Source organism: Centruroides vittatus, unplaced genomic scaffold, assembly GCF_030686945.1.
Source record: "Centruroides vittatus isolate TY-2023 unplaced genomic scaffold, ASM3068694v2 contig_120, whole genome shotgun sequence".
Lineage (NCBI taxonomy): Eukaryota > Metazoa > Arthropoda > Arachnida > Scorpiones > Buthidae > Centruroides > Centruroides vittatus.
The window spans coordinates 3,339,739-3,483,917 of NW_027120768.1; the positions used below are offsets into that span (position 1 = coordinate 3,339,739).

The following is a 144,179-nucleotide window of genomic DNA, read 5'->3' on the forward strand; positions in this document are numbered from 1 at the left end:
CCTTGTAAGTTGCCAGTTAGAAGATACGATGTATTCACAAAACATTGAAATTTGCGATATTGTAAGTATTGTATTCTCGTAAGTCTTATATCCGAGATCGTCTCGTAAACGAATACGAGTCTCAAAAAAAGATGGCGGCAGAGTATTTAGCGTTACACCTCGACCAGCAAATGGATCGTTTTCGCAGATTACCGTGATTAAACCATTCTAATCTTTCCGACTTTGAGTTATTAAATTATTATCGTGTTTCAAAACAACTGTTGACTAGGCTGATATTAGAAATAGGACCGTTGATAGAACGGCCAAAATAAAGGTCTGATGGTTTAACGGTAGAAGTGGAAATTTTAGATTTTTAGTTAGTGGAGTTTCCAGCCAGTTGTGGGAAATGTTACATTAGTCAAACCTGCGCATCTCGACTTATAACAGGTGTTACGGATGCACCATGCTCTTTAGCCTCAAAGTACATAATATTTCTACAAACATTTCACAACTAAATAAAATTAAGCAAGGTAAGTTTCTTTATTCGTTTCACTAATAATAATATTTTCACTAATCTTATAATATAATCGAAATGGGTTGCTGATAATAATAACAACAACAACAGTTACTCATAGATTCAGTCATCCTACCGTAAGCACACAAACAACACAGAAACATACACGTGGCATATATAGACTACAGAAAATCACTCGACAGTATTTCACACAGTTGACTGCTACATATTCTACACATAGTACAAAATACATCCATCACTCATTGCATTCTTCCAAAACACTATGCAGCACTGGAGAACAACACTACATCTCAGGATTCATAACACTTCCATACAAACAAACCAAATATTCATTATGCCAGGAATTTTTCAAGGAGATTCCTTGAGTCCTCTCTGCTTCTGCTTAACCTTGAACCCATTATTTACCATGTTAAACAATACGCAATCAACACGCAATATGGTTACAATATCAGACATGAAAAAACAACACAGTTTACACTGTCACAATTCATGTACATGGACGACATAAAACTTTATGCATCCACACAAAAACAACTTCATCAACTCCTACAAATCACAATTCATACACCAAGGACATACAAATGGAGTTTGGCCTAAATAAATGCAAAAAACTTCACATAAAAAAACGAATCCTGAAGAAAGAAGATTTTGCACTTGGAAATGGGGACGTTATTGAATCCATGGAAGAGGGCGAGTTCTACAAGTATTTACAATTCCAACAGGCCAAACTAACAGGATTCTTTGGTTAATCTTTGCTTTATTTGTGCTCTTAATGCTATTCTCAAAACACATTTAAAGCAATAAACACATATGTTGTCCCAGTACTCACATATTCTTTTGGAGTTATACATTGGACTAACACAGACCTTGAGCAACTCCAAACGAAAACAAGAACAACACTTACTAAGCATAAACTACACCATCCTAAATCCGCCATAGAAAAACTAACCCTTCCACGTAAAAACGGCGGACGTGGCCTGATTGGCATAGCTAACTTTCACTACAAACAAATACAGTCAGTGAAGATCCTCAACTAATCCGTTACGATCTTTACGATGTTCCGTCTCGAGTTGTTTTTTTTTTTTTTTTTTTGCCTCGAGAATGTCCGTACGATGGTTCGAGGAAAGCTACACCTCCACACTTAGTATATCTACAGTTTATTTACACAACAAATATTTACAGGATGTACAAGTTCGACAACATTATATACACTAAGCAACAAAGATGTGGTATCACGTCGGCTTGTCTATTGGGGACTGTTAGACTCCGGGGAACTTAGGTCGCTCTTCGGAGATGGCTCAACCGCGTGGCCGTCCGATCTCTGCACTAACCCTTCTCAGAGGAATTTCTAAGAGGAGAACGCTCTCTCTACACCTCTAGGGCCTCCCAGTGTCAGAGACTACCACGTATCCGGTCTCTCGCCCTTCTCCCTGATGCCCTCGCCACCCTTACAATTTAAGGGATTCCACGGCGACCACTTGCGACCAATCAGGCCCTTCTTTTCCCCTGGGAGCTTCCAAAGACGTCCGCCCTCCTCCGGACAACGTAGCTTACAATCGCGTCCGTCCCTTGTTTACGTTTTTTTTTAAGTCGACCCACACGTGGCAAACACATTGACGTGTACTCATAAATGGAGACGCTACTCCTTTTGTTGTTCCGGGCCGTTTATAGCCCCAACGCCAGGTGGGTCTAATTATCCCAGTCGCGTGGCTTTTCGACCTAGGACGCTAAAAGCGGAACTTTACAACAATCACTGCGAGAGTTTTTCTACAAAAAACAAGAAACATCACAGTTACATAAAGCAGTAACTCTAGCAGACTCAAATAACACACCATTAAACTTACACTCACATCATACGGACACGACACAACATATAAAAAGCATAGATATTAATATTTACTATTTTGTCCAAGCAACGCTGTGCTCATCTACTAGTAATAATATACAGTCAAACCTGTTTTTATGCGGGGGATAGGGACCGCATTAAAAAAGACGCATTAAAAAAAATCGCACGAAACTTCACGAATGGCTGTAAATAATAGTTTTCGCAACACAATTAAAAAATATTTTTTTTATGCGGTCAACAGGGACCGCATAAAAAAAGAGTCGCATAGAAAATAACTCAAAACCGTACGAAATAGAATTTATTGACAACAGATGTCAGCACTTGACTGCATCGTCTGGTCTATCGTCTGTTTTACATATTTTTGTCCAGCTGGTGTTTTGTTGACTTAAAAAGTAAATTATTTCATTTTTCGCATATTCATGCAATAATATTGCTATAATAAGTGCATTTATGCTATAATAAGTTTATTTAGCTATAATAAGTTAACGTGAGACATGACGAATCGCACGAAACTAGTCGCCAACTATACCGCACAAATAAAAAATCGCACAAAAAAAACCGCATAAATTAAAAATTCGCATTAAAAAAATCGCACATAAAAAGAGCGCATAAAAACAGGTTTGACTGTATATTAAGATTTGATAGTTGTTTATACTGTATATTTAATTTTTAAAAACAAATTCTTATATAAGTTTGAAAATTACTCAACAGTCTAATAATGAAAAACTTTGATATTTAAGGGAATCAAAAGTAAGAATTTGTTTTCTTATGTAACTGTGATAACAAATGGATTTATTGTTTAAACAACAGCAAATAAGCTGAGAAATACTTAATTTTACTTATTTCTAATTGTAGTAGAATATCTTGTGTGTCTATATATATATATGGATGAACCTTGTTTCTTTAAAATTTATAAAACTTCAGTTTTATGTTATAACGAAAAATGGTTCAAATTTTTTATGCTTATAGATATACTGTTTTTTTTAACTCTTTCCGCCCTGTGGGCACTAAGAGGGCCTCTTTTAGTAGGCCCATTATGGGTTCGGCCAGGCCCACAATGGGGCGACCGGGTGGTGAGGGACGGGGCCCGACATATCCGAACGGACCACCCCCCGAAAAATTCCTGGGGATTATTCGACCCGTTCGAATTCGATCCCGGGTCCCCCAGAGCGGTAGGCTGCCACCTTGACCGCTCGGCCATCCGGCCGTCTATTATAGATATACTAGCAGATAAGCCCGGCGTTGCTTGGGCAAAAAGTAACGATAGCGAAGGTTACATTATAGCCAATCTTATCCGTTTTTACAGAACGCAAGAATTAGGTTCCACCTGTTTCCAGACTAATTAGAGAATTTTTAGATGGATCTAAAAATATGTTCGATTCCCCGCAAAAATGCAATAAACCGCATCTGCGCCTGTGAATCTTGCACGTCGCTTTCTTCTAACACTTCCATTGTTACTTAACACTCCCATTGTTAACACTTCCATTGTTAAGGAATTCACTTATTTCATCCCCACGCTCACTTCCTGTTCAGGTATTAATACGTCAAAATGACCATTATATCCATTAAACCTTAGTCTGATTACCTTTGAAGTTTCCTTTCCAAAACAGCTATCTAATTTATGTACTATATAAATTTCAAATTTACACACAAATAATTCCGACGTGCATATAATTCAACAAAGGACCATAAGTGTTCAATCGTCCCATCTCCTTTTTATACTCCTCCACAGTTTTGTAAGGATTACCGTTAGATGCTGCTGTAAATGCTCCAAATTCCTGCCACTCATCAGCCACATACGAAGCAATCCTATTCCTTACTCTTATATGATCCGAGACTGTACCGTATTCAACTACACTACGCTCGAAAACAGGCAATTACACATCTCCTTTTATAGGAATCAAAAATGTGGTACCCTACTAAACCACAGTTAAGACGGCCGGATGGCCGAGCGGTCAAGGTGGCAGCCTACCGCTCTGGGGGACCCGGGATCGAATCCGAACGGGTCGAATAATCCCCAGGAATTTTTCGGGGGGGTGGTCGGTTCGGATATGTCGGGCCCCGTCCCTCACCACCCGGTCGCCCCATTGTGGGCCTGGCCGAACCCATAATGGGCCTACTAAATGAGGCCCTCTTAGTGCTCACAGGGCGGAAAGAGTTAAAAAAAAAGAAAAAAAAACCGCAGTTAAAAATAAAAAATTGCATCTAAAATAGTATAATAGAAGCTGAGTTCTTCAAGGTAAGCTTTAATCCTGGCCCTCTCTCCCGCAAGGGTAATTTCGGAAAATCCTTTCTTAGTGTACTGTACATACCCTAATTGTGTACCAAATTTCAACTTTTAACTTTTAACCGTTTGTGCTCTGCACTTATTATTATTATTATCATCATCATCATCATCATCAACCCATCTCGATTATATTATAAGATTATAAATGAAATTGTATGTGGCACCATCTGCTGGAAGTCTAGCCCTCTAAAAATTTCTATAGGGCGAAACTTCCAGCACTTATATCTTCAACAGCACGCCCTTCAGGTAAAAACGGAAACCTTCTTCATGGATGGGGGATAGAGGGCGGTAGCCCTCTATCCCCCATCCATGAAGAAGGTTTACGTAATATCATACAATTACACCATATAACTCCCTTGATTGTACCGGGACTCGTTTTTGAGTTTTAGCGGCACGCACATTGTACACTACTATGATAATGTATATTGTTTAAACATTTTACATATTACATTTGAATTTTCTATTAATGAAAACTATGCATATTATTAAAAATTATTTAGACCAATATTATTTTTTTTATTATAATTACTATATTAAAATATTTCTTTGAAATATAAATTCCTTTTATTTTTCTTAGGATTTTTTACCATTGCTAGTTTTCCTGTTGTTTGTGCCATCGCGCACACGCGTTCAAATAAAAGCACCAGTTCATGATGGCCATCTTTATATAAATAGGAAAATTACTTTAGGCTGAATGGCCGAGCGGTCAAGGTGGCAGCCTATCGCTCTGGGGGACCCGAGTTCGAATCCCGACGGGTCGAAAAATCCCCAGGAATTTTTCGGGGGGGTGGTCCGTCCGGATATGTCGGGCCCCGTCCCTCACCACCCGGTCGCCCCATTGTGGGCCTGGCCGAACCCACAATGGCTTGCAAAAAGAGGCCCTCTTAGTGCCCACAGGGCGGAAAGAGTTTTAAAAAAAGTAGGAAAACTACTTATTCCGTAAACTGTCAATGTGTGTGTAACAGTAATGGCAAAATTTTGAATGTGCGCACAAAATAGCCAGAAAGTACACCACTCATTTATTTAGAGCAGTGGTTCTTAACCTTTTGGTGATGAGGGACCATTTATCAAAATTTTTCTCTTGCCATGGATCACGAACTGTTTGGTAGTAATATAAGTTCTTATAAGTTTGTTCTATAAATTAAACACGTATAAAATTATTCGGAACATTTTCGCAATATAATATAATACGAAGAGTATTATATTATTTGCGAAAATGTTACATTATATTATATTATTTTAGTGCGATTTTTGTAACTGTATAGTGTTTACCAACTGCTGGATTCTTGGTTCAGTGCTACTCAAAGCCAAACGCATGTCGGCACTGGCATCCAACCGATTTCGATGTTTATTTTTAATTATAAAAAGCACTGAGAATCCTTGCTCGCATAAATATGTGGTTGAAAATAAAGTTAGGTACTGTAAAGCAATTTCTCGAATTTTAGGGAAAGCAATAGCTTTTTGGCTCCAAAAATCTTCAAGATTAATTCCTGTCTCGAATGTATCCTTGCATCGTGTTGCATTTCAATTAACTCTTCTTGTATATCATCCGGCACCTCAGAAATGTTGACTATGAAAGGATTGCGGATCAGTTTCCGAATACCTTTGTCCTTGTAGTCAGGAAAAATGCGATTGAATTCATTTTTCAAGTTTTGCAAAGGGAATGTAATGTTCTTTTGTACAGATATACCTCGAGTTACGTCGTTCTCGATTATACGCGGTTGGTCAAAAAAGTATATGGAAAAATAAAAATCAAGTTTAAGTCATTTTATTCGACTTTACATCCGTCCGCCACAAATATTGAAGTCGTAATATCACTAAAAAAGCGTTAAAAGCACATAAAATCATATTAAAATACGTACATTTACAGTAAATGTTAATATAATCATCATAAATCCCAGAGAACGAAACATGAAAACATCTGTGTTGTCGTCTTATTTAGCGGTCTTTAAGTGCTCATTATTGTCGTTTTTCACCGTAATTTCGACTTACGTCGCCTCTCCTGGAACCAATTACCGACGTAAGGCGAGGTATACCTGTATTTGTCCTTTAATCTCCCACACTGTCTGTCAATAATTGGGTTCAATGTATCAAACGCAGAAAAATTCTCTTTTGACTTTGCTGATCCATAGGTCGATTTTAGCGATAAACGCACTGATTTTATCTTCAAATGCAAATATATTGCTAGTGTCTTCCAATTTCATATTTCTTTACCCTTGCAGTTGAAGGTTCAATTTATTTAGTTGTGCAAAACATCCACTAAATAAGAAAAATGTATTTGAAATTTGAACGACAGAACTCGTCGTCATTTATTTAATAATTTTAGGATGATTTCACGGACCACTTCGGCTGCTTTCAGGGACCATCAGTGGTCCACGGACCACTGGTTAAGAACCACGGATTTAGAGAAACATCGCGAATTGAAATCGCGTTATTTCGTTTTCTAATTTTACGAAGTATTTCTGGATTAATCAATATTAGTGAGGTTGAGGCCGAAGTTTTAAACGCGAAAACGTGTACGTCTGACGTTCAGCGCCGCTTTCCTGTAGGCCTATAAGTTTGACAATGGCGTTTGGAATGTCGAATGATTCCACTGACTTTCAAAACGCCATTGTCAAACTTCTAGGCTTACAGGAAAGCGGCGCTGAACGTCAGACGTACACGTTTTCGCCTTTAAAACTTCGCTATTATTGCTACTGTGACATCATGTTCTTTGTTTAGAAGCTTGTATTGAACTTCACATAAAATCATTGAAATGTCTTTCTAAAAAAAAATAACATCAGGTATACTATGCTTCATGACATTCTAAAAGGGTATAACGCTGAACAAACAGTAAAACTAATTCATAGTGTGTATAGAGGTCCTATACTTCAAACGTGTCAAATGTGGTTTAAAAAAAGCTCCTTTCGGGAAATTTTGCACTAAAGGATATAAAACGTATGGGGTGCCAAAGGCTGTCGAAAAAAAATTGCAGAAAGTTGTTAAAATCGACGAACAACGCACAATATATATATATAATGTAATACGGAAGATCAGACAAATTATAAACAAAATTCCAGCAACGAGTTGCGTCACTCTCCTGGCAGAAAATTTGTATGTAGCGCCATCTGTTACGATATTCTGTTTAAAACTTTTTATATTATAAAATGGCAATAAGCTTAATTTTGAGGGGCCTAATAATGAGAAATATCTTTACTAAGTCCGACCCTACTCGAGTTATTGGAATGACACCCATCTCCCCGACCTTTAACCATCAAAATTTGATAGAATCAATTCCCCTAATACACAAACCACCCTGCAAAATTTCAGGCATTTTTGACAAAAGACGCAGAAACTTCAAAGTGGGTGAACAAAATTGCACCCCAGCTGGTTCAACACTTAGCGCCATGAGTCGCAGTCACTTAATAATTCATAAAGCGACTACCCTGTGCCTACACAGCCTACACTGTGTCGCGCGAAATGGAAGGAGATTTGAAATGAATTAATGGGGCTTTTTCTTAATTTAAATCCACAAGTAATGGGGTGATAAAACAGTTGGAATTTTGCTTTGTTCTCTACTTGCAGAACAGATATTGCAGACTATTTTAATATCAGATTTTTTTAAATATCATAATCAAGTATTAGGTGCTTATTATCAATATGTAAAATATATATTGTATTTTTTTCTTTTTTTCATTTATATCTAATTGAAGCATTCCAAACAAAGAATACAATTTTACATTTATTTACAGATTTTAAGAAAGTAAAGAAATTTAGAAATATATTTTAACAGAAACCAAAATAACCATTTTTATGTACAGACAAATACCTAACAACATTGTAATAAAATAAAAATTTTCATTGCAGATATACAATGTGTCTTATCAGAAATTCTGGACTATAAATAGTTTACCAGAACATCTTCATAAATTTATGCAATAAAATATAGCATAAAGAGACACAGTGTTTTACTGAATTATTCTGATGTAACTAATAAAAAGAAAATATCTGCATATGAAAATGGTATGACGCATCCTTTCCAACGGATGGAAAGGATGCTTATCGACCTCATCCGCCTCCCATCATCGGTGGACTCCCGGGAGCATCTGAAAAATTAAGAAAAATGGAGACGATCATTATTTTATTTGAGTACAGAAAAACTAAAAGATACTTTTAAGGAATTTCATTTTATGAAATGTGCATCTATCATATATAAAAATAACCTATTATATAATTTCAAAAATAATTATAAATCTAATCTATATATATATATATATATTATATTAAATATCTTAACATCAAAGATTTAGTTTAAGGTTGACTGTAACCTCTTTGGTTAGGGATGAAATCTTCAGCAGACAGCATGAAAAATTTAATGGGAAAATCCTTTTCCAGAAATTCTCAAACTTAAGCATATAGAATCAATCATTTTTTTGCATTAAATCCTATTTGATTTCTCTATTAATGTATGGGTCAAAATGAAATTTGTTGAAGTTGACTCCATCGGTTTTAAGATAAGAGTTCTTTATGAAATAATTTTTATCTTTTAAAGTATTTTTATTAATATACATTTTTAAGAAGGATGAAATTTGTTAATTTTCTATGAATTTTTAAATTTGTACAAAATTAATGAATTCAATTAGTACATATGATTTTCATCATTTTATCTTGTATTAGTCTTTGTATTCTATCTGTATTTCATATTATTCTTAATAAATTTTGAAAATCCTGAGAATTCAATCTTTATTTAAAGATGCAAATATTTAATTTTTCGTCTTTTGTAGACAAATAGGATTTATACTATAGGACTATTGAAGTGATATAACAACACAATAAAAAAAATTTAAGAAAATCTGCTCTTCACTTTAATAAAGTGAAAAAATATATTTCCAATGCATCTATAAATTTTTATATTTTTTAATGTTCAAATGTCCATACACACACAAGTGACTCCTTGAACTGGTTTGAACTGTTATTTTAGGATAAAAAATTGAGATGTTGCTCTATCTCAAAAAATATTTTACCCCAATAAACTTGACTCCTTGAAAATTTTTTACTGTACAAACATTTCTTTACATACAAAGTCACTAAAACATTAAAAAACAGTTTGAATGGTAGTTACAAATGACAATCTTAATGTTCTGTAATGAATTCCCAGTTTTCATTATCAACCTCATTGAACGGCAAAATTTTCGCCCACTTTATGGCCATCCTCAGGTTACAGTTGTTCGATTCTAATAGAAAATCGAACACGTTCAAAATTAAACTAAATTAGAACATACATTTTAAATTTAAACAAATAGAACAAGTATAACACTAAATAATAAATAAGAAAATCCAAATAAAACACAAATGTAAATGAAAATAAAATAAAATACGGTGACTGGCCGTAAACATTAAGGAAAAATTCTTTATCCTTTAAAGCATATATCTATTGAGCCTCTGTATAAGCATTATTATGTGTGTTACTTTTTACCATGTACTTCCATGATGACGGTAACCCTGTCGCATCTTTATAATTTAAACATCTGCCAGACAAACCCGCTCTGTAAATTTCGCATTTCTCCGTTATGGATGACAACGTTGGCGAGTGTACTTTTGCAAGAATTTTGGCATCCTCCCATTGCACAACAGAACCATCGGCTTGCGCAATCCTGGATAACGCTGTTGAACACTTGTTTTTTGCGACATCATACTGGTGCTCTTTAATCCTGACTCCTTGAACTGGTTTGAACTGTTATTTTAGGATAAAAAATTGAGATGTTGCTCTATCTCAAAAAATATTTTACCCCAATAAACTTGACTCCTTGAAAATTTTTTACTGTACAAACATTTCTTTACATACAAAGTCACTAAAACATTAAAAAACAGTTTGAATGGTAGTTACAAATGACAATCTTAATGTTCTGTAATGAATTCCCAGTTTTCATTATCAACCTCATTGAACGGCAAAAATTACTTCAATCAATCCTTTTAAAAATTTTAGGCATATCAGAAAAACTTTTGTCTTTTCTGATAAATTAATGAATTTTATTAAATAAATCATTTGGATTTCTTTAGAATTACACTGGAGTGATATGAAATGAACCAAAACAAAACAATATTTGAAGCATATTTCAGTTTGCACTCCATTTTTCAATATCAACAATTTCAACTATTTTTAGACTAACTGATTGTTGTCTACCAAAGTCTACAGTCTTTCCTACTTTGTGTTCTTTCAGGAATTGTGTTACTATATTTATGTATGTTAATTCTACCTTTCTTTCTAATATACAGTAGAGTCCCACTAGTCCGAACTAATTGAGACTGAGCCCTGTTCAAATTAGCTAATAATTAAAATAATGCAGAAGCAAGCAGTAAAACAGGTCTGGTTTATATAGGTCCAACACCATCAATGACGTCAGTATCCCACCCTTTATTTCATCTGACTTATACTCAATAGAGGGTGCAAACAGTTAACAAAAACAAGTTTTGTAATTTTGAAATGGCAACCTGCTTCATTGTTTACCTTAAAATTATTTTAACTATAAAAAAATGCTGTTTTTAATACACAGTCCAGGATTCCAATTAGTTGACTGATGCTACTGTGTGAGTTAGCACACTTAATTGTGGATGTTGAATGTACTCTTCATTCTACATTATTTTAGTCTGCTGCTACAATGACCACGAAATGGAAACACACAATGTGTATGTTGAAAGATAAGTTGGACATTTTGAAAAGGCTGGACAAAGGTGAAAGGGCAACAAAATTGACAGTAGAGTTTGGAGTGGGCAAGGTCACAATAACTGACTGGAAAAAACCAAGCAGTTGTATGCCTCTACTTCAGAAAAATCAGTTGAAAATCGACAACAGCAAGGCCCTCAATGTTTGACAAGCTTGATGAGCCTTATTCACATGGTTCACTCAGGAAAGAGAAAGGGAAACACCCCCTAAGTGGATCTTGTTAACACCATGCGACTTCCAGCCACGCAGGCAGTGGTCACACCATGCGACTTCCAGTCTCACAGTGCAACTGTGACGGTTGTTCCCGTTAACTAGTAATCCACCCTTTAAAAACTAGTGAGACTGCAACCACAACTAGAAATAAAAAGTTTGTTCTACTCACGCCGATAGTAAATGTGCATCCAATCAGCAAATGCCTTTGTGCCATGTCATACAGTGACAACATTGAAAATAGTTCGTCCTCATGATGAATAGGTAGAGGATTTATACTTTTACAGAATCGAGATTGATCGAGCTTATTCAGATTCACGAATACCTGTGAAATTTTAATTCTTCGTTTTATCGAAGATTTTATCTTTTTGTGTATTCTTGCCAGTTTTATCAAAATAATTGCCTTTTATTCTTTTATTCATTCCAGAAAAGAACTACTTGCCATTTTAATAAGAAAAGTGACTAAAATTCCATAAATACCCTGAAGTAGAACGTAAAATGTCAGTAAACTCACAAAAGTAGTCAAAAACAAGCTACTGTAATTTTATTGGTTTATTATAAAGTCGTGTGTTTCCAAGTTGCAACGTCAATGAACAATGTGGACCATGAGAAGACATGCACAACTCGCATTTGTTGCTGTTGCAGTCACCTGTGTGGCTGGAAATCGCATGGTGTGACTACAGCTTTAGAAAAAGTTTTCACTCTGCCAACCAAAACATGTTCGGACTAGCAGGACTCTACTGTATACAGTGGGTGGCCAGTTACTTTTGTTAGTACATAAGATCTACTTTTTATCTTAAAAATGCGTCGCGATCGACTTGTTGTCATAGGCATAGTGTAAGTGGGGAGGGGAGGTGTGAAATACATACTATGTTTATACAGCGTGTGTTTCAAGTTGAACGTCGATGCACTGCTATCATGAGTCGAGTCATAACTGCATGCTTACTGTTGCAGTCTCCTGTGTGGCTGGAAATCGCATGGTGTGACTACAGCTTTAGAAAAAGTTTTCACTCTGCCGACCGAAACATGTTCGGACTAGCAGGACTCTACTGTATACAATTACAGTTACTTTAATGTTAGTTTCATTTACAAATTACTAGTGATGAAAAGTAACCCTATTTCAGTCTTGTAGAAAAAAAAAGTAATGAGCTGCATAACTTTTCTGACTGTTATAAAAGTTATTTTTTAGATAAAAAATCTCATACTAGGTATTTTCTGGGAAAATGAAACAAGCTCTGCAGCATAGGTTTTACTTTTTGGCTTAACACAAAAATATAAATGTGCTTAAATGCTTCTAATGTTCTGTCTAAAGCAGTTTAAAATTGCAGGTTTGAGAGAGGATAAGCATATCCAACATCATAACCAATGAAAACAAAACACATTAAAACACACATGTGTGCCTGAAAGTCATACATGCAAGTTTTCAAAAATTGATTCCATAACAATATTGTGCATGTTAAATGCCTGTCATAAAGATCAAAATAATAATTTGCCACGGATATCAATAAGAGTGGACAGAAATCAAAAATTCAATTCACATATAGTGCCTGACTGGCTTACAACCAGCAATCAGACCAGACTTTACATTCCAACATTTGACCTTGAATTTCTCCTCACACAAGGTGTAATTTCAAAATTTCATCTTTGTCATGACAACAGCCTTATACAGTCTGAAATCATAGAGCAACTGTAAAAAAAAATGACATTATAAAGGAAATAATAAGCACATTATAAAACAATAGAAGGAAATTTAACACAAAAACTAAACCAGCACCTGATCATTCGCTGAGAGATATTTATTCTTAACACAAACGTTTTCAATCCAATCAATGGATCATCTTCAGATAATTTAACTATTGAAATTATATCATATGTAATAATAATAATCTTATCAGAAAACAGTAATCAAATAAAAATATAAATGAATTTTAACAATACTATATACAATATACTTGTCCCAAAATGATACACACATCTTTGCTTCAGCAATTAAATTACAATTAATATCAAAATATTACACAGATAGTATAAACTACAGGACAGTAGAAGAATTAGGGGTGAATTTCTACAAAATATAGTTCTGGAATAAAAGATAAATTAAAGGTTTCATCATGGAAAGAGGAAAAGCATTCTCATCATGTTGTGGGAAATCACAAAGTCTAGTAGAGAATATGAAACAAAAAAAAGTCATCTGGAAGATCCAGTACACCGAATTCCCAAAAAAAATAGTAATTTTCAGGAAATTTATAAATTCTACAATGAGTCTGAGACAAGTTCCAACTCATCAAGCCACGTGTCAAAATCAACAGTATACAGAATTATCAATTAATCTAATCATCTAAAAAATAAGAAAATGAAACAAATTCTGCCTGTAAATAAGAACCACAAAGAGAAGCCTTTGGCATGAGCTAAGTGCTTTTTTTTTTTGCTTGTACCATAAAATTTTGGTGGGAGTCAATATGAGGTTTTGAAAATTTGTAGGGGTTCGACGATCAAAAAAGTTTGGCAACCCTTGTGTTAAAGTTTCTTTGAAATTAATTTGTAATATTTGAATTACTGTGTTATATAAAACTGCATATATTTCATTCCTCAACATGCAGTTTACTTATATATTTTTAAATGATCAAGAACAAATTAAAAGACGACAAAGGAAAAAACACAATCACATACCACATGAATTAACAATTCTCCCCATTCTTCTACGAGGTGGTCCTGGAGCTCTGTAAAAAAATTCAAAAATTGTTTAAATTTTAAATTATTTCAATTTTTTAAAATACACATAATGAACTATCACTATAATTCATATGTTTCCTGATTATTTACATTAATAACTAAATCCTAACTAACTATTAACTAACTTTTATCAAATATTTCAGTTATTTTAATTAAAATATAAGCATCCGACCTTTAAAAATATAAGTTTTGTTTATTAAAATCTCTTAAAATTAGAGGAATACTTTAAAATCTTTAAACAAAATAAGATACACAGATCAAGTAGTTAGTCTAAAGACCAAAAAAAGTATAAACATCTTTCAAAACCCGATTCATTAGTATAAAGCCAAGCCAACTGCTGTAAAAGATTGGGCTCTTTTCCAGCAATTATAATTTAATTTATTTGTTCCGATTAATTTGTTCTAGAAGGAGGCATTAGGAGCCATCTCAAATTAAATTTAATAATTATAATTTAATTATGGCACCTAACACCTCCTTCTAGGACAAATTAATTAATACAGTAAAACCCCACTTAATGTGGGGTTAAGTCGTGGGGTTTTACTGTACTTTGCCGTGAGGTCCTAGACGGCAAAGAGCTAAACGAAAGAGCATTAAACAAGGTCATTTTAACAGAGTAAATAGGAATAGGGGAACACGCGACCAAAAATAAACAAATTTTACTTTAATTTTAAGTTATTTTTATATTAATTTGTATAATAATATATGTTAAATAACACACAAACATGCACACAGAAATGTAAAATTCATTTTTTGTGATGAAGGTCCTGACTTTTCTGAAATTTCTGTTTTTTTTTTTTTTTTTTTTTTGCAATAAAGTTGTGAAGTTTCGTTTGTTGCTTTTTTTTTTTCCTTAAGCAAATGTCGGTAGCAGAAGATCACATCCAAAGAGCCACGTTTTGCTTTTGCACTCCTTTCAAAATCTGGATCATTTGCTACAATTTGATCAGCAATTTCAGTTATTGTTACCAAACTTTTACTAATGAAATCTATAGAGAAATTTTTTGGGTTCTTAGTATTCAGAATCTTTGTTTTCTAGTTCCACATGAATTTCTTGTTCTGCCAGTTCTTGAAGGTCGTCGTCGTTGGAAGGCTGTCACCAGAAACCTGCTGTAACTCCTCAATATCCTGCTCCTCTACATCTAGTCCTGCTGTATCGATTAGGTTGACTTTGGTCAATCTAATGATACAGCGATAAGCTCTTCTCGTTGAGAATTCTTGGATATCTTCAGCCATAACTTCTTCCACACTTTGTTCATACATTTATCAGTTAATTTTTGCCAAGTGAAGCCAATATTGCCTATGGCATCCATGATGTTATATTTTTTCCAAAATTGCACCAAACAAACATAGATTTAAAGTACACCTTTTTGCCACCTTTTTCTGATTGAATTGTGTTTGTAAATAATTGTATTGTGTACGAATCAATAAAATGCCGTGATAATTTAAATCGGCGTAAATTTTGAGCTTTTTTCTAGTCTTCAAGTAGACCACGTTATATCGAATCAGCATTAAGCGAGGTAGCCTTAAGTGGGGTCTTACTGTAATTAAAATTATAATCACTAAAAAGTAGTCCAATCTTATACAGCAATTGATTTTGCTTTAAACCAAAAAATCTTGCCTCACCAACTTCAATTTCACGAAATGCAATCATTCTAAATATGTGGATAAAACAGTATCATAATCATAATAATAATGAAAATAAAATAAATACAAAATTTGTACCTACAGTCGACTTCGCATAAGTCGACACCCCAAGGGGAAGTGGAAATGTGTCGAGTTATCTGATGTGACGACTAAAGCGAAGTTGGAAAGAAAACCACAAAACTACAATTAATAAAATGCAGTAGTGCGTTTTACAGTAGTATAGGCTTACAATACATTGTGTCCTCCATTTACAGTTACTCTGTAGATAAAAAACTGAAAAATTCATTTAGTGTTGTTTGTTTTGAGCACTTAACCGTCTCGATTTTCTTTTTCAATGATCACGAATGCTTTAAAACAAATCTTCTATTAGTCAATTGGTCTCGGCAAGTACTTTCCTTATCTGGTCTGGACTTTCATCTATCTACTTCCATTCTTGAGATTAAGAAAGCACAGACAGATGGATGACAGCAGAAATTATAGGTCTCTAATTTTTTCAAATTGCAGCCAAATATAGATATGAACAGAATTAAAATATTACATCACAAAGAAAATATAGAAAATAACAAAACAGAAATTACAATAGAAGACATCAACAAGCATATAAACAGTATACACAAAACATTAAAATTTAAAACAGAGGACGAAAATACAGTTCGTCAAGAATTAAGTTATTTAATTATTATTATAAAGAGAACAAATACCAACTTAGAATTCAGAACTTTCAAAAATCCAGGCTCTGTAAAAACTATCATCAAGTACCATTCTAACATACCGTTATATATTAAAGAAAATATGTCTAAAATGGATTACTGTAAAATAAAAAATAGAACAAGCAAAGAGACAGATATATGTAAAGAAATAACAGAGTTAAAAACAAAATTTCTTCTAGAAGGATATCCACAAATATTAATAAGTAATTGGGAAACTAAAACAATTAACCCAAAACCTCAAGATAATGATAAGAAAAAACCTAACGTAAAGTATTAATACATTGCATTTACATATATAAGAGGCCTGTATGAAAAAATTAATAGCAAATTGAAAGAAATAAACTTTAAACTGGCACCGAAGTATGAAAAAAATATCCTCTAGATTAACATGTCTCGATCCCCCAAATGACCACCAGGCAGTATCTGAAACTATTGGGTTGTTCGAAAAGTTCGTAGCGATTTTTGATAGCCGACAGTTGAGACACCGATTGACGCAAAAATGATTAGAATTGTACAAACCAATGAATATTACGATAAATGACCTTGAGATGCGTTTGTTACAAAAAACCATTAAGATTATTCAAATAGTGTTTAATTTGTCTCATTGCAAAAATGGATGCAAACAATGTGCATTATCGACACTTGTTTCTTTTCTTTTTTTGTAAAGGCAAAAATGCTGTAGAAACAGTAAAAAAGATATGTGATGTTTATGGTGGGAGTGCTGTATCAGAATCAACTGTTCGAAAGTGGTTTGCAAAATTTAAAACGGGTAATTTCAGTCTTGAAGATGCTCCTCGCTCAGGAAGACCTCCTTTTATTGAAGAGGACCAGATCAAAGCATTATTGGATGAAAACCCTCATTACACAACTAGAGAGATTGCAGACATAGTGAAGTCATCAAACAGTACTGTATTTCAACATCTAAAGAAGCTCGGATACGAAAATCGTTATGACATTTGGATACCTCACAACTTAACGGAAAAAAACTTACCGGATTGCATCTCCATTTGTGATTCACTTGAAAGACAAAATGAAAATGACCCTTTTCTGAAGCGTTTAGTGACAGGTGATGAAAAATGGATCATTTATAACAACATCAGCCGAAAACGATCATGGGGTAAGAAAAATGAATCACCATTAAAAACTCCAAAGGCCGGTCTTCATCCAAAAAAGGTCATGCTCACTGTCTGGTGGGATTGGAAAGGAATCCTGTACTACGAGCTGCTTCCACAGAATCAAACAATTGATTCTGATAAGTATTGTTCCCAATTGGATAAGCTGAACATGGCAATTAAAGAAAAATGTCCAAAACTGGCCAATAGAAAAGGCATTGTGTCTCACCAAGATAATGCCAGACCTCACACGTCTTTACGAACACGCCAAAAATTATTGGTACTAGGCTGGGATGTTTTACCCCACCCCCCTTACTCACCCGACCTTGCCCCGTTGAACTACCATTTGTTCCGTTCTCTACAAAATTCCCTTCGTGATAAAAACTTTGATACTTTGGAAGCTTGCAGAAACCACGTGGATCAGTTTTTTGCGGGAAAAACTGGAAAGTTCTACGAAGAGGGTATCATGAAGCTGCCCTATAGATGGCAACACGTCATTAAAAACAATGGTGCATACATAATGGAATAAAAGTATATTTTTAGTTTTAAAACAATTTCTTTTATTTCTCTTAAAAATCGCTACAAACTTTCCGAACAACCCAATAAAAATATCACATACCAGATCCCTTGTACTTGTAGTAATGAGAAATATTACATAGGCAAAACTAAGTGAAAAATGAAAGTCAGACTAAAAGAACACATTGCAGATCTTAAATATAACAGAATCAACTCTGCTTTCTATGACCATTGTACATTAAATAACTGTAACATAAATAAAAATAATGTAAAAATTTTTCATAAAGAAAAAGGAACTTATAATTGTAAATTTAAAGAAAGTTTAGAGATTATCAAAAACAAAAACTGCATAAATAAATATTTAAGTATGAAAATAAACGAAAACTGGTTAGAAATATTGTAAACTTAATTTATAGCCAAAAGGAGAAAAAGGATATTTTTATAAAAAATAAAAATTGAACTCCAATTTAATTAATAATAATCAGTCATGAGGTGGTGTATTTGCCACATTGGGATATGGATATCAGAACAACTCAGCAATAAATCGAAACGTATTATAGGAGAGGAGGGAATAGTATACGGAAGCTCGTTAACGAAATAAAACTTCTTTGTTATCAATAGAAAGGAATATAAAACGAACAGGTACCAGTAAACGGTTCATAAATTTACTATGAATTAAAATGATAAAAAGAAAAACCAACAGATATGTTACATTCCTAGATTAATGAACTGTCTACAGATTCGACTTAACAAACTTGTAATTTCCATTTCACTGTGAAAAGTGTCTAAAAACCCACACTACTTCACACTACTTTACAAAGAACTAGATGTTAAGCGGGATGTTCCCTTAGAATGGATGGCATAAGACACTAGAACATGTAAAGGTATGTCTTATATAACGATATGTCTTTATCCAGTAAATCTTATCAAATATTACCTGTTTTGGTCCTGTCGGTTTTTTGCTGTGAAGAGTGCCGGGAAAAATTCATGCTACCACATTGCTTTACGCAAGATAGATGTCATTGAAAAAGTTCCCTTCAGGTGTTTGTCATGTGGAACTGTGATGTCAGTGAAAGTATGTTTTGAATGTCTATAAGAATTTAGTTGATTAACACGGAATTTAATCAGCCCTTATTGAATTGTGTTAGTTTTAGTTTTATCGGCTTCTGTTGTGAAAAGTGTCAAGAAACCCATACTATCATACTGCTCCACGACAGATAGATGTCATGAAAATGTTCCCTTCAGGTGTACAACATGTAAACCATAAAACACATGAAGGTGTGTCTCGGATATCTGTAAGAATTTCATTGACTAACGCGGAAACCAACCAGCTATTATTGAATTGTACCTGTAATTTTAGTTTTATTGGTCATGTTGTGAAAAGCGTCAAAAAATCTACACATACAGCCTCACGGGAAATAGATGTAATTCGAAATTATAGAATGCGTGATGGTATGCCTTGTATATCCATACAATTTGTTAACAAACGAGAAAATTAACCAGTCTTTTTATCATATAACTAGGCAGACTCTAAAACAGACTATTTGTTATGTGAAAATGTATAACTACCTAAAGATTTTTAAAGAAAACCTCTTAAATTTGTGATCTCAAGGTATGTTTCGAACAACTGTAAATAAGGTTTTATACATTCAAACCTGTTTTTGTGCGGTCTTTTTTTGTGCGATTTTTTATATGTGCAATGTGTTTTGTGCAATTATTTTTGTGCAGTATACCAATTTGATTGAAATTCATATACCGCACACAAAAAATCACACAAAACAAATCGCACAAATAAAAAATCGCACAAAAAAAAACAGCACAAGAACAGGTTTGAGTGTATATGTACAGAAAGGTTTTTATGCTTTTTATATATTGTATATTTAATTTGTATGTATTATGTATTTTAGTTGGCTGAGGAGGGGCCTTAAGAAGCCCGAAACTTGCACAAAACACAGGTGCATGTATCAACTGAAATAAACTTAAGATGAAGATTGCAAAGTGTCCGAGTGTCTGCACTTTATAGTGTTTAGGAGACAACAATAATTACCGACACGGTTTCAAATGCGTTAAAAAAATTATACTTTAGAAGTTTATCTAGTATCAAAAACGTTTGATTCAGCACGACACAGTCTGACTGGAAAGCTTTTGGTTGACCGGTTTTCGGATAAACAACACACTACTGTAATTTATATTTGTTAAATTATCCATAATAAATTGATTTTTTTTATTATTGCTTTATTTTTTTATATAATAAATGTATATCATAACTTTATTATTTCATTATCTATTTAAATAACATTCAAACTTCACAATTAAACATGAAAACTCATTAATTTTTAACAAAAAATAAAATAAGAAGCATGTCAATAAATCGATTCAAAGTCGATGCTAAAACTGAACTAAAACTAAAACACCCGCAACTTGTCGTAAAGATTTTGCATATCTTTTGCAAAAATATTTAAATTTTCAAAGCCTACTACTAAACCTAATATTTTTCTTAATTATTTTTAAAATTCCAAGCATTAATAATTTCTTAGAATTGCTTTGGAATAAAAGAAGTAAATACTGTGGTATAAGTAGCATATTTGCATTTATTTCTTCTGTACTAACAAAGTTGTATGTAGGAAGAAATAAAAAATAAATTAAAAAAAACTAAATAGGAAAACTTTATCTTTCTTATTTCCTTTTCAATATGATATTCAGTTATACATCAATTTTCTTTTTATTATGTTCTGAAGGAAATTTTGCATAATTTGGCAGCCTCCGGCAAACTTCTTACGGCCCCCCTGTTAAGAATCACTGCCTTAGACCAACTGATCTGTGTATCTCATTTCGTTTATAGATTATAAAGTATTTCTGTAATTTTGAAACATTTTAATGAACGAAATAATATTAAGTAAAATCACTGCCAGTTTTCAAGAACACAAAATATAAATGTCATATGTTGCAGTTAATGCAGGAAAGATTCAGACATGTATACAAGTTCCACAAAATAGAAATACTGATGTTTATGTTTATGATAAAGAATTACTTAATACAAGGGCAAATCAAAACAAATTAAGACCAATTTTTTTCATTTCAAAAGAACAGAACTAAAAAACTGTGGCTATACAATATATCACTAGTAAATTTATTGATCCATCTGCCCAAAAAATTACATGAATATATGATGCTTCATTTTAGATGCTAAAGCAGAGACAATGTCCTCTGCCACCTGCCTACTAAATGTCAATGAATGACCACACATTGCTAATATGGTAACAATGTTTTTGACAAGAACATCTTGTGCTTCACACATCCACCATACAATATAAATTTGAAACTATCACACATTTTCCTATTTCCAGCACTAAAACTGACATTACAGGAATCTATTTCCTATCAGAATAGCAGTGGTCAAAGTATCCAAAGTGATCCTGAAGAATATAGTGAAGGTTACCAATCTTCAAGCAATGGCTGAAATGATAGCAGAAGTGCACTGGGAATACTTCAGAAAAAAAGCCACAGTCACTATGCTTAATAGCAATTAATGAGTAAAAACCCATACTCCACATGTTTATATAGATGCCCAACTGGTAAGTTTGTGCTGTTCCCTCAAATTTGTGTACTTTTCTTGATAAACTAGTAGGAATCAGTGCAATCATACTGTAACATGATAGAGAGTCTGTATTAAATTCTTTTTATGTTTGCAATATGAACTGTGTTTGTGTATATTAGTTATATACTTATCAGGATATGTAGAAATCAGCAGAATTTAAATATTTCTTTTTTATTATTACAGTCAAACCTGTTTTTATGCGCTCTTTTTATGTGCGATTTTTATTTGTGCGATTTTTTTAATGCGAATTTTTAATTTGTGCGGTATAGTTGGCGACTAGTCTCGTGCGATTCGTCATGTCTTACGTTGACTTATTATAGCTAAATAAACTTATTATAGCATAAATGCACTTATTATAGTAATATTATTGCATGAATATGCGAAAAATGAAATAATTTACTTTTTAAGTCAACAAAACACCACCTGGACAAAAATATGTAAAACAGACGATAGACCAGACGATGCAGTCAAGTGCTGACATCTGTTGTCAATAAATTCTATTTCGTACGGTTTTGAGTTATTTTCTATGTGAGACTTTTTTTATGCGGTCCCTGTTGACCGCATAAAAAAAATATTTTTTAATTGTGTCGCGAAAACTATTATTTACAGCCATTCGTGAAGTTTCGTGAGATTTTTTTTATGCGTTTTTTTTAATGCGGTCCCTATCCCCCGCATAAAAACAGGTTTGACTGTATAGTCTTAGTTTCTAAGGAAATTACCTTCCTCTTCGCTTTGTTTTTGCCCTTGTTCATTTTCAGGGATTATGTCTAAACATAAAATAAAAATCCTAAAATTTTATATCTAAATAGAAAAAATAATACAGTACATTTACCTTCAATTTACGCTTTGAAATGAATCTTATCTTCATGGTCCAGGAATGTGAAAGCACTTTGAAGTTTTAATTAACGTAATTAAAACACATGTAAAATTTATTGACAACAGATGTCAGCACTTGACTACATCGTCTTGTCTATCGTCTGTTTTACATATTTTTGTCCAGGTGGTGTTTTGTTGACTTAAAAAATAAATTATTTCATTTTTCACATATTCATGCAATAATATAATAAGTTCATTTATGCTATATTAAGTTTATTTAGCTATAATAAGTCAACGTGAGACATGACAAAACGCATGAGACTAGTCGCCAACTATACCGCACAAATAAAAAATCGCATTAAAAAAAAAAAAAAAAAAAAAAAAAATCGCACAAAAACAGGTTTGACTGTATTATTAATCATACATTTACTACCTATGAATGAGATGGATAGGAAAAAATTTATATAATGTAAAAATTTTAAGAAAAATTAGTTTCAAAACTTGTGTAAAGGTAAAATAAACAAACCACATTGTAATGAAATACAATTTTCTGCCATCATCATCATCCAGAATAGAAAAATTTTTTATCTCAAACTATACACACAAATAGGAAATATATAAATATTGATGATTATTATAAATATATAATCAATATATATATATGCAGACAACAAAATTTTAAATCAAAATGTGTTGTATTTGAAATCATCAATTAAATCTGCAAAACAACAGACAAATAATGGGCAGCAATTCCAGTTTGCTGGAATGTGAAGTTAGACTTGCATAATTGAAAGAATATAGATCACATGCCATAGATGAAACTTTGATTCTGATTGACTGTGCAACATTTTTCAATGCTTATTTATATATTTATATGGAATATTTAACACAGCATTTCAGAGTCAAGCATCTTGATTATAAAAATTGAAATAGTGGGAAAGATATAGTAAGAAAACAGCAAGGAAAGAGGTATTGAGAAAAACTTTGTAATTATAGTAATAAGACATTTTGAAGACTATGTAGGTCTTGAATGTTTCTGCTTGTAACTTTTTATTTATTGTGAAAAATTCCATAATGCATAATGATATTTAAGAGCAAATTGTTGTAGAGGAGAAAATTTTTTTATTGATATAAAAACAATGTAACCTAGTCACAGCTGATAGGATCTTATCTCTAATTACACACACAAAATTCTAATCTCATAAAAAATTTTAAAATATCATCTTATCAAATCAATAAATTTCATTCTAAGATACAATTCCATAAAATTATAAAAGTAATAATGGAGGAAATTCTATCTATATATTTTTTTATTTGATTTTTTTTCCTTAAATAATGATCACCAATTAATATAAATTTAAAAACTAACAAAAGTCATTTCATAAAGAATATCAATTATGTAAAATTAAACAAAAACAAAAAAACACACACCTATCATAGCCGCCGCTGCCTCCTCCTCCACCACCGCCACCACCACCAAATCCTCCTCCTCCACTTCGGCCACCACCAGAACTTCTCCAACTGCTAGATCCTTGCTGAATTGCCGGCTATAAAAGTTCAAATATTAGAGTGTCACCAAAAGTAACTCAGAATTTAAATTTTAAAAAGAACATTTTATTTATTCATTAATCGGCAAAGTTGTTACATCATTTCAAAGAGTAAACATTGCAACTAAATATGAAATAGAATATCTGACAAATGCCCCCCACAGTTCTTCTGACACACACACACATTCTTTTGACAAAATTTTCAATTACATTTCTGGCTTTCAGCTCAATTGCAGCTCAATTTTGTAAAAATTGGAAAAATCAGTAGAGAATCAAAAACCAACTGTCAGATACATTGTATTCCCATACATCAGAGGACTATATGAAGAAATTGACAAGGAACTAAACAAGATTAATGTTAAATTAGCCCCTACCTATGCTAAATTACATTATAGAATAAAAAGAAAGCAGTCAAAAAAGAAAGAAAAACAAGACATAAATAACATAGTATATTCAATCTTGTGTACTTGTGAAAACACCCAATACTACATAGGAGAAACTAAAAGGAAAATGAAAGTCAGTTTAAAAGAGCATATAGCAGATTTAAAGTATCAAAGAACTAATTCTGTGTTCAACAACCATTGTGCAATGAATAATTGCAATATAGACAGAGAAAATGTTAAAATTTTACAAAAGAAAAAACTACATATAGCAGAAAATTTAAAGTAAGTGTAGAAATCCTCAAAAGTAAAAATATTAATAAAAATCTTAAAATAAATGGAAAATGACTCCAAATATTATAAAATGTTAAAAATAAGTATACATGAGATAATCATGTCAATATTAAATAATTAAATAAAATATAAATGTAACTTTTAAATGCATAACTGAATGTAACAACATTAAAATTTGTTCACATTTAGCATTAATGAAATTTACTAAATAGAACTTGTATGAATAAGCCAAAATAATTTAAGCATCATAAATAAAAATATTTTTAGGTTTTTAAATATTTTAACAAATTAGATAAATTTTAAAGATTATTAAATTCTCCAAGTTTGTAAATGGGTTCAAGAGTAAGATGCTGACAGCTTGTTGAGCTGAAAAATGAGAGCTAAGTGCCGTTTAAGAACCCAAGTTTTTATAAGTATCTTAGTGTTTTAGAGGCAAAAGACACACTATTATACATTTCCAGGAAACTAAATGTATAACACCTTAACAGAAAAAGATACGTTCTTTGTTAAACAATTGTTGTTTTGAATGTTACATTGTAAACCATTAGATTCTTTGATTGTTTGTAGCCAACAGAAGAGGGACGAAGACCCAAAACACGTCTTGGCAAATGGAAAAAAGAATTAGAAGCTTTGTGGCATTTATATTACATTTTATTGTGAGAAATAATCAGATAAACAAATTTCCGTCGCCTGTCATTTCAGGATTACTGAATTTGCTAAAGAATGCTAAATTCATTACTACCCTGGATCTGTCATCAAGTTATTGCAAGTGCCTGTAAAAGAAAGGGATATGCCTAAGACAACTTTTATTACTAGTGAAGGGTTTTACAAATTTCTGATAATGCCATTTGGATTGAAAAATTCCCCAGCGACATTTCAACATCTGACGAATCAAGTCCTGCAAGGAATAATAAAATCCCAATATTGTGAGGTGTATTTAGATGACAAACATATATTATTCTATTTTTTCAAAACACTTCCAACATATTGGAAAGTCTTGCAAAGGCAGCCCTGACAATTAAATTAGCTAAAAGTCATTTTTGTCAACTGGACATACATTACTTAGGATATCAGGTAAACAGAGGGGTTGTCCACAGAAAAAAGTAAAGTACAAGCCCCCTCAGAGAGTTTCTGAGACCACATAATACAAAACAGTTAAGTATGTTGTTAGGAATGTGTAATTGGTATAGCCACTTCATTCCACAATGTGTGACAAAAGCCAAACCTTTGTATCAATTAAGATGCGAAAGAACCAAATGGAATTGGAGCCTCAAATATGAGAAGTCTTTTCAATCCTTAAAAGATAAGTTCATAACTGCTCCTATTTTACAGCTGCCTCAACATTCCATTTACTCTTTACACCAATGCCAACACAGTTGGACTAGGGGCCATCCTTTGTCAAGAAAGACCCATTGCATATGCAAGCAGAACACTCCAAAAGACCAAAAGGAACTATATGACAACCAAGTCGGAATGCCTGGCATATAGTATGGGCTGTCGAAAAATTTAGAGACTACTTGGATGGAACCGAATTCATGATTGTTACTGATCATACAACACTCTACTGGATGAGAGTCATACAAATCCTTTAATATATTATATCACAAGGCATTGGTTTGTTTGGAAAGTTCATAGCAATTTTTAAAGAAATAAAAGAAACTGTTTTAAAACTAAAAATATACTTTTATTCTATTACGTATGCACCATTGTTTTTAATGATGTGTTGGCATGTACGAGGTAGCTTCATGATACCCTCTTCATAGAACTTTCCAGTTTTCCCTGCGATAAACTGTGCTTAAAATTTTTTTGATAATGAAAAATTCTTACAAATAGGTTGTTTAAACCAAAAAAAAAAACATTATAAAAGATCCAAGTTTGTCTTGTACAGAAGTTCATGCCAGCTATTTATTTATGAGATTGAAAGCAATTAAGAAAGTAACTTATTTTCTTATGAAACCTTGTTTATTTTGGATCAGATGTTCTTTGTCAGCATCATCTTGTGGAGGTAGAAAATAACTTTAAAGACTCAATATCAATAGGTAAAGCAATTCCATTGAACTTGTCTAAAAAATAATTACAAAAACCTCAAACTCTATGCAGTATAATGCAGTAAACTGTAAATAGTCTACATCATATTGTGCTGAACGAACATTGCTTCATTAGAACTAGCATTGTTTTGTGCCCAGTTATGTGCAAGACTGATGCATTTCCTTTCCCACAGGCCTATGTGGACAGCACATCTGAAATCAAGTTCATACTCAAAGCATGTGTAACTTTTGTAACATATACAGTATGTCTGGAGTTATTACAAGCTCATTAATCATTGTAAACATTGACTCTGTGGAAAAGTTTAGATAAAAATGGATATTGTTCCTTTGATAAATGTTGTAAATGGTACGAATCGACAAAATTGTTCATTAATTAATTGCTTGGAGCAAAAATAACAAAATTGAATACTTTTAAATTTGTTTTAAATGTCCAAATTCCGATATTCAAATAGGTGAAGACTTAAAACTACAATTAATTTAAATCAGATGCATTTACTTACAATTCAAGTACAGTAGAGAGTCGTTAATCGGAAACCCCGGTAATCGGAACGATTTTCAGTCGGACTGTGTCGTGCTGAATCGAACGTTTTTGATACTAGATTTACTTCTAAAGTATAATTTTCATGTTTTTATATTCTTCAATATATTTATTTTGTTTGTACAAAATGCAGAAATAATTTTTAACGATACGATAGCCTCGATTATTATTATAAAAATTTTCGTTAGGCTTAAAATCGACGAAAATTCAACATGAAGTGACACGCAACGGAGAAAAATTTGAACATCGGACAGGTTAATGTATTTTTTCGTACATAATCGGTAATCGGAACAAGTCACTAATCTGAACAACCCCAGTCCCCAATTGATTCCGATTAACGACTCTCTACTGAATTGTGTCGGTTATAAAATGTTAATGCGTTTTGGGGTCATTGTAGTTAATGACCCTGAAACGTTCTGTTAAACAAACGAGACAATTTTAATAATTACCGAAATCTCTTTATAGAAATAAAAAAAATGTAATAGTAATAATCAAATATTTAAAATTATTCATTTCGACAGTTACAAAGGGAGACAGTAATACAATGTCAAAATAATTCCTTAAAAATCTATTCCGAAGACGAATTTTGAATTTGGTATAAATTTTCTGAATATGGATTTGTTCGTATTTTAAACCATATTGGTGACAAAATTAAATATTGAAATGGAAAAAGATTGTCATTAATTGCCAAGCAATGGTTGTTGACAGCCTTAAGATTTTATTTCCGGAAGCTTATGGAATATAGCTGGTGACATCACAAACAAATAACCCGATTGGCCGAACGACTCCTAAAACAGGAGAGTAATGGCAAAGAAAGTAACAGCCAATATTTTGCCGAAGTTCGTTTAGAGGGTGTTTAGAAATAGACGCTCGTCGTCTTTGCAACGCATTTTAAACCGCAGTTCAGCCAGCCAACGTCTATAGGCCGTTCTGTTGTTAAACATCATTCAACATAAACTCTGTTTCTGGAATCGGCTGAAAAGGTTTATTTGAGAAATATAAAAGTGAATTTAACAAATTTTCCACATGGTTGGCTCCTTCCTAAAAAAACAGAGTATCCGGATAACTGCATGAAAAAAGAAAAAAAAAATATTTTCAAGACAATTGAAGTGGTTTACAAAATATCCCATACTTGTAAAAACGAAACACAATATTATATAAGAGAAACAAAAAGATTACTCAAAAAAAGTAAAGGAACATAAAGCAGCGTGATGTCACCATGGTATAGTAAGACCCCGCTTAACATGGGGGATGTGTTCCTAGATGACAAAGCGCTAAGCGAAACAGTGTTAAAAGAGGTCATTTTAACAGAGTAAATAGGAATAAGTGAACACGCGACCAAAAATAAACATTTTACTTTAATTTTAAGTTATTTTTATATTAATTTGCATAATAATATATTTTAAATAACACAAACATATGCAAACAGAAATGTAAAGTTCATTTTTTGTGACAAAGGTCCTGACTTTTCTGAAATTCATTTTTTTTTTTGCAATAAAATTGCAAAGTTTCATTTGTTGCTCTTTTCTTTAAACAAATGTCGGCAGCAGAAGATTGCATCCAAAACTCCTCATTTTGCTTTTGCACACCTTTCAAAATCTGGATCAATCGCTACAATTTGATCAACAATTTTGGTTATCATTACCAAACTTTTAATAAGGAAATCTGTAGAGAAATTCTTTGGGTTCTTCATTATCAGAATTTCTATTTTCCAGTTCTACATGAATTCCTTCTGCCAGTTCTTGAATGTCGTCGTTGGTAAGGCTCTTACGAGAAATCTGCAGTAACTTCTCAATATCTGGCTCGTCTACATCTCCTAGTCCTGCTGTATCAATTAGGTTGACAATTTGGTCAACCTAACAATACAGCGATGGACTCTTCTCGTTAAGAATTCTTGAATACCTTTGGCCATAACTTCTTCCACACACTATTCAGCATTTATCAGTTAATTCTTGTCAAGTGAAGTCAGTATTTCCTATGGCATCCATGATATATTTTTTCCAAAATTGCACCAAACAAACATAGATTTAAAGAAAGTACACCTTTTTGCCACCTTTTGCTGATTGGATTGTGTTCGTAAATAATCATATTATGTACGAATCAATGAAATGCCGCAATAATTTAAATCAGCTTAAATTTTGAGCTTTTTTTAGGCTTCAAGCAGACCGCATTATATCAAATCAGCATTAAACGGAGTCTTACTGTATTTGCACTGTAGTGAGAGAAATTGTAACATTAATGTATATAATATAAAAATATTGTTTAAAGAAAAGATTATTATTATTAACTAAAAAATTAAACATTTCTCGATAATAAATAAGAAAAATATAAATGACTGTAAAATTTAATTGGATATTTTTCTGTGTTTTTTAAAGAAATGTTTTTAAACTTGACAGCCAAGAGGCCTAAAAAGAAAGGTCAGATCATCAAATGTTTGTATTCTGGAACACAAGAAGTGAATAAATGGTCATTACCAATTTCAGACAGACTATGTCTTCAAATTAATTTTCAAAAAAATATAAATAATGTTAATTTAAATAATAGCATCAATGTTGATGCAGGCTGAGATAGATCTGTTAACTATAAATGCACTGCATGTAGATTGAATTGTATCACTGAAGAGGCCAAAGTGTCATTACTTTGGTGAAATGCATGTGATAGATAACTTATAGTTGTATAATGAAAAGTGATGATAAATAATTCCTTTCTTGTTATAAGTGTAGTTTGAATGTGTTTATTGCAACTAAAGCCAGAACAGGTTGAGAAATATCCTCGTATTTTAAAAAATTCTTTTTTAAAATTTCTAGCCCCATTGAATATTTTAAATATTGTATTAAATATTTGCAATGTTCAGATCACATACCGTTTATCAAATTTTGCAAAAATACAAAAATAAGATAAGCCAGCACCACTCTCATCACAGATGCCAGATTAACAAACTTTTACTGTAAATCATTTCAGTAATTTTACAAATTATGGAAACAAAAAAGTTTGGTCCACTGTTTAAAAGTGTACCTACCTGTTCAAAATAATGCAATTTTTGAAAAGTCTAAAAATCAATATTAAATTAATTGTTAAACTAAATTTTCACAGATCCTTATTTTATTTTTGACAAAATATGATTCCATAAAAAAATAATAATAATATAAAATATAATCTGATTTAACAGCTGTGATCAGCAAAACAATCATCATATAAAAATTTTTATGAACATTCAGTTTGTTACTAATCTAGTAAAGCATACAATAAAATACAGTTTAAGATAAAAGTTTTGCATTTATAAATTACAGAAGGTGCCAAGTAAAGGAATGATGAGATATGAATAAGTAGAAAATAAAACAAAATGCCTATTGAAAAAAAAAAAAACCATTTGCAGTGAAAAAATAAACTGAATTACACTAAAACTAGCAATTTATCAATTGCTTATTCCACTTAACTCCAGAAACAGTTTTCAAATATTTCTATATATTTTCTTTGAAGCTCTAAAAATGAACTTCAAAACATTATTTAATTCAATGATTCAATGATATATATATATCATTGATCATGCAGATATATAATGATGAATATATATATATATATTCATCATTATATATACACACACACACACACATATATAATATACTTGACTTCTAGAAAACAGGTATTATTTTTAAATTGACATACTTTTTATTACTTGTAGCTGGAATAGTTGAATATAGACTTTCATATTAAATAAGTTTGACTAAGTATTTTAAATAACTTGTATAGCTTAAAATATAATTTATATCTGAAGTAAATAGCTACTGAGTATGATATTCATTTTATAAATAAAATAAAACTAATAATACTGTTATTAACTTATAAAAGCATTGAAATTTAACTTACCTCTATTAATGTTCTGAAGCTGAAAAAAATAAATCATATATTTAATTGATTTTAAAATTCAGTCAAATAATATATTTCCTTTTTTAATTTAACCAAATAAATATATCATGTTTTACTTTTATTTAGAGAAACAATGTAAAACGTACTCTATGTTTTATATAATTGATACATTAAAACAAATGTAACTTTTTCATGTATGAAATTAAAAAACTACACACACAGACATATACATACACGACTGACACACACATTTACATTCAATAGTTCAAAATTTTATTTATAGGTTTAAATTTTTGTTAAATTTACAATTCTACAATTATCTGGACAGCAATGATATCTAATAACCACAGTGTGAATTTATTTCATAAGAGCCTAGAATTAAATTTAAATATTTTATCAATAAGTGTGTTGAGTGATTCAATATTCAATGAAAAACAAAATTTTGAATTACTGAATAATTTACAATTGGTTAATATAATTTTTTTTACTGTTTTTGCCCTGTGAGCTTGCTGAAAGAGGTCATCTTTCAGTAAGCCAATTATTTAATTCAATGATATATATATATATATATATATATATATCATTGATCATGCAGATATATAATGATGAATATATATTCATCATTATATATCAACCTGGAAATAGTTTGAATTAGTTAAAGACAAGTTTTCTATACTCATTGACTGACACTATCACATATACAATTTTTCAATTTGAGAGTAATTACAAAAACACAGCCTTCTTAAGTCCAGCAAGATTATTTCAAAACAAATGTTTTGAACCTATTTAAGGTCATCATCAGTCAGCATACTTGAAATGAAATTTTGAATAGATCCTTATCCTTAAACTAATTTTTGCCACGTGGAAGTTGGATGGTGGTCGGGGACCAACATATCTGGATTGACCATCCCCGCAAAAAATTCCTGAGGATTTTTTGACCCCTCCAGATTTGATCCTGAGTCCCCCAGAACAGTAGGCTGCCATCTGGCCTACAATTGGTTAATATTAATATATACATAGACATTTATGTAAAAATTAACTATAAAAACCATAAGGATAAATTATTGATTTAAATATAAAAGTATTTCAATACTACTCAGAAATAAAACAAACACTGATACTTTGAACTAAATGCCTAACTTTTAACTCCTTGGCAAGCTTAAATCCTGCAGAATATATAACCTGGTGGAGATATGTATGTAGGAGTGCATTTACAGTAGATTTACATTCGATAGAATTTAGATATTTGAAAAAAGCATGATACATTTCTCACTTTTTCCATCCAGTCCTTGGCTTACTGCCATGTTTGCCAAAACTGATTGATAGAATTGTTATGCTGTCTGTTAGTCAGTCCAGTAATCAGTATAGTTGTTTTCCATCTAAAACATTCTTTCTTGCCATAATCTATTCCCATGAAATGATTTTTGAATTCTGGTATGATCCAATGCACTTTTTTACTAAGTGATGGGGCATACATAAATCTCCATTTAATTGTTTCAAAGAATTCTTTCAGCAGTATTATATCATCACAAACATATAACTGCTTTTTTTATAGATGCAGTCTGTTTTACTGCTCCTTGTTTCTTTAACCATTGGAGCTTTTTAACATTATTTTTCTTAAGGTTAAAAACAACTTTTCAGGAAGTGAAACTATCCTGGCATTGATTTCCAAGCAATATGTTCAGGTCCTTTTCCTAAATTAAGTTTTCAAAATCAATCAATTTAAATAAGGCCAGATACTTATGTCTTCATACAGTAAAAATATGTCTTAGGTAGGCAAATATTTCTTAAATTACGCACTAAGGACTCATAACCTTTAGACAAAAAGATTGATATTGAAAAATAACTTCATTTTTACAACACTGAATTAAGAGTGACAACCTGGAAATAGTTTGAATTAGTTAAAGACAAGTTTTCTATACTCATTGACTGACACTATCACATATACAATTTTTCAATTTGAGAGTAATTACAAAAACACAGCCTTCTTAAGTCCAGCAAGATTATTTCAAAACAAATGTTTTGAACCTATTTAAGGTCATCATCAGTCAGCATACTTGAAATGAAATTTTGAATAGATCCTTATCCTTAAACTAATTTTTGCTATTTTGAAGTTGAAATTTTTAATCCAGTGTCTACTGCCTGAACTAATTTACAAAAAAGACCCAAGCATATTGCTTGATCAATGCTAAGATGGTTCCTCTTCCCAAAAAGTTAGCTTCTAACCTTAAGAAAATAGATAGACTTGAAAGAAACAAGGACAGTGAAACTGACCACATCTATGAAAATAAAGTATGAGGATAAATTTGGGTTGTTAATTGTTAAGAAGAATCATTTGCTAGAAAATAATCACATTCCATGCAATGTGCACATATATCAGTTCTTTCAAAAAAACACAACAAAGCAATTTTTTTCTATTGAAATCAATTTAACATGTTCACAATCACCAAAAAATTTTATAATAAATTTCTAATTCATAATTTCAGGTACAGCTTTTTAAAAATATTTTCACAATAATAAAATACAATTGAATCTATATCATGTTAGAACTCACTATTACTGATAAAAATAGCTAAAACAACAACATTTAAGTAGCATAATTAAACAACACAATTTTAGTTAAATACAATTAAAACAATAAAATGAAATTTTTCACTACTAACATATTTTAATGTCAGTCAATTAAAATTTGTACAACAAAGATTTATTAATTATAACATGTTACTAAGATTATAATTTAATTATTATTAAATCATATGTTTTGGAATGGCCTAATTGTGATAAAATCGCTCATTATATATTCATGGATATTATCAGTCATTCAGTGTGTCGAGTATATTTTTTGTATACTGTATATATAGTATATTTTATGTAGATAATGATTTATTTCAGTAAATCATTATTTATACAAAATAACAGCTGTAAAGTGAAAAGTCTGTCTACAACTAAATTAATGCTTAATCAAACCACCTCAAAAACAGGTTAAAACTAAATAAAATTGTTATTAGCATTAAAAATTTTAAATTAGATGCTTTATTAAAATTAGTTTAGATTTAGAAATAATAATTCAAACTTACAAAAGATATCCAATGTTAAATATCTCCCAAAACCAATATGTTAACTTTGATAGTCCCCATGAAGACTGAGAACCTGATACCACACCACCTAAGAAATTAAAAGAAAAATTATTAAATTGTAATTCAGACAGCTTATGAAAATACATAAATATTTTTTACAATAAAATGCAAACTATTATTTATAAAGCATCAACAATTAATAAACAAATAAATAAAAAAACACCTTTAAAAAGTTATAAATACTATTGTATATTAGCAAATTTATTTTATCAAAATTATTACAAACTTTGTACAAATGCTATAAAAGTGATTAAAAATTAATTATTATGCCTTTGTGTCCTTTCTATCTTAATTTAAAATTTATTTTGTATACTAGTACTTTCTATATATTAACAGGACTTATTATACTGAAAATTATGGATGCAGATATTTAGTCTTACAGATCAAAAATAATGTTCTTTATTTAGTTCACCTGGTGAACTAAATAAAGAACATTATTTTTGATCTGTAAGACTAAATATCTGCATCCATAATTTTCAGTATAATAAGTCCTGTTAATATATAGAAAGTACTAGTATACAAAATAAATTTTAAATTAAGTGATTAAAAATTATTTACAAAATGAATACTCATCTGATCAATCTAATCTAATCAATCTTAATTTCTACCTTTTCTTTCAAATGTTTTTGAAGGTTATTACATTCAAAAACATTTGAAAGAAACAATAAAAATTAATGACAATGATAAACAACAAAAGTAGTCAGATATAACAGTAAACTTATGCAAATACATAAAAAATAGCAAATTACATATTGTATCTCATAATATACAAGATAAGATTAATCCATCAAGTGTAATTGTTTTAGCAATCTGGACCAAGAGTCTGTCAAACACATGGAAAACACCACATAAGTAAATAACAGTTGCATGATTTTACAAGCAACTACTACAGTAGAGAGTCATTAATTGTAATCAATTGGGAACTGGGGTTGTTCAGATTAGTGATTTGTTCCGATTACCGATTATGTACGAAAAAATACATTAACCTGTCCGATGTTCAAATTTTTCTCCGCTGCATGTTGCTTTGTGTTGAATTTTCGTCGATTTTAAGCCTAACGAAAATTTTTATAATAATAATCAAGGCTATCGTATCGTTAAAAATTATTTCTTCATTTTGTACAAACAAAATAAATATATTGAAGAATATAAAAACATGAAAATTATACTTTAGAAGTAAATCTAGTATCAAAAACGTTCGATTCAGCACGACACAGTCCGACTGAAAATCGTTCCAATTACCGGCGATTCCGTTTAACGACTCTCTACTGTACTTCCAAACACCACTTCACTTAGTTTTTTGCTGCAATAGATACAATCACATTAGAAATAGTTTAATGAGAGCTGCTATTCTTGAAGAGTACAACTGGCCTTGCAATCCGCACCAACTCATTCACACATGCACAATATTCCATCATCTACTTCCATTCATATCCCTTAGTGGGGGCTCTTGAGAACACTTTATCAAGGGGCATGGATGGCAATTAGCTTTCCCTTGCTTTGTTTCAACTGTCAGCATATAGCTGCCTTTCAACTTTGTATTTTAATTCTTATTTTCTGTCTTCTTTTTCAGTCTAATTTGGTTAGTCCTAGTTGTAAGTTAGATTAGGGACTCTTAGCTTGGTTTCTGGTTAGGTTATGATAGATTAGGTTAAATTAGATTAATTTGTTAGCTTTAGTCATCTATTTAGGTTCGTCCTAGGTTATGGTAGGTTAGTTTAGCTAGTAAGTTAACATTAAAAATAATAATAATAAAAAATATAAAGTAAAAAAAAAAACATTATATATATATATAAAAAAATTTAGGGTCTTGCTCATTTGTCTCTGTCAGTCCGTTCATCTCATCTAGTTTGTCATTGTGTTCGTTTGCTTTCGTGCTGTCTGTCTAGCTGTTAACTAGTATTAAGATTTGTGATTGCATTCAGTTTTATTAGTATTAAGTAGTTATAGGTCTTCCTACTAATAGCCACTTGGCACTAACTTCTACACTTAGCTATTTGTGGCGGCACTCAATTGTTGGTGTTCGCTACACTTTCTTTTAGACCCTTCGGGGGACTACGGTTTTGCAGTCTGAAAACTGCACGCCAACATCAAACATACAGGGTACTGTGGTCTTATGTATACCATTCAGAGGGATCCTACCTTTCTCTACTGTCTGTCTCCTCTCCTTTCTTCTTTCCCTATTTTCTGCCAGCTAAATACTTAATGTACAGCTGATGTCTGTCTTGTATGTATGTATACACTTCAGCAGTCACAGTTCCACATGGAAAGACATGGAGGTCTGTGTGTCCACCCAAAGAGATACCACAGTTGAGTCCACTATCGCTTTGCAAGCTAAGCCTGGACTCAATCGTGAAGAGAACAGCCTCCATTGATCTGCAGTCCAGTGGACATGTCAACATCAAACACTTCCTCCTGTGATTTGTATGATGCTCACTGAGAAGTGAGCAGCATACAAATGGCTGGTCACCTCACATACAGACCACCTTCATAAAGCCTTCTGTGCACAGTAGATCCTTCTGATGACTGTAGCATGGGAAGACCTAACTTTGGGTTAGGGTTTAAGTTCTACTCCTTCATGTGCATAACTGCAAATATCGATCATCAGTGCTCAACATAGCTCGACCATTATTGGCTGAACCTTCATATGCCAAATCTGTGATTCGAAATTGTTGCTGAAGTCTATGAACCACAGAAAGACTCACATTTAACCATATGGCACCTCTTTGTGACTTTGGCCTGCCTCTAATCCATCAATGGCCACCACCACAGTTCATCTGGCAAATAATGCCTCAGTCATCATAACGAATTGTCTATCCCAGATTTCTTATGTCACTATCACAGTACTACAGTCCTACTCTTAAACATGCATTTTTATGCTACTTGCAGATGATTCATTGCAATTGCAGTGCCAGTATTCTACATACTGGAGTTTTTTCAGCACCTTTTATTTAACTACATAGGCCTACTCAAATTTCATAGTGATTGAATTATTTTTGAACAAATTTTTGCTATTTTACTTAATTTTTGGAAATCAGTGTATGATATTTGGAACGGAATTAATTATTTTCAAGATAAGAATAAAGACAAATGTTTCTATGATTCTATTATATGTGTATATATATAATATATACATATATTGGTTGTTATGGTTTACACTAGCCAGAATATATAGTTCCAACTTACCCTATGAACTGTTTCAACATACCACTGGTTCAGAGTAAATTGAAACAAATGGCATTCTGAAAACTTTTCTTCGGAAAATTCTGTTTATAAAACATTAAAACAGATTAGTTGGACATCATTATGTATATAATGATGCTCAACTAATCTGTTTTAATGTTTTATGAATATTTTGTATATAATGATGTCCAACTAATTTGCCACATCTGATGACACTACCTTTAACATGCTAACATTAACAGTTATTCAATAAAAAAAAAAATCCAAACCACATACTGTTCCAACCTGTTCCGGTCCCTCCTACTAAATTTATAATACAAAAACAAAGTAACTAAATATGATGATTTGTATTTAAAAATTTAATAATAAATGTATAAAGAAGAAGTATACATCATTATTACAAAAATGATAAAAAATTTTCAAATCAGTTCAAATTATACTGAAGTAGTTAATCAGTTGCCTCCCCCTTCAGCATACCTACTCTTTTATACTTATGAAAGTCAGTCATCCGAAAGAAAAAAATCATGAACATATCTCAAAAGGAAAAAAAAGGGAACAAAATTGAACAACAAAACAAGTATGCAGTGCAACAAAAATAGCTTCAAAATTTTCTTCTTTAAATACTTTATGCAAATACTGTATATACAACAATTATATGCACACACTGCATAATTTGCTTTTTAAAATGTCAGTTTTTCATCCATTTTGTCAAATTAAGTCAGTCAAGGTTGACTGACAAAAACAAGGACACTTTTTAAAACATGGCCTCATTCCTAATTTATGTATAAGTAAATTGGAAAAACTAATATATTTAACATTAATTTATAAATACATTACATTAATACAATTTTAATTTCTGTCAAATACGTTCACAAAAAGAAGTCATATCATCACAAACATATTTCCTCCATGTTATTTCACATCAAGAGGAAAATAATTTGATCTTGTAACAATAGATGGTGAAACTATTTTAACTTCTAAACTGACATTAAAAAAAAAAAAATTTTATTAACACATACAAATACTATAAATAAATATAATTGTAATGTAACAAATATAGCAGTTATCCACGTAGTCAATACAAAAGTCTCGAAATCTCCACAGACAGGTCGAGGACAACTCATTAGTTTACAGTCTTTGTAGATAAGTTAACCGAAATTGCATCATTGTATAGTTTATTTTATAGTACAAAAGATTTTTTATCGACAATTCAAATTGACATTGATATTAATTTTTAAGAAAGTTTTTGACAGACAAGATAAACACAATACAACACAAGCAATCTTCCAAAGAAAAAAAAAAAAGCCTCTCAGTAGGAGGGAGGACTTTCTACGGTCCCTATTTAGGTATTAGATATGCGAAGAAAAAAACGGGCAACTCCACACGGTCGGGTACAAACCCACAACCAATTCTATTCTATTCGTCGTCCAAGTTAATACGAAGGCTTTCAGCTTTGGCGCCGTACCGTACGGTCCGCTTTTGCCAGACAAAGCTCACCGCTCAACCGTATGTGGGGAGTAGGGAATAATGCCTACCGGGAGGTCTTTTAAGGGTAACTGGCTCCTATTCGGGAATATCCAGATGCGGAGAAAACCCGGAAAACTCCACGCGGCCGGCACGTCCCAGCGAGCTGCAAACCCGCGACAACCAAGCATTCGGGGAATGAAACCGCTAGGACACCAAAGGGCCCCCACGATCAATCATCAGAGTTGGGCGATTTTATCCAGTCGACAAGGTAGACGAGGAAAGTCGGTTTTGAAGGATTGTTTTAATGTGTTCTGGTGAAGGAGGAGGTAAATATTTGCCGTTATTTAAACAAGAAAAGCTTTACTATTCTCGATACTTGCCGTCCTTTACGAAAATGTCACATTTTTACATTTAACTTTGGTTATTTACATCTCATGTAAAAGAAAACTAAATGGATTTTAAATAATACGTAAATTATTTCTTTAATAAGTATACGTACAACTGTGAACTAAAAAGTTACTAAACAATAAATGTATTAGCTTAGAAAAAAGAAAACAAACTCACGTTCGTTTACATAAGGCATTTCGACAAGGCAAACAAGTAATCGCACGTCTCTAACGAAGTGCGAAATCAAAATGGCGAACGATGACGTTTATTAATAACGACCTCTAGCATGAAAATTATTAAATATTTTTAAAATAATTTTATTAATATTTTTTGGCATATTAATGGTCGTGAGCTAAAGGCCGCCACCTTATCTCGACATATATAACATAATCCTGGAAAAAGTTTGATGTTCGAACTTCCCATTAAAATTAGTCCATCTCCTTTAAATATGTTGTTGTTTAGGTATTAAAAATAACCATAAATCAAATATGAAGTAAAAATTTATTTTCATGTTTAACTAAATGCGGTACATCAGCTGTAAAGAAAACAGTTTTTGAGGAATCTAACGGATGGTGTTTTTTGCTACTTTATACCGACCGGCATTAACTCTTAGTGTTGAGTGTACCGGCGATCGAAATCGGCCCACAGACGAATTTTTTTAAAATGATTAGGACTATATTTTGTTGTAATTTTGCGATCGCTTTCGTCTAAACTTTAAAAACAAAAAAAAAATGCATTTAAACTCCATTTTATAATCATTTTTATTTAATTTCACAAAAGTATTGGTTCGCGAGGTATTGGAATGAAAAAAAGACAAGTGTTTTTTTACTCTTTCCGCTCTGTGGGCGTTCAGAGGTCTCTTTTCGCAAGCCCATTACGAGTTCACACAGGCCCAAAATGGGCTGTCTGAACTCGTGATGGGGAGGGACAGGGGCCGACATATCCAGACGGACAACCACCCCGAAAAATTCATGGAAATTTATCGACCCGTCCAAAATCGAACCCGTGTCCTCCAAAGCGCTAGGCTGCACCTTGACCGCTAGGCCATGAACGCAATGTATTCTTGGATAAACAAAAACATGCGTATGCTCTGAAAGGCTTGAATTTTCTTTCGTGTTTCCGGTTAGTTATAAGCAGTGGTGATATTCGGCGGGTTCGCACAGGTTCGGCCGAACCCATTGTTAAAATTTTCAGTTTTCCGAACGGGTTCGCCCGAACCCGTTGTTAAAATTTTCAGTTTCCCGAACCTTGTTAAACACACGGAACATTTCTCAGTGGGTTTGTTTTTTTAAATATATTAAAATATGCGTATTATACTCTGTAATACTACTAAACTAGAGCCTTATACCCCGTTCGTACCGAGCATTTCAATCTAGATTGTGAGCAAGGTGAGGGAGTATGTCTTGGTGCGATCTCTCTCGACCGTTTCAATCGAGGTTTAATCGCGATCGATTCAAGGGAGTTCTTGATCCAGTCATAAGAGAGATTCCAGAATGCCACGCGCGCGAAATAATACAAGATGGCTGTGGAACACGTGTCGGGCTATGGACAGCGAAATAAAAAGGATATTGTATTTCGAGAGATGATGACATCTGTCTATTGTCAGCAGTGCCATTCGAGGTGAAAAATCTCTCTGCCTAGAAAAAAAATAAGGTCGACAGCACTAATATACTACTGTTACCTGGTCTTCACTCAGGGCCCCTTACGTTCCAAATACGCCACTGATTATTAGATATATCGCAAGAAAAGGTATTGTATTTATTTCTAGCCAAAACTTCCATTTTGTTTGTCTGTGATTGTCAGGGAAAAATTTTCTGCTAGCGAACCTATTGTTAAATATTTCGAATATCACCACTGGTTGTAAGTGAACGATGCCTTTAAAAATAATAATAATAAAAAAATTACGAGCGTATAAACTTTTAAACAGATGCCTCTCAACTGCATAAATGTACTGTACATACGTAACCTTGCTCACGCTAACGATTTTTATTTTTAAAAAGAAGCAACGGCGAAAAGACTCTCATCGAACGATTCTACGTAAACTTGGATGTAATTTCCATAGAAATTATAATTTCGTAACGCCGTGCGACCTACCGAAAATTAGATATTACGAAAAGTCCGCAATGGCCGCCATCTTTGGTTCGGTGTGCATTTATGTATAATTTTTCATTTTATATCAAAAATTTATTGTTTTTCTTGAAAATTATCAAGTTTGTAAATGTTCAAGTATTATGTAATGCTGAATAGAAGAATGAGGAAATTGGTCACAGCCAGTGGTGATATTCAGCGGGTTCGCACAGGTTCGGTCGAACCCGTTGTTAAAATTTTCAGTTTTCCGAACCTTGTTAAACACACGGAACATTTCTCAGTGGTTTTTTTTTATTATTATAATAAAATATACTTATTATACTCTGTAATACTACTAAACTAGAGCCTTATACTCCGTTCGCACCGAGCATTTCAATCTAGATTGTGAGCAAGGTCGGGGACTATGTCTTGGTGAGATCTCTCTCGACCGTTTCAATCTCGACCGAAACGAGGTTTAATCGCGATCGATTCAAGAGAGTTCTTGAAACTAGATCCAGTCATAAGAAAGATCCCACAATCTCACTTGCGCGAGATAATACAAGATGGCTGTGGAACACGTGTCGGGCTATGGATAGTGAAATAAAAAGGATCAGGGCCGGATTTACATAAGGACATTTGGGCCTGTGCCCAGGGCCCCCACAAAATAGGGGCCCCCACAAAACTATGTTTAAACATAATTTTTTTTTTCTATTACTGCGACAGCCTAGTGTGGCCTAATCATGAGGGCCACAGGCAGAGAAAACCAAACCCGGGAAAAACCTATGAAACATCGGAAAATTTCAGGAAAAAATTTTACAAAGGTATTTTTCAATTAAATTGAAATAATTAATTTTACACAATAAAATATATGTATGTTTACAATAACCTTATTTTTAAATGAAATTTACAACTTCCTAGTTAAAATCTAGTTGAAAGTACAGTATTTTGTGTAAATTTTCTAAATCATCAAATTTGCCTACTCTTAAAGGGGGTCCCCCACCGAATTTGTGCCCAAGGCCCCTGGATTGGTAAATCCGGCCCTGAAAAGGATATTGTATTTCGAGAGACGATGACATCTGTCTATTATCAGCAGTGCCATTCGGGGTGAAAAATTTCTCTGCCTAAAAAAAAAAAGGAAAAAATCGACAGCACTAATATATTATTGTTACCTGGTCTTTGCCCAGGGCCCCTTACGTTCCAAATACGCCACTGATTATTAGATATGTCGCAAGAAAAGGTATTGTATTTATTTCTAGCCAAAACTTCCATTTTGTTTGTCGGTGATTGTCAGGGAAAAATTTTCTGCTAGCGAACCCTTTGTTAACTATTTCGAATATCACCACTGGTCACAGCACTACAGGAAGGGAAACGGAAGTTTGTCCTTGCTTTATGTAACGCCATAAAAACGTGTTTATAAGGTGTAAAAGTTATAAGTCAATCTTATGGCAATTCAAAAAAGTTAAAATACGAAGTAGCTTCAGTAATATAATGTTTTATTAACTCAATACTGTATAATTTCCGAAATTGAGATTTTTAGGAAAACCTCGTTGCGGTCCGAGGAAGATGATTTGAGTAGTGTTGATTTAGAGCTTGTCCTCAAATGACGTTGCAGATCGAACTTTTACCTGAATTTATGCGTTTTTGCAAATTTTTCTATAAAATATGATGAAACGAGTTCGTACAAAAGTACCGTTTATAAATATAAAAAGAAAGATAAGTTCCCGGAAAAAATTGAGAAAAAAGAAGACAAAATCCTTAAACACAGCACAACGCTGTCACAAACAAACAAATAAAACAAAATTTCCCTTTTATTTATCAGATTTTAATGAAATATTTTAAGATTTTTAAAACTATATTTATGCCACAAACGGGTACCACCAGTGTCCGAGTGGATGAAACCCCCCGAACACTAGTAGTGGCTGTGGCTTTGCTCCTGACCAGTGGACCGGCTTGGAGTTTTCCGGGTTTTCTTCACGTTTGCTAGCACCTCCTAGCACCTAAATAGGGGCTAGTTTCCCATAGAAAGTCCTCCCGGGAGCCAGCCACCCTCAGAGATCGTCCACGTGTGGCGTTGCCGTAAACGAATAAACCAAACCAATGGTACATAAAATGCATTTTAATTCCATTAAAATAGTTTATTTATCGATATTTGTAGTGCCAAATATATGAATTGTTTTAATCTGTAAATCCATGATTTTAAATTTTCAAATTATAGAAGTTATCGAAAGTTTTTAAATTCGATTTTCAAATTCCGAACGTCACACAACGATATCGTTTTCAAACATCGTTCCATATATTCGAATTCCGTTATTCCGCTTCTAGAATTCGTAAGATCATAAGAGCAAATCTTCCAGCAATGAATGTAGAAAACGCAGTCCTCATGCAATCGACGGGAATCCTCAAGTAAAACGAAGCTGTTTTAGTAATAGAGAGTTCCATGCTGGAAAGAAGCAGAAGCAAGAGAAGAAATAAACGGAGAGGAAGATCAAGGCAGAGAAGCACAAGGCGAAGAAGATTTCGCAGGAGATTCGGAAGTCCATAAAATCGAATAATTTCGTGGCGATTCCCTCCGAGACAATTGAGCTGCTAGAGTTTTATGATCTAGCAACCAAAAGGCTCTTTTCAGAGCCATTATCTAATGGTTAAGAGTAGTCGGGTTGATTTTAAGAAAAATTTAGAACGTTACGTGAAAACTATGAAATATTTTCTTATTCCGTTGAAAGATTGCGAAACGTTAGCAATGTTTTCAATTATCCTGTTTACAGCGATGTAACGAATCGTATAATTCAGAAAATTATGATTTTTCATTATTAATTTGTGCCTTAGTTTATGGATAACGTTTCTAAAATGAGTGTTGAGAGTTTTTATGGGAGTTGAATCCTGATACTCAGAGCGGTAAACTATCTTTCCGCCTGGCCAAATTCCCAGCATTTTGTAAATAGTTATTGCGTGTCTTATTAAATCAAGAACCAATTGCAAATATTTTAACCACTATAGACATCTTTACCATAAGATCTCGAATTATATTATTATAGAACGTATATATAAGTGCTATTTATTGACCATTGTGAAAAAGTAATTAGAAAAAAATCTGTTAAATAAAATAGTAATTCATTTATCTTTAACAGAAACAGTGATTAACCGTTATAATTACTGTAATTAATTTAAAAATGCTGAATTAAATACAAGAGGCCGATCTAGCAGCTCTTACTAATACGAATTTCTGGTCAAGTGTTTAAGGTTGCAGCTTACTGCTTAGGGGATCTGGCGTCGAATCCTAACGAGTCGAAAAATCTTAGGAATTTGTGAGACGGAGGTTGAGAGAAGCTCGGCGCTCCCTTACTAATAAAATTATTCATTACTAATTAGACACACGAAAGTGTCAAAAATACAACGAGGAGCGAACTTTCTGTACTTAACGATCTTTCCCTGGTGTAAAGTATCATGGAGGAGGATCGACGGACCCACTTCGTCTTTGAGACACTTCCATTCGTGAAGATACTCAAAGTGCATCGAACGAAAGACTTCAGAGGATAAATTGATAGAATAAGGCAACGCAATATACGGGCCAAGAGGGGGGTGCCTCCCGGGAGGACTTCCCATGGAAAATTGGATCCTGTTTAGATGTTAGAAACATGAAGAGCCAAGGGCGTGCTTGTCGGAAGTACTTTCTATGGGAAACTTGGCCCCTATTTAGGTGTTACTGACGTGAAGAAAACCCAGTAAATTACATTTGTCCAGGCGCAAACCCACGACCACTGGTAGGTGCTTCTATGAAGGTCAGATGATTGTTATCCTGCATATACGAGACTTTATATCATAGATGTTTCAAAAACATAGATTATATCTAACAACAGAAATAAAGTTATAGAATTTAAAATGAAATGTTTCTTCAAAAACTCATTATTTACCCCTTTTTTAAAACTTTCCGGAATTGAGGGCCTATTTATCAAGCCCATTATAGTTTTGGCCAAGCCCACAATGGGGTGAGCGACAGGGGCCGATATATCCCCTAAAATTTCCTAGAGATTTTCAACCATGTAGGTTCGATTTCCGATTCCGCAGACCGGAAGGATGACGTCTTAACCTCCTTAACTACCAGGCTGACTATTTTTGTGTTATTTATGGCTTCTACTAGAAATATAGTCGTCGTTATCCATTAGATTTTTACCGACATTCGTTGAACTCCAGGACCTTCAAACTTCAAGAAATGCAAAAGAAAAAAAAAAACAAAAAACAAAAAAAAAAGAAAGGGGGATTTCTGTATGTATAGATGTTAGTGAGTGGGGAACACGATTTTGTTCACCCACTTTGAAGCTTAATAACTCCCGTGCCTTTTGTCGAAATTTTCTCAAATTTTGCAAAGAGGTTTTCGTATTATGGACATCGATGATATTAAATTTTTATGGTTAAAGGTCAAGAAGGTGAAGAGATACAGGAGGTCGTGTGTCTTATATCGAGTAGGGTCGAACTTAATGACGGTTTTACTTGTTATTAACAGTTACATTTTATATATATATAAAACTCGTCCCTAACCTCAAAATAAAGCATTTTGTTATTTTATAATAATAATTAATAACATAAAATTTTTTAATAAAATATTATAATAGATGGCACTACACGCAGTTTTAAATGTCACCGGGAAAGTCACTCAACTTGTTGCTGGATTTTTAAACAGTACAAAACAACAAGTATTTGTATAACGAATACGTTGCCCCTTTATTTATTTTAAACTCGTTCGTGAGAATCCTATTTTCGTTTTATCATCAAACCTCTGAATGCTGTTGGTTGCGGATTCGCGCCTGAACCACGAGCTGGTCATGTGGAGTTTTCCGTCTTTTTTGCACATGTGTAACACCTGAATAGGTGCACCCCTTTAGCAGATCGCCCGCGTGTCGCATTGCCACATCCCTTCGAAGCCAACCAAACAAACTATGCCATTTATCTGTTCGACAGATTTTTGTAACGAAGCATTTCATTTGCTCGCCTTTTATACAGAAAATCTATGAGAAAATATTGAGCGTATGCTACAAGAGCACAAGCCAGCGAGCGGAAATAGAGACAAGCGATTTGTGTCGCTTCGCTCTCGCTGAAGTGTGACGACTTCCATTTGTCTTCGAGATAAAAGACATCATTTTAATTTGGTAACAAACAGAATTCTGATTTTATAATTTTATACATAATAAAACTACATTTTATCTCTGATTCCTTGATAATTAATTGTTTGAATTAATTCATGTTTCTTTTGAAATATACTCGCTGTTCTCTTCGAAGACGCCATATTGCTTTAACCGCGTGGAACCTCTCAGAAGGTGGTGCAGCTCCTCCCTGCGTACTGTTACATTTGGATATTATTGCCAAGAAAATCAGATTGTTTCTCCCCGTTAAGACACTGTATAATTTAAACTTAATTTTAAATTGTTGAAGTAGGAGTAGAAAGTGTCGACACGACTGCTGATACAAAATTAGACACATACGTCACTCATCTTCTAAAATGATTGCTGCCGCTAAAATATATCAGGTACACTGCGAATTTTACTTCGGAATCAACGTTAAATAAGGGGGTCAGCAATGATAGGATTAAATCGAAATAATTATTAAACACGTGTCCAAGGACTGCCGGTTGTCAACACCTGCCAGAGACATGTTGACGAGTCGAAAAACCCTAGGAAATTTTCAAATCACAGATGTGCTCCATCCGGGTAAGTCGGGCTTCACCTTTACAACTCAACAGTCCCATTTGGGCTTGGCCTAACCCATAATGGGCTTGCTATCAAAAGGCAATGTCAGTGCCGACAAGGCCGAAAGTGTTAAAAAAGACGACGACGTGGCAGTGGCTACTTCTAATTCGACTGATGAGAATAACTTGTTTACTTCATAATAGAAACATTTATTATCTGTTACACATGAAACACTCCTGCGTATCCCAAATAATTTTGAGAGTAATTTGGTAGAACCTGAAAGAATGAGAACTGGAAGATGAAACCGTCGCGTGGAATAGTCAATTTTATTTTTTAAATAAAACGATACGAGGAAAAAATAAATAACAGAGAAGGCAGTGTTCTAAACCAAGTTGTCTGCGATCCAGTCCAGGTATTCGGTGACTCGTGTGTGTGTACTCCCGGATAACCGGGAGTGGCGCATCTCTTGCCAAACGACACCACCCCGATTATATAATATCGTGAAAAATCCGTAGTCGATCTCTCGGCCGGAAGCATCAAAGGTCCTCCCGAATCTCCCTACAGAAAAACAAAAACATTATCGTATTTTAGTTTTTGGAAAATATTCTGCGAATGACTCGATTGTTTGATTGGCTAATTCGGCAAGATTACGATGACAATCAACGTCAACGACAATTTTCACCATTTTGGTTCTAATGTGCACCGGCCCTAATGCCGGCCATTAGGCTTATGTTATGCGTCTTGTTCCGAAATGAGCAGTCGAACAGAAGACGACTCGCCACTGTTTACCATCCACGATAAATTATGGAAGGGATTCGAACTCGGATTCTCCAGGGCAATAAGCTAGAACTTAGCATGCGACCATCCGCGAGAATGAAAACGTTCGAATTCCTCTCACCTGACAAGAATCCTTGCTGCCATCGCGAACACCCGCGCAGATGTACTCTGCGGTGATGGGCACCTCTCGTTGAAACACCTGGAGACACTCGTTGTTAGTCCAAATTGGAATCCGGATCTCCGTCAATTCGGGATTGAAGTTGCCGTCCATAAAACGCCAAAATTAAGAAAAAACGTACGGATTAAATACATGAGAAAAGGGTGAAATGGCACTGACCGAAAGCTGTAGTTCCCCATCCTGCCACGAAGGCGTTCCTTCCCGTAGGATCTTCGTTCCTCAGCTGATCGTAGGGAAGACAAATGGGTCTAATGAATTCGCCGAATCGGACCGTCCCTTCTAGAATCAAAATGGCGATGTCGTTCTTGAACGTTCTTCGAACAAAATCGGGAGTGACTCCTGATATCTCGTACTCGAAAGTCGATCGGGTTGGCTCCGTCTGAGTCGTCGTTCAACTTGTGCTCGCCCAACCGAACGGTCAGACGGACGGATTCATTCTGCGTATGCGAAATAGGTTATTTGCAAAGTAATAAAAGAAGTACAAGAAAAATTCCATACCTACACATTTCCTCTACTGTCCATCACGCAGTGTGAGGCAGTTATGACGTGTCGACTGGATACTAGAGCGCCCCCCGCAATAGGTTCCTCTGGTCAGGCTTCTCCTGGTCAAATAAACGACCGCCTAAAAGGGGGGAAACAAAAGTAGAAGCAAATCTTAGTAGAATTTTTTATACTTGATTTTATACCACCAAGGCAACTGCTTCGTTTGGCTAGAAGTAAAAACAGCGTTGCGCAAGATTGGAACCGTGGGATAAGGTAATACGACACAAGGACAATCTGCCGAAGACGTGCTTTTCACGTGTGAATTTTCTTAAAAATTCACACGTGAAAGGTATGCTTGGGTCAGATGGTCCATTCGGACCATCCGATCGAAGCCAATCAATGGTCTATTGCATCTTTTCTGGTGTCTTCTGACCAGCACCCGTAAGTGCTGATCGATTCCTATCGTAATGAGTTCTGAGTTCACGAAGCCTGTATTCACGAGGCTTATTCCCATGTAATTTCTTGTTTCTGCATCCGATGGCACCAGAAAGATCTTTATGAGAAAACACTCAATCACAACAAGGTTTCTACCAGTGGCGTGTAGTCCATGGAAGCTGTGGAAGTGCCATTTTCCTGTTCTTTTCTAAAATATAAATACGTATTGTGCGATTATTTTCGTATTTTAACGTACTTTGAGTTACTTAAAATTAATATTTTATTATAACCGCATTATTTATTTTATTACAAATTTCTATACATGTGAAAAACAATGATAAGATTGCTATTGTATTTTTCAGATTTTCAGACATAAAATCTTTCGAATTTTTATCACTTTTACACGTTAACAATTTCAAATATTGCGAGAAACAATTTTCCGAAGCGCGTTTTAATTCTTTAAATTAAGTCAATTTTATGGAGAATTTTTTAATTTATCTAAATTACCTAGTGAATCGCAATATCTATCTTTATGTCCAGACTATATTGACAAGTCATAAAACATATTATAATTAATGACGTACTAAATGACTAACAATGATGTACTAAAAGAATTATATGATTTAATGTCATTAATGTTCACGGTACCATAAGCAGCGCCGCTAGCTGTTTGAGCGCCCGTGTGCAATACCGATTATGCCGCCCCTGTTTAACTACGACTATCTACGCTGAGCTTGCCAGCAATACCAATTTGCCGCCCCTGGACGTGCCGCCCGCGTGCGGTGCACGCCTTGCACGCCCGCATTATGGCGGGCTATGTTCGTTCTCGAGTGCATCTGTTCAGCGCAGTTTCTCAACCATGCAGCGAATTCATACATTCGCAAGGAACACTCAGTCAGAGGAAACTTCGTTTAGTGTCAATTATCTATTTTAGAATTAAAATAAATCAACTGTTTAATTCAATAAATGAAACAGTGAATGTAGAAGCTAAATGTCATTGAACCTCTCAGGGTCTAGACGTTTGTTGCTCGCTGATCTTTGTACAGTACAGTACGTTGGATGGCGGAAGCCTACGATGAATTCGGCTAATGACGTCATTTCATATTAACTAATCAGTAGGCGAGTGATCCAAACAACTGCTCCACTGTGATCGTTCGAACAGGAAAATGCGGAGAACATTCTACTGATACTGTGAAACAATCAGCCGAATTCGGCAATCTAAAAATGTATTATGTGACCGCGTTTCATGTCATATAGTCAGGTGACATCTGCAACGTTTCCCGAGAACTTATTCTCTTCGTGGATGTCTTTGTATTTTTTTCGCTAAATATTAGAGACATTACGTGATACGGCAATGATGTCATGTTTCCTAGCACGTGATTCACCTCTCTGCAAACATATAATAACAATAGAATCTGTATTTGTATGAAATTTAAATATATAAAATATTTTTATAAAACGATGTGTTAAGGTTATACGGACAAACGTCTATAATTTCGACCGTTACGAAAGGATACGACCCACCACGACACAGACGAGAAACGAGGAACGACACTCAAAATAGGTGAAAAGCCAAGTCCTTGGCTTATCACCTATTTTGGTCTCGGGGCAGCCTGTCCTGTTTCTGGCTACTCGGTCGCCCCCATTGAAAGCCCGGTCGAACCCATGACCGATACGAAAAAGTTCTTTTTAATGCCGGCGGGAAGAGAAAATAACCAGAATTACTTTAATTTCCTTAATTAGAAAAGAACTTTATTTGAAAATTTTGTCAATTATTGTAGCGTTCCGAATGAATTAATCGTATTCGGGATCGAATACGATTCTCAGAAACAACAGAGTTAACAGATATTGATACTCAAACACTTCATTTGGATTTTTATATTTAGCCTGGTCGTTTTGAACGTCGTTGTCGTTGACCAACAATTTAAATGGATGGAAATGGCTTATTTCACGACTGGACGAGGCCGATTTTGGATGTAGATGAGCCAATGCTTTCTTCTGTTCGTAGTATCGTTCTCTGTCTCTTTCGGCCATCTCTAGGTATGTTTCTTTCTCTTCTCTCTTCATACCATTCCATTTCCTTCCTAATTGCTTAGCTAATTGCCAAACTTTCAGTTCAGGATTTTTCTCTCTCTCGTAAGAATACGTATTTTTTAAAAAGAACATGAAAGAAGGTACATTTTTCTTCGGCAAATATGGCCTCGATTCGTATTTCAGCAATTTCGTAGGACTGGACACCAAAGGATGAAGAGCACTTTTCTCGTTTCGATATCTATTGCAGTCTTCTTTAGCCTTATTTACGTAACCGTTTTTTGTATTTTGGTCTAAAGTTTTCCATTTTCTCCCCAACGTTTTGGCGACTTCGGTTATTTTCCATTTCTTTTCCGATCGCAAAGCGCCTTGGTGATCGCGAAAGTATAGTAAAAATGAAGAGGCGGGCCTTTTTGGGAAGTTTGTCAGTTTCTTGATATCTCTTAACTGTTTGCGATGAAACCTTTTCGACTCGGACTCTCCCCTTCTACGAATACGTCCGTAATCCGAAGTCCTGACGTACGGCCGCTTAAAAGCCGAAGTTCGAGGAAATTGGCTTTCGGGATTAGCATTCTTCTGATTTTTTCGTCGGGGAGCCATGTTCGATTAAATACAGGAACAATACTGTAATTCTTACAACAAAAGAAAACACACGCTAATTGTTTGTAGGTTAACTTTGTTACGAGCAATTGTTATTTATAAATATACCATTACTTTTCACTTTCGATCCCTTGAAATAATTTACACATTTAAATTAATACAATAAATATTCAATCGAAATACATTGTACCTATAAGTTTAGTTGCAGTAAAAGGATGCGAGTAAATTGATAAACGTCACTCGTATAAATCAGTAAATGTAGAGTACCTAGAAATCAGAGTAGGGACATACGAGTCATCGCCGCCATGTTCTGTCGACTGTCATCACGTGGTCTATGGGTTTACATTAAGAAATGACGATTTTTTTTAGTTTAATAAAGAATTTTTACGAATAAAATGCTTTATTAAACTAAAAAACATCGTCATTTCTTAATGTAATCCCATAGACCACGTAATGACAGTCGACAGAACATGGCGGCGATGACTCGTATGTCGCTACTCTAATTTCTAGGTACTCTAGATAAATCCAAACGAAAACATCTGAGATGTAAACAAATTGCGCCAAGTAAAAACTTATCACAATTTTGATTGTCGTCTAAGTTTCTACTTGGCACAAGTTTTTTACATCTCACAAGTCAGATGTTTTCGCTTGCTTTGCTATTGATATCCGCAGGTTTAACTGATGATAGAACAGTTACAGCTCGAACGAGCAAAGTTGCGCACGTCAGATACGATGCATCCAATTAGGCTGGCACAAATAGCGCTGTCCAGCCTGACGAAATAGAATCTATCTCGTCGAAGTTAACTGCCGTCCCTCACTCGAAGGCTTTATAGATTTGTACCCTTTCCAGGTTTATCGGCCGAGACACTATTTTCTCACAATGGGGTCTTTTTCATTTCTAAAGAGTGACAAAATCGTAGGGTTTTCTAAAACCAATTCTATTCTTACTACATCGGGCTATCTACTTACAGATGGAACAGAGAGCCTTGCCCTACTACATTGCGTAGTAAGGCAAGGCTCTCAAGATTTGTTTAAGGCAGGATGGCCGAGCGGTTAAGGTGCAGCCTACTGCTTTGGGCAACCCGGAATCAAATCTGTCAGGATTTGAACCCGGGTTTTCCCGATCCGGACAAATTTGATCGCACGAAATTTTTCAGGTGGTGATCAGTCCGGATATGTCGGGCCCCGTCCTTCAACAGCCGACCGCCCCATTGTGGGCCTGGCGGAACCCACAATGGACTTGCTAAAAGAGACCCTGTTAGTGCCCACACGTCGGAAAAAGTTTTTTAAAAAAAATTTGACTTTACAGTTTTCTTTGGGAGAATATTTTGTGAAAATATTTTCTTATGAAACATTGGTTTGGTGCCCGGTGACCTCTGTTGGTGGAAACCCCCAGACAATTTCCCTTTTTTCCCATAGGATAACACGCCACTGATGGTGAAAAGATGGAATTCATCAGCCAATATAAAACAAATTTTTTTTTTTAATATAGAAATTTTTTAAAATTATATTAATATCAGTAATAACAATCTTATTATTAATGTTATGAAAATTTTTAATATTCCTCGTGATAATTTAAGGAAAACAGGACATTTGTTCGAACATTTTCCGGAAATTAGCTGGTAGCCATTTTTATCCGGACTGTCAACATCCGCTTTTGTGTGATTTAACAAAACGAGAAATTCTCCAAAGAGAAAAAAAGTATCAAAATGGTAAACGATATAATTATTATTCTTATTTTATCGATAATCTTTCATTGTTTAATTAATCACAGAGAGAAGTTTTGGTACCGAAGTCTTTATTTTTATTTATAAATTTGTTTTTGATCGTTAAAAACAATAATCTTTAAAAAATTGTAAATTTCTTAAAAATAAACGAGTTAAAAACAACTCTTTTTTATCCGATTTCGAAACGAATTAAAAACAGAGATGGACACTTTTTTGAAAATTCTAAATATTTCTTACTTTATTATCCAAATGCATTTCACAATTATTTGCCTCTTCAGTGGATTTTTAAGAAATTTATAATTTTTTAAAGATTATTGTTTTTAACATTTATAATAACATTTATAATAAGAGTTTAGATGTCATCATATAATGAAAGATATTTACATGTACAATAATACAAAATGGCCACAAAATTTGTTACACGTTTTCCTCTATTTTTCACACACATTTGGATTTTGTCCCATGTTCTGTAGAGCAAGTGTGGTGCGTAAGCTGACCCCTTGGTACTTGTGGTATGTGGCGGCTCCTGGAGGTTTTGCGGAGAGTCGGTCATTGTGTCGCATAAACGCAGGAAGAACGAGCCCGGGTTTAGGAATTTGATTATTTTAAATTCTTGCTGAATTTTGGGAGTCCGCTGGGCGAATCCGGGAAACCTTAGCAATACGAGAACGGTCTCTGCCGGATTCTTGGCAGTTTTTGGCTTTATACTGCTGATGCGTAGAATCTTTTTATTAAGAAAAATTACTATAGTGATGGATTATTTTATATATATGGCAGAGTCTTGTACGACGTGAGGATATGTTCTGCATTATAGGAAATTGCATTACAGAGACATACATTATTAGATGATTTTACACAAGTTTAAACCTAGGCCTAGATGTTGAAGAAGAAAACGTATATCTCTGGATGACAAAAGTAGAATTTTGTATGCATACTCGTCACATTATACAAATTTGCATTATAGGGGAGCATTTTATATGGGAGTTTGCTGTATATATATTCCAATAAATTTCATTTCGTATGAATTCTCTTACTCGCTTTGTAATAAGTTCTAAATTCGGATAATTTGCAAATGATTTTTTTTTATAAAAGGGTATTTGATGCTTATGAAAATGTAAGAAGTACACAAATGAAAAACTTTTCATAAACACTGATCTATGTTGATGATTGTTTCATTAAAGGAGTCGTTAATTTACTGTTATCATTATGAATTATTAGTCATTATCATTATCATTATTAGTTATTTTTTATGGTTTTTTGTTATTAAAGGAGTTAATTTGTGAATCTTACGTGTGGTGATAATGATATTGCCTTCAAAAATGTTGTCAGAATAAATTAATAGTTTTATAATTTAGAGATGTTTTAGTTTGTTTTTTCTTATTTACATAATTTAAGAAGTCAAACTATGTCAGATTATCCTATCTAATCTATGTCAGTATCAGAGTTATATGCTGATATTTAATACAGCCAATAAAATTTTTGATAAAAACCTGCATTATCTACTAAATTGTCTTTTTAATGGTTAGGGAATCTTTAGCCTTTTTAGGTTGTATGTGACAGTTTTAGGGGACACTGTCAACTGGGCAATGGTCAACTTGGTTACTACTAACCGTGCAGCGGACATCTGTGAAACAAAATAAGAGATGAATAATAGACATAATACACAATTTTTTGTTTTATTTATTAAAACTGCTATTTTTTAATATTTATCTGTTACCCAGCAAATTGAAATAATATTTTTTAAGAAAGGAGTTAAATGAGTTAAGAGAATGATGTTTTAATTAACAAACATAGTTACACATGTTACATGTATTAAAACAAAAAAAAAACATGAAATTGAAAACAAAATTTTTTATTTTAAATTTATTTTAAATTTTATTTTTGAAAATGATTTGCTCTTATACATACTTATGTTAAATTGATGGCAAGTTCTTTGAAAGAATTAGAAACAGTTAATAAATCCCATGAAAGAAAAGCAGTTCTTCAATAGAATTTGTTTTCAAAGAACTGCTTTTCTTTGGTATGCTTTGTTAATATTTAACCTTTGGCTTGTATAACAATGTTTATACAATCATTCATCATATCAACAAGAGCCAGGCATCCATTTGGAGTAATTTCATCCTAAATTTGCTTGACTTTTTTGCTTTAAACCATCCACACTTCCTTGAGGACATTTTTTCAATGCTTTTTAAATTTTACTCACATATTTTCTATAGGGAAAGGTTGGGACTACTCAGTTGTCATTTTAATATGTTAATATTATGTTGAGCCAGCCAAGCTTTGCTGGTTTAGCAGTATGGCAACTTACACCATCTTGCTGGAAAATAAATTATCTGTGAAATTGTAATTTTTCTAATGATGGCAATAGGTTTCCCTCAAGGATTTGTTAATATTTTGCTGCATTTACTGATCTCTTGATAAAATGCAAATATTCCACACCTTAGGCTGACATATGATATTCTCACACCATAATGCTTTGCTGGGAATTTTACAGTGTGCTGTAGACAATCATAATGGAATGCCTCTTGCTTTTTAATGACTTTTTTTCTATTGCCTCCAATGCAGACTTCAAACTTTGCTTCATTACTGAAAACAACCGGTTTCCACTGTTGTTGTATCCAGCATTGGGTGCTCTTTGGTTCACTTCAATTGGTTTCTTTTGTTTTTGTGAAAAGTGGTTTTGTCTTTGTCTAAGCAATGTCACCTGTTACAATTGATAGGTGACAATTGTTAAGTAAAAATAATATTTTCATATCTGATAGAAGTGGTAGCCAAGTTTATGCATATGGATACAAGTTTCTTTTGTAACTTCCTTTCCAGTAACTTTAATCCATTTGTTTACTAATTTACCAAGTGATGCTCCTCGATTTTTTAAAATTATTTCACAAAGGTGTGATCAGTCTTTGTTATGGTTGCGGGCCTTCTAGTTGATTTTTCTGGATTAATTTTATCAGTTTTTGATTTTTTGAAACAATATCTATACTGTGGAATTACCAATTTTTAATTCCTTTGCAATTTTTCTTAAGGATTTGTCCTGTCTATGGAGGATGATAATTCATCACATACAGTGGTGATATTCAGTGGGTTTGCACAGGTTCGGCCGAACCCGTTGTTAAAATTTTCTGTTTTCCGAATTTTGTTAAACACACAAAACATTTCTCAGTGGTTTTGTTTTTTTTAAAAAATATATTAAAATATACGTATTATACTCTGTAATACTACTAAACTAGAGCCTTATACCCCATTCGCACCGAGCATTTCAATCTAGATTGTGAAGAAGGTCGGGGACTATGTCTTGGTGCAATCTCTCTCGACCGAAATGAGGTTTAATCGCGATCGATTCAAGAGAGTTCTTGAAACTAGATCCAGTCATAAGAGAGATCCCACAATCCCACGCACACGAGACAATACAATACAAGGGCTATGGAAGACGTGTCGGGCTATGGACAGCAAAATAAAAAGGACATTGTATTTTGAGAGATGACGACATCTGTCTATTATCAGCAGTGCCATCCGGGGTGAAAAATTTCTCTGTCGAAACAGGAAAAAAAAAAAAGGTTGACAGCACTAATATACTATTGTTACCTGGTCTTTGCCCAGGGCTCCTTACGTTCCAAATACACCACTGATTATTAGATATATCGCAAGAAAAGGTATTGTATTTATTTCTAGCCAAAACTTCCATTTCATTTGTCGGTGATTGTCAGGGAAAAATTTTCTGCTAGCGAACCCTTTGTTAATTATTTTGGATATCACCACTGATCACATACATCAACACTTACAGCCTTACCAGGTGCCATTTTCATTAAACAAATACACCTCAATAGTATTAATAAGAAAAATGTGCAAAAAAATAAAAAAAAAAAAGGTCAATGGCTCGCCTCCCATGACAGTTTCTTTACTATGAGGAAACGCTAAATAACTCTCCCGTGGTCACCACCTGGGCGTGGTGGGAGAGCCCAGTAATTTTACTGATGCATAGGGCAATGCAGGCTGGAGCACAAGCTCCTGGTAGGGACACCCATGCCAGTAAGGCCTATGGGGAGAAATGAAGCTAAGAGTGACCACACCCACATTCTGTGGAGATATTTATTATGGTGATAACTAGATCAAAGTGTGATACTGGCTTGGACGTCGCCCGGGTTAACAAGGTCCGCGTTCGTGGGTTAGGCAGAGGCTCACGTTCGAAAAATAGGCCACAGTTTCCCTTGATTACCGGTGGCGAAAGCAGCACCGGCCCAAGCATGGCTACTGCAATGCCCTCAACAGATATGAGGAACCAACCTAGCCTTGGTGTTTCTGTGGCAATGCATCCACAGACCACAAAGGCTGGAAAACCACGCCAATGGATGAAATGGACAGTAGAAATGAACGAGTTTATCATCCGTACTTATTACACGATCACAAAACTTGAAACAAACATGACAGCATACAGACAACAACTATACCATAAATTCACACAACAATATCCTCACCTCACTGTCACTGAACAAAGGGTTGTTGATCAAAAAAGAACAATTATACACAACAACCTTATTCCACAAACAACACTTGAACTTATCAAACAACAGGTGGCTGATCAAATACATCAACAGACAGAAACATCTAACATTAATGAAGATCATGTAACCTGTCAGGATAATCCAGCAACAAGCATTGATAATAACACACATACAACAATTACCACTAATGATACTACAGACACTTCCTCGTCCATCACTGATAACATAGACACAGATTTAGTTAATACACTCTCACTTTTATTCCAGGAAACACTCACTAAATATACAGGCACAGATCCCACACAACGACCACAAATACCAAAAATCAACACGTCAAAGGAACTAGGAAAAACACTAAATTATGTAAACACTCATTTACTACCACACTACATTAATTCAATTTCTACACTTGCAGACATTCATACATTAGTTTATGCTGGGGCAGTTACAGTAGTGACACACCATGGACTGAAAGTACAGTCACAGACAAATACACAGAAAACACAATACTATCACAAGCCTGCCTGGCAGAGAAGAATAGAAATACAAATAAATGACATTAGACAGCAATTAGGCAGGCTGACACAATACACTAAAAGCAACATAACACCCAAATTAAGGAAACAGCTCAAAAACATTTTTAAGAAAATAAAAACGCATACAAAACATGAACATCACAACACACACATTACAGAATACATTGATACACTAAAACAAAAACTTGCTGCCAAAGCACGTAGACTCAAACGTTACAAAACATGTACACTACGAAAACAACAAAATAAATTATTTACAAACAATGAAATACTCTTTTACAGACAAATTAATAACAAAGCAAACACTGATACACAGCACAGTGGCACACCAACAGAAGAAGAACTCACAACATATTGGTCTTCTCTTTGGTCCAGTGCTGTCACGCATAATGCTGATGCAGGCTGGATCAGGAGGAGAACAGAAACTTGCACAACATACCAACTATGTCCTGTGCTGAAATAAACATACATGATTTTCAATACACTGTTAACAGAGCACACAACTGGAAGACACCGGGTGTAGACAACATTCACAATTTCTGGTACAAAAAGTTTACATCACTGCACCAGGAACTAGCTAAACATCTAACACACATCATCATCAATCCACAAGACATGCCAAATTTTCTTACTCAGGGCATCACCTACATGAAACCCAAAAACAACAATACCACAGACCCCACAAATACAGGCCAATTACCTGTCTTCCAACACTCTACAAATTATTGACATCCTGTATTGCAAACAAAATATACAAACATATTGAAGAACACGACATTCTAACGGAACAACAAAAAGGTTGTTGTAGAAATCACAGGGGATGCAAAGAACAGTTACTCATAGATTCAGTCATTCTACAGCAAGCACACAAACAACACAGAAACATACACATGGCATATATAGACTACAGAAAAGCATTCGACAGTGTTCCACACAGTTGGCTGCTACATATTCTACACATGTACAAAATACATCCATCACTCATTGCATTCTTTCAAAACACTATGCAGCACTGGAGAACAACACTACATCTCAGGGTTAGTAACACTTCCATACAAACAAACCAAATTTTTATTAGGCGAGGAATTTTTCAAGGAGATTCCTTGAGTCCTCTCTGGTTCTGCCTAGCCCTGAACCCATTATCCAACATGTTAAACAACACGCAATATGGTTACAATATCAGACACGAAAAAACAACACAGTTTACACTGTCACATCTCATGTACATGGATGACATAAAACTTTATGCATCCACACAAAAACAACTTCATCAACTCCTACAAATCACACATTCATACACCAAGGACATAAAAATGGAATTTGGCCTAGATAAATGCAAAACACTTCACATAGAAAAAGGAATCCTGAAGAAAGAAGATTTTGCACTTGGAAATGGAGACGTTATTGAATCCATGGAAGAGGGTGAGTTCTACAAGTATTTAGGATTCCAACAGGCCAAACTAACAGAACATGCACAAATAAAGCAAAGATTAATTAAAGAATACCAAAGTAGGTTAAATGCTATTCTCAGAACAGAGTTAAATGCAAAACACACAGTTAAAGCAATAAACACATATGTCATCCCAGTACTCACATATTCTTTTGGAGTTATACATTGGACTCACACAGATCTTGAGCAACTCCAAAGGAAAACCAGAACAACACTTACTAAGCATAAACAACATCATCCTAAATTCGCCACAGAAAGATTAACGCTTCCACGTAAAGATGGCGGACATGGCCTGATTGACATAGTTAACCTTCACTACAAACAAATACAGTCACTGCGAGAGTTTTTCTACATTAAACAAGAAACATCACAATTACATAAAGCAGTAACTCTAGCAGACTCAAATAACACACCATTAAACTTACACTCACATCATATGGACACAACACAACATATAAAAAGCATAGACACCATTAAGCAATTGTGGGCTTGAAAGGCACTCCATGGCAGGCATCCTTACGACCTGGCCCAGGATTTTGTTGACAAAACTGCGTCAAACAGCTGGTTAGCTTGGGGATTCCTCTTTGGGGAGACGGAAGGATTCATGATTGCCATACAGGATCAGGTCATAAATACTAAAAACTACAGAAAACACGTACTCAAAGATGCAACACTCACAAATGACACATGCAGAAAATGTCGCATCATGCCAGAAACTATACAACACATCACCTCTGGTTGCAAGCTCTTGGCACAGACAGATTATTTACACAGACATAACCAAGTAGCAAATATAATACACCAAGAGCTTGCAAAGAAACACAAATTAGCAGACATCCACGAACCATACTACAAATACATTCCACAGACAGTATTGGAAAACAACACGCACAAAATGTACTACGACAGAGCCATAATCACAGATAAAACAATTTACCACAACAGACCAGACATCACACTCATTGACAAACACAATAAAATCACATACATTATAGACATATCCATTCCAAACACTCACAATATACAAAACGCATGCACTGAAAAAATTAGCAAGTACACAGAACTCGCCCAGGAAATAAGGCATCTGTGGAGGATGGATAGGGTGCTTATTGTACCTGTTGTTCTTGCCTCTACAGGTGTCATACCACACACACTACACAAAAGCCTGGGCACATTAGAATTGAATAGAAACACATACATCACACTACAGAAGGCCACTATATTGAATACATGTCATATTGTGAGAAAATTCCTGAATACAGACACACACACACACTGATACACTTCTTTAATTTCTGTTTTGGTTACTATGCCTTGACTTTGGTCCGGCATAGTACACAGCCACCAGTGTTAATTGAGTATATCTCACTTAACCCAACGTAATAATAATAATAATCAGCACAGAGCCCAAACAGTTAGGAGTTGAAATTTGGTACACAGGGTACGTCACAAGAATGCACACTAAGAAGGGATTTTTCGAAATTCCTCCCCTTGGGAGAGGGACAGGAATAAGGCTTAACACTTCCATCAACAATGGAAGTGTTACGTAACAATGGAATTGTTAAGAGAAAGCGACATGCAAGACGCAGATGCAGTTTTTTTTGTTTTTGCGGGAAATCGAACATATTTTTGGACCTATCTAAAAATTCTTTAATTAGTCTGGAAACAGGAGATTCCAATTCTTGCATTTTGTGAAAATGGGTAAGGTTGACTATGATGTAATAATCTTAATCGTCACTATCGTTAATTTTGACCAAGCAATGCCAGGTTCACTTGCTAGTATAAAATAATTATAAGTGTACAAAATTTTTCTGTTTGATATTATTGAAGGATAAGCTAGAAATTGGTTAAAATAACATGCTATCTGAGGTTTTTTTGTTGGAGTTGTATATATATTTTTTCAATGTTCATAAAAAAAAATAAAAAAAAAATGTCTGCCCAATTGTATGCTTGCTAAGTGTGCAAAAATTTTTAAGTTTCTGTTGCCCAGTTAATCGTCACCCACTTGCCTATTGCACAGTTGTTGTGTATCCCATTTTTAGCTTATAATGTGGCCTAGTAAAAATTGAAGTAAAATGAAATGTCTACAGAAGCACATTTCAAAGAATGATGCTTGATGTAAAGCTTTTAAAATTTTAGATTCCAGATACTCAAACAAGTTCCAAGCAGTAAGAAGAAAAAAACTACAAGACAGATGCAAAGATTGGTTACCAATCAAATTTAAAACTATTCAAACAGATATACATTAAATCAAATGTTAGAAATAAAGTTCATGGCAATAACTAGGGCCGTCTTAACGGCATTAAAGAGCCCTGAGCAAAGCAGTGCACTGAGCCTGCCTACACAACCGGTGGGTGAGTGAAAATTAGTGTTACATTCCGGTCTTTGCATAAATTAGCGTGGGGCCCTCAAGTAACTGCCTAGTGTTCCCATGCATTAAGATGGCACTGGCAATAACCCATTCTTTAAGATGGTCTTCAGATTTTTCTCCAATGCTTTGATCATTTATTGTAAACAGAAAATGAGCTTCCCCTTAATGTCATCATAAGTGCTTGGAATAGGAAAAATCACAAGGCATCAAATCTGAACTATTCAGTTAATGTAAGACACGCAAAATGTTTTTCTTGACTAAATATGTCACTTATAGCACTACACCTTGATAATTAAAGAAGGACTGGGCATTACTTTTCCACCTGTTGGAGTAACTTCTTTAGTGAGAAATGATGGTGATTTCTATATAAGTTACTTTGTTATTCTATTCTATACTTTCTATACAAATTCTTTATGTGGTTATCATGTTTATTTTATTATTCTAATTTATTTTATTTTATACATACGAATCAATCTTTCCTTAATAATGTCATCTTTATCTTTAATTAAAAACTAATATCCATTAAATATGGATAGTTCACATTTGTGAAAATAATTTTAAAAACTGAAGAGAAGTGGTTTTATAAATGTAACTTTCATGCTTATATGATAGCAGACTGAGTTAGTGAAGATTTGTTAATTCTAAGAAAATGTTTATCATTATCATTTGAAAAATGTTTCTGCGTGAGTTTGGGAAAGATATGTTACTGTTCTTTCTGAGAAAAGATCTGATTATCAATGGTATTAAAATAAAAGGATCTAGCATGTCTAAGACAGGAATAATTAAGATCATAAATAACATCTCCAACTAAAAATAATGAAGTCAAATTCATCATCACTGTTAAAAGTTTTATAATGCATTTTGCTATTACAATATCGATACAGTGTTGTATGACCCTATAGACCATATACTACGTAGAAAGTAAATTCAAGAATCAAATTACCAACTTAATTCTCTGAACATTGAGCAGAACTTGCAGTAAGAAAATCATACAAAAATATTTCAGCACAGATAAATAAGAACATATTTTGATTATGGATGGCATTTTTATCTATTTATATAACTATAATAATAATTAGGCAATTTATTGTTATTGAGAGGTTGAAAAATCTTATTCAAAGTTGTAATTTAAGTGAAAGGAAACTTCAGCAAGAGTTTCATTATACTAGCAGAATTTTATCATATTGATTAAGACTTGAAAGTACTAATGTAAAAATTGGTATTGATATAGTATGAACATGAAGTTCCATTATTTGCATGCAAAACTCGTGCTTTTTACAATATAAATGTTTCTATGATATCTGCATCACAACAAAAATTTGATGTCACAGTTGATTGATTATGAAAAATGAATGTAAAGATCAATTTATAGGCTATCCTTTAATGTACAATCTTTTTTTCACTATTATTTTTCTTATTACTATAAAGACTTTCCACCTACTTTTTAGTTTAATCAGCAAAAGTATAATTTTTAAATAAAGTGATGAGTACTATTAAAACACTTGGCGTTTATTCATCTTTATTCAGTTGGACCAACTGAATAAAGATGAATAAATGCCAAGTGTTTTAATAGTAACACAATCTTGTGTTTGAGAATCATAGTTTTAAAACATGGTTTCGGAAAATCAACAAGTTTTAAATAAAGCTTAGAATGTTCATGATGTAGAAATTATTTTTATGTAATAATTTAAAAACTTATAAAATGTATTTTAAATGATATATTTTTGAAATGAGGCTTGAAACAGTTTAAATATATCTTGAAATTTGAAGTAATGCTTACAATTTTCTCAAAGTAAAGCAATTTGTAATAATGTTGATGTAAATTAGAAAATATTGAATTGCAGCAATAATTTTATTATATTTCAATCTTGTAGTGTATGAATGACTTAATTTATTAATTACTATAAATAATTAATGTTTTATCTAATAATATAATTTAATTTTGTATTTTATGCATTTTTATTAATTCATTCATGTCTGTTTACAGTTTTCATTTAATATGTTTCAAGATCAAATGAGACCTTTTAATACTCAATTCAAGTGCTACTCAATATCAATGCTTCCTGGAAATGAGCGACATGATGTTGAAAGAGGCGGAAAAAGTCAGTTTATATTTAAAACTTTTAGTTGGAACAATTTCAATTTTATTTACAGATCAATTTATATTGATTTCTTAAATTAAATATTTATGTTCTTTTTAGTCATTATGCCACCTTCAGCTTTGGATCATCTCAGTAAGTAAAATATTTATAAACATTGAAACAAACATATTTGACCCTAAATGTTTTAAAACATTAAAAAAAACACACGGTCTTCCAAAATGGATGTTGCCATTATAAATTACTGTAATTATATTAATTATCTGAGAAGTATATGATTTACACCAATTGATAGAATAATTGTCCATTGTCATTCATGTCTTGTCAAATGTCTTGTCTACTATCTCTGGAAAGCACCATAAATAAAAATGACAACTCCACAATAGAGAAGATGTTTTGTACAGTTTGCAAAGTTAGAATTACCCATCATTGTGCAACAGGACTAATCTGCAAGAGCTGTAGAATTGTGGCAGCTGTGGGAGGAGTGACAATGGACATGCTGTAGTGAGTGTAGGAAGAATTTGAGTATTGGTTGGATTTGTTGTATTACACAAGGTGCACACATTGATAAATTGTAATTGATAGTTGGACAGTTTTCCAATGTTTTAATGTATATTTCAATGTTCTTGGATAATAATTAACATAATTACAGTAATTTAAAATGATAACATTCTTTTTGGAAGACACTATATGTAGTGGTATAAAGAAGTCAGCACAATTAAATCTGATTATTTTGAACTTGATTGATTAAATTCATTGGCTAATTCAAACTCATTATTAATTCCTTTGGAATTCATATTTAAGTTAGTTTTTTACAGTTAATTTGAATTTGTTTAGTTTAGATTTGGATAATTCAAAGCTAGTACAGTAGAGCATCGATAAGTGGAACGTCGGTAAGTGGAATGGCCGGAAAGTGGAACGATTTTCAGTCGGACTGTGTCGTGCTGAATCGAATGTTTTTGATACTAAATTTACTTCTAAAGTACAATTTTCATGTTTTTTATATTCTTTAATATATTTATTTTGTTTGTACAAAATGCAGAAATAATTTTTAACGATACGATAGCCTCGATGATTATTATAAAAATTTTCGTTAGGCTTAAAATCGACGAAAATTCAACACGAAGCGACACGCAACGGAGAAAAATTCAACAGGAAGCGATACGCAACGGAGAAAAATTTGAACATCGGACAGGTTAATGTATTTTTTCGTACAAAGTCGGAAACTGGAACAAATCATTAACTGGAAGGACCCCAGTCCCCAATTGGTTCCACTTATCGACGCTCTACTGTATATGTTAAAATTTCAAAAAACAAAACTGAAGAAGAGAAAGTAGCATTAGTCAACTCATTTAACAGAATGCATCTGATTTTGGAATTTTCAAAAGGCACATGTTCTGTAAGCTTTTAGAATGACATTGTGATAAGTTTCATAGCTGTCTACACTCAAATATTGCTGAAACTAAGTTGTTTAGCAGTTTTATGATGTCTAAGCATGAAATGTAGTTTAAAAATTAGTTTTATCTTTAGTTTAAAAATTAAAATGATTAAAGGAATGGAAAAACTTATTCAAATAATACCATACAAACAATTCTGGGTCAATTTAAAGTCTTTATTGTTTTTTTTAAGATTCCAACTAGATACAGAGAGCTAACAACATGAAGATACAAACAGTTCTTCATTAAAAAAAGAGACCATTGACATGATATTAAAAAACACAAATACACTATACTTTTGATGACAACCTTTACTTTGAGGATTCGAACGTCACAATATTGAAAATTTTCCAAAACATTACTCAAGTCACTATCTGTTGTATTTATACACACCTGCAGATCCTTGGTGGAAATTTGAGAATTCATTGCAATTTACATTTTTACATGAAGTCCCAAGGATTAATTAACTTATTCAAATAATAATGACCATATAAACAAGTCTGTATCCTCAAAGAAAAGGTTGATTTCAAATGTATAGTGTATCTGTGTGTTTAAATATTATGTAATCAGTTTCGTTTTTAACAAAGCACTGTTTATATCTTCATGTTGTTAGCCATCTGTTGGAATCTTTATCCTTTTTTAAGACTTTAAATTGACCTAGAATTGTTTGTATGGTCATTATTATTTGAATAAGTTAATTAATCCTTTCGACTTTATGTAAATATGGAATGGAAAAATATAAAGAGAAAATGTGATATCGTAAACTAATGCAGGATCTCCAACCATTTTCTATGAAGCACCATATGAATCGTAAAAGACAAGTCTGGAGGCCATCTACTAAAGATCTAGTCAAACATAAAGATTTTCTTTTTAATTTTCTGAATAATAATGGACATAAATGTGAAATTTGCAACTGCTTTTTTGAAAGAATGTCATCAAAATTGGGGATGTAATTTGTGGCACTCAATATTAAAATTTACTTTAGATATTCATTGGAAAATGATATACGATATTTTGATTTTATATATTCCATTTTTAAAAAGGTTTGTTTGCAAAGAAGTAGAAAATATTTTTGTCCAAACTTTGAACTTTTGGCTTTTCATTCCAATAGAAAAGAGATAACTAGTCTAAGGTGCTTAATCTCAAATTATATCAATAGTATGTAAGTATAGTAGTGTTGAGGCTGTTGCATAGTCAGAATCATTTAGCAAGATCATTCACTGAACAAGCATATACCATGTGACACCTGCAAAAATTACAATATGAAAAGATGTTACAATTTCTTTTAAGATATAATGATAGATTCCAATAATAATAATAAACTGTATGTGCATTTGAAGAATCTAAGAACCATTGTTTGACCTTTTGTTTTTCTGATTTTATTGTCATTTAATTAATTAAAAACAACTTATGTACTGATATTTTCTTTACCTTTTTAATTAATTTTTAATATTATTTTAAATGGTAGTATTCTAGTTTCAGACTACTTTTCTTATGCAGGCATGAAATTGTAATTTCCTTACCATAATCACAAATTATTGAGAAAATTCAATATAATAATTATTGTTTTCTAAGGTTACTGTAAACTGAGTGAACTATATTAACAAAGAAAATGGAATTTTGTTGAACATGAGAAGCTTGCAGAAAATGAATTTACTTTTCAAAAACAGATAATTTGAACTTTTTAGAATGCTTCTGATATTTGAATTAAAAAGATTCAATTATACTTTATGGATAAATGTTTTTAGAATTAGTGCATTTAATTTTCAGAAAAAAAATTTATTATTTTCAGGCTGCAATTTGAAAAAATTGTAGACCTATAAATTGCTACTGTTGTTTGTCTGTCTATCTTTCATTAATCTTGAGAATGGTGTTAGATAGATGAAATATGAGACCAGATGTGGAAACCTTAGGGGCAGGAGGCTCCAATTAACTATACGAACGTCCAATGTCAACCAGATGTCATGTTGTTTTAATTCAAAAATTTTCCTCTGAGAGGTGTTAGATGGATTACTGGCATAACTGTATTGTTAAAGGAAAAGTATGATGTACAGGAGCAAGCCACTACTAATTTTAGGCTGAGAGCATATATTTAAAATTAAAAATATGATTAAAAATTGCAGCCCGGCATTGTGACAATGTCCCGATAAATAATTGCTTGTTATTTCTTATTTTGTTGTAAATTTATTATTGAATTCAATTTATTTTAATTTATTATGGACATACCATTGAGTATGCATGTAGTTTAAAAAAATAAATTCAATGTATATTTAAATTGTAGCTAAAAAGCAACCACTTTCCTGGCTTGAACATTATTTCGGACACCTTCTAAATCAGTGTTTTTCAATTGCTGGTCTGCGAAAAAAATTTCTCTAGTCTACAGAAAAATATTTGACCTTACTCATGCTGGTGCAATTAATTGTGTGTGACATTTAAATTGTAATCTAGAATTACTTTATGTACTGTACTTTGTTTTGTACAATATCTGTAGATAAGCATATATAAGCTTAATAAATAAGCATAATTCATAGTTACATATAATTACTGGTCCTAGTAAAAGGTTGAAAAATACTGCTCTAAATGACCATTTCAAATCACTACCTTTTTAGATCAACTAATGAATACAGGAAGGATGCAAATTCAGTTTTAGCAAAATGTTTCTCAGTAAGAAGCAAGTGAATCAAATTGTTTTTATTATTGTGTAGAGAAATTTGTATGTCATCAGCTTTTATATCTATATTGTTTCCCTATACAAGGAAAATATACAAAAATAGCACATAATGTCAATATAGTTCATAAATAAGGCAGAAAACTGTTCTTTGACATTAATTAACTTTAATTGAAGCAATAAAATTTAAAAACATGGAAATCTCAAATTGTGCAAATATTTTCAATAGGTTAATATTATCATTGTCAGGTAATATTTGAAAAGTAGTTAATGTCACACAACAGACTTTCATCTTATTTATATTATTTCCCTATTCACAAATGCAATGAACAAAGGAAATGAATAATAAATAAATAAATTAGAATCTCAATCAGAATATAGAGAGACTTTTAAACTTAAATTAAAATTGTTGTTGTTAGTTATTGAGTTATTTTGGATTGGAAGATGGAATGCACTAGTTCTAAAAAAGTGTTTATTCGTAAATAAAATACTGACTTTTTTATATATTTTAAGCATTTTTTTCAGATATAATAAAATGGCTAATTAAATATTTAATGATTTAAGATTTGTAATTTTTCTAATATTAAAAACTTCCTTTAGCTCGTTTGAATATAGCATACCCGATGTTATTTAAATTAACAAACAAAAAAACTGATAGAGTAACACATTGTGGAGTTTTGGAATTTGTTGCCGACGAAGGAAAAGTATATCTACCATACTGGGTAAATATTCCAATACTGTGTGCAAATTAATATATTTAAAAATTTTGCTTATGTTTTAATTTATATGGAACTTAGAAATTAACTTAATACTGTTTAATAAATGACAATATACCATCTTCTTTAAACAAAAAAGAATAAATGGAGAAAGAACATATACAGTTGAACCATGTTTATATGTTCTCAAGTGAATTGAGAAAAATATTGTATAAGTGAGAAAAACATACAAGTTAAACTACTTTTGAATTGCTTTCAGAGTGAATATAGTTGTCCAAAAGTACAGCACCGCACAAATTAATACTGTACAACTGAATTTGTATGTGTAATTCTTAACAAAGAAGCTTCTATTTACTATATGTATATCAATGAACAACATATGAAAGGAAAGAAAAACAGTGTGAAATTAAGTCATGTACTTTTAAAAAATTGATCAAGTTTTTGTTTCAATGGATTGTCACATCTTGTTATAGCACGTGACTTCAGTTGTCTTGTCTCCTTTCCTTGAAAGGCCAATCGCTTGAAACAATGAAGTCATTCTAAAAATTAGCTCACACTGACAGCAAATAGTGCAAATGAATTAGAAACTGGAAAGTGATTTTTATTTTCTTGGCTAAAATTGGTTCACACTAAAAGCATAGAAAACAAAAATTTTGAATGTGTTGGACTGGAGGAGCAATTTGCTAAATGGAAAGTTTGTCAGAAATGGTGTTACATGTTGCCATATTTTTGTGGATTGTTTGGCATGTAGGTCTATTTGAGGAGACCATGAAATCAGATATTTCCATATGGTAAAAACTGGCATGCCAGTTTAAGTGATGTTATACATCCCTCTCTAGATGGTGCATGAAGAAAATGAATGAGTTTTATTCTAAAACTGTGAAACTGTCAGCCATTACATCAAAAACTATGATTATATATTTGATTTCTGTATTTTGTCATCTTTCTAATGATATAAAATACTCATGGAATGCCAAAAGTGTGTTTTTTTTTTTAATGTTTATTTTATTATTTTTGCATTTTTGGATGGAATTATACACATATCAGATTTCAGAAACTAGCTGTAAATTATCTCATCATACACCATTTAAGGTCAGGGTAGGTCAACTATTACTACTACTACTACTAATGTCAATAAGCTGCTAATAGGGGAAAAAAGTGAAATCTACTCCGCACGCGGCGCTAGTATCGACGAGGTTGTAAACAGACTAAGCGATACGTTGTCGGTTCTAAAGTACGATTTGTTAATTCTTTAAATGAAAATCCAATAATTATTTTAGGACTGGGTAATGGCTGATAGAGGTTTTAACATTCAGGAATAACTAATTACTAAAGATGTTGTGGTAAATATACCCACTTTTATGAGAGGAAAAGCACAGCTGAGCAGCAGTTTGTCATCTCGAGACAGAAAAATATCTAGTAAAAGAATACATATTGAACGTATTATAGGAATGGCTCGTACTGTACATATAAAATTTTGAGGCAACACATGCATCCGGCAGTAACCAAACTTGGCAGTGAAATTATATTTATATGTTTTATGTTATGCAATTTTAGACCATGCATTGTTGGCAGAGATTCTTAATTTGTTTCACTGTTAGTCTAGCTCTCTATTAATACCGTATATAATTTTTTTTTCCATTCTAGACCCTAGCCTAATTTAAGTTTTCCATCTATAGTATTTTTAAATTTTTGTCTGTTTATAAATTCTAAGATTAAGAATGTATACTATCATACACAGTAAGGTCTTCATTGTGGAACTTCAATTCAAAGTAATATAGTGGTTTTAAAATTTGTACTATAGTTGAATAAATACTTGTAAGCTAATAAAAGAATTTTAATCTTTAAAACAAAATCTCTTTTTATTATTTAAAAAAATTCACACTATACACCATCTAGAAAAATTTTACATAAACTCAAATTGTAAAATAACAATTAGCTCAATTATTCTATAAACTTAATGTTTATAAAACATTTTTTTTAAAAAAAGAACTGGCTTAATATGCTCATGGAAAAACATAATTAGTGTTTCAATCATGTCTGCAATGAATTTATTATCTCTTGGAATGATACAAACTTTGAAGTCACTTTTTGTGTAAATAAACAGATGAGCAACTTGTCTATTTGTCACTGCTAATTGTCCTTGGATTTGATGAAAATAATCATGATTCCGTTTTAAAGTAATTTTGTCATCAGTACATTCCAAATATGGTATCTTTAGCACATTCACAGGAAGTTTAAAACTGGAGTAAGGACATTTAACTTCTAATATTTTATCATCATCCACTAGCCCATCTGGACTTGCAGCTAAGAATGGGTATTTTGAATGAAGAAACATGCCACATTCTTTCACAGGAGTATTTACAAAAGAATATGTTTCAATTGCTTCTTTTTCATACCTTAAGCCGTGAGAAATTGCCTTACTTTTTATTGGCCTACTTGACAGTAATGAGCCACACAATTTTACTCTGTCTGTTGATTTTAATTTACAAACTTTTCCAAAGTTTGAAGATGTCAAATGCAACAAATGTTCCTTCTTCCAAACTGCACTTTTTCATTGTAATCTGGTCTCTTTTTCCAAATGTTTTATGTACTCCCTACTTGCTTCAGTTACATGTAAAGCACTTAAAAACATTTCAGACATTGTGCTTTTGCAATAATCATGATCTGATTCTAAAGCCCTCATGTTTGCTGGTTGCCTTAATTGCAATATCGGTATTGCACAACCACTTTGCATGTTCATTGCCAAATTAATAACAAAGTTTGTATAATCAGGGATTGTACTGCCAGATGGTCTGGGGTCAAATTTTATGTCTTCCAATAATTTTCTTTTCATTCCTCTCTTCTTAAATAAATGAAATGGAAGCTCACTAGCCTTAACTGGGGAACCTTTATGTTGGCAGGTAGGCTGATGGAATGTTTGCAGAACCTGTGTGCATGTTTTGTGACACTTATATGTGCCTGTTCTTCCATATTCTTCTATTGCCAATAGTGTTACATATACATGTTTGCAATATGCTTTAGGCCCTTTACCTGCTGTACATTCACATATTACATTTTCTATAACCCCATCATCTGTAATTACTAAATCTGTGTAAATCTGTTCCCCTTGGTTAATTCAGATTTTACATTACCTTTAAAATATGAAAATTTTTTTTCTTTTGTTCCTCTTATTGTTAATAAGAATTCATTAAAATACATCTGCACAGCAGACAGTGGCATTCTTTGATCTGACATCTCCATGTAGGCATCAATTGTATCTATAGTCAAAACTGGTATTTGTAAACTTGGAGAGAGATCCTTATATTCAGATGAATCAGGAAGTTTGAGTTCAGGAGAGCTATCACAGGATATAGAAAAATTATGAGTTTCCTGATTCCTCTCATGCCAGTAACCTGAAAATTATTGTAAACAAGTTTAATAACTAGTTAAGATATGATCACCAATATTTTATTTAGTTTTTTCTGTCTCATTGTCAGGAAAGGCAAAAATTATTATTATATATTATATTCTTACCTTAATATATTACATATAATATAAAAATAAACAGTATAAGGTAACTAAACAGTATTGACAAGCACCTAAATATGGCATATATATAGTGTATGCCAGATTTAGTAAAAGAAAATGGGCAAAAATTCACTTGTACAAAAAGTTTATTGGTGAAGAAATTAGTCTTATTGCATTAAATTATTGAAACAAGATGACTTGTGACCAATAAAAAAGACATTTTGATTATATTTATTTTAAATACTCCAAATATTGTTTTCTCTTGGTAAAAGATTAAGATATATATCTCTTATATTGTCTTAGAACTTCATAGAAAGTAGTTTTGTTTGTATTGATTGTTGTTCTAAATTACAGTGATAACCTATTGGTACAGTTAACATTTCAGATACTGGTATAAATTGGTTATAATATATCAGGCTCAGTACATGACCATATTCCAAAGGAAAAAAAATTTATTTTAATTAAAGTTTTGACCTTATGTATTGGTTAGACAAATGTGAAAGGAATCAATGAGAACTTTACTGATCTTTAAATGTTTTTATCGACGAAAAATGTGCATTTTGTGAAATCTTATTCTTAAAACTTTCATCTACTGGTAAGTTACCTTATCATGTAATAGTTATAATGACTTGAAATTATAAATGTAATAATTAACGATAAAAATATAGATGTAGATTATTTTAACTTACCTTTCTATTAAATCGGTTTTTCTACCAGCTAACTTGGCATTGTACTTTTTTAATTCTTCCTTTAATTGTACCGTTGTTAACCTTCCTAAAAAATATTTTTGTTCTTCCATTATTATAAAGTAAGCTATCCTTCGAACGGAACAGCTTGTTTACAACCGTATCGATATGCGCGACACCTATGTCACGTGATCACTTTTTTCCCCTATTGTTTTACTGCTTTGTGAACTAAAACTCTTCCTGATTTTATGTCAGTCAAGATACAATGTTATTGTTATTATTTTATTGTACTCGGAAGAATGTTTTCTTTAACATTTACTTAACAGTTAGTTTCAATAGATCTGAGTAATTTCATTTTTCAATTGCAGTTTAGCTGGCATGCCAATAACCCGAGGGTTTCCAACATACTGATCTCCCCTGATTATATGCAGTATACCATCAATCCATGAAAATATGATATATATTATTCACTCCGCTTTTTGTATTTGCTGTCAGTGTGACTAAGCTGAAGTAAATACATAATTTGCTTTTTTACTATTTTTAATAATCACTTAAAATTTTTCCATTTCAAAATGAATAATGCATAAGTGAGAATAAAATGCTGTAGGGTACCAAAAAATGTGTTGTATTAGTGTTAAATTGTATAAATGAGAAATACATAATGATGGAAGGAGTTTCAGCAGGAGACAATGATTGTCACATGCTGTACTATGATTAGGGATTGCAATTGCTCGATCCCTCATCCAGCAATCCAGCTGGATCCAGCGCATTCTTTGGCCTGCTGGATCCAGCACCTGGTGCTGGATCCAGTGCTGCGAATCCACAAATACTCAGTTAACTTTCTAAATAATGGAGCAAAAGTCTACGTTGTCGGCGTTGCTGCTTTGCTACGTGCGCTATCGCTCGGCGGAGAGAGTGACAATTGCCGTTCAGTGTGGCACATGCTACACCCCTCTCTATATTGCACCGCCCGTCCTTTTACCTCTGCTGATCTAATTGCCAGTTGATTTTCCACGCTTGCTAAATAAAGTGTCTTCGCACTAAATAAAATAACTAACTCCTCTTCTAGTCCTAGTGCATAATTCTAATTTACGGTCGGTTGTGACGTCAATGAATCACATGACGGAACGATTTATGATTATTTGATGACCCCGGAATCAACTAGCGTAGAGGCAGAGAGGGCCTTCTCCACAGCGGGATATATATGCAATTCATTAAGAAGTAGGTTGGGAGACAACACCATCAATACCATTTGTTTTTTGAGATCCTACTTCCAGAAAAGTCATAAAAATAACAGAAGTGATTGATCTAATTTTATTTAATCCTTTAAAATACTTTATTCAAGACAAGACTAATATTTTATAACTTCTATCTAATTCTATTAAGTAAGAGTTTTTATCTTTTATTCTATAAATGGTTAGTGGGCTAGGCTAGGCTAGACAATTTTACTATGAAAATTAGTGAAAAACTGAGATTACCTAGTTATTAATTTAATTAACTATTTAACTGAGTATCAGTATTTTAGATATATGATGATATGAATGTATATGATTCATGATTGTGATAATAATAACTAACTACTAGACTACTACTAATTACTTACTCACTACTTTACTAACACTAATAATTAAATTACTTATAAATAACTTCAGACTGATATGTAGAGCCTATATAAGAAAACTGGTTATAGCCACTTAGCCACTGATTATCTGTCCTTACATTATTATATATTTATATAAATTAATTAGTAGTATTACCTTTGCTATTATTTAACTTAAAGATTACATTATAATTAAAATCTAACTCAACATTTAAATCTCAAGAGTCAATTATCTCTATCTCAAGTGTTAAACCGAACCAAAGATAAGTTTACTACCTAAATGTGTTAGACGTTTTACTGATTTATAGTGACCAGTCTAAATAATAAAAGTTTCTTAAGTATTTAAAAAAAATGTTTTATTTCTTTAAAAAAAAAACCGTAAATTGCTGGATAGATAGATAACACTTTATTGCACCCAAAATACATCTGCGCTGGATTCAGCTGGAATGATGTTGGTCCAGCAAAAATCCAGCTGGATTGAAAACACTGCTGGATTGCAATCCCTAACCATGATGTGACAATCCATTGAAAAAAACAAGAAACAAAATAACATAATTAATTTTTTAAAAGTACATGACTTGATGATGGCATTCAGCTCACTGTGATCTCAGGCATTTTCTATGCTTCCTTCAAAAGTTTGGCTGTCATGAACCATTGCTGATAGCATTTATGGCCTGAGCTGGCTGCTGGTCTTTTTAAGCCAAAACTGGGTAGCATGTGACCTGATGTGTATGTAAGCTTAATTACAGTAGAGCGTCGATAAGTGGAACGTCGGTAAGTGGAATGGCCGGAAAGTGGAACGATTTTCAGTCGGACTGTGTTGTGCTGAATCGAATGTTTTTGATACTAAATTTACTTTTAAAGTATAATTTTCATGTTTTTTATATTCTTCAATATATTTATTTTGTTTGTACAAAATGCAGAAATAATTTTTAACGATACGATAGCCTCGATGATTATTATAAAAATTTTCGTTAGGCTTAAAATCGACGAAAATTCAACATGAAGCGACACGCAACGGAGAAAAATTCAACAGGAAGCGATACGCAACGGAGAAAAATTTGAACATCGGACAGGTTAATGTATTTTTTCGTACAAAGTCGGAAACTGGAACAAATCATTAACTGGAAGGACCCCAGTCCCCAATTGGTTCCACTTATCGACGCTCTACTGTATTTGCATATTTCTGTCACCTCTACTTGCATTTGGCTGCAACTTGCATTTGGCTACTCAGATTCCTTTGTGGTGGTGTGACTTCTTTTTTCATGGCAAGTGGAGGTTGTCGGTTCAAGTCTTGCTCTAGGCTAGTTCTTTTCTTCTGGATGAGCCTAATTAAAATTATTAATTTAGATAAGAGATAGCACCTAATGTTTACCTCTAGTACCAAATTACTTAGTACTAAGCAATATATATAAATGAGGATGTTTATTTGTTTGTTCGCTATATACTCCTAGGCCGTTCGACCAATTGCTGTGAAACTCGGTAATTATGTTCTAATACTTCTAACTTAGATAATATTGTACATCCCACCCAAAATATTGTTTACATTTCTATAAATCAATTAATTTTTATTTACAGTTGATTTTCAGAGTTACACATAGTGCCATCTATTGCCAAAAGGGTTAACAAAATAATTAACTGAATATAATTCTTACAGAAAAATCGATATAATTTTAAAAAATATATATTATATTCATTGAATTACTGCAACAATGATATAGTGCGAAATAGATGCACTATCACACCATTACTGTGACATGTAGCACATAGCAGTTGCCTGTGTGGTGTAGTACTGTTTTTCCCCCTTACATCATACTTTTCCTGTTAGCAATAGAGTCATGCCAGTTATGTATCTAACTCTGTTTGGGGGAAGTTTTTGAATTGAAATAACATGACTTGCGGTACAAATTGGAAGTTCATATATAGTTAATCTGGTCCTCTTTCTCTTAAGATTTCTATGTCTGGCCTTCACTTTCATCTATCTAACTCCATTCTTGAGATTAAGGAAAGTTAGAGACAGATGGATGACTGGGAATTTATAGTGCTACAGTTTTTTCAAATTGTAACCTGATAAGTATACTTTAGTAACAGAGTGGATAAAACCATTGAACACTGTTAGTTGGTTGTGGGTTCACGCATGGCTAACGGACTGGCTAAGTAGAGTTTTCTGGGTTTTCTTTGAGTTAGTAACACTTCAATTGGGGCCAGCGTTACATAAAAGTCTTTCCAGGTTGCATCCTTCTTGGCAGTAAATATGGTATATTGTGCTACTAAAGATATGGAATGCTATGTTGTTATATTAAAATCCATTAAATTTTGAATTAAATACAAATAACTGAATATTAATTAAGAAAAATGTTAATCATTTAGATATATTTTAAATAATAATTTATTTTAAACTAGGAATGATTTTAAAATGCATTCAAAATGAAATATCTGAATCCAAAACTAATTTAAATTTGATTTCAGAGCATTTTAAGTACCCAAATGATTTGGATATTGTATTAATACTGATATAAGATAAATTATTTGCAATATTATAACAATATATAGCACAGGCAATATATAAATAATGATAATTATTTAAAGTAAATACAATCATTAAAGTTAAGTGAAATATACTATCAAATAAAATTCCATCTCTATCCGTTAATATTTATAATAATAATGGCCCAGGATTTTGTTGACAAAACTGCGTCAAACAGCTGGTTAGCTTGGGGATTCCTCTTTGGGGAGACGGAAGGATTCATGATCGCCATACAGGATCAGGTCATAAATACTAAAACCTACAGAAAACACATACTCAAAGATGCAACACTCACAAATGACACATGCAGAAAATGTCACATCATGCCAGAAATTATACAACACATCACCTTTGGTTGCAAGCTCTTGGCACAGACAGATTATTTACACAGACATAATCAAGTAGCAAATATAATACTCCAAGAGCACGCAAAGAAACAGAAATTAGTAGACATCCACGAACCATACTACAAATACATTCAACAGACAGTATTGGAAAACAACACGCACAAAATGTACTACGACAGAGCCATAATCACAGATAAAACAATTTACCACAACAGACCAGACATCACACTCATTGACAAGCACAATAAAATCACATACATTATAGACATATCCATTCCAAACACTCACAATATACAAAACGCATGCACTGAAAAAATTAGCAAGTACACAGAACTCGTCCAGGAAATAAGGCATCTGTGGAGGATGGATAGGGTGCTTATTGTACCTGTTGTTCTCTCCTCTACAGGTGTCATACCACACTCACTACACAAAAGCCTGGGCACATTAGAATTGAATAGAAACACATACATCACACTACAGAAGGCCACTATATTGAATAAATGTCATAATGTGAGAAAATTCCTGAATACAGACACACACACTGATACACTTCTTTAATTTCTGTTTTGGTTACTATGTCTTGACTTTGGTCCGGCATAGTACACAGCCACCGGTGTTAACAGAGTATATCTCACTTAACCCAACATAATAATAATAGTTTTTCTTATTCATTTATGTCTTAAATTTTCATAAAAATAATTTTCTTAAATGATATTTCTATATGTTTTAATAGATGATGAGAAATTTATTGTTAGAAGAAGGAGGCATTCTTCAGATCGAAAGTGCTGCTTTGCCTGTTGCTAATTTTTCAAAATTTCAACCTCAGTCAGAAGATTTCTTAGATATTACAAATCCAAAAGCTGTGTATCCTTTTCAAATAGCATTTTAATTAATAATTAGTTAAAATAATACAGGTTGTCCCAAAAGTAACTTAGAATTTAAATTATAAAAAGAACATTTTATTTATTTGTTAATTGGCAAAGTTGTTACATCATTTTAAAGGGTAAACATTGCAATTAAATATAGAATAGAATATCTGACAAATGCCCCTCACGACTCTTCTGACACAAATATTTTTTGACAAAATTTTCAATTACATTTTCACACAGTTATGGCTCATTTTCATTGATAACTTTACAAATTTCTGCTTTTAATTTAGGAATTGTTCTTATTTTAGTGTCATAAACTTTGGACTTTACAAATCCCCAGATAAAAAAGTCACACAGTGTTAGAGTGAATGATCTTGGTTACCAATTCTAATCACTATTGTGCAAGATGAATCACCCATGAAATTCCTGCTGCAACATCTCAGTTGTTTTCTGTGTTGTACAACAGATGGCATCATCCTGCTGGAACCACATGTCATTCAAATCCATGATGTCCAAATGAGACCACAAAAACTCTGATGTGGGTAATGTACACCATTGACAGTAACTGCATTTTTAGCCTCATTTTCAAAAAAGTTTGGCCCAATCACTGCAATAGTGCAAAATCCACACCAAACTGTCACTCATTGTCACATTTGTCACTTCATCAAAATTCACTGCATGGTACTTCTTGAAATGTCCAATTCCAGTGACAAACGGCAAATTGGCATTTCAGGACACTCAGCTGCACTAATGTTCACAGTGGCAATGTTTTTAACTGACCAGTTGGTATGAGGATGGCCAGTTCTTTTGCTGTCCATAATCGAGCCTGTTTATTCAAATTTTCAAACCAGTCTTTGCACAGTCAACTCATTTGGCATGTTTCTCCAACCAAAAATACCATGTAATTTGCATATAGTTGCAGCAAAACTTCCTCATACCTGTAATAAGTTTTGATAATCATTATGTGCTCCTCCATTGTGTGTCACTCAATATTCACTAACTGCAAATACTTTTAGATTTATATTAATAATGTTTTGTAATTTATCAGAAAAAATTAATTCTCATGAAATTTTTGGTTTAATTTTAATTTTTAGCTTTAAAACTAGATGAATAATGTTTCAAAACTTTTTTTATCAAATATTACTAAATTTGTTGCTACTGCAAAATATATTTTGTAATATATTATTTAAAATTATTATTATTTCAAGTTGTTTTTTTAACAATTAAGTCTGGAAAATGCATTAAGAAACTTTGCATGTTTAACAACTGGAGATATTATTGCTATTGAATATAACAGCAAGGTATAATATTTATTTATTTTCATTTTTATAAATTAAATTTAAAATTACTTAATATCTAATTAATGATGATACATTTCAGATTTATGAACTGTGTGTTTTAGAAACCCAACCAGGTGAAGCAGTTACAATTATTGAATGTGATATGAAAGTAAGAATTAATCAATATATAATTTGTGATTTAAGCATAATTTTACATAAAATTGTTTTTTTTTTATTTAGGTAGAATTTGCAACTGCTGTTGGTTATAAAGAACCAGAACATAAAAATAATATGAATGAAGATATTCAGGTATTTATAATTATAATGTGGTACTGTACATTCAAAAATACACAGAATAAGTTTTTATTGACTCTGTATACATTTAGACACTATTACCACTGGATAAAGCGTGTTGCTACAAGAGGTAAACTGTGTTCTTTTTTTTTTTTTTTTAAATGTCCTGGAACCCCTCATTCAAAACCATCTGAAGTGCACTTTTTGCAGTGGCAATCACCTTATCTGTGTTGATGACTCTTTGGCCATTCATAAACATATCTGAATGGCCAAAAATTTGTTGTATTTTTGTGCGGAGAAAGAGGTGGAAATCATGAGGCTCCAGCAGTAACGTGAAATATTAATATTGGAGGCATAACACTTCTGAAAATGTTTGTTCTATCTTCAGATTTTGAAGTCTTTCAAACATAGAACAATGTTTGTGATGAACATATGATGATGTCTGTAGTAAATGTTTTTAATTTCTAAAAATAGAATGTCATATGTTGGACTGTTTAAAATTTAGCACTTGTGTTATGATTGGTTGGTTAGTACTAATGACATGTCTGTTCTTGCAGTGTGATTTTTTTGTATTTCGTTTAAGGCCCTCCATGCCTGGGTCATTATAGTATTGTCTTTATAGTTGATGGCCATTTATTCTCTTGCTGCCTTGTAAATTTTGAGTTTTTCCCAGGTGCCATGTTTGTGTTTTGTTACTTGAGTTGTGTAAAAGTTTGTCTTGATCCAATGTGTATGCATGTCTTCCTCCAAGGCTAGAGCGGATAAAGCAATGGTGTTTCATGTTTTTTTATTGATGCTATGTGCTCTTGGAGGCATTGATGCTAAGATCTTATACAGGGGCCATTACAAGACTTTTGTTCCACAGTTTACTATAAACTAAAAATTAAAATTACAATTATAAAATACATTTTTACATGACCTTTATTTAAAAAAAATTAAATATACTTACAATTTAAAAAATGTCCAAACATTCATAACTTTAGCATTACTCAGCACTAATTTAGTGATTCAAATAATTTAAAGAATCACACCTTATAGTTTTACAATAATAACTACTATTGTAAATTATATAAAAATCATTACAATAATACTTTCATTTTTTAAATTGTAACTATATTTCAATTTTAAACTATATTACTAAACATCAGATACATACAAATACTTTTTTCACCCAAGCTGGTTGGTAACTCTGGACATTTACCAGTATTTCTTGGTAAAAGCTTGAAATATGGACATTTTATCAGGGATTTTGGATTTTTACCACTCCATATCATTAGATATAACCAGACTTTGGACTTTTAACATAAGTATAATGCTATGCATTATGCTTAGGTTAAAAGTCCAAAGTCTATGCAGTGCTATGGATTATGCTTATGTTACACACAAGCATAATCCATAGTGCTGCAGATGTCATCGCACTGTCTGCGCAGACATTTGTTGTTTTGAAAATGACCCAAGTTCCTGACTTAGGGTATATGATGTAGCTGTACAACTGTACAATCCTGCAAGGCATATGGAAAAGATGTCTGTCCTCTCAGGCATGTGTGTCCACAAGCTGCTGGGATTCCACATGGCATTCTGTATGGCCCTTTTGGACCCATCAGTTCCATATTATCATGACAGTCATGTGATCATAACCAACATGAGCAGTAATAGGGTGGAACAATAAACTGCAGTCCCCATAGGCCATGCTTCTACCACAATCAAACTCTGACACATACTGGTAGGCATTCCTCCTTTTTACACTAGGCATAACAAAACTTTTACATAAACAACCAACATGCAAATACGATTTTGAGAAACCAGCTTTACAATCTTCCCTTTTATACAGACTGTAGATAGCATTACTCCTATCTACTTTGCAAGCATGCGTTGAAATGATATTCATTTGCATATCCCAGCATGTTGTACCTTTCATGCAAGTTTCGCATTTGTTGCATGCCGCATTCATGGTGTAGCAAATTAATGACCAGCAGTGTATTGTGGAGTTTTGAGTATGCAAAAACAAGCAACACTAAGAACAAAAACATTTAATAATACACTAAAATTAGGTATACAGCCAGCAAGAAGGTGTTGGTGATATGTACATAATATACAACTGATGGGGTTCAGTCCAAATTCTCACTTTCATAGAAATAAAGTCTTAGAAATGTCAAACCCGGTACAACATTGTCCTCTGCGTATCTACTCAGCCCTGGTCTCTCTTTTCTCTTTCAGTGAAAATGGATTGGATTGGATTGTTCACAAAGTTCACTTCTATTCCCACTCAGTCCTTCTGTTTCTCTAACCAGTTCTTTTGTTCACCTCACACATAAGAAAAAAAAAATCCCATGCTCTTTTACATCCCCTATATATGTCACCCATAACAACTCCTTGTGTTAAATCCAAATACACAAATTAGAAAAATGAAAATATAGACAAATATTATAACACCACATGAATATTTACACTGATATAACATTCTTTTGTTCTTAAAATATTATTAAACATCACATTTAATCATTCACAAAATAAATACATGGTGGGTACTGCCACAGTATTTAAATATCATTATCTGAAGTCTAAAACTTTGGCATGCATAACCATGTTAAAAGCTAAGTATACAACTCCTAGACAAAAAATTCAAATATTTATCTAACTGAAAGTTTAGTGTACACTTTCTCATGAACAACACAGAGTACAAAACTTTTTTTTGACCCTACATAAACAATGTCTATTTATATTTATTATACCTATTAATCAGACAAATTAACTCAAACGTTTTTTTGTTACAAATGGAAATGAAATGACAGAATATTAGCAAAAACAACCAAACAGCCAGCCATAAAAAACTAAATTGTAATGCAAATTACCATATTGCTGGGCAGAGCAGTATAACAGTACAACATGGGGCATAGGTGCGACATCGGTGACAGAACTAAAGGTATTATCATAGCCTTGTACAAACTAGGACGAACACAAAAAAGAAATTGTGAATTATGTAAAATGCTCGCAGCCAATGGTCTCTAGAGTACTGAAACAACAGAACCATGTTTAAGTTTTAACTAATAAACTCCAGAAATGTGGATGTAAATGAGCAACGACTGCAAGGGATGAGAGAAACTTGAGAAGGATTGTCATGTGAAACCACTTTAAACACTTGCATGCACAATGGAGAGCAACTGGAGTGAATGTAGTAACCAAACCACATGCCAAAGGGTGCATGACATGCACTTCGATTTCCGTGTTCCCAAGACGAAGCCACCTCTAATGAAAAAGCAATGACAAATGAGTGTCAGATGATGCAGAGAGAGGCTCATGTGAAACAGGATGACTGAAATAATGTTCTCTTCAGTGACGAATTCCTCCTGTGGTGACCAAGGCCCACGTGTATGGAGAACAACCAAAGAGGCCTACGAAAAGGACTGTATGAAGAAAGATCCGTGAAGTTTTCATCATCTGTCATGATTTGGAGATGCATGAGTGCTAACAGCATAGGACAACTGTGCATTCTTCAGCAACGTGTCAATGCACAGACATCAAGACATCTTAGAGACATTTCTGATACCATTGGCAGAGGATTTAATTGAGAAAATGTTTCTATTTCAACAAGATGGAGCATTCTCTCATACCACGAAGTCAATGATACATTGGTTACATGAACAACAGATTGCAATCCTGCCTTGGCCAAGCAATTCCCCAGATTTAAACCCATTGAAATTTTGTGGGGAGTCATGAAATGATGACTTAATGAATGGTGATCAACTTCTAAAGAGGAACTACTGATATGCATTTGACACATCTGAAACTGCATCACCAGAAAAGAATGTGAAGCATTAATCCACACCATGCCCAACAGATTGCGAGCAGTAATTACAGCAAACGGCGACGCCACAAAATATTAAGATTATTTTGTTGTATTTCCTATATTTAACCCACATTTAGCTAATATTCTAATTTTTTGTCATGGTCAAACTGTTATTCTATTTTTTTTGTCATTTAATTTCCATTTATAACAGATAATCAGACAAATTAACTCAAATGTTTTTTTATGTATATTTATTATACCCATTAATGTTTATGTAGTGTCGAAAAAATTTCGTGCTTTGTGTTGTTCATGAGAAAATGTACATTAAACTTTCAGTTAGGTGAATATTCTAATTTTTTGTCCTGGAGTTGTACTTACTGTTTGGCATGTGGCCCCAAAAAGGTTTACCATCTCTGCTATATACTTTCTTTGGTAAGATACTAGTCCATAACATACAAACCATTTGCCAAAAACCAGTCCAAAGTTGATTTTGCATTATGATTGGGTGCATTATCTTGTCAAAATTGGAAAAACTTTCCTCCAATTTTATCTGAAAATGACATTAGGTGCATATCTCATATCTAGTACTTGCTGATATTCTGCAGTATTAATATAACAAATCTAGCTTTTATCTCTAATTGTATCACCCCATCAAGTGCACATCACACCATAACACTTCCAGCACTTTGCTGTGTTGAGTAAATTAATGGAGAAAATCACTTCCAGAAGGGAATTGAAAAGCTGGAGAAACATTAGATCCAGTACGTAAAGATTTGAAGGGATTACATTGAAAAATAAAGCATAATGAAAACGAAATAAATGATTTCCAAGTTGTCATTCCGGAAACTTTTCAATTCATCCTCGTATGATTTAATTTCATTTTGAACTGAATATAGCATATGGACTTTTAATAATCGTCACTGTGGCTACTTGAGTTTGAATTTCGTCATTCTTGTAAATCATTTTCCTGTTCGTTAAATTCTATTCTTTCTGCCTGTTGTCCAGTAAAAGACTAGTTCAGCTCACTTGCAGACAAATTTTTATCCCAAAGTGATATCACAATGGTAAGTACTGTACATGCCATTACTGCTTGCCATTGCTTTAGTGAGAATTTTGTTGTCTATATCCAGTCTGATTCTCATACAATTTTATTCCACATAGTTTGAAATAGCATCAGTATATCTAATTTCAATGTTTTTGCTTGTGATAATTTTGTAATAATTATTCATAAGACTTAAAACTCAAATTAAATAAATTAGTAAGGATAATGTTATGAAGTGATATATATTTTGTTAATGAAATAAGGTTGCTAAAATAAAAGTTATCATTTTTTTTCAAATTTAATGCATAACACAGAAAATATTTCAAATAATGAACCTTATCATTAATGTAATATTAATATAAGAATAAATTTTTTTTATATAATTACTTCTATATTTTTATTTTCAGTCTCTTCCTGCTCCTGAAGAAGTTCATTCTGATAGTTTTATTGTAAGTTCAAAAAAATGTTCTGATGTGTTAGTAAAATTACTATTATAAAGAACTAGCAGGTAGGCCTGGCATTGCTCAGGCAAAAGTAACGATAGCGAAGATTAAGATTATTACCTTATAGTCACAAAAGAAAGAGAGTAATTTCATCAACAAACTAAGTATTTCTAAAGAAAGGTCGAATTTGAAAATTGAATGTTCTGATATTGTTTGATTTTTATTGAATGTTCTAAAGAAGAAAAGTCGAGAAAAACTGAACTAATCTGTTTAAATTTGAAAATCAAATATGTTCTAACATATTACTTTTTTTCTTTTTCCAGTGCCCGTAAATCTTGCACGTCACTTTCTCTTGTTCTCCATTGGTTCTTGACACTTCCATTGTTACTTAACACTTAGGAGTTGAAATTTGGTACCGTGTACCAAATTTAAGTACCAAACTGTTTTAGCAAACATTAAGATTATTACATTATAGTCAACCTTACCTGTTTTCACAGAATACAAGAATTGGGTCCCCCCTGTTTCCAGACTAATTACAGAATTTTTAGATGGGTCTAAAACTATGTTCAATTTTCCGCAAAAACGATAAAACTGCATCTGCATCTTGCACGTCGCTTTCTCTTAACACTTCCATTGTTGATGGAAGTGTTAAGCCTTAAGCCTTAATCCTGTTCCTCTCCCCCATGGGGAGGAATTTTGAAAAATCCCTTCTTAATGTGTGTTCTCGTGATGTACCCTAACTGTGTACCAAATTTTAACTTTCAACTCCTAACCATTTGGGCTCTGCACTGATTATCATCATCATCAACTCGTGTCGATTATATATATAGATTTGTTTAATTTGAAAACAAGCATTTTATTCAATTGATTAAAGTATGCTATTTTATAGTTATGTGCTATTAAAATTAAAATTAGAAATAAATTTAAATTTCTGTAAACATTTCTTAAGAAGTACTTACAACTGTATTAAGATTCTGTTTTAAACAACAAAAAGTAGGTTAATTCAGAACAGAAGCAGATCTGTACACCAGGGACTCTCAAAGTATAGTCAAGACTTAATAGCCAATTTATAAAGCTCATTTTGTTTTTCACTCACTAAATATCATTATTTATGTTGGATAATATGAGGGTGAGTCAAAAAGTAAGTTGCTCTTGTACCAAAAATAAAGTATGAAACATTCACACAAATAAAAATTTTTGACCCGTATGTAGGTGCAATCAATCCAACTGCTACTTTGACATAAATGTTTATTTAAACTTAGTGATCATCATAGTGTGGCACAAGTATTTTTATTCCTTGGAAGTATTTCTGTCCAACATGCGATCACAAATGTGACACAAGAACGGTTATGTCTTCATCAGTCATGTCGGTGGTTCAAAAGGTCCTTTTTCATGGGGCTGAACACATGGAAATCACAAGGCACAAGGTCTGGACTGTAGGGAGGATGTTCCCATTTGAATTTTTCCAGTATAGCCTTCATGATGCTATCTGAGGTGTTATGCAAAAGTTCTTTCATTGTGCATTTACCTCAACTGGTGTTAAATTTCAGGCAGATTACATCTTTTTGCCCATAAGAAATAAATTTCTGCACAAACTTCCAATTTGGATGCTACATCCAAATGATGTGACATTGTTTGTCTGAAAATTGATTAATCTCTACAGTCAAGCTGATAAATCTGCTACACCTTGTAGCCAGAAGTATTACCAATGTTGCTACCAGATTTCATCTAAATATTGTTTGTCAACAAAAAGTTCTTGCCAATTGCAACTTACTTTTTGACTCCCTCATAAAATCCTAAATGCAAAGGAATATGGATGTTATTGCAACTGTCATAAAATATAAGATGTCTCTCCTTTTCATGATTTTTAGAGCTTCTATTGAATAATAATATATATTTTTGTAGCACCAATATTTGAGGTGGAGCATTAGTGAAGTCTCTTCTATGTGGCTTACAGAATTGCATTCAATCAATTTTGATAAAACTTTAATTGTGATGAGGAATTCAAAAATGTAATGAGGGTTCATAGGAGTCCTTGACTGTCACTTTGTTTTCAATATACAGAGTTGTTAATGCCTGTGCTCTCTGATGCAACAGTGCACCTAATGAAATTTAGGTCTAGGGGTCAAAAATAAAAAACAATTGTGTACACCTAACGGCAAATAAGCACAAAAATTGAACAAAACTATTGATGGCGATAGATTGCCCCTCAGTGTTGGCAAGTGCAAGGATCGCCACTCCCATGACTCGCAGGTACAAGAATTCTCTTTTTTGTGGCAGCAAGTGCAAAGTTCACCTGTCTGCATGTGTCAGGCAAGAATCACTTCTGTTCCTAACAAGTGCAGGGATTGCTTCTTTCTTTCTGACTCTGTTGTATCGTGATAGAATTGAGGCAAAGTCGTGTGATGTAAGTCTTATTATTTCAAACGGAGTCAGCCAGTAAGGATAAAAGACCATTTATCAAATAAGTGAAGCCAACCATATACCATATTTTCCGGCATATAAGATGACTGGGCGTGTAAGACGACTCCTGACTTTTGAGAAGATTTTCTTGGGTTAAAAAGTCGTCTTATACGCCAGAAAATACGGTAATCTAAATTGCTGTTCTGTCACATTTATTTATGAATATAAGAAAAGTTTAGTATCTTGTATCCAAATCACTTCAATATCTAAGAAAAAAATTAAAATCAAATTATTTTTAAAGAAAACTACATTAGAATACACTGAAATAAAAAAAAATTCTAATATTTGATTGATCAACCATTTACAAATTTTTAGCCAATTGATAGTATGTATATCTTCAGACTTTTAAAAATATTTTAAATATTTGATTAGAATTAAATACTTTTTTTGACCTAAATATTTACATTAAATCTAATATAATGTATATAAAGTTAAAATTGTATAAACATATATTTCTTATTTTATAGGCATTTAGTGGAAAAGGTAATAGATTAGATGGAAAGAAGAAATGTTCACAGATACTATCAAATTTAACAAATAAGGCAGTTCCCATAAGGTACAATCATTTTACTTTGCCCTTTCAAATTATGTAGCACGATATTTATTGTTGAATTTTATACTTTTAATTTAGAGGAATACCAGATTATAACCACGAACTTGGCACAATTAAATTTATGAGATCAGTCAGACCTGTACAGAATGAGACAGAGGTAATCATATTTACATTTGATAATTTTTGATACATAATTTAGACATTAAATGGATTTAATGCTTACAGAATAAACCAGCAGATAACTTTGAAGCTTTTTCAGGCAAAGGCAAAAAATTGCGTTCAAAACATGAATTCTGAATTTAGAATGAAAAAAGTGAGATACATCAGTGGTTTAATTGTTACAGCAACAATACATGAAGTTGCATGTATTGTTGAGCACGAGTATGTTAAAATTTTGGAATGTTTATTACTGTAAATATCAGCAATTAAAGTACATTTGAATATAGTAGAAAGTTTCAGATATTTATTTTTTTACTTATTTTCTTACAGAGATGGGAAATTACATAATTTCCCAAGTATTTACAAAATGTAATAACATATTGCTATTCACAGAACTAAAAGTACCATTATAATATAATGGAGGGTAATCAATTGGAACGAGAACTTTGGAGATGTGTGAGCCAGTTGTGTAACAAGTGTGGTTACCTCATAGCATTCCAAAGTCTGACTCACGAGAGGTCTGGTTCGAAACTGTCAAATGAATAACTTGATTAGAAGTGTGACAGGGCAAAATCCTGATAAACAGTTAAAATCTGGATAATCATGACTAATTGAGCTTCTGCTCTTAACTTTCAGTATGTAAACATTTATTCTATTATTGACCTGTATAAGACAATAGAAACTATTTATTTGTTGAAATTTTCATTTTGTGTCCACAAACATCAGGAGTCATGGCAGTGACTCCCCGCCAAGTAGAAAAGTCATTGATTGATTACATATTTAGAAATTAAAGTTGCTGATTTTTAGGAGTCGATTTCTCTATCCCCAAATACCTGAGATAATTCCGAAGATATCATTCGAAAGAAAATCAATCATTTTCTTAGGTAGTGTGCAAAATTTCAAGATTTTCCGTAATGTGGTAGCTGAAATATAAGCAATTGAAAAGTGCAAAAATTGCCAAAAATGCTGTATTTTGTTTTCCTCCTCCTCCTTTTCCTGCATCTGGCACTGCAGACGATTGTAGAGAAAAACTACTGGGTCTAGTAAGCTCAAATTTTAAATTTAAGCTAAGATTCTCATTATCAGTGAGGAACTAGCCAAACTTCTGGATCTATACAACAAAGTTTATGGGAGGGTTTTCCACATAGAGCTAATTCAGTTTTATGGCTTAATTTTATACTTATTTGTTTCCATGCAATTTTATCTTTATGAATTTTATTCAAAATATTACTCAAAATTACAAAAGCTCAAATTTATGCCAACTAAAAACTTTTTATAATGATTTTTCTAAACGGTATATCAAAAGCATTGGTTGGCAGTGCATTGGTCAGTGATGCATTTGGTCAGAGTCAACAGAAATGAAAGTTCGGTTGGCAATGCATTTGGTTGGCATGTGTTCAGTTGCAGAGTGCCGATCGAATTGTATGTCATTTTATGTCTTGATGTAATGATACAATTACTAAACAAACAATTATATCCAAGCAAAAACATCTGGTATGTAAAAGAATTACGCCAAGTAAAAATTATGACAATTGAGACGGTAATCAAAATTTTTCTTTGGTAAAGACAAGCTTGGCACTTTGAAGCAGTACCAACAACATTTTTACCTGTATTATTGTTTTCTACATTTCACCTCCAAGAACAAAGCATTTTTTCAAAATAATTATCAAAGCGATGGAGTCAGATTCTATTCTTTAATTTACTTGTTAAAAGTATACGGAAAATTATTTTTCCTTTTTATTCCGACTTATGGATCTCAAATATAACTAAAAAATTTCTCAAAACATTTATAAAATGAACTTAAAAAGATCTTAATTTCGTTTTAACTTTTTATTAACTAATTCGCAGAGAAAAATATCATTTATTTACTTTGACAACGTTCCTAAATGCATTTCGCCTTTACCAGGCCTCTTCAGTAGGTTTAACATTACGTTTACAAAGCTCATTTCTCGACAGTAACTCAGTGGAGAAAACCACTTAAATGATTTACAAAGACTTCCCAGCATTCCGCTGTTAACACTCCCGTATTCAAATTTACATTGCCATTATTATGCAAAGTAACAATGTAAATTTGAATACGGGAGTGTTAACAGCGGAATGCTGGGAAGTCTTTGTAAATCATTTAAGTGGTTTTCTCCACTGAGTTACTGTCGAGAAATGAGCTTTGTAAACGTAATGTTAAACCTACTGAAGAGGCCTGGTAAAGGCGAAATGCATTTAGGAACGTTGTCAAAGTAAATAAATGATATTTTTCTCTGCGAATTAGTTAATAAAAAGTTAAAACGAAATTAAGATTTTTTAAGTTCATTTTATAAATGTTTTGAGAAATTTTTTAGTTATATTTGAGATCCATAAGTCGGAATAAAAAGGAAAAATAATTTTCCGTATACTTTTAACAAGTAAATTAAAGAAAGCTTATTGTTACCAAATAAAAAATGCTAAGAAAAATTTTAACTGTCATTTAAATTGTCATAAATTTTTACTTAGTGTAATTTTTTTATATCTCAGAACTCTTAGTGGCCCTGAATAGTTAGATCTAAACAAAAACATCTAACCTAACTAATGCTTGAAAGGTCAAGTTATGGAGTGCAGCAGACTCAAATACACCAGATATTGTGTCACCATGATATACATTCATTACAACATGCACCACTCAAATTGCTATGCAGCATGCTTTGCACATGTTAAATTTACAGCATAAAATGTGCCAAAGGAGATGGACTGATAAAACACTGTTTTTGTAGAATGGTGTACATAACCAATGTATACCACTGGGCAGTGTGTTCTCCACAATGCCTAAACATCTGGCATGGAATTTGGAGTGAGCAGCTTTGTTTCCAAATTCATTGATAGCACCCTAAATAGTGATTAATATCTGAACATCCTAAACATAGACAATGGCAAGCCATCAAGCCAATTACCATTGGTGCAGCTACAACAGATTTGATGCCAGCATTGCAGGAATGAGCAGGTATGCTGCCAAGATGAGCATCAGTGGTGCACAGAGCAGTTTGGTATCTAATGGTTAGGCTAGCATAGCATGCCTTGTTCTGTGGGCACCATGTTTCCCAGAGCTTGACTCCTCTGGATTTTTTCCTTTTGGGTCTCCTTTTCCTTTTTTCCTAAAAGCATCAGTGTATGATATGTACAGTACCTAGCAGTGCTCTGTGATGTTGGCAAACTGGAGACACACAAGAGTTGTGAAACAGTTGAGTGGTATTATGGATGGCACATAGCAGCTGTCTGCATCTTTGTATTGCAATTGAAGGTGGTTATTTTGAACATGTTCTCTAACAAAATGAAGAAATTAATACAAAAAAGTAAGCTTTAATGTTTTTATCTTCTAGTGTCAATGATTTAGCATAACAGACAAATTGATTCTTTTCAGTTACTTTACAAATGGTCCAATGCTAATCTTTCCAGCATTGAATGAACGTAATCTGTTGTCTCTAAATATATAGAATATCCACTTAAACATCTGAGTTTAATTTTAAAAACAACGAAAGTATTAAAAAGGTTATTTTTATGACAAAATAAAACTGAAAATTTGATAAAATTATCTCAAACTTTACACACGAATTCCTCTTTATTTTTGTATATTACAAGAGTGGTTCAACTTCTATCCAAAATTTCAGTAATGTTGATGGAACTGTGTGTTGTATAGTTTCAATTTATGTTAATTTATGCCCCCTGATACACAGGCACTTCTCCCATTGTTTTGGCAACAGTGCTATACATGGAGGCTGACTTCAGCAAGACGAACTCATTGCATAAACTCTGAAGTCAGATTTCCATATTCTGGATGAACCACCTGTCTCCCGAAACTTTCTTCATAGGCCAAATAGGATGACGGCCTAATTGCACAGTGATAGATCCAAACTTTAGTTGGAAAATTCTGGATAATCCAGCCTGTCTGTTGATTGCCTCCATGTGCAGGACACCAGCCAAAAAGATTCCTATTCTGCAGACATAGTTACATTGCAAAAACAAATGGAAGAGGTTAGTATGTGGAGGGGATTACCTAAAGAATGAAACAAATTGAGACGATAACAGTTCTGTTGCCATTACTGAAATTCCAGACAGAAGTTGAACTTCCCTGATTTATATACAAGGCTGGATCAAATATAAATGGTAATTTTGCTATTCTGCTTAACATGCAGTTCCTAGCTAGATGATGTAGAGGGCAGTTGATGTTTGGTTTGCGAGGAGTGGGGAACTGGCTTGGTTAACGAGTGTGCTCAGTTCTGTCGTCACTACAGCCACGATTGAGCAAAAGTTACATTTGTCTGTTGCACAACGCATCATTAAACCCTCAGAAATTTTTAGTCAATTGAAGGCACAGTTTGGGGACAGTACACTGTCTCAGAATCGTGTGTATACGTGGGCCAGAGAATTTAAGGGTGGACAAGAACATGTTGAAAACAAAGGTCATATTGTCATCTGTAAGGACAAGCCTTACAGATAACATCCATGCCGTTCAAGAGCTTATCGAACGTGGTCACCAGTTAACTGTTGAAATCTCATCAGTAGTGGGTATCAGCTATGGGAGTGTTCAATCCGTTATCACTGATCATCTTGGCTTCACAAAAATTAGTGTCCAATGGGTTCCGAGGTTGTTGGCCTCACACTGTGTTCTTGACAAGGAATAAATTGGAAGAAATGGGCTGGGAAACCCTCGAACACTCTCCTTGTAGTCCAGACTTATTCCCATGACTATTTTTTGTTCGCACCCTTGAAGGAATCACCTGGAGGAAAACAATTGGCAAACAATGAAGAAGTCGAGGAGCACGTGCGCAATTGGCTCAACTTGCCCTCAATTTTTTTTATGAGTAGGATATTGAAACTTCCAAATCATTGGGAAAAGTGTGTAGAACTTGCAGGGGGATATGTAGAGAAGAACTGAAGTTTTCACTTGTGTACATTATTAATCAATAAGTGTCTAAAAGAAAATTACCGTTTACATATATGGAGGGTGGATCAAATAATGTTATATACATAAACTTGATTATAATTAATTAAAGAGGAGTAGGTGGTCAACTGCATTTTTGATTTTTAGGGTAGAGATGGGTTTTATAAAAATTGTAAAAGGTTATTAATGAGTAAAATTGTCATTAAGTCTGACCCTACTGCAGAGACACGATCCCCATTATCTTATCCCATCAACCTTTAAATCATCAAAATTTAATAGCATCAATCCTCCTAACAAACAAACCTACTTTCATTGCAAAATTTCAGAAATTTGACAAGAAATGCACAAGTTAAGCTTCAAACAAGGTGAACAAAATCATGCTACCCACCAGACTAACATTCATACATACAGAAAATTCCCAAATTTTTTGCATTTCAACATCCTGAATCCAAAAATTGAAAATCTGGATAATCATTTTTTGACCAATCACCATACTTTCCCTCATTTATAACAGCTGGGAAAGTAAAAAAAGCTGTTGGGTAAGTATCAAAAACATCATACTCAGGACAGTAGTAGACCAAATTTGATTTTCATGAAAAAAATTTTGCTTCAGAATTCAGCCACCATGTCTAAATTTGATATATAATATGTACTCATACATCAAGGGGATAGTAGTAAGTTTTCTAATTTGTTTCATATTTCCTGAAATTCAATGCATAATTCAACTACAGATGTGGAATAGGAATTACTTATATCTGATGTAATTGCTATGTAACTTCACCATACACTGTGTTGTGCAACATGTGCAGTTGCATATGTTGTGAAATAGATTGGAAATATTGCGTTGATAAATGGGGCTCTGGTTTGGTGATCATGATGGCTATGGATGTTGGAAATGATTGGACATCACTCACAAACCTTAAACATACTTGAAAAATGTTGCTGTAAGCTGATGTGTGGGGGTGCATCATCTTCCATAAAGATTGGTGTTCAAACAATTTCTCTGCTGCAGTGATGGAACAATGGAGTATTGAAATATCTATCTAGTAGCAGTAACAGATCATCATTGGACCAGATGCAGCATTTTATCATCATTGCTCTTTTTTTTTTTAATAAAAAGGATGCGGTATATTACCACACCATCACTTTTGCCAACAAATTCCATTGCACTCAAATGTGGATTTTTGTCAGATCAATTATCGCAGTTGTTAGTGTTCACGCCATGCATGGTTTTCTAGGGCCAAGCTAAGAATGTCAGCAGGTGTTTTCTGCTTATATCACCAGAAACTAATTCTTGATTGAGATCTTGTACAGCTAAACAAATGCAGGATGTTTTGCAGAATTTTCCACATTGTTGTGTATCTAATTGCTGATATTTTGCATGCACCATTACTACTATGAATATTTCCCATTCCATGTCCACTACTGCACTAGAAACATCTTCAATTAGAACATGACCTGTCAGAGTTGCAAAACTGACAGGTCAGGAAATACAAATCAACTGATGAGATGATTAATATAGTTTAATTGCCTAAAGAAAATTCGTAGAGAAGATTTAAATTTTAGTTTTGTTTGACTAAATCTGAAAGATTAATACAACTTTTTTAAGTTAACTTATTGGCAAACAATACCAAACACACAGAGTATAGATTAGGGTTTCCAGTTTCCCAGTCTTTTGCTTGTCCCGGGATTCCGGGATAAAAGTGAACTGTTTCCCGGGACCCTGGGAAATCCCGGGATAGAATTAATTATTTTTAAGATGTACAAAATAGCTTGAAATCAAATGATATAATATTTTTAATTTTTTAAAGTAAAGTAATCTAATACGTTCTACAACCTCCAAAATCACATTAATAATGCTGTGTAAGATAATTTTTTAATATATATATCTTTGAATTAGGTAGAAATGTTCACTAATAGAAAAAATTTATTAAAGTTTGCTGGAAACTGCATACAACAACGAAAAAAGACTAAATTTTCAACTCAATTCAAAGAAAAAAATGAATTTAGATCAAACTTCTAACTTAGAAGGCAATTTTCATTTTTTAAATAAAACATAAAAATTTACAATATTATTTTATATTATGAGATTTTAAAAGCAAAAATGGTCAATACTCCGATCACTCAATCGAATTCTTATTTTAGTAATAAAAAGTCTTGTAACCGAGAATGCTCTTTCCGATTCAATTGATGTGATTGGAATCGTGTTTAATGCATTTAAGAGAAAACAGTTTTTGTTTTTTTTTCACCTGTAGCCTGGAGATTTCTAGTTCGTTTTCGAGATTTTAGTACTTCTTTTGCTCTCTAGTAGTCTTGATTTGTCTACCTTGGCTGCTTTAATAGCGGTATTAAGCTTGTAGCCCGATAATTCGAGAGTTCGTTTGTCTTTAATAATTAGGTTTATGAAGAAAAACTTCATACTTGCAGACTTCGTACTCGTTTGTATCCTTGCTCAATTCGCACAACCTGGCGTTAGGCAGTTATTGAAGCTACTGGGCATGGTTAAAAACTGAAACAGCGTAATCACAATTATTCCAGATATTACAGGTTCCGACAAGTAAAGAATTTTCGGAGTCCTGTCACAAATATACTACGTATTGATTATTGACCATTTGTGACATGCCATAACGAGCAAAAATTTAAAAAAAAGACTAATAAGTAGGTTTAAAATTAATAAACTGTCAGAGTAAATTTGTATTTATGAGTTAGAAAGTATAACTAGAAAGAGTTTTATTTGCAAAATTTCCTGAATTTAGCACAAAATAAGAAAAATTTCCCGGGTTAAAAAAAAACAACCGGGATCCCGTTTGAGAAACCCTAGTATAGACCAGCATTGCACTATACTATATCTGAGAAGTAAAAAACAAACAAAAAAAGGTGGGGTGATTTGTTTAAAATTGTTATTTACACTCAAGTTACTTTTCAAAAAATTGTTTTATTTCTCACTAATATGGATTACAAAAACAAAACATGTTTATACAAATTTTTAAAAACTTCACTCTAAGTATTAAAGCAAATATGTTTCTTTAATTATAATATTAGTACTAAACTAAATTTTTATAGGAAAAATTAGTTTTTAACCTTTAATAACCGTTTTAGATCACTATAATTCAAAAGTAAGTTAAAAATTAAGTTATGAAAGAATAAAAAAAAGAACCATTAATGCATATCAGAAGGAAAAAGTCAAGTAAGATTTGTTAACAATAAGGAAACGACAATGATAAGTACTTGAATTAAAATAATTTTAAAAATATAAACAATTGTTTTAATTGGTGGCATGTTCCTTTCCAACCACGTAGTTCTCGGAGGAGCAAGCTCAATGCCCTGTTAAAAATAGTAATTAGTAAAAATCAGAAAAATTAAAACTACACAATTTTTTAAAAATTAATATATTAAAAACTTGCATGCGATAAATATATGGGTGGGACCAGAGTGGAATCCCAACATGAAACACTAGGGATTGTGTGCGAATTCCTTAGTTTCTTGCGACTTTTTTTTACAGGAAATCAACGAATTCAATTTCCAAGATTCCTTGCTTTCATACAATTAAATAGAATTTGAAAGCAACGTCTGAAATCCTTCCATTTTTTGTAAGAGATATTTTTATAAAATTACACAAACTTATCCTAACTTCATGGGTCCAAGGGCTTTTCGGAGAATTCTGTGTTTTGGGTACATTACACACTGAGCATTTAAAGCTTCACGAATAGTTTAATGCAATTACTTCAAATTCACTTCCTCAAAATTAATGCATATAAAATTTTTAAAAATTTTAAATATGACCTAGTTTCGTGGCGCTGCGTTCGACAGATAAGCAATTTCCAGTTACGTAGTTTGCTCTATTATAGGTACAACGTTACACGTTCTGGTTTATTTTTGAAAACAGTTTCGGCTATCATATATGGTTTTTTAATTGTTCAATTTTCAAAAATCATTTGAAGACAATTTTATAATCCTATGAAAGTAAATACTATAAAGAAAATGTGGATATAAGTATGCATGTACAGTACAGTACTTAGATGTTCGAAATTTTGTGCAGTGACGCTTTCAGCTAGTTTTGAACTCGGCAAGGAAAATCATTAGGAAAAAAATAACCATTATTTTAAACGTTTAAACCATACATTAAACAGAAAACACAATGTTTTTTTACATCGTAACATACCCACAAAAAATTAAACTTTTCTTCCTTGAAATCTGTATAACGGAAATTCCCAGAACCAAAACATTTAAATTCTATATTTAAAATTTGACATTCGACTTTTGTACTCATTTTTAGGAATTCGTTACGTTCGAAAGTCGGGAACTGCCTATATCTAACTGCATATTTATGTAATTGCATCGTGTTGGCATGTGTTCAAAAAGACTTCAAATGTGGAAATTAACTGTTTTTCAAATCTTCAGAATAAGATTTTAACTGTAAAAATGTTTTTATCTGATCATAAACGTTATATTGCTAATCAAAAGTTCTGTTCAGAAATTAAGCAAAGAAAACTTTGTTTAGGTATCTGCATTTGATATACCGGTATATAATATCGTATGAAATTTCTCGAGGACGGGAAAAATGTGATAAAGTCTTAATATAATTGACATCAAGGTAATTTGTATTTAAAAATACAGCAATTAATCAAAACTGTAGAGATGGGTATTTCCGGACACGAAATACTATAAAAACAAAAAAGGAACTGCTTTTGACCATGGCAACTCAGTTGTAGCTAAAACTTACGAAATAAAATTTACAAAGGAAATGAAACAAATTATAATTTGAGGTCATTTTCTACCAGTTTGTCGCTGCTTCGTGTACTGTCCATTATTACCCCGCGCTTCAGGGTAATGCTGGATACTGCATAGTTTTTCTGTATTTTTCGGGAAAAAATATGGGGCAAGACATTTAAAAAAATGTCTAACCTATGATACTCCAATTTGTTGGCTATTAATTCATTAAAATATTGTTTTTCTAACGGGTTTTGCGATACAGAAAATCTGTCCCAGATTCCCCCAGTCTCTCTAATTGTTAAAAAAGAAAAAAAATTACGTCAGTAGGAGGTTCTTTTCTCCATATTTCTTCCTTTTTCAGCATTCCCATATCGTGCATCACTTCTCTCGCTGCTCTTTCTCCCGCTTCTATTGCACCCTCCATGTATCCTGTCCAGGTGGTAGCTGTTTCGGTTCCAGCAAAATACATTCTTCCTACGGGTTTTCTTAAAAATCTGCATATGAAATAAACTTTATCTTGCCTTTCTTTATTTCTTGATCACGATTTTTATAAATAACAATTACTAACTCTCCGTATCTGGTTAAAAATCCAGGAGGAAACATGGCCGTAAAACATCCACCAGAATATTGCTCTGACATCCAATTATATTCTTCATAATGAATTGGCTAATATTGGATTTTGTTAATAAATTAAAATTTATAAAAATTTGTTAAATTTATAATGTATTATTTAGAATAACTAAATAAATAATTATTACTTTTAAAAATTCCTCTAATCCGAAGACATTACATAAGCATTTTCTGAATATATTTTTCCTTTCTTCTTGAGTAAGATGTGCTACTTTACGTACTTGGTCAGCCAAGATAAATCTGAATAAGTTTCGTTAAGAGAATATAAATTTGTAATTAATATTAATTTGTCATTACGACTCAAAATTGAGAAGTTGAGGTGCAAATTTATAACCAGATCTTTTATTGGGCATAGAAACTTTACACCAGTGTTTTTCAACCTTTTTCATCGAGTGGCACCCCTGATTGAAAAATAAATCGTGACACCCTTGACCAGCGGCGGATCTAGAATCTAAATAAGCCAGATGAACCTTTTGCGAAAACGAATATTACGCGCAACGCTGGGGTGGGACTCCCTTCCCGTTAAGAAAAATTTTAAAAATTGACAGTTTGCATTAAAATGCTACTTAAAAAAAAAAAAAAAAAGCGTTTCTACGTGTTCGAAATCAAAATTTAAGTACATTGAATTTTGTCGAATTACCTACATATAAAAACAATAGCGAGACTATTATTTTACATCTACTTTTATTATCGGCCCTAAACTTTGCGACACCATAATCGTGGCGCCGTGGCACCCCGGTTGATAAACTTGCTTTACACAGAGAAAATTCGAATCTCACTACTGGTATCTACTCGATTACTTTCATAGTTTATGGAAGGAAAAAAGCAAATTGTATTTGCAAACTCAGTCGTTCTACATTCCCATAGTCAGACAGATGAGCGGAAAAAGTACATTTTTGCGAAAACGATCTCATCCGCAGATGAGAGGATCATTTGGTTTTTCACTACAAACTCCAGACTTTGTTCCACTCACAATGACTCGAGAATCATTTTGAATATCTATATTTTTGTTAGTTTTGTAAAGAAAAATCTATCCTATGGTAAGATTATAGTTCACGTCTCAAAATACTGAAAATATTTATTTTACATCAGAAGGTATTTAAGCATCAAAACTTTCAAAATAGATACCCAGATCCCCTTCTCCTAATACACTTAACGAAAAGGAGAGCACCTCAACTTCAACAATAAAATTGCAGAAAGTTTTAGGAATAGCTAACGATTTCTAATTAGATTATTATTAACCTAACCACAAATAATTTGTATAGAAACGGAACGTTATAGTCACCCAACAATAGCCGGATAACTTCCATCTGGTTTGGTATCATTATATGTGGAAGATATAGGATTTTCATCGTCAACGTCTATTAATGATGTACCACAAAAACCTGAAAAAATTCAAGAACAAATTACTTTTTATACTTAATCTAAAATCTGAAGCGAATTTATGCTTTCGGTAGTTACTATTGAGAGAATGAACAAAGCTATGAAGTTCTTACCATGCTTTTTCCAGAATTCAGTTTGATAGTACAAAATACACTTCATTACGGAACCCATAGGGCATCTTTGAATTAATTGATTTCTATGAGCGGAAAGAGGAGGATCGTAGTGGATTTTCATTTGCAAGGGTAGAGGTATTGCCATAATTATATAATTTCCCTAAAAACCATTAAAAAGTGTGATTTTTTTAAAAAAGTAACAATTCAAGTTAACTCTTAAAAGTTTAATTTTATTTACATTATAAGTATTTCCATCCAGCGTTTTTACAGTAACTTCTTTTTCCAATTGAGTAATTTCAACGACGGGTGAATTTAACAATACGCAATCTAAAAAAAAAAAGTTGATTTTGATATTTATGTAGAAAACTTAAATCATCTTAATCAACTTACTCCCTAAACGCTCTGAAATACGTTCACTTATTTGTTGACTTCCGCCGATAAATTTTCGTTCCTGTGAAAAATCAAGTTTTTTTTTTTTTTTTTTAAATTTTAAATTATTAGGTATAAAGCAATAATAAATATATTAACTTGTCCGCCGCTCGTAACACTCATCATTGATTTCATTCCTTGGCATAATTTAGTGAACCATAACATCCATAAAAATGAACTTTCGTAAGGTGAGGAAGCTAACGGTTCTTCGATATAAGCTTTTGCTACTGCCCGGCATTGTCTAAATTAAGAAAAAAAGTTTTTTAATTGGGAACTTAGTTCACTTTAGCAAATGTTCTTTATGTACTTTTACCAACATTTAGCTTATAACAATATTTTTATTTTACTTAAGTCATAACATTTGTACAATGACTACTTCGAGGTGCTTCGTCAGAGTTAAGAGATTTCTAAAGTTTGGGCTGCGTTTTAATAACTTATAAATTTTTGTATATAAAATTTTAAGAACAATCTGCAATTAACGTTAAAGTAAAGTAATTAGGCCTATTATGTTACAACACGGGGCTATATCAAAAATCTTTGGTAAGAGTGAATTTCATAAAAACTGTTTCATTTTAAATGAAATGCATCGTTAAATCTACGTTAAATTTTTAATTTTAAAATTACAAATGTATTTGTTTTTAAAATCTTATTTGTAATTATCTAAAAAGAGAAATATAGGGCCTATATATATATTTGTGGGCGATTAAACTCTCTTTCATACGAAAAATCATTATGAACTTTATAATGAGAGAAAGTTCAGATTTGAGAGTTAATTTCATGAAAAAGGTTTAAAACAGGTAATTTCCTCTTACTCTGTATAACAAGTTTCATCCATAAAGGTTTGGTAAGTCATCGTGTCCCATTCTTCAGCATGAGGTGCCTTCCACGGTTCATCCGCTGGAACCTATTTCGAGTTACCAAAGAAAACTATCGTATCAGAATAGATTGAAACCAATTAAGAAAATATATACCTCTTTTCCCATTTCATCAATAGCCCTGGTAAAATTATTAATGTCTAAATGGACAAAAGGATTTCTAAATGGTATCGAACCGGTGGTTTTGTGACGATATCTCTTCCCCTTTAAATAAAAAGAATTTATTGATAAACACAGATACAGAAATTGTGGTATTAAATGTATGGATATTTTGCAGGCTATACTGACTTGAGAAAAATATATAACATCTTCGTTCTCTTCTATTTTATAATTATCGATACACAATTCCTTTGTTAACCTAAAGAGATGATCTTGCGTGGGGCCAACGTATGAGCCTCCTAAATCCACGTAACCAACATCCGGACTCTAAAAATATATATATATATTTTAAAAAGCTTTATGTAAGTAGTAGTTTGTAAGGATTTATATTCTAAGAGTTAAACTAAAAGACAGTGAGTGAATCTATTGTTAAACGTAAAATAATTTAATGTTCAATACTTCTTGTTTTATTTGAAATGCTGTTTTTAAACGATATTTTCACTTACTTTTTTAGTTAAAGTTCTTCCGCCGACACGATCTCTTGCTTCTAATACTAAGACATCTATATCCGATTGATGAAGCCATTTTGCAGCTGATAAACCTGTTAAGTAATCAGTATTGATTATTTAAACCGAAGAAATCATGAATATATCCAATATTCATGAAATATTACGCATAGTACATAGTACAAAGCACCTATGCCTAAGTATGTCTTGCCAGCTTGGTCCTCGCAGACGAGGAACCCCGAATAAAGTTAATTTTAAAAAAAGTTTAATTTCATACTTTAATATATATATATATATATATATATTAATTTTTTTTAATGTAAAATATTCTCACAGATATATTGTAAGTATTTCTCTAACTTCTTACAGATTAGTATTAAAATGTCCTCTTTGTAGTAAATGAAAAATTGAGGAAAAATATATATATGTATACACACTATATTTACCACTTAATCCACCGCCAATTATTATAACCCGAGTCCTTCTTGACATAACAGAAGAATTGTCGCCGAGATACGTAGAACTTCACATATGTTAATAGAAATGAAAAAAAGTTAATATAAAGCAGTGACAAAAACATTTTTAATTACTTAAATTTCTATTTAATGACAAATTGCGAAATTTAACCATTTCAAAACAAATTTATTTCTTAGGCATATTTTTTTTTTTCTTTTGCAAATTATTCTTTAATTTCTGATGACAGAAAATACTTCCAAATACAGATTTAGAGAACAAAAGTAATACCGACAAAAATTAATTGGCACGACGATATCAAATTTAATATTTAGCAATTTTTCTATTTCGAAATTATGCAACGACATTAAAAACTGTCGTAAGCCATTATAATGAATCGCTAATATTAAAAATTTGTTAACTCATTTCAATTGTTAAATTGTTTTTATACGAAAATCAATTTATATCTAACATAAAATATAAGAATGTTCATCTGTTATCGATATTGATAACGATCCTTCTAAGATTATAGATAGGAATCATTGAATTGTTTGATCTATCAATCATCTATGTAAAGGAGATTTTGCTATTTAATTCCATTAATATAGTTAATTAGAAATTAATTTTATTCTCAAAAAGTCTAGAATAGTCTAATTTATTTTCGGAAAATTTTGATGGTAAAAAGGGGAAAATGTAAAGATAAATGAAGTTAAAATACTGGAGTTTTCATTTCAGTTATCAATTTTAAATCTTTCATTCATTTTGCGGTATTAAAAACTTATTTCTCAGTTGAAAATTTAGGAAAAAAAATCAAAAATTATCCTCAAAAAATAAAATTTATTTGTTCAGTAATTTTAATCGAACAACCTTTTTATATATTAGATAAGAATGGGAGATTCACCTTCTCCTATTCATAATACATGTGAGTAAGAGCACGAAATGTCCTATTCTTGAATAATATAAAAAGAACTGTAAAATTTAAACTGTAGCAACAGTAACATTTCTTTCACAATATTTAGTGTTGTGTAATACGAAAACTATCAAATCATAAAACGAAGGAGAATTTTATTAGAAATTATATTATAATAATAATACTACTACAGTAAATGGCATTTCCGAACAAAATCCCCCTATATAGTTTCCAGAATCTATATATTAACATGAGCTAAGATGCTTTCTGGATCACTCTTTTGCATTAGTACTTTAATAATATTCACAATATAGACTTTTCATATAATTTCGACCACATACAAGCTGTACAGATGCAAAATTTTCTGTATTTTTTAATATATAAAAAAAAGGAAGATTATGCATTATACTTTTAAACCAAAAACTTTTTCCTACTCAAATGTTGTATTTTAATAAAAATAAGTTAGCTTTTTCATGAGCTTAACATTTTTTAAAATATAAAAGAAGTTCGCTAGAAATTCAGTACATTTCTATATTATTTCCTAGCTGTTAGAGAAAATATTCTATATTGCGTAAAATATTGGATTTGGAGTTAATCTGGATTTTCTGGATCAAGTTATTCTCATCCTTCATTTTATTCGAATTTATTATGCATCAGATAGCCCATAAAAATCCAGCAACGAGTTGCTTAAAAGATAACCTTTCCAGCAATATTTGATGGCGCCAAGTTTTTAATAATAGATAAAATACTTCATTGATTATTAGAAAAGGATTAAAAAAAATTAAATTTTCAAGGTAGGGATGGGTTTTTATAAAAAAAAAAAATATATAAATGCTAATAACCAGTAAAATCATCCTTAAGTCTGACCCTACTAGAGATACACACGACCCCCATTATCTCCCCCACCCGTCGACCTTTAACCATCAATCGTTTTAAAATTTTTCTTAGATGACTACAATAGGTTTTATAGCTCGTTACAACAAATTTCGATCATTAGTCCCATAAATAAAATTATTCTATTTGTCACAGTTATAAGGAGATGTTCAAAAATCATTAATACATTAACAATTACGTCTAACTTCCGTACCGCGTAGCAAGCAAATATACTGTATCATTGCTTCCTTGTAGCTATGATTACGTGTCTAGTTTCCTTGCAGCTGCAGCTGTTAAAATTTACAAAAATAGCTAATTTCAGTAGCAATTACGTTTTAATTATTATTATTTTTTAACAATTACATAGCGAGTCAAAAATGAAATTATATAAAAGTCACATAACCAGATAGTAGCGTAATAAAGCTGAATCCGCGACATTTTCTTAAGACAAATTAGAAGTAAATTTATACCTCGTATAAAAAGTATATTATAGAACTTTTTCGTCATATTCTAAGTCTTCAAACAGTAAATTTCATTGAAAAAAAAAAACTTTATAATGAAGAGAGATAATTTACATAAAAGTAAAATGTAAACTATTTGGAAGAAGATGCACACAAGAATGTAATTCTATATAGAATTCACACAGATATATATTATTATATATACACACATTATATTGCATGCGTATTTATATATATATTATAAGATATTATAAGTGAAAATATTTTTTAATTGTAAGAAATCTTGAAAAATTTTATGAAATTTTCCATCGTGATGTAATTGAAATCGTGCAGAAACTCATGAGACAAAGGAATTTTCCTACTTAAGAGGAAAAATAACTTGTTTTATCAGCTGTTTTCATTCTAATATATAAGCAAAAAACTTCTTAAATTTATATATATATTTAAATAATTATAATCTAACTTATTTACGAAAAAATATTAAATAACATTGAAAATTTTGTTATAAAGCAAACATAAATGTATGAATTTCTTCCAACTTTTGTTTAAAAGACACTTTCATTTAAAGTAACAGGTTCAACAAACAAAATTGAACAAATAATCAAAATAAATAGGAAATAAATGAGTTAATTGTACGAAGGTTGTGTTTCTTACAATGACGCAATATTTTCATTTTGCTATATAAATGGATCTACCGATGTATTTTCTTCACAGTTTTCATTAGAGACATTGAAATAGCATGACATCGTACGTAGTCACTGTTGCCGTTGTGGCTTTTCTTTTCATCAATGTCGTCAACACTCAAGGTAAATTAATACATTTAAGTTTTGTAGTTTTATTAACTTTTTATGAAAATTATTAAGTGTAATCGGTTAAATTTCACGCTTTCAGAAATAATAAATACGTGGAGAGAAAATGTAGCGATTCTATAATTATAAAAAAAGTACTAAAAACAGAATGCAATTCAATTGTGAAACCTTCACTCGTATTATGATTATCCTAATAAAAATGTACTTAATTTTTTTTTCAGATGATGGTGAAAGACCTCCTGAAAATGGCGGGAGACGTCCAGTAAGTAGTAACATTTATTTAAAGTCTTTTAATCCGTGGTGCAAGAAACCGATATGATAAAGGATTATAGGGTAAAATGCCTGATTACATCCATTCTATTCTTACTTTATTTACTTAAGATATAAACTTTACATACTTAAATTGTTCCTGCTTCATGCTGTGTTTCTCCCTCATTTTCCATGTCCATCACTAACATACGGATATAATAAAAGGGCCGAATTCATCCTCGAGCAACCGAGCACATTCAGATGCCCTAAAATCGAGTTTTCTGGATTTCCGGCTATTCAGGACTTTCGGTTGTCAAATTAAAAGAACTTATTACTGTGTTAGAAAATAAATTTTAATAACTTCTTTAAATTAAATTGCAGTATATCTTGTAATATGAAATTAAATCTCATGAAAATTTCCCTTTTTTATACATTTTTCTGCAAAGCAAGGCATTCGATTTGACCATCTTCGCTCAACTGCGACAAAATACAAACGTTTTTAATAACCTATTTTAGAGAATCTTGTTATATTTAGTTGTACGAGAGTCTTATTGGTGAATTATTGAATTGATTATTGGTTTTTGTAATAAACATTTAAATCTATTCCTTAAAAAATATTACTTAGTCTGGTGAATTAAGCATAAGAACATTCTTCAAAATTAAAAATGGCACATACGTTTGTCTATCACTAGACAAGTTATTAAAACCAACGAGTTGTTCAAATTTCCCGGCAACATTTTAAATTTTGGTGGAGTCATTTGTTATAAAAAGTTTAATAAAATATATGAGAAGTTTTTAATTATTATGAAATAGCAAAAAGCTTAATTTCGAGGATAGGGATGGGTTTTATAAGAAAAATTGTAAATGCTAGTAACGAGTAAAATCGTAAGTCCGACCCTACTGGAGATACACACGACCCCTCGATCTTTAACCACCAAATTTTAATAGCATCAACCCCCCCTAATAAACAAACCTTCCTGTAGAATTGACAGACAGAAAGCACAGGAGTTAAGCTTCGAATAGTGAACAAAATAGTGTCCTCACACACTAACATCCATACACACAGAAATTACCTCCAAATCTTTTTGAATTTCTCGACGTTCCAAAAAGGTGTCCTACGTTCATAAACGTAAAACTTTTTTGGGGGGTCTACGTTTTTGACCGATCGCCATACTTTTCCTCTTATATATAAACAGCTGGGAAAGTAAGAATGATTAATTATTCTAGATATAATTTTCAAAATATTTCTCTATATTTTAATTATTTGAATTTTCCATGCATGTTCCCAAATAAATTTTAGAGAACAAATTTCTCTGAAAAATATGTTCATCTATTATTACTTCGCTTGCATTTTAACGATATAGAAAAAATCTTTATATATTATAAATAAAAAAAAACAAATATTAAAATGTTAAGGGTAGAGGACCGTGGAAGAGCTGTTGTAGAAAAGCAGATGATGCAGTAGAAGAAGGAACCGGAAATTATAAAGACGTCAGTAGTTGTATTACTTTACTATTTGATACAGTGGAAATTTAGTAAACTTAATACTAATCGGAATATTTTAAAAATTCTAGGCTTACATGGATTGTTTTATAAAGAGAAAAGAAGTAAGAGTTTCGAAATTTTAAAAATGATTAATATATATTTTTATATTAAAAATATTCGTTTAAAAAATCATCTAATTTACCTGAAATTGGAAGAGACTAAAAATAACTTTCATTTGCAGAGATGCGGAATATCTAGAGTAAGACTATTCAAAATATTTATAATTTATTCATTTTTAAATAAATGGAATTCATAAGAATGGCGATTAATTTTTAGGAAGAAATAGAAGATGTACTTTCTAAGTCGGAGGAGGTATAGTTTATTTTTGAAAAATTTTTAAATCGTTTACTTAATTACAAAAGAAATTTAAAAAAAAATACTTTTTTCTAGCTTACTTCTGGTACATGCCCAAAAGTAATTTTTATTTTTATTAATTTTTTTCGTTTTAAAATGTTCCTAATTTGTAGTAGTAATTGAATTAAAAATTTCAGTTTGAAGATATATGTCCAATAATTAAAAAATGCCATGGTAAGAATTTTATTTTAATTGTAAAATTTTAATGTAAAATTAACAGTTGTAAATTTTGGAAAGATATTTTTAAAAAGTCTGTTTTATTTTCGTAATTGAGAAAAAAAAACAGTATTTTTCCCTTACAATTTGTTCAAATCAGAGCAAGACAGCTTTGTTTCAAACTATGAGGATAAATTTCAGGAGTTGATTCCTAGCAGGACAAAATACATTTGGTCCTATTAATATTTGTTTGGAAATGAATTAGTGCTGAACCACCAGCGTCATGAACTCCGTACACAAGACAATAGTATGACATACATACCTCAGGCAGAATCTTAATACATGATAAATTGAGACTCCTGGAGGATACTTTCAAGTGATCACGCTTACAACACACACACAATGGATCTGTTCAGCAGACAGACAAACAACTTTCTATATATTCCCCTTTCATGGCTATATCTTTAATCGTAAAACATGAATTATTCGTTGGATTTAGGCTATGGCTATGGATGATTACAAGACAATCTTGTAAGAGAAATCCAATATCTATGCATTCTGTTCCCAAGTTTTCTGGGAAATAGTTAAACTAAAAACCTTGTTTTAAGGAAGAGCGTATTAACAAAAAAGTTTTGTCTAAATCAACAATACTTCGATTTAAAAAAAAGCACTTTCAGATGTAGACAGGTTAGAATTTATTGGAAATTTGCTTGTTAAATGACTAAGGAAAAAAGTAATATAAATCAAAAGTTTAAATAGATCTTGTAATAGAAGAAGAAGTCAAATAAAGACACTCTTTGTGATCAAAACTAATCTGATATGAACAACAACATGTCGAATCTAAAAAAAGGAATTTTGTTCAAAATATTACATTTTTCAACAAAAGGAAATGAAGTTTAGTTAATAAAATGTGAGCAGAAGAATCCAAGTAAAAAGATGCAAAGAATTTTTTGAATTAATTCTCTGCCAAGTTTATATCGCCGAATTAATATGAAGCAGATTCACCAATTTGGAATATTGGAATATGTTGATAAGAATTTAAATATAATTTGAGAAATTCTCTTAGAAAAAACCGCAGTAATAATTATTGAATTTTCGACGACATTAAGCACTCACGAAAAGAAAAAAGATTAAGAAATTCCTTTACTTCAACGGCAGACTTTAGATATTTGTTATAAAAAGTACAAACATTTAAAAACTCGGTAAATTGGATAAAAGAAAGTTTTATTATGATTAAAACTTTCTTATTTTGCAAACTTTCAGTAATGTAAAAATCATAAGAACTGATCAAGCTAAGCACGAATAAGAGCATTTATTTGTAATAGATCGAACGTTCAGTATTAAGTGAATTTTCCAGTTAATTTAAATTTGTATTTTAGAGTAATTAAACTTTAGTAAATCTCATCTTTCGGTAAAAATTCTGATACAAATGATCATGCGAGAGAGAGAAAGAGGATAACTCACCCGTAAAATCGATGAAAAACGTCCGATTATGCTTTAATCATTAAACTAATACCGCTCACTGCCCTTCAATTCCACTAAGAAGTTTTCGAAATAGATTTATGATACTCGACAGATGTAATTATTACAGAACGAACAGCGCATTAATTGGCATAATTGTTAAATTGCGCAAAGGAAGAGTCTATTGATAAATGGGTGAAGTAAAATGCCATAACCCAGACGACCATTTACATGAAAAAATAGCCGTCGAGATAATTGAATTAAAACTATAATAAAACGGTTAAACAATAATTTTACCCTTTTTACGCTTCATATAAAAATTGTAATATCAGTTTTGCTTCAATTATTTAATAAAAATCTCACTGTCGTTCGATTCTAGAGTAATTTAAATAAAGCAGCGGGTTCATTAACGTATCCATAAACGGGAAATAAATGGATGATATAAATAATTCACTAACTCGAAGCAATATTTTCATCTTTTTATATATTAATATATTAATGAATGGCACTCCAATTAATTATTTATTATTAAAAAGAATTATATTTTATGTACTGTACCGTAATTACTATTGGGTCCCAACAAGTCAGCTTTTTGCATGAATTAATTAAATTTGAGAAATGTTTTAATACGATTTATTTGAAAAAAGTGAAGTTATGAAGATTATTTAGAAAATAAATCATAAATTAATTTAAATTAGTTAAATACATAATGAATTAAGTGTAGTTGAGAGGTTAGAGTTTCCAGCAACGTTCCAGTCAGTGTTGTGGGGTTAAGGTCGTTGTTTCGTGTCTCGGATGCGCAAATTTCTTTTTCTTTTTGCAAGTGAACTATAATGGTATTTATCAATAATTACAATTTATACTTACAGAAGTAAAGCAGAAATATAGGTTAATTCATCCCATTTTTTCCAGATGTCCATAAAAAGATAACAATAGCAGTTTAAACTTTAGTTATGTTCTTACCTCCAAAGGTTAACTATTGCAATGACTTCATATTTTTTTAAATTATTCTCTTAAAATTTTCATCACTGATAATCCGTAGATATATCCAATAACAATGCAGGAAAACACTACATTTATGTTACAAGTAGGAGTTCCCATCGAGAGAAAGAAGGCTGCTTGGTGAGTTTTTTGGATGATTTGGATGATGATTTGTGTTGATGAATTCCAAAATTAATTAATTCATTGCGTGAATATTACAAAATAATATAATAATACAGTATAATAGAACTTGCTGTAAGTATGTGTTGAGAAATCTGTACTTTATCCAATTATGTTTAATGGACAACCATAAATTTCAAGTTTTTCAAGTAATCGAATTAACTGTCTCACTTATCGAATAGCATCTTTATTTTGACAACACGAAAACTTAAAATAATAAAGAAATAGATGTGAATAATTCTTTTAATACGGTAGAAATTTGTTAATCCGGCACATATAAAACCAGAGTGGTGCCGGATTACTGGAATTTTTCGCAATGTGTATGGATAAAAGGCACTAAGAGGTTCTTTTATCCATAGTGAATTCAACAAGACCCACAATCCGAGTGGTGAAAGGCCCGATTTATCCAAAACGGATTACCCACGAAAAATTCGGGATGGTCCACCCGGATTCAATTCCGGACTCCCCAGAGGGGTAGGTCTGCCTGGAGTAACTCCTAACTGCCTTGTCCATTCAGGCCTTATATCAGAGAGTATCAGTAGTAATTCCCAAGCAGATAGATTCAAATTTTATATAACTACTATTTTACAAAAGAAACTTTTTGTAAAATATACTCCAAATAAAATAATAAAAAATATTTACTACGGTATATAGACTTATATACATTTATATGTTTTTTTTATTTATTTTATTAAATGTATTTGCTAAATTTAAAAAACATTAATATAAAAATGAATAATATAATGAAATTTAATATACTTAAAATATTATATTTATTAACGTTTTTAATATAATCATTAAAATTTCGTATTTTTTTCAGAAAAAAGGCAAGAAGTTATGGTATGAGAAGTAGAATCAATTTAAGAAATTCAATTTTTAATATTGTTTAATTTGATATAACATAATATATAACACGTAACTCTTTTCATGCCTATTCATATATTTTTTTTAAAACAAAGAATATTTAAAAAAACCGAACAGTTATTTATTGTGAAATCGTCACAATGCCGGGCTGCAATTTTTATTCATATTTTTAAAATTTATTTAATTTAAAATATATGCTCTCCACCTCAAATTAGGTGTTTTGCCCCTGTACATCATACTTTTCCTGTTAGCAATAGAGCCATGCCCGTCATCTCTCTAGCTCTTTTTGGGGAGAAACTTTCGAATTCGAATAACGTGACTTCTGGTTTATATCGGAAATTCTTATATAGTTAATTGGGACCTCCTGTACTTAAGCTTTCCACATATGCCCTTGATTTTATTTATCTAAAACCGTTCTCGAGATTAAGGAAAGAAAGAGGGACAGAATTTTTTTTTTCAAATTGCAGCCCAGTAAATGAAAATGTGTTTAAAGATTTTTAAATATATTGTTGACCAAATATTTATTGTAAATAGTAATTAATATTTTTAGGGTGAAAAAATTAATCAATGCTGTCAAGATGCAAGTGGAAAGGTAAAATAATTTTATAAATAAGAGAGATAGAATTAACTTTTAAAATTTTGTACACTTAAAATTGTATTTACAGGAAGAAAAGTGGAACGAATTCCAAGCATGTATGTTCAAGAATAAAAATGTAAATACTTTTAGAATTTTATGAAATTATTTATTTAAATTTTTACTCTTTTTTTTCATCAAATGTTTAACTATTTTATAAAAGAAATAACTGTTTGAATTAACAAATCTTTATTTCCAATTTATGCTAACTCAAGGTAAACATAATTCACTCATTGTTTTAATAATAATTAAGTCTTTTTAGATATAATAATTTAATTAAAACATAAATTAAAAATTTTTTAAATGTTTTAATTTATTATAAACTTTTTATTGTTATGAAATAAATTTATTCCTTTAGGAATACAAATGTAAACTTTCTGAAAACAATTAATATATCTGTATATAACTAAATCTGTGTATGTGGCTTAAAAATTATTATTCAAAGACGACTGTATCAATAGATAGATGGTTTAAAACTCCTATAATATGAAGTGAATCTTCGACATTAGATAGTAAATTTTAAAAATTCAGCGACGAGTTGCGTAACTTTCCCGGCAAAAAAATTTTAAAACTGTGTTTGGCGGCCTCTGTTTGGATATTTTATTGTTAGTTACTATAAAATGGAAAAAATGCTTAATTTTAAAAGCAGGGATGAGTTCAAAAAAATGTAAATGCTAGTAAAGAATAAAACGGCCATTGGTTCGGAAGATATAACCGCACCTTCTTAAATTAATATCTCCGTAACCGACGGTTCGATTTTATTGAAAATTTCTATAAATATTTCCATCTAACATATGAATCTCCCTGCATACTTTCAGAGATTTTCGACAAAAGGCACAGAAGTTGTTATGTTTCAAAATTGGGAGAAAAAACTCCCAACTTTGTTTTACGAATATTAGTAATATCATGTACTTTTTTGTTTTATTTTATTAGTCGTATTTTTCATACATTCCCTGTACCTGCCTGTGGCACTACCAGAGAGAGAAAGAACAGTGAGATGAGATTTACAGTATGTTACATAGATGACTTCAATTGTAGTCAAAGAGTGGATGAATACAAAAAACAATTAAGAGAAAACTTATGTACATAATTCCGCGCTTTACTTGTAGCTCGGAAGAAAGCACAAAGGAAATACATTGCATATTTGGCAGTACTTGTGCCAGCAAGAAGGGACCTCCCAACAGGATTATGAGGGGAAGAAGGATGGTGAGAACCCTCCTCAGGCACACATGGGTGAACCAAAGACTTCTTTAAGAGTGTCGTGGGGAGAGCAAGGGCTAGTGGCCCTCACACAGAACCCATTAAGTGAATCAGTTAGCCCCTCCTTAGAGAAGTTGATGATTGGTCAGAATAGTCTTCTTGGCTATCTTTTCGAAGATGCGGAAAATTTCATGGTTTTTCCAGATTTCATGAAGGCCACATGGCCAGTTAATGTTAATCTCATTTAAAAGAAGCTTCAGTTTTGTTCTTTCACTGGCAGTGATTGCGCAGTTGTAGAAATAATGACTGGTGCCATCTCTGACCCCACAAGTAGTACATAGGTCATCGTTGCGCTCGGTAATATCATGTACTGTACGTCTGAACACTTAAAGGTAACGTTAGCAATTATTAGAGATGAAAACATATAAAGAATTCCGGGAACTCCCGCAACAACGTTGCCAGCTTTTTTATAATAAGTTAAAATCCATTTTAAAACTATAAAACTATTAAATTTTTACAAAATTTAACTTAGAATACCATAAAATAATATTAAGTTTTATTTCAGAAACGTGAAGAAGAAAATCCGCCACATGAAATGAAAAGATGTAGGGTAAAAATAAATTTTTGTTTCTATATATTAAACTGTTATATAAATATTAAAATATAAATATGTGCATCATTCAGTTCAGTATTATAAATGAATATCGCAACGTAATCTCAGGTAAAATAATAAATATATAGAATTATTATTATCTACATATTAATTAATTGAAAGAGGGTTTTAGTTTGTCAGTTTTGTCCAGTTATTTTAAGTAAACGGTTGGGGCTAAAATTTCAGTTCCAGTGTCATATTAAAGCATAACATATTGACCCAATAAAATATACATTTATTGACTCAGTAAATGTATATTTTATTTACTAAAACCATTGTTTTTGTCACACTTTTCCACACCAACCTCACTAATCACCCATCTCCTCAAAAGCCCAAGCAACGCCCGACATATGCAGCTGGTATTTTATTAAAAGTTAGAAAATGGTAAAAATTCTATCATTAATTTACAATATTTTAAAATTAATATCAGAATATAAATTAAGTTTTATTTCAGAAACCTGGAAGAGGAAAACCGTTCGAAGAAGTCAAATCATTTGTGGTAAAGAATAGATTTTTATTTCTAAATATTAAAATATAAATGACATGAAAATTTATAATTTCTATATAAATTATAAGGAATTATATGTAATTTCGATCAAATATTTTTGTATTTATTTTCTGGATATTGTATAAAAATAATTGAAAACTGTTTAATACTGTACTTACCTAGACGGAGGGAAAATGTGAGGAGGCAGTAAATGCGTTTAAGAACGTAAGAATTTTCTTCTTATTAAGCTGAAAATATGTTTTTTAACATTTAGAAAATATGCTTATTTCAATATTTTTATTATATATATTTATAGAGGAGTAGACAGCGGGAAATATGCAGAAAGCCGTAAGATTATTTTAAAAAATCAGCTTTTATAATAAAACATGATCTTCGCCTTCATATTTATCATATCATAAATTATATATTATTTCTCTCTTTTTCTTCTTTCTAAAATTATTAATTTTATATTTACAGTGAAGAAGGACCTTCAAGTCCAGAAGAATCTACAGAGTAATTACAAATATAAGAAATCTATACATGTATTTTTCAATCATGAAACTGTTGTAATAAATGAAAAATAAATTGACTGAAAATTGAATAATTTTTCTATATAATTATTTAATTGTTATAATCATACTAGAATTATCAATTTGTCAATATTCTTATGGGATCGTCCATAAATTGCATAACGCTGTTTTTATCGCCTATTTTTCAACTATCATTCCACCTCCTGTAATGGCTCGTGAAGTTATCATACTCAAAGTGTAACGCCTATGTTGATCAACTTCCTTAGTTGAGCTAAGGAATAATACACACGTTACGTTACATTACGCTTACATTGTATTATTAATTGCATGTATAACGTAACAAAGCAATGGTAATAACAGTATAGTTCATAATTCAACACTTAGAAACAAAAAGAAAATCATTCTGTTACCCAATGTTAAGACGTAACGTTTTCTAAACACTCTCTCCTCTCATTATCCTTGTAGCGTGCGTAACAAGAATGTAACGCATCGTAACTATTGCCTGGATTTCTGTTTATCTTCCGTACTATTGTCTACTCTGACAGTGTAGACTAAATTCACCACGGGCATCTTTCTACGCTGTTACTTGTTTGTTAATTAACATTGAATTAATTTAACAATAGTTCGTTATTTGAAAAAAAATAGTTTCATTTTACGTTCCTCCACTTCACCACTCAACGTTTACAAACTGGCCGTTTTTAAAAACGGCCATTTTGTAAGCAAATCGCCCAAATATCCAGCAAAAGTATTGCTAACTGCGACGTCATTCTTACTTCCTTTCGACTTTACCAGTGTAATTTTACTTAGTTTATTAATACAAAAATCACTTAATCGAAGTGAACAATTAAAAATGTTTACAAAGCAAAACTGTAATGAAATTAATTATCGAATTAAAATATAATTATTATTTTATGTAATCTCCATGCCGGAACCAGGATCTGGAGCCAACTCTGGCCCAAACGTGCGTAATTTGATTTACAAGGAACACAACACGTCGATAGCATTTCAAACAAAATTTGACAAAAATTTTTAACAAAGACCAGAACACAGATCTACACTAGAAATAGGACTGACGGTTAGCGATCCACGTGTTCAACGATCTTTTTCTCATGACGTCAAAGGATCGAAGAGGCCTTGTGTCTAGGTGGTGGTATTCTATGCCACCGGCTTATACAGCTATATTAAATCCGCATTACTAGGCAACACGCCCACCAACATAATCAACAAGACTTAAACAAATTGATGCCCTCAATTACAAGAACAGTTAATACATTTAATCTGTCAGTAAATATTCTAGTTTAAATTCATGTTTTTTGATTATTTAATATTTTGATAATATTGAAAATTTCGTAATTTCGTTATAAATTCGTTTTTTTTTCTATTTAAATATTACACAATGAGAATGATAATTATGTTTTTCTACACTCGTCGATATATTTAGATCCGCTAATAAATGAATAACGGTTTATCATTGAAATATCTTCATAGTTTTTCAACGTAATAATGGTATAATATATCTATCAATGGCGCCGGACGGCCGAAATGGTTAAGGATTCAGCCTATCGCTTTGGGGGACCAGGAAACAAATTCTAGAAACTTTTTATGGTCGGTTTGTCCCGGATATGTTGGGCCCCGTATCTCACTACCCGGTTGTTTGTGTTGTAGGCCGGGCGAACTCAAATTGGGTATGGAGAAAGCACTCTTAGAACCCACAAGGAAACGAGTCAACGTATGTATACACATACACAATAAAGAATTAGTCTACTTTCAGCAACTTATTGTAGATTGCAGCTTTAAGATAATCATTTAGGTTAGCATCCTTAAGGTAAGATCTAATTTAGTTTTTACAATATACAGTACGTCTGGGAAGTCCCTATACCCTCCATAAACCCTTTAATTCAATAAGGAACTCACCAGGTTAGTTGTCCGAAGGTCGTGTCAGACACTTTTTTTATATATTTTTTTAATTGTAAGAACGACCACGTATCCACACACTTGCGACCAACCACTGAACTAAAAAGGAACTGGTGCTCGTCATATCAGCTTTAAGGTCCAAGTGTAGGGTCCACGCTTCTACAAACGAGGTCACGTGCACACGACTCTTCCCTCCAAACATAAAAGCTTTATAAGGATATATACGTACTGTACATTATCAACGAAATTGACCCGGACTTCCGGGACATCCTGTATGGTGTGTCATGTTTCTTTATTATTACAGTATTATCATATTAAGAAAGTTAAAAATCAATATAGTGGAGAGATATTTTTGAAATTTAAGCCTTTTAAGCTTAAGTGCTAGGTTCTTCCTTTCATACAAAGACGTCGAGAGAAAGAAAGCTGGGGATTTTTCGCCCGGTCCGAAAAAAACTTCGGAGACCGTAATGGTTTCTATTCCTATAAAATTAATATTATTTTTACTAACAGAAAATAAAATTTTTAAGAATGATTTTCATTAAGAAAGAAACTTTCTATGTTAAAGGGGCCGTTAGGAGGAAAAAGGAGCCTGATCTATCCCTTAGTCCCCATACAAGCTCTCGAGGATTCTGCCCCCACACATTCTACAATATTAAAAATATAATGATTTACAAATCATTGCACTATAAGTGGTCTATAATTTGTAACTACTTATTCTAAAATTATTTTAATGCAAAAACTTTTTATTTGAAATTTATGTTAAATATAAATTTTGCAATTGAAGTGAATACTGTATTCCGGACTGTATAAAGATGGCAATCTTCATTATAATCCGATAAATGTTTTTACTAAGAGTTGCATAAATTTGAAATAACCCATATATAGTACGAATGCACTTATAATAAATATATAAGTTGAAAACACTTGAATTTATTATTAATATTGACCTACATAAACATTGACCTACACAATATTGACCTATTTCTTCCGAAATATTTTGCTATACTTAATTATATTTAAAAACTCAAACAGAAAACACAATAAACATATCTGTCAGAAATTTTATTTTATATTTATTTGCAGTTTGTAAAGTTTGTGGAACAAATTAAATACGTCCTACAGTGTTTAAATCAAAAACATTTTCGTAGTCAAGCTTCTCGTAGATTATTTCTTATTACTGAAATGAAACATTTCGAATAAATATTTAATAGAAAATAATAATTTAAATGCAACTATCTCGAAGATCTTATTCATATAATAAAGTACTTTCGTTGATTATGTATTTAGTAATCATATTAATTTGATATATCTCATGTCTATCATAAGATACTTTTAACGTTAAATATATTGAATATTATTACACTTAGATTTTAGCGTAACGACACGATTTTCATTAAATATAAATACAAATACAGATACAAAAGTCAGTATCTTTCAGATATCCTGGAAAAAAATGTATTAAAATTCAACAAGCATTATAAATATATTCTGATTGATTAATCATCTGTTATAAGAGAAAATTTAAGTTAATATTAAATAAATTTAGGTTATTATTATTTAATTTTCTATCTATATTTTACGATGATTTACCTCAAACAGAATTAAATGCCAAACTTTTATATTAATAAAGATAAATGTTTGTCGTCCAACTGTCAGTTTACACTTTAGAAGTGAAAAATCTCTATGTTTTAGAAGTAATAAGTTTATTATTTATATAAAGATTATAATAATTGTATTAACAATTACTTTCTGAGATACAAGTAAATGATTACCGTTAGTTTTAAACCACTGATTCCAAATGCACCAAATACCTAAATTAAAAAATAAATGAACTGTTATACGCGTAGTTGATTATCGCTCAGTTTTTTCAATCATGTACAGTAGAATCTCGTCTCATTGTTTGGAATGATTGGGGAATAGCCTGATCCTTACTCAAATGAGTATTCAATGGTCCCAAAAGTATACTTTACTTAAAGTCAAATTTAAATAACAAATACAGTGTTTTGACAAAGCTTTGCAATGACAAATTAGCAGTAAAATCGTTCTTGTCATTGCCAACATTTACAGATTTAAACTGAAAAACGATTAGAACCTACAAATTAATTACTTTAGAAAATACACGGTGCAAAATAGTAGTTCGAATTGTCTCAAATTCCGAATTAGCGAGATTTTACTGTATTTCAAATGATTAAATTGTTATCAAAACAGAAATGTGTGGAAATAAACTAATCTATAAATACGATTGATTCAAACATATTCTAAATCAATGAATATTTACTGTACCTAAAGTTGGTAAGAAAATCCACCAGTCTGATCCTCTCAACTAAAGGAATAGAAGCAACGTGTAAAAATCATATATTTGTGAATAAATATAAAATTACGAGAAAAGGATTTCTCATTTAGTTAAGTGTTCTAGGAAAAGTTTTCATAATTTTTTAAAAATAAATCTCTTTCTTCGAATCTACTTTCTGCATGCACCGTTGCTGATATTATTAACCAAAAATACGATTGTAATCCTGTACAAGTTAATAAGTACATTATAAATAATATAAACAAATACAAGACATATTTACGTTTGAATAGGAACCACTCTGTAGAAACGAAGGAGAATTCTGAAAAATAAAATTGAAAGCAAAGACAAATATGAAAATCGTGTCTTTACTCCTAATTTAAATTATCGGATAGAAATTCTAATCAAGACTCTAAATTAAAATGATTTGTTATCGTTTCTGTAAAGACACTATTCAAGTGTTACGCCAGCAGTTTATGGAGGAGGAGGAATTAGTTTCCGATGACGATGAGGGAAGGAAGACGACGTAAGATTGCATCCGTTGTTTTTCTTCCCAATCGTCAGAAACTTGTTTGAAAATAATTCCTGCGTATTTGCGAATGGTTTTACTTCCGGACTGACGACATAATTAGCGAGTGCCTTGATTTCTGATGAATGGTAATGATGAGGGGGGAGATCAAACAAAGGCAATGTTTTGTTGTAATAATTGAACAGCCCCGTACAATATAATCTTTATGTAATCTTTAAAAATGTAAAAATATTTATTATTTTCCGTTATGTTGAGAGAATTGTAATTTATGTTATGATTCGAAATTCAAACAGTTTCCATTAACAAACATGATATAGTTATTGGGCACTCTGATAGTTGATTTAATAATACCAAAACTTAATGTTATTTTTTAAAACTGTTAATTTATATTATTGAAAATATTTTTGAAGAAATTAAATTAAATCTGTATATATATATTAAAAGCAAAATGTTCCGTCACCGTCGCACATATATAACGTAATTCTAAAAATTAATTTCATTTACAATTTGAAAACTTCAAAACAACTTTGAAATAGTTTTTAAAGCATTCTTTTAATTTTCAATTCTAATTTTAATTAATTAATTTTTGTTTTATTTTTAATTTAGTTTTAGTTTTTATAATTATTTTTATTCACTTAATTTTGCATTAATTTTGCCTGCATTTTTTGAACTTAATTACAATTTTTATGAATTCGCTTTTAGCCAAAAGTTTTTCGTTTTCACATTAGACATAATATTAATCTAGTCCTGCTATCAATACAAGACTTGTAAATTATTACGTGAGGGTGTAGACATAAGCATTGTTTTGGCTATATCTCGTTTCTTCTACGTAATAATTAAATGCATTTGTAACTGGAGTATACGTAATCAATATTTCATTCCTTGCTTTAAATGCTCTACGTTATGCAAAGGAGCCTCACATAGTTTCATCACTCGTTTATTTGACATTGTCCATCTGCTTCCCCTTTTAATATTTTGACTGATTTTGAGATACTTTATGACTTTGTAATTTAAATTATGCGGTTATCGTTGTCGTATACTTTAATGCAATTGCATTTAGTGTTATGTAGCAGATGTTAGATATAGCCTGGTACAATGTCTCTTTCTACAACCAATAAAGAAATAATTCATTAAAAACTGTAATTATAAATAAAGTTTAGAAGTAAATAAATTAAAATTTACCATAGAAGAAGATTCTCTGTTTCTATTTCTCTAATAAAAAAATATTTTAATTTACATTAATAAAATGATTGTTGTAATAAATTGTAAAATATTATAATAAAGGTAAGTGTTTACAAAAGATCCTTGTCTTCTTTGTCTTCTTTGTCCCTGTTAAGAAAAACTTTTATTAATGTATTTATTAAATAAAACAATGCCATACATTACAAAACGATATTTTCTAACATTATAAATAAGGTAATAAAACTTTAAGCACTTACAATAAAGCTTGATCCTCTTTGTCCCATTGAACTCTGAAAAAAGGATAAACTTATAAATTCATTGCATTAGAGATGTGATTTTGCTTGTATGTATGTTTGTAAGTTTAGGGATCTGGTTTCTTGGTTTGGGAAACTCATTACAACATTCAGGACATCAAACGTTATTGTGGGTTCTTTAGGTATTAAATGTGTTGGGATATGTTAAACGTGGGAGAACTCATATTGAATGAAGTCGAATCAGCTTTAACAAATCAATCATAATAAAAAATAATAATAATTTATTAAATATTCACCATAAAGTTTGATACTCTTTCCCTCATTGAAAGCAAACAAACGCAAATTGATAACACGAAAAATTAATTTAATTAAAAGATCATTTTGATTTTGAGAATATTAAAAATGATTTAATCAATGACAAATTTAGATTAATACAGTTAGAAAGTTTCGTACTTACCGAAAAACTAGAGCCTCTTTGCCTACTTACACGCTGAAATTTAAACAACTTGTAAAATAATTCAATTTATTCAAATACCGGTGTAAAAATTATTTTTGTATGTCAGGTTTAGTTTAATTACACATTTATTGTTTATATTTTTATATATTTAAACAATTAAAATAAGAACGAAATTCAAATTTTTTATGGTAAATTAAGAAATATTTTCATATAAAAAGTATTACTTATAGTTTTGGTTATATTACGTTCATAATTCAAAGAAAAAATTATAATTAATATTAAAATATTGCAGTAGAATTGGAATATGTAATTATAAGTTTAGAAGAAAAACTAGGAGTTGAACTTCTGACTTCTTTCAAGGGTCCAATCCCGGTAGCATTTGTAGCATTGTCTATGCCCATGTTGCAATTTATATATAGTAAAAATAAATATGTAACGGATCTCTCTGGATTTTTTCCGTGGTGGGTGAAGTAGTCAAAGTGGATTGTCGAAACTGCAAATCTCTGGGCTAGGGAGAGAGATTGGTAACGTACTTAAAAATTTCTTTTGAATGTGAGTAGTGTTGTTACTTTCAGACAAAGTGTAAGAACGTCAATAAAGTGTTGTTATAAATCTAATTTTTGACACTTTTTTCCCAGGTAACCTAGACATTTTTATAATATATTACTATTTTTTAACTCTTCTCTTCTGTGGGAATTAAGAAATCCTCTGGTTTTAGCAAGCCTATTATGTATTTCGGCCAGGCACAATGGTGCGGGTGGCTGGTGAGAGACAGGGTCCGATATGTCTAGACTGATCATCCCCGAAAAATTCTGGGGTTTTTCAACTCGTCTGGATTTGATCCCGAGTCTCCAGAACGGTTTACCACTCGGCTTAATGCATTATCTTACACTGTTCCTTCTAAACCTTCACACTTATACCAATGTCCATACCACTTGTCCTAGCAGCCCTAGAAGCCATTTTTTGTAATGAGTTTGGGTCTCATTGTTATGGCTTCCAATCTGTTTATTGATATCTGCATCTCTTTGACTTTTCTATAAAAGTTTGCGAGGAAAAATCAAGAAGGAAGTATATTGGAAGCGCTCATCATTCTTCTGCGCCTTTTTTGTCAGCGCCCATTTAAACTCACGTGCTCAATACACCTGGAGCTGGACCTTGACATAATTACCGAATAACTTATTGGTTGTGTTATAATTTCTGTATATACTGGTTGTCTATACCTTTAATAAATTATTCTGGTTGGTTCCATTATAAACTAATTTTACAGCCTGTAAGCTTCATAACAGACTTTGCTGGTACGTATAATGTTAAAACTCTATTAAATTGGGAGCTGTTTATAAAGGTGAAATTATTACTTATTGTGATTGGTGCTAATGTTTTAGTAAAGTGATTAATAACAGAAAATATATAAATGCAAGTATGTCACTTTTCAAATTTTTGGTAGGGAGCAAAATAATTACTTAATTTTTAATATATTATTTTACTCACATCTTTGTTTCTCCTTTCTCCTGTAAAGAAAGAAAAGATTTAAAAATAAAATTAGTAAACAAAATAATTATTTTAAATTAAATGCTGAAATAATAACATTTAGAAAATATTACATTCAAATAAATTTGTTTAAAAAGAACGAAATGCACAAATATCATAAAAGCAATTAATTAAAATAACTTAACAGTAATTATATTATGACTACGCACACTTAAACTGAACCTGAGTAATGTAGAAACCTTCTAAAGTTCGAATATTTTTCGTAAAACTAAAATATTAACCTAACAAATGTTTTCTGAAATGCAGAACCTGTTATACACGGACGAAACGAAATAAATCGTGTTATTGCAACCAAAAAATACTGGAAAACGTAGACATAAAAGTCGAAAACTTGCGTGTAATTTTTAATCATATTTTAAAATTATTTAATTTAAAGTACTGTATATGCTCTCCACTTCAAACATGCAGTGGCTTGCCCCTGTACATCATACTTTTCCTGTTAGCAAAAGAGTCGTGCTTGTCATCAATCTAACACCTTTCAGGGGGAAAATATTTGAATTAACGTAAGTTTTAATGCAAACCGGAAGTTTATATATGGTTAATCGGGCTTTATACCCGTAAGGTTTCGATATCTGATCTCACTTTTCATCTATCTCTAACACCATTCTCGAGATTAAGGAGGGACAGACAGGCAGACATACGGACGATAGTGGGAATTTATAGGTCGACTTTTTTTTCAAATTGCCGAATAAGGGGATTTCGACAGTATAATAAAATCGAAATAAGCTTACAGGTTGCTTGAAATTATAACAAGTGAGTGTAGAAAAGAAAAGAAAGAGGAAAATTATACTAACAATAAATAAAAGAGAATTAACTGAATTTAATTTATATGATATTTACAAAAAGGGAGAAACCAAAGTTAACCATACCTACACCCACTCTGTCTGAGGTATATGTATGGTGTTTACTTATTGTTAAAATTTTACGTCACAAGATGTAAGAATTGTTCTAGAAATCTGAGTAGGAGGTTGGATTCATTTTCCAAAATTAACATCAGTTTAACTTTATTTTATTTATTTTTTTGTTTTTGTAATCAACCACGTGCAAGTTAGCCATATTGTTTTTCGTGAAGTCCACTTGTGAAAAACTCCTTATTCCAATAAAAAAATGAAATAGGTTATGGGTCCTGTCCTGGTGAAAACAAGAAAAGTACAGTTTTAAATAAAAGAGATCGTTTTGGGATAAATTACGCGCTTGATTTGAGCGCAGCAGTACGCAACGTTTGAACATGTCAATTGAAGCCTTCATTCGAGTTAAACGGGATGAGAAAGAGTACATTAGCAAACATTGTCAAATTCTAAAAGTTATCTGTGAATTTAAACGGCAAATAAACAAAACAAACATGAAGAAAGTACTCTGTCTGAAAGAATATTAAACGGCATAATTTTATCTACTTTGATAATTTCGGGAAAAATTTTGATAATTTCAAAGACCTAAGAGACACGATACCATCAAAAAATTAAAGTTTGAATTTAGTCATTAAAAAAGCACGCACGATTGAACTGCGTGATCAAGGCACAACAGAAACAAATGTTCGTCGCTTCTGGCGAGTATAAAAAGAAGCAAAATTCAGGAAAAACAAAAATGCCAGTGGAGCGGGCCAAGCAAAAACTTTTGTGTAACAATTGCAAATAATCGGCTCATTGGACAGAAGAGTGTCCATAGAAAAACAGGTGTCGGAACTAACAAGCAAGGGAGTGGCAACGTCGTATTCATTTCACATGTCATGGGCGCTTCGATTGAAAATTAAATTGATGCAAATAAATGGTCGTGTCATAGTGGCACTACCAAGCATACTACAAGTAAATAACAATTCTTCATCTAGTATAGAGAATTTGCTTTTCTGAAGTAACCTCACCCGGAAAGCAAAATGTCAGTATGTATGCGCATGGCCGAATAACAATAATGATTCAAGTTCGACGAAAAACATTAATTAATTAATAACGAATTTGATGTATAACAATTTGAAGATAAAGATTAATTTTCTTATAAATGCTATTTGCTCAGTGAGAAATAAATATAAAGCATTTTCAATTACAGTAGAGCGTCGAAAAGTGGAACCAATTGGGGACTGGGGTCCTTCCAGTTAATGATTTGTTCCAGTTTCCGACTTTGTACGAAAAAATACATTAACCTGTCCGATGTTCAAATTTTTCTCCGTTGCGTATCGCTTCCTGTTGAATTTTTCTCCGTTGCGTGTCGCTTCGTGTTGAATTTTCGTCGATTTTAAGCCTAACGAAAATTTTTATAATAATCATCGAGGCTATCGTATCGTTAAAAATTATTTCTGCATTTTGTACAAACAAAATAAATATATTGAAGAATATAAAAAACATGAAAATTATACTTTAGAAGTAAATTTAGTATCAAAAACATTCGATTCAGCACGACACAGTCGACTGAAAATAGTTCCACTTTCCGGTCATTCCACTTACCGACGTTCCACTTATCGACGCTCTACTGTATTGAATAGCCTTAAAAATAAACGATGTAGCTTATAAAAAAAATGCTTGATACTAATATAGAAACTTAATATTAGTATTCAAATTCAGGAAAATATAAAGTAAAATTGCCATTAATGTTACAACAAATTTTCTAAAATACAGATTATAAAAGTATATATTATATCCATGAAAGATGAATTGAACATTTCAAAATTTAGTAACTATAAAAGTAAAGGCATTTATGGTAATCAATCATGTTAATTTCTATGATTAAACTTCCATAAGTTCAAAGATGTGTGTGATTTAAGTGCATTTTTAATATATAATTACCTAAAATGCAACTAAATCATTCACAGCCTTGCGTGTATCAAAGTTTAATGCAACCTTTTAATACGATAGATTAATAGAAAAATGAAAATTGTAACTTAATTTCCAGAAAGAATATTTTACAAAATATCGGAGAAAGGAACGTATAATTGTGAAGGAAGAAATTAATAAAAATTATCCTGTAAAATTTAATGTATTATAAAACGGTTGTTAAATAGATAAATATTGTTAAGTACAGTATTAAATTTAATTATGATCTTTTATAGAAATGAAGCTTTTAAACTCATTAGAACATTTATTTAATATATAAAGAGTTTTCAATTTAATTTTAATAATCAAATTAATAAATTTCTAAATTTACAGAAATTTATAACATCGAGTTATCAATTTTATATTTCTTTCATATACTACTAATGCATAAATTATCTTAACTACATCTCGCCACAAATGGCTGCAATAATCAAGGAAAAGACAACAATGAAAACAGCTGAATTTGCCATTGCATTCTCTTCAATATCTCGATAGATGTGAGGTGATTAGTAAAAATTGCGGTTTGTATTATATAAAGAAATAAAAAGTTGCATCATGATTTATCTTGGTACTATCTACTTTTATTCTGTTGAATTAAATTTACATAAAATAACTTTGTTCTTATTTGTTTAATCTGTTTAAACATAGAATTTTTTAATCTTCAAAAAATTTAAGTAAAATTCACTAAATTGATCAAGAACCACTTAAATTTAATAAATATAAATAAAATTTTAAATGATAAAATTTCAATCCATAAAATTCAAAGTATATTGTAAACAGATTATTACAATTGTCAAAATGCACATGTTGTATGCAATATTCTCTTCCACTCAAAACAAGGAAGTTTTCGTTTCGAATAAAATGTCAAGTGTGACTTTCAGGTAGATTTAGCTGTTTATGTCAAACAGAAACTTGTTTAATTGAATTACAATTTAATATTCAAAAGTTGCAAAAAACAAAAATTTGAATTTGTTCTTTTGAAGATTGAAAAAGAATTTTTAGTACTGTATTAATAATTTATTTCTTTTTCAAATTAATACAATAAAACTGATATAAATATCTTCGTAATTTTTAATAGAATATTTTTGTCTTTAAAATATTTCAAGATATTTAACTTTTTTTAAAAAATAGTAACTAATCACAATATTTTGTATATTGTGAGCAATGGTGGCCGTTTGCTCTATGCCCGTTCAAGGGCGTCGCCAAGGGATAGGGCAGGAGGGGGCAGCTGCCCTCTCCTAGAAATTCGAAAAAAATTATTTAAATGCTAAGTTTTAATTAAAATAATCTTCTTAGGCTTCTTGTAAGTTAAAAAAATGTTTTAATTGAGATATTTCTTTTCCGGTACACAGTAAATGATTAAAACTTTATGAATCGTTTTTATTTTATCTACATACAATTCATATCCTCTATCAATTTACATCATCTTGCCCCCCTGGCCCATTGACTGGCGTCATCCTTGTGCCCGTTCCTTATTCTAATATACTCTATATTTCACTCGAGAAAAATAAATCGATAAACAAAATACAAGGGCTGTATAATATATTAAATTTTAAAAAGTCTTATTTTAATTCAAGCCGTAAGCTGCCGTATACGGCCCATACAAACAAAAATCCGCTCTTGGCAAACGATATGTTTGCTAATTGAAATTTTACTTGAAACTAATTGAAAACTATCAAATGCTATTTGAAAATTTCCTGGGGGAAAGTTTAGATATATTAATTGTAGATAATAAACTAATAGGAATATAACCTTTCCGGCATTCTGAATATAAAATAGTGTTAACTCATAATTACCCTCGATACATTTACGAGTGGTGAATAACGAAACATCCTCAACCACAAGAAACATCTACAAGAAGTCTTCTGATTTGTTTCCACACAGATTCATATTTTAATTATGAATAAATTCTTAATCGTTATTCATAATTAAACTTTGATATTAAGCCCTTTTAATTAATGTCCCGATAAAGCGACAACGGATTTTCGCTATAAATATTACTGTAATTAGAATACTCTTCGATAACTGTCAATAAACTAAACCTAGAACTTGTGTGTTGACCTCGCTATTACATAAATTACAAATTATTTCGGTTTAACGCCACATTCGATTTATTCCTTACTTTGAAGGAGAACAACGGTGGCGTTTTATCGAGTTTTCACTGTATTAATGCGATATTCTAGTAGTTAAATAAAAATATCGAACATTCTGTATGTGTAAGTCATATCGAAGTTATCTATTGAAAGTAATTTTACACGCAAGCTTATTCTCACGCCCCCTTTTAACGATTGCGAAATAAGCCATTGTTGTCGGGCTATTTTACATTTAGAAACCCCAGTATACCGGCAACAAAAAATAAAACAGCTTTAAAACCGGGTCTCGCCCGTTGTAGGGGCCCGTAAATTGCATTATATTAAAGCATAATCGATCCTAAATTCATTTTATAGGGGAAAATCTTAATAAGAAAACTTACAATTGGCACGTAAGACAATACAATTATGAAAACCCGCCACGTGGTGTCTCGTATACGTAATATATGAGATAAAGAATATCCTTAATCATTAGTCTATTACGAAATTCGTATTTTAATGACGAATAGTGTCAAGTGTGTGATAGCTTGTTTTCTTTTAATATCTCAGAATGGGGTAATGATGAAGAAACGAAATTTGGCATGGTAACTTGTATATAACGGACACTGATGCTGCTAAATTTCTGTAGTTAAAAGTCGACGGGGTGGAAAGTTAGAAGGGTGTCATATGTCATATCTCCGGAGGGGTAAGACTTTAATATAAGAATTCAAGATAAATTTCCATATAGTTATCTGATTTGGAATAGAATATATTTTATAACGATGCAAACATTCACGAGTTATGTTTTTCAGATTTTAACGTGGATAAATTTGTGGAAAATTCACATATACATAAAGGCGTGGATAAATTATGTTAGGAGCAATTTTATCATCCTGATCTAATTATAGGCAATGATGATTAGGATGATTTCTTCAGTTGAGACTAGGAGAATTATCAAGAAACAATCATTTATTGTGATTTTGCGATTTTTAATCATATTTTTAATTTATTTAACTTAAAATATGTGCTCTCCACCTCAAATTAGTAGTGGCTTGCCCCTGTACATCATACTTTTCCTTTAGCAATCGAGTGGTGCCGGTCATTTATCTAACTCCGTTTTCGAAATTAAGGAAGTGTAGACAGACTTACAGTGGGAATTTCTAGGGCTACAAATTGTTTAAATTGCAGTCCAAATTGATCTCAACAGATAAGATTTTTATATTTAATTTAATACGTATTTTTATATTATTTTCTGTATTGTTTCTATATTATAGAGATGAAATAATTTTAATAATATATTATAGAAAAACAAAGATGATTATTTATTATTAAAATTAATCTTTTAACATTTATATATTTACTAACATTAATAATGGATTTTATGTTTTTTATTTAATTCTTTCACAATGTAAGCAGCGCCGGATTAAGCTTCTAGAGGGCCCGAGACAAAATTTAAATTGGGGGTCCCATTTAAATAAGTTGCTTCTAAACAAATCTTAAATAATGTCACTTAAAATTTTTATTAATAATAGAAAATACAAACACTAATACAATAATAATTGTACAACAAAAGAGTTTCTGGTACAACGAAAAATGTATATAATTTTAGCTATTAATCAGCCTTTAAAATATTTAAATTTTTCGTTTTTGGATTTTCATTTCAGAAAATTGATCAATCTAGCCGGTTGAGTGTTTCTCTTTCTTTAGTAAGCATTGTTAAAGACAGCCTTTCCTGTCCTATCGAATTTCTTAAATAATTTTTAACTCGTTTTAAAACAGAAAGATTCTGCACTGAAGCCAGGCCTCTCCGAATTACGGGCCCTAGACATTTGTCTAATTTGTCTATTGGTTAATCTGGCCCTGAATATAAGTAATGTTTTAGTGTGATTATTTTATTTATATCAAGTAAATTGTTTTTTTTACTTAATAATAAATAAAATAAATTCTTAATTATTATTCATCTATAAATACATTTGACTTACATTTCATTATTTTATATATCATAATAAATAATAAATTCCAAAAAGTACAAGAGTTATTAAGCTTCAAACAAGGTGAACAAAACCGTGTCCCCCACACTAACATCTATAAATATAGAAAAAAATCCCGAATATTTTCCATTTCTCGACGTCCTCTGAGTCAAAACAATGTAAAAATCTCGGAGATGGGGTAATTTTTTGATCGATCGCCATACTTTCCCTTTGGTATATAACAGCAGGAAAAGCAATACAGTTTATTTATTTAACCATTGATGATATCTGATTATTTCATACGTGTTCTTACTTATCTTGCGAAATGTGCTTATTTTCTTCCAATTTCTGTGGCAATACCATTGAAACTCTTCGGATTACACTGAATCTTCTTCTTTATGTTCTGTAACTTTCTTTGCTAAGCTTTCCAAATTTTTTGTTTTTCCTGTGATGACTTCAACAATTTTAATCAAATCAAGCAGGCGGGCCGTGTGGAGTTTCTTGGTTTTTTTAAGTATGTAACACCTCAATAGGGTTTAATTTTCCACGGAAAACATCCCCATTGGCAGATTGCCCAACCATTGCGTTCAAGCGAAAATTAAGCTTTTTGCCATTTTATAATAGTTAAAAATATAAAAAGTTTTTTAAATACCATAACAGATGGCGCCACCAAATGTTGCCGGGAAAGTTAAGTAACTCGTTGCTGAATTTTTTGTCATTTGATTTATAATTGATGATACAAAATAGCTGAATAATACTTTTATAATTAATTAATTAAAAATTAATTACATTATACCAGTTTCATTCTGTGGCACAGATTTATATCGAATAATATTAACTTGCTTAAATGGTACTGTACATAAGGATCATAACTTTCTCTAAATAGATAAGAAGCAAATTTATCAATTTAGCAGTTAGCATAGAACTTCAAGCATCTGTACTTCCACGATGTGTTGTATCCTCTGCCCATGTGAATATGGTTAAGTCCGTATCACAGGCAATTACATGAATTAACAAATTATAAAATCGAATTTGTTTGAGATAGAATTGCTAAGTTGTGGGGGAAGCATTTCCATGTAACCCTTGCTAGTTAGGTGGATTAATATATTCTGTATTTGCATTACTTCTGCCTTCTTCCATAGAATCCAGGGCAAGCTTTGACTTTTTATATACAGTGAAACCTGTGTAAACCGGACTATATATATATATATATATTTAAAATTATATTCTGAGAATAGTTTTACTTAAATATTTCCTGTATAATAACTCGTAGTGACTCTTAAGATAATAATAATTAAATCAACTTCCCGGAAATCGAATTCGTAATACGTGAGCTTGTTGTATAACTGCTTTTATCGTTTTGGTTTATCGGGCCATTCTTAAATATATTATTATTAATTAAATCTACATTATGAGTAAGTTACGTGTAACAATTTTACGTGTTTTATAAACCAGAAGGTGATTAAATTGAATTAATTATTGTTACGAGAAAAACGATTATTTCACTAAAAGATATGAGCAGAAACTTATTTTACTTTATATACTGTATAACAGAAAGAAAGTATGGCTATTGATGAAAAAATTCCCCGAAGATTTTTACATTTTTTTCACTAGAAACGTCAAGAAATGCAAAGAATTTGGGAGTTTTTCTGTACGTACGGACGTACGGATGTTAATATGCTAGTGTACGTGGGGGCGCGATTTTGTTCACTCTCTTTGAAGCTTAATAATTCCTGTTATACATCTGTGGTGAAAACAATTTTAATTTGTGAGTATAAGTGTTGTTTGCAATTTTTATTTAAATTAGCCATATATCAATAAGATGTATACAACAAAAAAATTGTAATTTTAGGATACCAGTCAATGTGAGGAAGGTTTGCTCTCCCACCCATATAAATATTGTTGTAATTTTCACCAACGTGTATTGTAAGTTCTTTCCTTTTTTTAAACTTGTAGTAGTTATACATTGATGTCGTGTTCTAAAAAAACTTTTTTGGTTTAGCACTGAAGAGGGGATGCAATACATTAGACCAACCCGAAATGCATATGATGTAATTCTAAATAAAATCAATTTGCCAATGATATTGCAGTGAAATTGGTCTACCAATAATTTTTGGATTACAGAGACTAAAATCGTAATAATATCTACATATACAGCAAAACATTTATATATTAAATTCCTGTTCCTTTGGTCAAAAATTTCTGAAATTTTGCAGGGAGGTTCGTGTGTTAGGGGGATTGGTGCTATTAAATTTTGGTGGTTAAAGGGCGAGGGGTGTGTTGTATATCCAGTAGGGTCGGACTTAATGAATATTTACTCGTTACTATTTTTTATGCAACTTATTTTTATTCTAAAAATTAAGGTTTTTTTATTTAGAAAAAATAAAAATTACATTACATAACAATTTTATTTGCAAAACAAGCTTTATTTATTCATTAATATTCAACTGAATTATTTATTCAAACAATTTACTGATTATAGAAAGGATTGCGTTAGCATTAAATGAATGGAGGCTAAACAACTTGTTTCTCTTGGCACGTTCCTATGAGAAAATTTTCAATATCGCCGAATTCTTCGTGGAGAGGGGGTTGTACACACTCGAGATTTCTTCCACATATACCATAAAGGTTATATATTCCGCCGCATTCTTCGCCGATTCTCTATAAAAAAAGTGTAGGCATTTTTGTGTTACTTCCTTCCTCCTCCAATTAACAAATATCATTTCATCACAATATATTTTTACCTTGGCACACACTTTACAACATTCGCAACCGTATATAGTAACTCCAACACCTGGGCAATCCTCTTCGGTTTTATCCACACAGACTACTTCAAAACACGGACTACATGACAACGATAGACCCACGCTTAAAATATGAATTTTTATGAATTTATGACCATCCAAAACGTTAAGAATTTATAAAATACGATAAAAAAAATTTCTTACCAGAATAAACAAAACTTAATTATAAAAAAGGCAACTAATCTGGGGCCCATTTTTACAACTGATCTAAGGATCTGTGTGGAAACAAATCAGAACACTTCTTGTAGATGTTTCTTGTAATTGAGGACGTTTCGTTATTCACCACTTGTAAATGTATCGAGGGTAATTATGAGTTAACACTATTTTATACTCAGAATGCCGGAAATGTTATATTCCTATCAGTTTATTATCTACAATTAAGATATCTAAACTTTCCTACAGAAAACCAATTTAGTTTCCTTTTAAAATTTCCGGACTTGTTAGATTAATTTTAACTAATTTCAACTCTTGCCACACCACTTAAGAGGATCAAAACTCGAAATAAATTGATGAAATCAGCCTCGAAAATTTCGATAAAGACATTAGATTATTGTCCATCTCCTTATTGATCGAAGCTCTTAAGTCAGAAAGTATTTTATCTGTGATTGGAGTTTAAATTAACCGCACCATTAAACAGGAATTTTTGCAAATGTGTACTGTACATATGTGACGAAATATACTTGCAGACAGCAAAAATACCCGGAAAAAACAAGGAAACAAGCTCTCTCCGCCCTCATACTACAATCCTTAGATTAAGACTTTAGTTGTAAAATAGATCTTACATTGGTCGCCATCTTGAAAATGACGTTTTGTTTATTCGGGTAAGAAACATTTCTTCATTTTCATGAACGTTTTATATTTTTTCGATCACTTTCGATTGAGAAACGTTTTCTTTTTAAAGTGTGGGGATATCCCTGAAATGTGTTTCATGCTGTAACGTAAAGTGTGTGGATAAAACAGAGGAGGATTGCCCTGGAGTTGGAGTTACCAAATACGGTTGTGCATGCTGTAATATATGCGCAAAGGTAAGAAAAATAATAGAAGCTAAAGGGAAATTTAATTATTCGCAGGTAAATGCACTTTTATATGTTACTAGGACTCGGCGATACATGCGGTGGACGTGCAATGCAAAATTAATGTAAATATAAAGCACCATTTGACAGTGGACGCACTGGGCAGGATCCCCTTATCTAGGGGAGGGGACCTCTCTGACCGTTAATGTATGAGCAATATTCTCAATGGTAGAGCACTCTAGTGCAGTACAGGCTGCACACAAAACTGTATGGCAATTTATTTAAGAGGGTTGAACTCGAGAGCCAGGAAGGCGAGGAAGGTTGATCCCCATTGGGCAGTACCATCAGATCCCGAGCATTTAACTCGGGTCCGATTTTATAAGTCCAGACACCTCAGTGACTGCTAGGTGCCCGACCACCTATGATTAAGATACAGTACAGTCTCTTTGTACTCTGTGGTGCCATTTGATGGAGCAGGGACAAATTTACTTAGAGTTGTTATATGAGGAGGCATTCCCTCTGAAAATTATTGGCGCATTACAATAGTCTGCTATATTCAATTTTTAGGTAGGATGCAGAACCTCACGATTCTAAGTTTTTTCTTCGAATATGCAGAGGAATTTACATTTGTTAATAGTGCAGCACTGACTGTACAGTAAAAAGTAATAAGTTGATTAGGAGCTTGCACGCCATACACGAAACAAGTGATTTTTTTCAAAGGGAATTGGTGCAGGTTGCCTAAGTTAACCTTATAAAATTTGTGATAAATGTGGACCAATAATAGATGAAGTAATTGAAATACCTAATTCCAGTGGCGGATTTCTGCACAGGCGCACGAGGCGCGCGTCTGGGGCCTCATAAATCAACGGGGCCTCAAAATTCAACTCTCAAAATAAAAAACAAAATTATTTTTAATTAATTATTATTTTTTTCATAATGAAAATAATAAATAATTTAGCAGTATTCCCTAAATTAAATTACCCTTAATTATTTACCAAGCAATAGTGAAATCTATTATAATAATTTACAAATAAACTTTTATTATTCGTAGATTACTAGATTTTTGAATTACAAATCACTAGTAAATTCAAAATAAATTATTTTTTATATCTATGGATTACTAATTATTTTGTTTTTATTTTTGTTTTTACTATTTATTTTGTTTTTTTTTTGGCTTATTGAAACTTAACAATTCTTGTGCCAATAAGTTTCAATTTTTAAAATTAGCACAATCTGAACATCAGTAACCTTTTAAATACAGCCAGGCAGTTGTAATCTTATATGGTTAATTTTCAATGTTATTTCCCTATGTCTTACTTTTTGGACCACCGGTATAGTCCCTACCAGAGTAAAAAACGTGCGCGTAGAATGCACACTGTAGGGTGTAGGGGTAGTGAAAATATTTAGAGGGGCCCTCAAAATTGAATTGCGCCTCGGGCCTCTCAAGTGCTAAATCCGCCACTGCGTATACATGATTTAATTAGAATAAATATAAAGCTGATTGAGAAAGGATGATCAGGTGATAAACCGAAAGGATGATTGAAAAACAAATGATAAACCGAAATCGTTTGATACGTTATGTGACAGATGATTTCTCTCTACGCACCACTTTGCCTATTCCTGACATAGGCTAACTAATAAATAGTCTTATTGGAACAAATTCGTATGCCTAAATACGTCTAAAGAAAAGTCCACATAGACGGTCACACGACTCCCTCACCCCATCGCGATGGGGTGTGAGGGGGGACGTGTCATTTATCTAGTGAGAGGGATCGTGTAATTGTCTCCTCACTCCGTATCGTATGGGGAGTGAGGAAAAAGTGATGCATCGTATTGCACACGATGCATCATGTACAATAATGTACCTTTTGCGATTCTTTCTCACCTTAAACTATACAATTAATTATTGAAGAGTCTCTTAAATTATACGAATTTTACCAGTTTTAATTGATGTTTCAAAAACAGTCATAACACTGTATCATTTTTATTAATGCAGTTATCAGTATTTTTAATCTAACTTATAAATGTTATGCACTTTACTATCGAATTTTTATTTCGAAAACTCAATTCAGTGTAGTTTAGATGTACAGTAGAGAGTCGTAAATCGGCACCCTGGTAATCGGAATCGCCGGTAATCAGCACGATTTTCAGTCGGACTGTGTCGTGCTGAATCGAACGTTTTTGATACTAAATTTACTTTTAAAGTATAATTTTCATGTTTTTATATTCTTCAATATATTTATTTTGTTTGTACAAAATGAAAAAATAATTTTTAACGATACGATAACCTCAATTATTATTATAAAAATTTTCGTTAGGCTTAAAATCGACGAAAATTCAACACAAAGCGACATGCAGCGGAGAAAAATTTGAACATCGGACAGGTTAATATATTTTTTCGTACATAGACCGTAATCGGAACAACCCCAGTCCTCAATTGATTCCGATTTTCGGTTCTCTACTGTATATTATTCAAAAGATATCAATAAAAATATAATTACACTATTCTTTTAATGAAACGATTAAATATAATATAAAAATTAAAAAGTAAAACAGCATCTTTGATGATAAAAATTTTACATTAAGCAAAAATCCATTTTTATTTATTGTACTTATTTAATGTACACAGTAAGTGCTTGATATTTAGATTTTCTTATTTACTGAGCTCAAAATATATATTTATGTTAAACAACTTTATAAATCACAAAATTACAACAAAGTATTTTTCCATAACCTTTATAACCTCAAAATTTTTGTCTGCACACTTCGTCATCACTTTACTGAAATAAGAAATATTATACATTAATTAATAATGACAAAAATAATTAATTAATATAGATTTTAAACATATATTATACAAATGGATTGAATATTCTGTGATATAAAATAAATTCAATATATTTATTTACGTAAACAAGAAGGATGTAAATTAATATATAACTTTACATTTATTATACTTTACATTTTGCTTATACATTACATTATATCTGTTACACTTTACATTCGTTATTTATTATAGTGAATCTATAATATAGAATCAATAAATTTTATGGTATAAAGAAAATAGAAATCAGTAAGCATTACTTAATAAATTTAAAAATTTATCAATACGAAAAACATGGTAAGAGAATTAAACAATGCTGAATTAAATTTCGACAAACTTAAACTGATTTCATGGGAGTGTCTACCATTATAATAAATTTCTCGTGATGCTTGAGTACATTATTGCATATAAAGTTCAATATTAAGATATTGTCTTCTTAAATAATTTACATTAATAATTGAAGATAAAAAAATTAATTCATATAATCAAATATAGAAGAAGTATTCTTTAATTGAAAAATTGTTCTCTTTTTGTAAAATATCCATATCTATTATCTACAGGATGGGAAAGAAAGTCACTTGACACCCTGCTACAGAATATAGAATGTACCCAGGATTAATTCGCCTATGTCAGCAACACATTAGACCAACGGGGAAACAGATTGATATGTGTTACACGCACGGCCACCATCTTGATGGAGCCATATTGAATGCAAAACTGCAAATGGGAAGCGGGTCATGTGACATATCTATTAGGATCAGAATTTCACAAGTAATTGATTGCTTAAAGATTTTATTGACCTACCTCGAACGGTTACAGAGTTATGCACGTTATATGACGTGCACGTATTATGCACGTGCTCAATGTATATTTTTCGAGTAAATTCTATATTTTGTAGCAGGAGTGTTAAGTGACTTTCTTTTCTACCCTGTATAAGAGATTCTACAGAAAACATAACATATCAACATAGAGAGAACTATGGAAAGCAGGTCTTTGGTAAAATATTTAAATTTAAGCATTAGTTGCAGCACAATCGTGATGTACTGTGATTATAATGTATGCAAAGATACGTTCCTGGTACACTCCCATAAATAAACATTTGTGCAAATTAAAACCAATTATTTTATTTAAATATACTGTAATTATGTTCCTCAAGCCTGTAGTAAGAGTCACCAACATCGTAAATTTTTAGTTTATTTATTTACTTTTTGCAGAAAAATTAAAAATAAGATATTTTTTATAATTAATTGAAATGTAGATACATCTTCATTGCCTACTTTATTTATTCTATATAAATAATACGAAAAAAAATAATTTTCTTAAAAAATTCAGCCTGAAATTACCTTTTAATACTTTGATTTAGTGAATAACTTCATAATTTTTTTAAAAATCTATATAAACATTTAGTAGTAGAGCCTATATATTATATTAGTAATTATAAATAATAATTATTTGTTATCCTTATTAAATCTATAAGATCAAATCATTCAATAATAAATATTGCTACTTTGTTTCTATTTTCTCTTCCACAAGAAAAACTAGAAAATTTTATTATAAATTATAGCCTAAATATTAATTTCTGTCATAATCAAAATATAATAAATGGAAAATTAAAAAATAATTATAATAAAGTTAATATTTACTCCAAATGATGAATCTCTGTTCCTGTCTTGTCTCTATAGAATAAAAATGTTAATTTTTTAATATAATCTGTATATAAATTATGATATAATTATGAAATTTTCACCATAGTAGATAATCCACTGTTTCCCTGATTTATAGAAATATAAAATTATAAAAATTAGTAATTATTATTTTGTTACTCATAATTTACGATTGATACTAAAAATAATTTCTATATTATTAAGATACAAAATTATTTACCCCAAATTGCGAACCACGTTGTCCCTAATATATTATAATTGATTTTTTAGTTCATAATACGTACAATTTTATGTGATAATAATTATATAAAGAGAAACTTTATTTAAAATGTTATTCGTTTATTAATTTCTAGTTGTTTATAAAGTCTTTAATATAAAAGCTATTATCCTTCCCAATTCTATTTATAAAGCTTTTCTTTTTATTTTTATAAGATAAAGCTTTCCATCATATCCCTCAAAACTAATTATGCAATAAATATAGTTATTAGAAAGTTATCGTTTCTAATTTCATTTTTAATTTAGTGATAATTTTATAAATTTAAGTCTTAAAATATTTCGTTTAATTGCAATTTTAAAATACATAAGAGGAAAATCATTGTTTTTGAATTGTCAACTGCACTTCAAAGTAACTGCAGTAGATTTTGTTTAATGTCAATCCTTACAGAAAACCATATTAACCAATAGTTGATGTCAACGAATATTACAAATCTTGGCCTTAAAGTTATATTTCATAGATATAGTAATTATAGTATCGAGTATCCCCAGTTAAAAACTAAAAGATAATCTATAATTTCATTGCATAACTTCAATTCTCCCAGATAAATTTTGTCAATCTTGTAATTTTCAGGAGATTAAAAACAAGAAAAACTATCATTACAAATAAATAAATCAAAATTTACCGTAAAAGAAGATTCTCTGTTCCTATTGTTCTAATAAAAAAATATTTTAATTCACAATAATAAAATAATTGTTGTAATAAATTGTAAAATATTATAATAAAGGTAAGTGTTTACAAAAGATCCTAAGTTTCCTTGTCTTCTTTGTCCTCTTTGTCCTCTTTGTTCCTGCGATAAAAATTTTTATTAATGTACTAATTATTGAATAAATAAAGCAATGCCATATATTACAAAACAATGTTTTTGTAATAATTTAAAAATAATTAAATAATAAAACATATTAATATGCAGGATCTCTTTGTCACATCTTAAACAGAAAGTACTATTGTTATTAAAATTTGAAATGTCAATCTGTATAATTGAAATCGATTCCTGTTGGTTTGTCCATTATACAAATCTTTATTTAATTAAATATTGTTATAGTAATAATTATTTTAAGATTAAAAATAAGTCTTATAGACAGATAAATGGTACTAGCATGGGTAATGTTCTAGGACCTAAATTAGAAGAAATGTGTATGATAGAGCTGGATAAAAACTAAAACTCTTAAATGGAATTAAATTTATAGTTAGACATGTAGATGATACTTTTATAATTTACGATAAGAATATTGTAACAGGAAATAAAATAGTAGAATTTGCTAATGAACTAAATTCGGATACAAGATTTGAATATGAATTAGAACAAATAACAGTATTAATTCTTTAGATATTGCAACGAGAAGATTTAATTATAATGTTAGAGTAACAACAGACTTATAATACTAACAAAAACAATTAAATTATATACAGGGTATATTAAAAAAATATAAAAAATTTTTACTAAATTTGAGATAGTGTTATCTGCAAAGCTAAAGAATAAAATGGATTTTAATGTAAAGTATAATGATCAAATTAAATTGTAAAATATAAATTTTTCAGGCGTTGTGCATAAGTTAAATTGTAATCGTAGTAAAGAAATGTATTATATAGGACAAACTAAACGAATATTAGGAGCAAGACTGAACAAGCACGAAGAGGCAGTTCGATAAAATATCATCAGTTCCCGTGTTCCCTCGTTGTGAAGAAAATACGGGTATCAATTTCACAATTAATGTTAAAATATCGTGTAGAGAAAAGGATGTACAGTACATTTTGCGACGGTTTAAAGAGCACATCGCAATATTACAATGTAAAATTCGGCTTAATTTAAAATAACGGAATGGAGATGAATCCCATATGGTATGACGTAATACTCAAGTATTGATATAAAAAAAAAAAAAAAATTGTAAATGCAAACTGAGCAGGAAAGGCCCAGTGGCCAAGTGGTCTTCGTCCCTGAACACTGGGTGGGGGGTTCGATCGTGGGTTCGCGCCTCGCGTTTGTTGATGAATCCTTTATGAACTTATAGCTTGAGAAGGGATTAAGAAAACTTTAATTCAAAATTTATTGCTGTTTATAATAAAGTAGATAGTGGCCGTTGTTCATCAGTAACACCTCAACTGTTTGATGTGTTACTGAAGAATGGCAGCCACTATCTTTTAATTCTATAAAGTCACAAAAAGCCAGTAACGGAAACCTAATTAAATAAAATAACTGCTTTAAAGGACAGAGCTTGTATGATGTACTCGTAATACAAACCGGGGGAAGCCCTTTTGTACAAGAACACAAGTTTTCTGTACAAAAGGGATCCCACGGTTTATAATTTGCTTAGAAATGACAGATACGATCAAGAAGGAAGGACAATCTGGGGTATACAAGATACCATATAAAAATAATTAATTAGGTCTGAACAAGGAGTACGTAGGTGTCACCACCCAGCAAGCGGCTCAAGGAGTATATATACCATGTAAACAAAGGGCACACTGTTCTACAGCACTATACAGAGTAGCACAAACAGATGGTTCGGTTGTTGAATAGAATGAGGCTAGGATTGTTAAACAGGTCACAGTCTTTAACACCGACTTTAGAAAAGATTGAAATATATAAATCTAGCTTTACTGGCAAATGTTTAAATTACAAAGATGCCACAGTATTATCATCGGCCTGGAAATATATTATCAAAAATAGCGCAGTACAATCTAATACGTAACGCGCACTCTGTCAATATAATTCTGTATATTGTGTTATTATATTTGTATTTTATTTTATTTTACTCTACTCTATTTATTTTAATTCGTTCAATTTCACATATGTATACTGTTTATTTCATTTTTGGTATATAGGTACTCCTCACTTTACGACCTATCTGCTTAACGACCACTCGCACTTACGACCGATCGAGTTTCGACCTGCAATTCGGGCAATCCCCTTTCTCAGCTTAAGTGTCGATCAGTGGCAAATGGTGACATGCGTACTAAGCGTACTATAATTGTCTTTTATGAATAAATTTGAAGTTTGTTGCATAATTTGTATAATTTTACAACGATCTTATATTCTCGGCGCAAGCTCCTCGCTTAACGACGTAGTCGTCGGAACAGAACTCGGTCGTAAAGTGAGGAGTACCTGTATTTGATATTTTGACGAAGTGTTCGAACCTTTATAAATTTGAATTTCTTTTCGCGTAATTGTTCGAATATAGAACCATTATAAAAACGTGTCAGACGATTGAAAATACCTGACGAGGCCTGTTGATCAGGTTGAAAACGTTTGTTAGAGTAATAAATGTTGGTTCTCAGAGATATAAGGTGTGCGTGTCATAGTATTAGAGGGGTCTGAGTATATATTGAAGTTTAAAAATTGAAACATAAAAAATTATTTTAATTAAAAGATCATTTTGATTTTAAGAATATTAAAGTGATTTAATCAATGGCCGATTATAGATAATACAGTCAGAAAGTTTCGTACTTACCATAAAATCAGAACCTCTTTGCCCATTTAAACGCTGAAATTTAAACAACTTGTAAAATAATTCAATTTATTCAAATACCGGTGTAAACATTATTTTTTTATGCGGGGTTTAATTTAAATATACAAAGAATAAATGTTTAAACAATTAAAATAAGAGCGAAATTTACATTTTTAATGTGATTTTATTCATATTTTTCATTTATGGTAAATAAAGAATATTTTCAAATAAAAAGTATTAGTTAATTATATTTTTGGTTATATTGCGTTCGAACTCAATGAAAAATTTATAATTAATATTAAAAAGCTGTAGTAGAATTGGAATATGTAATTATAGGTATAGAAAATATAATAATAGTTGAACTTCTGACTTCTTTCAGAGGTCTAATCCCGGCAGCATTTGCAGCACTCTGTATGTCCATGTTGCGATTCAGAATTACTCTTTATACATAGTAAAAATAAATCTAATTTTTTGAAACTGTTTTCTTACAGAAAAAACCTCATTACATTTTTTACTCTTCTCCCATGTGGGTATTAAGAAAACATTTTTTATAGCAAGCCCATTATAGATTCGATCAGGCACACAATGGAGTGGGCGGGTGGTGAGGGATGGAACCCTATATGTGTAGACTGATCATCTCCCGAAAAATTCTGAAATCAAATACGGAGGGTCGAAAAACCCCGAGGCCTCAAAGTGTCTTCCATCCTAACCGCTCGGCCATCCTGCCATCAACTGAATTATCTTACAGTGCGATATTGCTTGTTCTAGCAGCCCTGGAAGCCACTTTTTGTATGACTTTGGGTCTCATTGTTGTGGTTTCCGTTCGGTTTATTAAAATCTGCATCTTTTCAACTTCTTTTTTATTTTAGGAAACAAGGTAAAAACAAAATTAAGAAGGTAAAAATATTGAGAAAGCGCGGTTTTCTCAATATTTGTGTGTACTTTTCTTGGTTGGATATTTGCTGAATACGAATGTAACTATTTTAGTTTGAGATCCCAATGAAAGCCAAAGTAAAATGTAATAAAATTTATATCATAAGCACAGTTTATTTTTGATTCTAACTCATAAATATATAACTACTAAGACTTATACACTTATAAATATCTTAAAAATTTAATAAAAAATAATCAGTAGAAGACAAAAGATAGTCCCGTTGTTTAAATTAAAATGTAATAAATTAATACTAATAACAATAGACGTTTAAAAATAAGAAGTTAGCAGGTAAATCAACCAATTGAATGCCAGGGCCTATAGTTAAATAAAAAACAACGAAAACGCTGGTCATTCTTCTGCGCCTTTTCTTGTTGGCGCCCATTTAAATTCACGTTCTCCACATACCTTCAGCTTCTCCTGGACCTAATTGTCGAATAACCATTATTGGTTGTGCTATAAACACTGTATACACTAGTTATACTGTAATAGATTATTCTGGTTCTTTCCGTTGTAACCTAATTTTATAACGATAGTCTCTTGTAAGCTTTATAACAGAAGACTTGTGTACTAATACATATAATGTTAAAACTGACTGAAAAATTAAATGCTATTTCTATTCTTAATATGAAATGTCAAGGTGAAAACTCACTACTTATTGTGGTTGGTGCTAATGTGTAAAGTGAGTAATGGTATAAAGTGATTAACAATAGAAAATAGGTATATGTAAACATGCTATTTTTGAAGTTTTTGACTAAAAATTAAATAATTATTTTCCTCTTTATGTATTTTACTCACATTTCTGTTTCCCATTTCTCCTGTAAAGGAAGAAATAAAATATTTTTTAAAATAAAATTAGTAAACAAAATAATTTTTTAAAATTCAATACTGAAATAATA

At 31.8% G+C, this 144,179-nt stretch overlaps 5 protein-coding genes, 2 long non-coding RNA genes and 1 pseudogene across 7 annotated transcripts in view; 2 read left to right on the plus strand and 6 right to left on the minus strand.

Annotated features, from left to right (window-relative positions):
• Positions 1-8,355: 8,355 nt before the first annotated feature.
• LOC136985038 (selenoprotein K-like) lies at positions 8,356-39,808 on the minus strand. The gene is made up of 6 exons (XM_067282234.1): positions 39,712-39,808; positions 34,441-34,528; positions 31,364-31,382; positions 24,121-24,236; positions 14,231-14,280; positions 8,356-8,732 (listed from the first exon to the last, which is right to left on the minus strand). The coding sequence occupies exons 1-6, from the start codon at positions 39,728-39,730 to the stop codon at positions 8,695-8,697; spliced, it is 330 nt and encodes a 109-aa protein (XP_067138335.1). The 5' UTR covers positions 39,731-39,808; the 3' UTR covers positions 8,356-8,694.
• Positions 39,809-47,557: 7,749 nt separating this feature from the next.
• On the minus strand, positions 47,558-50,519 carry LOC136984292 (proclotting enzyme-like; annotated as a pseudogene).
• A 430-nt stretch (positions 50,520-50,949) lies between these two features.
• On the minus strand, positions 50,950-51,786 carry LOC136984300 (high mobility group protein B4-like). The gene has a single exon (XM_067281236.1). The coding sequence runs from the start codon at positions 51,784-51,786 to the stop codon at positions 50,950-50,952; it is 837 nt and encodes a 278-aa protein (XP_067137337.1).
• Positions 51,787-53,399: 1,613 nt separating this feature from the next.
• Ufd1 (ubiquitin fusion-degradation 1-like) lies at positions 53,400-89,144 on the plus strand. The gene is made up of 12 exons (XM_067282139.1): positions 53,400-53,498; positions 64,360-64,474; positions 64,574-64,606; positions 69,176-69,297; positions 78,695-78,825; positions 80,059-80,131; positions 80,211-80,279; positions 80,351-80,419; positions 85,641-85,682; positions 88,607-88,695; positions 88,771-88,849; positions 88,918-89,144. The coding sequence occupies exons 1-12, from the start codon at positions 53,496-53,498 to the stop codon at positions 88,987-88,989; spliced, it is 897 nt and encodes a 298-aa protein (XP_067138240.1). The 5' UTR covers positions 53,400-53,495; the 3' UTR covers positions 88,990-89,144.
• A 7,795-nt stretch (positions 89,145-96,939) lies between these two features.
• LOC136983966 (amine oxidase [flavin-containing] B-like) lies at positions 96,940-109,936 on the minus strand. The gene is made up of 15 exons (XM_067280865.1): positions 109,783-109,936; positions 102,955-103,031; positions 102,509-102,603; positions 102,192-102,329; positions 102,000-102,107; positions 101,841-101,932; positions 101,128-101,269; positions 100,990-101,050; positions 100,838-100,926; positions 100,600-100,759; positions 100,389-100,488; positions 99,232-99,343; positions 99,042-99,139; positions 98,793-98,967; positions 96,940-97,084 (listed from the first exon to the last, which is right to left on the minus strand). Exons 2-15 carry the CDS (start codon positions 102,998-103,000, stop codon positions 96,944-96,946), a joined length of 1,557 nt encoding a protein of 518 aa, XP_067136966.1. The 5' UTR covers positions 103,001-103,031; positions 109,783-109,936; the 3' UTR covers positions 96,940-96,943.
• LOC136983976 (uncharacterized) lies at positions 105,931-115,366 on the plus strand. Its single transcript, XM_067280876.1, has 16 exons — positions 105,931-106,011; positions 106,236-106,276; positions 107,680-107,754; positions 107,838-107,870; positions 107,990-108,007; positions 108,085-108,120; positions 108,199-108,222; positions 108,300-108,336; positions 111,761-111,780; positions 112,355-112,396; positions 112,470-112,517; positions 114,204-114,248; positions 114,745-114,789; positions 114,961-115,002; positions 115,094-115,125; positions 115,255-115,366. The coding sequence occupies exons 1-16, from the start codon at positions 105,945-105,947 to the stop codon at positions 115,292-115,294; spliced, it is 645 nt and encodes a 214-aa protein (XP_067136977.1). The 5' UTR covers positions 105,931-105,944; the 3' UTR covers positions 115,295-115,366.
• Positions 115,367-118,268: 2,902 nt separating this feature from the next.
• On the minus strand, positions 118,269-119,840 carry LOC136983988 (uncharacterized). Its single transcript, XR_010882132.1, has 4 exons — positions 119,795-119,840; positions 119,505-119,544; positions 118,994-119,032; positions 118,269-118,398 (listed from the first exon to the last, which is right to left on the minus strand). It is a non-coding gene; the product is annotated as an uncharacterized lncRNA (long non-coding RNA).
• A 19,675-nt stretch (positions 119,841-139,515) lies between these two features.
• Positions 139,516-144,179, minus strand: part of LOC136985078 (uncharacterized) — a 5,525-nt gene continuing 861 nt past the window's right edge. Inside the window, exons 2-5 of the long non-coding RNA XR_010882277.1 lie at positions 144,079-144,098; positions 142,353-142,385; positions 139,640-139,690; positions 139,516-139,555 (exon numbers count right to left, since the gene is read on the minus strand). This is a non-coding gene — a long non-coding RNA (uncharacterized lncRNA). The remainder of the gene's footprint in view (positions 139,556-139,639; positions 139,691-142,352; positions 142,386-144,078; positions 144,099-144,179) is intronic.

Excerpts from the sequence above, each read along its gene's own strand:
- LOC136985038 (XM_067282234.1), bottom strand. Across the intron at positions 14,281-24,120 it reads GGCAGCGGCGGCTATGATAG|AGCTCCAGGACCACCTCGTA; the intron begins GTGTGTGTTTTT and ends ATTTTTTTACAG. Across the intron at positions 8,733-14,230 it reads GAGAATTGTTAATTCATGTG|ATGCTCCCGGGAGTCCACCG; the intron begins GTATGTGATTGT and ends TTAATTTTTCAG.
- LOC136984300 (XM_067281236.1), bottom strand. The coding sequence starts at position 51,786 with ATGGCTCCCCGACGAAAAAATCAGAAGAATGCTAATCCCGAAAGCCAA.
- Ufd1 (XM_067282139.1), top strand. Across the intron at positions 80,280-80,350 it reads TTATTGAATGTGATATGAAA|GTAGAATTTGCAACTGCTGT; the intron begins GTAAGAATTAAT and ends TTTTTTATTTAG. Across the intron at positions 85,683-88,606 it reads TTCATTCTGATAGTTTTATT|GCATTTAGTGGAAAAGGTAA; the intron begins GTAAGTTCAAAA and ends CTTATTTTATAG.
- LOC136983966 (XM_067280865.1), bottom strand. The coding sequence starts at position 103,000 with ATGTCAAGAAGGACTCGGGTTATAATAATTGGCGGTGGATTAAGTG. Across the intron at positions 101,051-101,127 it reads GTGTTACGAGCGGCGGACAA|GAACGAAAATTTATCGGCGG; the intron begins GTTAATATATTT and ends GATTTTTCACAG. Across the intron at positions 99,140-99,231 it reads GATTAGAGGAATTTTTAAAA|CCAATTCATTATGAAGAATA; the intron begins GTAATAATTATT and ends ATCCAATATTAG.
- LOC136983976 (XM_067280876.1), top strand. The coding sequence starts at position 105,945 with ATGACATCGTACGTAGTCACTGTTGCCGTTGTGGCTTTTCTTTTCATC. Across the intron at positions 112,397-112,469 it reads GTCAAGATGCAAGTGGAAAG|GAAGAAAAGTGGAACGAATT; the intron begins GTAAAATAATTT and ends TTGTATTTACAG. Across the intron at positions 115,003-115,093 it reads CAGTAAATGCGTTTAAGAAC|AGGAGTAGACAGCGGGAAAT; the intron begins GTAAGAATTTTC and ends ATATATTTATAG.